Below are 144,179 nucleotides of genomic sequence, written 5' to 3'. Positions count from 1 at the left end.
GCAAACTACTGCCTCAATACACTTCTGGGACAGCAGGCCAGAGGAAATCCAGAGAGAAGCCCCTCCCGCAACAACTCGCAGTTCTGAACCTACACATCTGTAGACACTAAGGGGCAATTTAGCACACCTAATCCGCACGTCTTTGGACTGTGGGAGGAAACCGGAGCACCCGGAGGAAACCCACGCAGACACAGGGAGAACGTGCAGACTCCACACAGTCACCCGAGGCTGGAATCGAACTCGGATTCCTGGCGCCGTGAGGTAGCCGTGCTAACCACTGTGCCACCCATTTTTAACATGTCTTAGAACCCATATTTCAAAGGCCTTTATGTTCTTCCACAGATCTTTTCTTACTGTCCGTGTTCTGAGTCAGACAGGGACGTGGATGGAAAGCAGCATCATATGAGTTTCTTTCCCCCCTTGTTTCAAACTGGAGTGGTTCTTGCTCACTCACCCTTCACCCTCACACGATCACTCCTGGCTGGCTCTATCCTAATTCTGAATTCAACAACGTCTCTCCTCACTTCTCTTAAAGTTTATTTATTCTTGTCACATGTATTAAAGTGTATTTATTCGTGTCACAAGTCGGCTTACATTAACACTGCAGTGAAGTTACTGAGAAAATCCCCGAGTCGCCACATTCCTGTTCGGGTACACTGAGGGAGAATTTAGCATGGCCAATGCACCTAACCAGTACGTCTTTCAGACTATGGGAGAAAACCGGAGCACCCGGAGGAAACCCAGGCAGACATGGGGAGAACGTGCAGACTCCGCACAGACAGTGACCCAAGCCGGGAATCGAACCCGGGTCCCTGGCACTGAGAGGTAGCGGTGCTAACCACTGTGCCGCCCACACAATTTAGTGTCATTCTGGCACAATTTTGCCCTAAACAGACAAAGGAATCTAAAATGAGCACAGAATGGTTAAAGCTGAAACAAGCACGGAGGATGCTGGAAAAACTCAGCAGGTCTGGCAGCGTCTGGAAGGAGAGAAACACAGTTAACGTTTCGAGTTATAACCCCTTCATCAGAACTTGATTGAATTTAGACAAACTATCTGTTCCAATGTGACACCATCCACTTCACTCGGGTGTTGTGCAATCTATTCCTCTATTCCCACTGCTTTGATCTTTCTGCTGTTCATACGCCATTCACATTCGAAACGTCTGGATCATACTTGATCCGTGATATCTTGTAGGGCGGATTCCGATTCTGCAGTAATGCTATGTCATCAGTTGACCACAAGTTACATCCATTCCCCCAAGTTTTACTCCATTAAGTTAACTACAGATTTTTTGAAATGTATTCTTTCCTGGGAGGTGGGCGTCGCCGGTAAGGCCAGCATTTGCTGCCCATTCCGAATTGCCCTTGAACCGAATGGCTTGCTCGGCTATACGGGCAGCACAGTGGCATTTTTGGACTGTGGGAGGAAACCAGAGCACCCAAAGAAAACCCACGCAGACACGGGGAGAACACGCAAACTCCACACAGACAGCGACCCAAGCTGGGAATCGAACACATACACGCAGAGAAAGAGACAAAAACAGAGATAGAGATAGAAACACAATAGCAGAGAGACATGCATACATGAAGAGATGCGTGCGCAAAGGCCCGCGTGGGTACGCAGGCCAGGGCGCGCGCTAGCGCGCAGGCAAGGGTGCGTGCAGGCGCGCAGGCCAGGGCGCGCAGGCAAAGGCGCGCGCGGGCGCGCAGGCCAGGGCGCGCGCGGGCGCGCAGGCCAGGGCGCGCGCGGGCGCGCAGGCCAGGGCGCGCGCGGGCGCGCAGGCAAGGGCGCGTGCGCGGGCGCACAGGCCAGGGCGCGCGCGGGCGCGCAGGCCAGGGCGCGCAGGCAAAGGCACGCGTGGACACGCAGGCAAAGAGGCATGCGCGGGCACGCAGGCAAAGGGGCACGTAGGCAAAGGCACGTGCGCGGGCACGCAGGCAAAGGTACGCATGCAAAGTGGCATGCGCGGGCACGCAGGCAATGGGGCACGCAGGCAGAGGCACGCGCGGGCACGCAGGCAGAGGCACGCGCGGGCACGCAGGCAGAGGCACGCGCGGGCACGCAGGCAGAGGCACGCGCGGGCACGCAGGCAGAGGCACGCGCGGGCACGCAGGCAGAGGCACGCAGGCAGAGGCACGCAGGCAGAGGCACGCAGGCAGAGGCACGCGCGGGCACACGCAGGCAGAGGCACGCGCGGGCACACGCAGGCAGAGGCACGCGCGGGCACACGCAGGCAGAGGCACGCGCGGGCACGCAGGCAGAGGCACGCGCGGGCACGCAGGCAGAGGCACGCGCGGGCACGCAGGCAGAGGCACGCGCGGGCACGCAGGCAGAGGCACGCGCGGGCACGCAGGCAGAGGCACGCGCGGGCACGCAGGCAGAGGCACGCGCGGGCACGCAGGCAGAGGCACGCGCGGGCACGCAGGCAGAGGCACGCGCGGGCACGCAGGCAGAGGCACGCGCGGGCACGCAGGCAGAGGCACGCGCGGGCACGCAGGCAGAGGCACGCGCGGGCACGCAGGCAGAGTCACGCGCGGGCACGCAGGCAGAGGCACGCGCGGGCACGCAGGCAGAGGCACGCGCGGGCACACGCAGGCAGAGGCACGCGCGGGCACGCAGACAGAGGCACGCGCGCACACGCAGACAGAGGCACGCGCGCACACAGACAGAGGCACGCGCGCACACAGACAGAGGCACGCGCGCACACAGACAGAGGCACACGCGCACACAGACAGAGGTACACGCGCACACAGACAGAGGTACACGCGCACACAGACAGAGGTACACGCGCACACAGACAGAGGTACACGCGCACACAGACAGAGGTACACGCGCACACAGACAGAGGTACACGCACACACAGACAGAGGTTCACGCACACACAGACAGAGGTTCACGCACACACAGACAGAGGTACACGCACACACAGACAGAGGTACACGCACACACAGACAGAGGTACACGCACACACAGACAGAGGTACACGCACACACAGACAGAGGTACAGGCACACACAGACAGAGGTACAGGCACACACAGACAGAGGTTCACGCACACACAGACAGAGGTACACGCACACACAGACAGAGGTACACGCACACACAGACAGAGGTACACGCACACACAGACAGAGGTTCACGCACACACAGACAGAGGTACACGCACACACAGACAGAGGTTCACGCACACACAGACAGAGGTACACGCACACACAGACAGAGGTACACGCACACACAGACAGAGGTACACGCTCACACAGACAGAGGTTCACGCACACACAGACAGAGGTACACGCACACACAGACAGAGGTTCACGCACACACAGACAGAGGTACAGGCACACACAGACAGAGGTACACGCACACACAGACAGAGGTACAGGCACACACAGACAGAGGTACAGGCACTCACAGACAGAGGTACAGGCACACACAGACAGAGGTACAGGCACACACAGACAGAGGTACAGGCACACACAGACAGAGGTACAGGCACACACAGACAGAGGTACAGGCACACACAGACAGAGGTACAGGCACACACAGACAGAGGTACAGGCACACACAGACAGAGGTACAGGCACACACAGACAGAGGTACACGCACACACAGACAGAGGTACACGCACACACAGACAGAGGTACAGGCACACACAGACAGAGGTACAGGCACACACAGACAGAGGTACAGGCACACACAGACAGAGGTACAGGCACACACAGACAGAGGTACAGGCACACACAGACAGAGGTACAGGCACACACAGACAGAGGTACAGGCACACACAGACAGAGGTACAGGCACACACAGACAGAGGTACAGGCACACACAGACAGAGGTACACGCACACACAGACAGAGGTACAGGCACACACAGACAGAGGTACAGGCACACACAGACAGAGGTACAGGCACACACAGACAGAGGTACACGCGCACACAGACAGAGGTACAGGCGCACACAGACAGAGGTACAGGCGCACACAGACAGAGGTACAGGCGCACACAGACAGAGGTACACGCGCACACAGACAGAGGTACACGCGCACACAGACAGAGGTACACGCGCACACAGACAGAGGTACAGGCACACACAGACAGAGGTACACGCACACACAGACAGAGGTACACGCGCACACAGACAGAGGTACAGGCGCACACAGACAGAGGTACACGCGCACACAGACAGAGGTACACGCGCACACAGACAGAGGTACACGCGCACACAGACAGAGGTACACGCGCACACAGACAGAGGTACACGCGCACACAGACAGAGGTACACGCGCACACAGACAGAGGTACACGCGCACACAGACAGAGGTACACGCACACACAGACAGAGGTACACGCACACACAGACAGAGGTACAGGCACACACAGACAGAGGTACACGCACACACAGACAGAGGTACACGCACACACAGACAGAGGTACACGCACACACAGACAGAGGTACACGCACACACAGACAGAGGTACACGCACACACAGACAGAGGTACACGCACACACAGACAGAGGTACACGCACACACAGACAGAGGTACACGCACACACAGACAGAGGTACAGGCACACACAGACAGAGGTACACGCACACACAGACAGAGGTACACGCACACACAGACAGAGGTACACGCACACACAGACAGAGGTACACGCACACACAGACAGAGGTACACGCACACACAGACAGAGGTACACGCACACACAGACAGAGGTACAGGCACACACAGACAGAGGTACAGGCACACACAGACAGAGGTACACGCGCACACAGACAGAGGTACACGCGCACACAGACAGAGGTACACGCGCACACAGACAGAGGTACACGCGCACACAGACAGAGGTACACGCACACACAGACAGAGGTACACGCACACACAGACAGAGGTACACGCACACACAGACAGAGGTACACGCACACACAGACAGGTACACACACACACAGACAGAGGTACACGCACACACAGACAGAGGTACACGCACACACAGACAGAGGTACACGCACACACAGACAGAGGTACACGCACACACAGACAGAGGTACAGGCACACACAGACAGAGGTACACGCACACAGACAGACAAGAGGTACACACGCACACACAGACAGAGGTTCACGCACACACAGACAGAGGTACAGGCACACACAGACAGAGGTACACGCACACACAGACAAGAGGTACACGCACACTCAGACAGAGGTACAGGCACACACAGACAGAGGTACACGCACACACAGACAAGAGGTACACGCACACACAGACAGAGGTACACGCACACACACAGACAAGAGGTACACACGCACACAGACAGAGGTACACGCACACACAGACAGAGGTACACGCACACACAGACAGAGGTACACGCACACAGACAGACAAGAGGTACACGCACACACAGACAGAGGTACACGCACATGCACAGAGGTACACGCACACACAGACAGAGGTACACGCACACACAGACAGAGGTACACGCACACGCAGACAGAGGTACACGCACACACAGACAGAGGTACACGCACACACAGACAGAGGTACACGCACACACAGACAGAGGTACACGCACACACAGACAGAGGTACACGCACACACAGACAGGTACACACACACACAGACAGAGGTACACGCACACACAGACAGAGGTACACGCACACACAGACAGAGGTACACGCACACAGACAGACAAGAGGTACACACGCACACGCACAGAGGTACACGCACACACAGACAGAGGTACACGCACACACAGACAGAGGTACACTCACACACAGACAGAGGTACACGCACACACAGACAGAGGTACACGCACACACAGACAGAGGTACACGCACACACAGACAGAGGTACACGCACACACAGACAGAGGTACATGCACACAGACAAGAGGTACACGCACACAGACAGACAAGAGGTACACGCACACACAGACAGAGGTGCACGCACACACAGACAGAGGTACACGCACACAGACAGACAAGAGGTACACACGCACACACAGACAGAGGTGCACGCACACACAGACAGAGGTACACGCACACACACAGACAGAGGTGCACGCACACACAGACAGAGGTACACGCACACACACAGACAGAGGTGCACGCACACACACAGACAGAGGTGCACGCACACACAGACAGAGGTGCACGCACACACAGACAGAGGTACACGCACACACAGACAGAGGTACACACACACACAGACAAGAGGTACACGCGCACACACAGACAAGAGGTACACGCGCACACACAGACAAGAGGTACACGCGCACACACAGACAGGAGGTACACGCGCACACACAGACAGGAGGTACACGCGCACACACAGACAGAGGGACACGCACACACACAGACAGAGGTACACGCACAGACACAGACAGAAGTACACGCACAGACACAGACAGAAGTACACGCACACACACAGACAGAGAAGTACACGCACACACACAGACAAGAGGTACACGCACACACACAGGTGTATCGACAGAAGCGGGCGCACAGTCACAGAGCGACACACACCCACATGAAGTGGCACACAGAGAGGGAGAGGGACACACACACACACAGAGGCACTCTCATAAATGATACTTCAGGAAGCATGCTGTAATATTTAGTTGCTGCTTTTCTGGATCCACAAAATACATTCAACAGCCTGGATACAAAAAAGCTCAACAATTCTCAGCACTCGTGTTCCATACAAGAAGAACAAAAGAACTTGCATCCCAAAGGCACTCTCTAAGCATTTGCTTACAGATCAAAAGACTCAAATAGTACAGGGACCATATAATTAATAACCCTCCCCCCCCCAACAACACACCAGATTAAATACTTCTAAAAAAGAAATCTGCTGCAAATAGCTTATCCTCGGGTACTATCGACCTACACACGACTTTATTTTAAGACCTTGCCAGTTTACAGTTGCTGCAGAAATGATTGTGTAAAACAGTCACGACTCTATCCATCCGGTGAATGAATCAAGCCCAGCCTTTTGTTTCCATATCCCTCCCTAGGCCAATCCGCACATCAAAATTATCAGCCAACACTGGCTGTCCAAATTGTCACAAAGGCAAAGCACAAACTGGCCTTGGTTACAAAGCTACCAGGTATTGGCCCTCGCATTTCTGTAGCGCCATTCGTGCCGCTAAAAACGTCCCAAGGTGCTTCACTGGTACACGAAGAAAATTTGACATCGAACCACAGGTGACAGTCGAAGAGGTAGATTTCAGGGAGCGAGTTAAGAGGGGGACAGAGAGGGGGAAGAGACAGAGGGAGGGAGGCAATTCCAAAGCTTAAACAACTGAAAGCATGACCGCCAAACAAATCCAAAAATCAGGGACGCCCAGGACGCCAGAACTGGAGGAGGTTACAGAGGTCGAGAGGGGACGGGTTTGAACACAGAGACGGGAAGTTTGAACCAGAGTACACGCAGACACAGGTACACACGCAGACACAGGTACACACGCAGACACAGGTACACACGCAGACACAGGTACACACGCAGACACAGGTACACACGCAGACACAGGTACACACGCAGACACAGGGACTCCAGGACCAGTCAGCCAATGGGGGTCAGCAAGGACAGGAGTGAACAGGTGGACGGGGCTTGGGCACAGTTTAGAAGACGGGCACAGTTTTGGGATGGGGAGGGCGGAAGGGGGGAGGGCGGAAGGGGGGAGGGCGGAAGGGGGGAGGGCGGAAGGGGGGAGGGCGGAAGGGGGAGAGGCGGAAGTCTGGACTGCATTCGAATAGTCAATAAATGAATAATAAACACAGTGGAAGTTGATGTGATGATTCAAGGAACAGGGCTGTCCCTCAGGAAAAGAAACTTACCACTTTAAAAGAATAGCCACTCATTCAATTGAGATACACAGGTTGCTTTTGACAGAGGAATGTGAAGAAACATTAAGAGTTTACAAATGAACTTGTGCCCTGCACGGCACCAAATGGCAGTTACCCAGTAAATATTGCAATAATTATTGTTGAGAAAAGTACTAACGCATAGTTAATTTATTGGGGTGGCACAGTGGTTAACACTGCCGTCTCAGAGCGCCGGGGACCCAGGTTCAATTCCCGGCTCGGGTCACCGTCTGTGCGGAGTCTGCACGTTCTCCCCGTGTCTGCGTGGGTTTCCTCCGGTTTCCTCCCACAGTCCGAAAGACGTGCTGGTTAGGTAACATTGGCCATGCTAAATTCTCCCTCAGTGTTACCCGAACAGGCGCCGGAGTGTGGGGGGGAATTTCACAGTAACTTCATCGCAGTGTTAATGTAAGCCTACTTGTGACACTAATAAATAAATATCGAACGCAGGGACGCATAGAATCATGGAACTGTCACAGCGCGGATATTAATGGCATACAAATGCAACATTGCTTGGAGTCCCCAAGTAATTCCCGTCTCCAAAACAAAACTGGGGTGTTCACAAATGAATGATCAGAATCCAGAATTGTACACCAGTCTTAAATGGGAGATGCACCCTTTTACTTTGTGAAGGCAAGCTTCAACAAGTTTAGGCCCTCCCTGTTTGCATCCTCTTCCTCCAGATAACTTCAGATTAAGACAGGTCATTGAAGTGTTCTTTGGTGCTAAAGCTTGTGGAGACTTCATTGTGTCTGGGAGATCTGGAGCTGCGCTGGCACCAAGAATGCTGGATGTGCTTCAGATTTGATTTTTGAAAAGGAACCAATTTACACGATCAGCAAAAACATTTATAAAAATAACAAATCTGCCTCAGGGCACTTGGCATTTCAAAGAGAAAGTAAGTTGGCTCACCTTTGATCTTAACAGTAGGTGAATTGGGACCAGCCGGCTGTTTTCGCCACCCTCGCCAGTTCTGACACAAACTCTCTGCCTCAGAGATGAAGGAGCAGAGGGAATCTTCCTCAAAGCGGTCACTGTCTTCGAAGGAAAACCTCTCACCATCCTCCCACTCGGCAAACATCAGTTCCATCACATTTAGAGCGGCAGGGAAGATCCAGACAAAGAAAGCAGATAAGGTGTGTGTGTGTGGAGGAATCCCAGTAACTGCAGGCACTTAGCAACAATGGGTCTGGACACAATTCTTGGAGGTTTCTGTTGACTCTAAGTTCCTCACGTTGATTTCAGAATCAGCCGAATGTCCTTTTTGAAGTGGAAACTGCGTTCAGCCCCCCTACCACCACCACCCCCCCACCTTTTGTCATTCATCGAGGTCTCCAACTCCTTCAATAAATTAGGTCGAACAAGTCTTGCGTTCCCAACAAGTCCTCTATGAGCGTGTGGGATTCTTATTGTTTTGTTGTTGTTGTCGACAGCGATCACTTGTGTCTCTTTTGTTCCCGTTTCATAGATATAAAACACACACACTTTGGGCTAAAGAGTCCGGATGAAGTTACCTCCAGTTAATCTTCAGAAAAGAGGGGTGAATTTTTTTTAAAATCCTCTTGATCCCTAGGGAGACAAAATAAAAGGAAGATGCTTAAATTGTTGGATATTCTCATTCTGGGCGAGAGAATTAAAGAGAGAGAGAGAGAATTAGAGAGAGTGTGTGTCTTTCTTGTGTTGGGTAGGACATGGAGAGAGAGAGAGTCGGGGATTCCCTCCCGTCGCGAAATGGCAACAGTAGCGCTTGTAACAAATGTGTCAATTTCAGCTGGATACAGCGCGCGCCGGGGGAATCCCCTCTCCCAGGTTACATACTTCAACCCCAAATACAATCCCCTCTCTGTCTCTCTACAAGAGGTACAGAGGGGGGAGGGATAGACACACACACAAAAAGTTGACACACACACAGAAATTATCAAGAAGGAAATGAAAGACACACACAAAAGAATTAGGGGTGGCTTTCTTTTTTTGGTCACAGGTCTTGCTGGGGTTTTTTTGGGGGGAGGTGGGGGAGAAAGAATGTGTGTGTGTGTCCTCTCCAAACATGGATACTTCACCTGGGCCAGTCATCAGCTGTTGGCCACTTCCGTTTCTATCACATGATTTCTCTCTCTCTCTCTCCACACAGGCTGTGAATTGGACAGAAATGTATCCAACCCTCTCTCTCTGTCTCCCTCTCTCTCTCTACTTGTCACTCCCTCTCGTTGCAAACATAAAGGGGTAGAGGGAGAGGGTTTCTGTCTACCCCCCACCCCCGAGCAGCAGCGTCCAGCTAACAAACACACACACAAACACAAGGACAGTAACAACAACACAAACCCCTTGCAGTTCCAGCTCTTCCTCCTGTCTTTGCTAAGATGTGTATGTGTATAAACGACCTCTAACCCGGGTACTTCCTATACGTAAAAGGAAATGAGAGGCTGACGTGTGAGCCACTTTGACAGCAGAAGTGGGAGGGAGCAGCAAAGAGAAATATAAAGGGGCTGTTTCTCAGTCATGCTTCCTTGTATTTCTCCCCACCTTTGCAGCCTGTTTTTTTTAGGATTAATTGTATGTTTTGCTGGGAGCCAGAATTCCCACCCCACCCCCCTCCCTCTCACCTCCCCCATTTAGAGACCTGTCATTCTGTATATGATTCATGCTAGATTCTGTGACCTGACCCCTTGCAGTTGGCACAGGTGATCTTCATCCATTTGTCGAGAAGTTGTCTTTGACACGCACTCTCCCTCACACCCCCCCCCCCCACACACACACACTCCCTCACACCCCCTTCCATACCCACACCCCCTCACACACACACCCACTCCCCCTCACACCCCCCCTCCCCCTCACACACACTCTCACACGAACACACAGCCCTCACACACACATCCTCACACACACACTCCCCCTCACACAAACACACCCTCTCACGCAAACATACACTCCCCCTCACACACACACACACACACACCCTCACACACACACACACCCTCACACAAACACACCCCTCCACACCCACTCATTCACACTCCCTCTCGCACAAACATACACACACTCCCTCACACACACACCTTCACACACACCCCCTCTCACACACACACACTCCCTCTCACACAAACATACGCACACCCCCTCATACACACACACTTCCTCTCACGCACACACACACCCTCTCTCATACACACAGACACTCTCTCACACACACAATCCCTCTCACACACACATACACACTCTCCCTCTCACACACACCCTCTCTCACACACACACATTCCCCCTCACACACACACTCCCTCTCACACATACACACACACATCCTCGCACCCTCTCACACGCACACACTCCCTCACACACACACATCCTCACAAACACACACACACCCCTCACACACTCATTTACACACACCCTCATACATACCCTTCCGCACAGTCCCAACTGTTTTACAATGCACAATTTAATTTAGGAGACTGATCAAAACAAAATACTGCGGATGCTGAAAATCTGAAATAAAAAACAGAAAATGCTGGAAAATATTCAGCAGGTCTGGCAGCGTCTGAAACAGAGCTTCATGTTTCACATTTGGGGAGTAGGAGGCCAGCATTGCCTTGTCCTCTGTCCCTCGGCACTGGCCAATCCTTTAGCCAGAATTTCAGAGCTGAGGTTTTTCTCATTTTGTTGGCGTTTCGGTTTGAGGTTCTGGGGTTGCCAACCCCCCAGGATTGGCCTGGACTCAGACCCAGGCCTCTGCTGTGTATAACCCTGGAGAAAAACCATCAGGATGTGGAGATGCCGGCGTTGGACTGGGGTAAACACAGTAAGAAGTTTAACAACACCAGGTTAAAGTCCAACAGGTTTATTTGGTAGCAAAAGCCACACAAGCTTTCGGAGCTCTTAGCCCCTTCTTCAGGTGAAACTTCTTACTGGAAAAACCATCAGGCCAGTAATAAAAAAAGATTTCCTTTGTCATTGTTTTGATTGAACATTTCTGTTTAACAGATAGATAAATATTTGAAAACTGGGCAGACTGTTTGTCTGACAGTTAAAAGCATCATCCGATTGGGTAATGAGTCTTCTTGATATCCTATTGGTGTAGTAAGGCAGTGTATCACAAGGATGGACGTGTTGGCCGACTAAGGGCTGGAGCATGAAGGGGCAAGATGTGATGGAACCTCCAGGAATATACTTATTCCCAATTGGTAACCCCATATGAAGTACGAGAGGTGGGGAGCGGGTGAGAGTCAGCAAGCAGGAAGGTCAGCGAGCATGAGGGAGGGCCGCTTTTAAGTGGGGGGTTTTCCTGGTGCGAGCAGGGGGTGTGGGGAGCCCAGGCCCTAGCACAGTGTGGGGCCTGAGCACTGGGCTGGATGGAGGCCACAGGAAGAGGGGGAGTTGGGTTGCTACCGGGATTGTGGAATCGAGGAGTATGAGGGCTTTGGGCCTTCCCTCCAGCACGTATACAAACTGGGGAGTTGTTCTCCAGTTGCGGCATGGCCAAGTGATCCCCCCACCCCCACCAACCCCCATCCTCCACACTCCCCCAAGGCCTTGAGTGCCTGGAACGGATCTCACTGAATAAGCAGAGGCCTCATGTTGTCCAGTCTGGTATTTAGCACTGAGTGAGGAACTGAATGGAAGCGTCAAATCTCACAACGAGGGGGTTGGGGGGGTGGGGGGGGGGGGGGGTCATTCATTTATCTTGGGGGGATTTTGCTGTGGTGAACTTTGGGAGAATTAGTGTGACGGTGAGGGTTTATGGTGTGGAAAAATTGGCTGCTGCGGAGAGGGATTTATTTGGTGTGAGGTGGGGGTCTCTGGAGGGGATTCGGTGCTGTGATGAGAGGTTTATTGAGAGATTCTTGGAGGATTTAGCGGGAGGATTTGCTGTTCTGTTGAGGGGTTACTGTCGGGGGGGAGGGGGGAGTTAATGCTGTGGTGGAGGTCTTTGGTTAAGAGCTCTGACAGGACCTACTGAGGTGGTTTAGTGTGGAGGTGTAGGTTGGGCTGAAGGGGTTAAATTGCTGAGGTGATGGTGTGACGAGGGAGTTTAATTTAATTTGCCAAAGAGGGGGAGGGGGGGGGGGTTAGTGACCAGGCTGGGTTTCACTGGTGGGTACTGGAGGTGGGGGGGATTGGCCGCTGTGAGAGGGGCCAGATACTGGCACAGCTGGAGGGCAAGATCACATCTATGTCTGCGTTGATCTGGATCCTGGTTGACTGCGGGCTTGGTGCCAACATCGCCACTGTGAAGAAAAGAGATAAGCCAGCATAAACTCTACTCGATAAGCTAATTACACCTCCAACTGGTGCTGAGGGACATCGTGAGCATGGTGTACGCTTTGCAGTGAGCAACCAGCTAACACAGCCAATTGAGTCAAGTGGCGTTGCTCAGGGATCAGTGCTGGGACCTTTGCTGTTTGTAATATATATAAGTGATTTGGAGGAAAATGTAACTGGATTGATTAGTAAGTTTGCGGACGACACAAAGGTTGGTGGATATGCGGATAGTGATGAGGACCGTCAGAGGATACAGCAGGATATAGATCGGTTGGAGACTTGGGCGGAGAGATGGCAGATGGAGTTTAATCCGGACAAATGTGAGGTAATGCATTTTGGAAGGTCTAATACAGATAGGAAATATACAGTAAATGGCAGAACCCTTAAGAGTATTGATAGACAAAGGGATCTGGGTGTACAGGTACAGGTCACTGAAAGTGGCAACGCAGGTGGAGAAGGTAGTCAAGAAGGCATACGGCATGTTTGCCTTCATCAGCCGGGGCATTGAGTTTAAAAATTGGCAAGTCATGTTGCAGCTTTATAGAACCTTAGTTAGGCCGCACTTGGAATGTAGTGTTCAATTCTCGTCGCCACACTATCAGAAGGATGTGGAGGCTTTGGAGAGGGTACAGAAAAGATTTACCAGGATGTTGCCTGGTATGGAGGGCATTAGCTATGAGGAGAGATTGGAGAAACTTGGTTTGTTCTCACTGGAACGACGGAGGTTGAGGGGAGACCTGAAAGAAGTCTACAAGATTATGAGAGGCATGGACAGAGTGGATAGTCAGAAGCTTTTTCCCCCAAAGTGGAAGAGTCAATTACTCGGGGGCACAGGTTTAAGGTGCGAGGGGCAAGGTTTAAAGGAGATGTATGAGGCAGATTTTTGACACAAAGGGTGGTAGGTGCCTGGAACTTGCTGCCCAGGGAGGTGGTGAGAGCAGGTACGATAGCAACATTCAAGGGCATCTAGACGAATACATGAATAGGATGGGAATGGAAGGATACGGACTCCGTAAGTGCATACAGTTTTAGTTTAGGCAGGCATCATGATTGGTGCAGGGTTGGAGGGCCGAAGGGCCTGTTCCTGTGCTGTACTGTTCTTTGTTCTTTGTAAATCACCACGCACCAACTCTATCCCAGTATCTCAGACAAAGAGCATTTCCATGATTCCTCATTGACATTCTCAGGCACGTTCCAAAAATGCCAAAAGGCCATTCATCGGGGATGGCTTCAACGCACGCTATGGGGCAGATAGTGATTCATGGCTGACTACCTCGGTCATCATGGGGTGGGCAAGATCATCAGTAACGGACAACAACATCTGGGGCTTTGTGCTCTAAGTGATTCAGCAACACCTCTTCCCAGGCAGACATTGCCACCTGGTATCATGAGGGCACCCGAGGACGGGGCAACCAGTTATCGTGAGAAAGCACAACCTGTCTAAAAGATGTACAAGGCAACTTGCCAAGGCTCCTTCAACAGCACCTTCCAAACCCGTGATCTCTAGCACCTAGAGAAGCAAGGGCCTGGAAATGCCGCCACCTGCAACTTGGCCTCCAAGTCATACACCAAGGACGGCACGGTGACACAGTGGTTAGCGTTGCTGCCTCACAGTGCCAGGGACCCAGGTTCGAGTCCGGCCTCAGGTGACTGTCTGTGTGGAGTTTGCACCCCCCCCTTCACTCCAGTGGGGTTGGGCCGCAAGGCCCCCAGAATTTGGGGAGCTATAGTAAACCTTGCTCTAGTGAAATACTCCTGGTGGGGGGGGTGGGGAGATTCTAGCAAGCCCGGAGACTTCAGTCCCGGGCCCGCTAATTATATGTAAATATTTATTTAAATGAACCACACCAATTTCGGCACGGTGTTGACGGAGCTGGGAGAGGCACTGGGGTCGGACACACACCCAGCGCGGATCACGCTAATCCAGCCCCACTGAAATCTCCCTACAGCGCTCGAAAATCAGCGCAGCGAGCTGGGAGAATCGCTCCCAGGGCCTGGGTGGGATTGTTGTCGTGACAGGCACAATGGGCTGAATGGCCTCCTTCTGCACTGCAGGGATTCTACGATTGTAAAAGAAACACAGCCCAGTCATTCCCCCTCCACCTCAGCTGCAGCGTCATTCAGAGAGCAGGGAGGGATTTGGATGAAACATTTAGATATAATTAAACTGGTATTAATCACGGTGAGTGAGAGTGACAAGGAGCAAGTGTGAAACTGAGAGGATGTGTGTGTTATAAACAGGATTTTTAATATAGAAATATACGCAGGAGATGTTATTTTTATTGCTGTATTAGTAAGGTATATAATGAAACAACTCACTCTATGTACACAGCACACTTTATCACAGTGCTTTGAATTGTAGTTATCAGTATCAGCTTGGGATTGAAGAGGTGCAAAAGACATGAGTAAAAGTGCCCTAGAAAGTCAGTAGCAATGATAGTACGGTAATACATGGTATATCTTCCATTTATTCTCTGCTGCCTTGTCCTAACTCACCCCAAGTCCTCTTCATCCACCACCTCTGTGCTCACTGAACGACATCCACTCCAACCTGGCAGCCATCGCTGTCTTCAAATTCTATTTTCCAATCCCTCCATGGGTTCTCCATTCTCTCTCTCTCTCTCTCTAGTACCTCCAGTCCCACAACCACCCCCCCGGCATCTCCCCGCACCTCCGTGGGGTGGCACGGTGGCACAGTGGTTGGCACTGCTGCCTCGCAGCGCCCAGGGACCTGGGTTTGATTCCCGGCTTGGGTCACTGTCCGTATGGAGTTTGCACGTTCTCCCCGTGTCTGCGTGGGTTTCCTCCGGGTGCTCCGGTTTCCTCCCACACTCCAAAGATGTGCGGGTTAGATGGATTGGCCATGCTAAATTGCCCCTTAGTGTCAGGGGGATTAGCTAGGATAAATGTATGGGTTTATGGGGATAGGGTCTGGGTGGAATTGTGGTCGGTGCAGGTTGGCCTCCTCCTGCACTGTAGGATTCTATGACAATGGCCTCTTGTGTGCAGCTAACCTTCATCGCTTTGCTTATCGAAGGTTATGACGATGGCGTGAGAGGAAGAGGAAGCTAGTGTGGCAGATGGTGGTACTATCACTGGTCTAGTAATCCAGAGACCTGGGTTAAAAGTTTAAAGTTTACTGTACACTGTAAAGTTTAAAGTACACTGAGGGAGAATTTAGCATGGCCAATCCACCTAACCAGCACGCCTTTTGGACTGTGGGAGGAAACTGGAGCACCTGGAGGAAACCCACGCAACACGGGGAGAATATGCAGACTCCACACAGACAGTGACCCAAGCCGGGGATCGAACCCGGGTGAACACTAGATGCAGGAACAGAATCCATCAAATTAATTTCACACCCATTGTCACCGTATGAGTGCGAGTTATGAAAATGACTTGTTACCACATTCAAATGATCATGGTTAACATTGAAGGGAAGAGTTTTACATTTATTTATTAGTGTCACAAGTTGGCTTACTTCAATACTGCAATTAAGTTACTGTGAAAATCCCCTCGTCGCCACACTCTGGCACCTGTTCGGGTACACTGAGGGAGAATTTAGCACGGCCAATGCAACTAGCCAGTATGTCTTTCAGACTATGGGAAGAAACCGGAGCACCTGGAGGAAACCCACGCTGACACGGGGAGAACGTGCAAACTCCACACAGATAGACACCCAAGCCGGGAATCAAACCCGGGTCCCTGGCACTGTGAGGCAGCAGTGCTAACCCACTGTGCCACCGTGCCGCCCAACACTCTGCGAACACTCAAATTCCACCATGGCAGTTGGCGCGCATTAAATTCAGTTCAGTGTAAGCCAGTCTCGGTAACGTGTCCATGGAACTATCGTCGATTGTCGTACAAACCCATCTTGGTTCATTAATATCCTTTAAGGAAAGGAAATCCTTACCTGGTCTGGTCTGACATATATGTGACTCCAGGCCTGATTGCCCTCTGAAATGGCCTAGCAAACCACTCAATTCAATGGCAGTTAGGGATGGGCAACAAATGCTGGCCTTGATCGGGGAGGCGATGGCCGAGTGGTATTATCACTAGACTACTAATCTAGAAACCCAGCTAATGTCCTGACCCAGGTTCGAATCCCGCCACAGCAGATGGTGGAATTTGAATTCAATGAAAAAATATCTGGAATTAAGAATCTGCTGATAATCATGAAACCATTGTCGATTGTTGGAAAAACCCATCTGGTTCACTAATGTCCTTTAGGGAAGGAAATCTGCTGTCCGTACCTGGTCTGGCCTAGATGTGACTCCAGAGCCACAGCAATGTGGTTGACTCTCAAATGCCCTCAGGCAACTAGGGATGGGCAATAAATGCTGGCCACCCAGCGATGCCCATGTCCCACGAATGAATAAAAAAAAACCCACATCCCACGAAAGAATATAAAAAATGGACCATATAAGTTGAATGGCCTGTTTCTGTGCTGTTACATTTGCAATTCCTACTTTTAGGTCTAAATTAGGAAAGTAAAATTTTTTTTAATGTGAATTCTTGGGTGTTAGTGAATATACAAGATGTCAGCTTTCCATCGTTACAATTTTTAGAATGAAATAGTCTTGTGAAACAGAAGGCAAATCAACTCCCTCATCCTTAGCTTGAGGAAATCTCTGCACTTTCTCTCACTCCAAGGACGGAACACAACCTGGGGCTAAAACACTCAAACTATCAGCTGCTTGATTACTGCCAATATTGTCCCGAGGTTAGAGAAGTGGAATAAATGGCAGTTTGAGTCCATTTTAGCCTCTGCAGCACCTCGAGGCACTTGACTGGTGTCAGCTGGCTTGCTTGGTGGATGTGTTATTGGGCGAGCGATCCTTGGGCTTGTACTAAGGAGCCAGGGAGATGCATTCAAATCCCACCCTGGCGGGCAGTCAATTTAAATTCAGTTACGTCACGGATGGAATACCAAAGTTTAGCCTCAATAATGGTAACCATGGGCTGGATTTTACATTTCTTGGTGGGATAAGAGAAGAAAATGAGCGGCTGTCCTTGCTACCTCAGCTCATTCTGTCAAGTGTCGGGCAGCCAATGAATGGCCAGAAAGGAGTTCAATTAGAAGGGGAGGGCTCCGTAACCAATCAGGACTGTAGGCCTGTAATGACTTCAATCAGGCCATTGAGGTTGGCCTATTGGAATGTGAACTCCCTGATTAAGGCATCAATTGATGGGCCAATCAGGGAGTCTCTTCCTTGTATTTAACTGGGAGTGTCAGTTCCTCTGGCGCTCCCGAAGGTAGACTGCTGACTGATAACACTCCGTGTACTGCGGTGGGAATTGTAAATAAAGGGATTTTGGTGAAGGGACTTCTACCTCCAAAGACTTATTACAAGGCAGCAATGTCATGTGCAGATGGGTAATGCTGGAAGTGGTTCATGGTTTCGAGTCTAAAGGCTTCCAGCCCTCTGAATCTCTTTCTATATTCTCCTTGATGGTTCAAAAAAAACTAAGCAGTAAGGTTAAAAATAAATGATGCCGACACTGCCATCTTCACCAACAGAATCTGCCTGTATCTTCAGCTACGGTCCCGATGGTTCGCCATTTCTTCCACATTGTGCCACCTTGCTGTAAAATACGCCCAAATGTCTGATGTCTGACTAGTACAGCTTGTAACAAATAACCGCGGATGAATGGGTCACTACCAAGCGCAACAGCTTGTTAACTAGTCATTTCAAAATGGTGAGTGGGCTGCCATGAAGACTGGAGACTGGCGTGATGACATTGTATTGCCGACCAGACATCATCGCATCCTATTTATTTTCCCCAGGTTGTGGGTGAGTGAGCATAAAATCCAGCCCAGTGAAACTGCGGGATTGTTGCAGAACCTCACCGTTAGGGAAGGAAATCTGCCATCCTTACCCAGTCACGCGGGGGTCGGTTAGCTCAGTTGGCTGAGCAGCTGGTTAGTGACGTGGAGCGATGCCAACAACGCGGGTTCAATTCCCGTACCGGCTGAGATTATTCACAAAGGCCCTGCCTTCTCAACCTTGCCCCTCGCCTGAGGTGTGGTGACCCTCAGGTTAAATCACCACCAGTCAGCTGTGGTCATCTGCGACTGTGGCACCTTTACCTTTACCCAGTCTGCCCTATATTTTTTTTATTCATTTGTGGGACATGGGCGTCGCTGACTGGCCAGTATTTATTGCCCATCCCTGGTTGCTCGAGGGCAGTTGAGAGACAACCATGTTGCTGTGGCTCTGGAATCACATGTAGGCCAGACCGGGTAAGGACAGCAGATTTCCTTCCCTAAAGCACATTAGTGAACCAGATGTTTTTTTTTCGACAATCGACAATGGTTTCATGGTCATCAGTAGATTCTTAATTCCAGATTTTTAAAAATTGAATTCAAATTCCACCATCTGCCGTGGCGGGATTCGAACCCGGGTCCCCAAAACATTAGGTGAGTTTCTGGATTATTAGTCCAGTGATAATACTACTAGGCCACTACCTTCCCACAAGGTATAGGGGAGGAGATGGTGACATAGTGGTAATGTCACTGGGCTAGTGGTGTGGAGGCCCAGGTTAAAGCTCTGGGGACACAGGTTCAAATCCCACCACAGCAGCTGGTGGAATTTAAATTCAATTAAAATAATATCTGGAATCCAAAGTTAGTCTCAATAATGGTGACCTGAAACTATCATTGGTTGTTGTAAAAAAAAAGAACCATCTACTTCACTAATACAAGAACAACATACATATAGGAATGAAAAGCAAGCCTGGGAAGTGATGGCCTAGTGGTACTATTGCTAGACCGTTAATCTAGAAACTCAGCATAGCGTTCTGGGGACCCGGGTTTGAATCCTGCCACAGTCGATGGTGGAATTTGAATTCAATAAAAAATATCTGGAATTAAGAATCTACTGATGACCATGAAACCATTGCTGATTGTTGGAAAAACCCATCTGGTTCACTAATGTCCCTTAGGGAAGAAAATCTTGCATCCTTACCGGGTCTGGCTGACATGTGACTCCAGAGCCACAGTAATGTGGTTGACTCTCAACTACCCTCTGAAATAGCCGTTCAAGGGCAACTAGAGATGGGCAATAAATGTTGGCCCAACCAGCAACGCCCATGTCCCAAGAATGAATTTTTAAAAAAGGCCATTCAGCCCCTTCAACCTGTTCCGCCAGCCAGTAAGATTCGTGGGCGGCACGGTAGCACAGTGGTTAGCAATGCTGCCTCACAGCGCCAGGGACCTGGGTTTGATTCCTGGTTTGGGTCACTGTCTGTGTGGAGTTTGCACGTTCTCCCCCGTGTCTGCATGGGTTTCCTCCGGGTGCTCCGGTTTCCTCCCATAGTCCAAAAGACATGCTGGTTAGGGTGCATTGGTCATGCTAAATTCTCCCTCAGTGTATCCGAACAGGCAGCGGAGTGTGGCGACTAGGGGATTTTCACAGTAGCTTCATTGCAGTGTTCATGTAAGCCATGTAAGACACTAAATAAATAAACTTTTTTAAAAAATGATGGCTAATCGGCCACCTTTATCTGGTGTGGCCGACACATGACCATGGCAATGTGGTTTTAATTGTCCTCTGGGATGGCCTAGCAAGCTGATTGGGTGTTTAAGATAGTGGCTCCATCCCCATCTTCTCAAGGGCAATGACTTTACCAACTCTATACCCTGTAAATTAATTTTTAAAAAATTATGTGAGAGGGACGATATAAATTGTGAAGAAAAGTCATATCGACTCAGAATGTTAACTCTGTTTCTCTCTCAGCAGATAGAACCATAGAATCTCTACAGTGCAGAAGGAGGCCATTATTTCTGCACTCTGAAAGGACATCTCACCCAGTCCCACCTCACCATGCCCTATCCCTGTAACTCCGCGCATTTACCATGGTTAATCCTCCTAACTTACACATCTTGGGACACTAAGGGGCAATTTAGCACGGCCAATCCAGCTAATCTGCACACCTTTGGACACTGAGGGAGAATTTAGCATGGCCAATCCAGCTAATCTGCACATCTTGGGACACTAAGGGGCAATTTAGCACGGCCAATCCAGCTAATCTGCACACCTTTGGACACTGAGGGAGAATTTAGCATGGCCAGTGCACCTAACCTGCACATCTTTGGAGTGTGGGAGGAAACCGGAGCACCCGGAGGAAACCCACGCAGACATGGGGAGAACGTGCAAAGTCCACTCAAACAGTCACCCAAGGAATCGAACCTGGGTCCCTGGCGCTGTGAGGCAGCTGTGCTAACCACTGTGTTTTCTGATTTCACTACAGCAAGTTTTAGATGGTTGCCGTTCGTCCGAGACGGACAGAGGAAGAGCTGGCAGAGTGGGGTTGCTGATCAAAGAGGGTCTGGTGGACTGAAGTGCATTTGTTTCAATGCGAGACCCTAGTGGGGACAGTTTTGGCGCCAGACCCGCTGAACATTTCCACCACGTTTTGCTTTTGTTTTAGCTTTGCAGCATCCACATTATTTTGCTTTTGTTGAAGTGTTTAATCCACTGCCACTTCTCTCCGGGGAATGCCTACCTTGAAGAGGTTCTCCTCGTCTCTCCGATGGGATATCTGTTTTGTCTCTTTCACTGTGGACTTCTCCTCGCTGGCTTTGTTGTATGATTTCCGATATTAGGCCGAATCTGCCGCGAAACAACATGCAACATTGAAATTTTAATCATCTGAATTTGTTCGGTGGTTTAAACATCAACTCACTGCCAAAATTACTTAATAAGAAATAAGCCCCCTTAATCTCAATGGAAATGGAAGAACAACTGCATCGTCGTAGGCTCCCTCCAACGCCAGTTGACAATTAAACTGTAATCTCTTGGGTTTTAGTGAGCAAACGTCCCCGACGGGTGAATAAGTCCATTGATCCATGTTCAAATTATTTCTGCTTTGAACACTGGATGGACGGTCTTGCTTAATTCCTCTCTTCAAAGCTTACCTTAGCAAATTCTCCTCAGGCTTCAGGAGACACAGATGTTGATCTGACCCGGGGCTGAAACAACACGTCATTGTGCCAGGTGTCTCAGCATCCTTTCCTGGAAACCATTTAACGAGCTCTCTGCTTGGACAGTCGGTGGCTTTCCAAAGCTATCAGCTCCTTCTGATGTGACCCTGTGCATTGTGTGGCATTGCGTGGCATGTGGCGCTTCGAGTCATTAAAGTTTGATCTCAAGCACTTGGCTTCATAACGTACGGCACCCAACCAATAGGCTGGGGTGAAAATCCAACAGTTCCACACTATATCATGTACTGGACAGTTTCTGTGGGTTGACTGGCCCATCGAGTCCGCACTGACTCTCCGAAAGAGCATCCTACCCAGGCTCCAAAAGAGAAAATGCTGGAACATCTCAGCAGGTCCGGCAGCCTCTGTAAGGAGAGAAAAGAGCCGACGTTTCGAGTCCAGATGACCCTTTGTCAAAGCTAAGAGGCACAGAAAGTGGGAGAAAGGCATGGAAAATGGGAGCTATCTCCGTCTCCCACCCAGGCTCACCACTCCCCCCATCCCAGACACCCTGGGTGGAATCTGACACCCCTAATCGCCCCAAGACTGGAAAATCCCTCCTGAAGTCAAAGGACATTTGTATGGTCTGCCCCCGCCTGCTACGATTCCTATGGCGGGCGGGACAGGAAAATTCCATGACCAATCCCCCTAACCTACACACCTTTGGACACTATGGGGCAATTTAGCATGGCCAATCCACCTAACCTACACATTTTTGGACACTAAGGGGCAATTTAGCATGGCCAATCCACCTAACCTGCACATCTTTGAACATTAAGGGGCAATTTAGCACGACCAATGTCTTTTAGGGAAGGAAATCTGCCATTCTTACCTGGACCCTCCTACACGTGACTCCAAAGCCACAGCAATGTTATTGACTCTCAACTATTGTCCAAGGGTAAGTAAGGATGAGCAATAAATGCTGGCCGGCCAGCGACGCCCAAGTCCCATGAATGAATACAAAACAAATCATGTGGATTAACTCTACGAAGTTAGGATTTGCAATAGGGAACTGTAAAATGCATTAAATCAACATTGTTGTAAAGTTATTGAGTTGTGCATCATTTGATAAAGGAACTCAATGTAAAAGGAATTCTTTAGAAGGTTGCAAACATAGGCAAAATCATTGCGAGGTGAGATAGGGGATCCAGTGATGCATCCTATCCTCTCCAATTCCCAAAATTGCCTCCCATATCCCCACCAAACACCAATTTTGATGTGTTAAGAAGTGCCTCAATTTTAAAATCCTCATCCTAGTTTTATCCTTCCATGACCTCCCCCCTCCTTACCTCCGTAACCTCCAGCACCCTCCAGGATGGTTCCACCTCGCTGACGCTGATCTCGCGGGCATCCACGATGTTAATTGCTCCGCCATCGGGCAGTCAGGCTTTAGGCGGTGGCAGCTGGTTGTTTTCCTGTCTCTAGGAGGGTGTTGTCCTGAAATTCCGTACAAGTGTGGGAATTACGTAAATGGGTATATGATAGACAAAGATAGGGGGAGATGGGGAAGTGGAGGGATGAATCACCTGAGTGTAGGACAGCCTACCCACATTTTGTTCCATGTATTTAATTAGAAGGAAAATTGGTTAGATCAAATGGCCTTCTCCCCTATGTACTATGAACGGTATGCTTTGTCTGTATAGCACACAAGAAACAATACTTTTCACTGTATCCCAACACATGTGACAATAATAAATCAAATCAAAAATCAAATCACTCTTGGTCTTGACATCATCCCAATTCTAGGATAATCCTGGGCCTCTATTCCCTGTCTTGTCAACATGGCAATGATTGGACGCTGGAAAACTATTTATCAATACTTCTGATGAGGTTTGATTGAAAAGATCATACGAAACAGGAACAGTAGGAGGCCATTCGGCCCCTCGCACCTGCTCCGCCATTCAATAAAATCATGGCTTATCTGATTGTGGCCTTACCTCCACTTTCCTGTCAGCTCCCTATAATCCCTTCATAGAATCCCTACAGTGCAGAAGGAGGCCATTCGGCCCATCGAGTCTCCACTGACCACAATCCCACCCAGGCTCTTTCCCCATAACCCTACATATTTACCCTGCTAATCTCCTGACACTAGGGTCAATTTAGCATGGCCAATCAGCCTAACTCGCACATCTTTGGACTGTGGGAGGAAACTGGAGCACCCGGAGGAAACCCACGCAGACACATGGAGAACGTGCAAACTCCACACAGACAGTGACCCAAGTTGGGAATCGAACCCGGGTCCCTGGCACTGTGAGGTAGCAGTGCTAACCACTGTGCCACCGTGTCGCCCATACCACCTTGTCAAACAATGACCTGTTTAACTCAGCCTTGAATCTATTCAATGATCCAGCCTCCACTGCTCTCTGGGGAAGAGAATTCCAAAAGACTAATGACCCTCTGAGAGAGGAAATTCCTTCTCCTCACAATCTTAAATAGCAGACCCTTTATTTTGAAACTGTGCCCAATAGATTCCTTCACGAGAGGAAATATCCTCTCACCATCTACCCAGTCGAGTTCCCTCAGAATTGTGCATACTTCCTTTATGTTTCCAATAGCAGCACGACACTGAGGAAGTGTGAACAAAGTGTGGTATAGTTGTTCCAGATTATGAACTCTTCGGGGTGATTTTCCCACAGAGCAGGAGGCGGGTGGACTGGTTGGCGAATTCACGCCAGAGATCAGTGTGCCAGTGTTGCTGTCTCCTCACCATTTTTCCCGACACGGTTTCAGGGAGATCGCAGTTTCCTGCCCAACATTGCCAGGAATACCATTAGCCCGCATAAGAACATAAGAACTAGGAGCAGGAGTAGGCCATCTGACCCCTCGAGCCTGCTCCGCCATTCAATAAAATCATGGCTGATCTTTTTGTGGACTCGGGTCCACTTACCCGCCCGCTCACCATAACCCTTAATTCCTTTATTGTTCAAAAATCTATCTATCTTTGCCTTAAAAACATTCAATGAGGTAGCCTCAACTGCTTCACTGGACAGGGAATTCCACAGATTCACAACCCTTTGTGTGAAGAAGTTCCTCCTCAACTCAGTCCTAAATCTGCTCCTCCTTATTTTGAGGCCAAGCCTCCTCGTTCTAGTTTCATCTGCCAATGGAAACAACTTCCCTGCTTTTATCTTATCTATTCCCTTCATAATTTTATATGTTTCTATAAGATTCCGCTTCCGCCCCCGCCCCCCCACTCTTCTAAATTCCAAGTTTAAGGAGCAACGTTATATCACTAATCTTTCTGGAGTGGTTAGACTGAGATCATGTACCAACCGACTCAAGAATAGCTTTTTCCCTGTTGCCTTCAGAATTTTGAATGGACCTACCTTATATGAACCTGAACTTTCTCTACACCCTAGCTATGATTATAACACTTCGTTCTGCACCCTCTTCTTTCCTTCTCTATGTACGGTATGCTTTGTCTGTATAGTACGCAAGAAACAATACTGTATGCTAATACATGTGACAGAGTTTGCACATTCTCCTCGTGTCTGCGTGGGTTTCCTCCGGGTGCTCCGGTTTCCTCCCACAGTCCAAAGATGTGCAGGTTAGGCTGATTGGCCATGCTAAAAATTGCCCTTCGTGTCCTGAGATGCGTGGGTTAGAGGGATTAGTGGGTAAATATGTAGGGATATGGGGGTAGGGCCTGGGTGGAATTGTGGTCAGTGCAGACTCGATGGGCCGAATGGCCTCTTTCTGTACTGTAGGGTTTCTATGATTTCTATGATGAATAATAAATCAAATCAAAGACTTTGAATAGGGTCAGGACCTGGAAATACTCCCATGTTGGGTTCCTGCGCTTGTGGCAAAATTCTGTCCTTGGACACTTCCCTCAGGCTAGTCTGACTCTGTCTCTTCATTCTTCCGATGTTCTCCCCCTGGCCCTCTCTAGATTTCTCGCCTGGGTATAATTTATAGGATATTGTACGTGAAGCGGCATGGTGGCACAGTGGTTAACACTGCTGCCACACGGTGCCAGCGACCCAAGTTTCGATTCCCTGCTTGGGTCACTGTCTGTGTGGAGTCTGCACGTCCCCCCCGTGTCTGCGTGGGTTTCCTCCAGGTGCTCCTGTTTCCTCCTGCACCCCAAAGATGTGCTGGTTAGGTGGATTGGCCATGCCAAATTGCCCTTTAGTGCCAGGGAGTCTAGCTGGGGTAAATGCATGGGGTTATGGGGATAGGGTGGGATTGTGGTCAGTGCAGACTTGATGGGCCGAATGGCCTCTTTCTGCACAGTAGGATTTTATGATTCTAAGCCAAACAATTTATTTAATTCAAGTTTGCGTGGCTTAACTAGACAGAAAGAAGGACCCACTGAAACAGGCTTGATCAAGTTGGATAATGTCCAACATGGTGGATCTGATTGGTTGGTAAACGAACACCTACTTTTCCTGTTTGGCAGACTCTAACTCAGCTGTCACCTGAGACTTCCTGAGGCTTGTCTTTAACCTCAGATACAGTTACTCATCCGACAGTTCTCATTTCTGTCTGTCACTGTATGAGTCAGGTCAACCACACGGACCCATGTGTTCCAAGAGGGTGGCTCACTACCTCATTCTTAAGGGCAACTGGGGATGGGCAATAAATGTTGGCCTAGTCAGCGACACCCACGTCTTATTAATTAATTTTATATAAATTGTTTGTGAGGTAACCCTTCTCTACACAAATGGCAGTGAAAATTATGAACTCTCCCCCTCAGCACCGGTGGGGATCAAGTGAAAGGTCTTTGTTAAGGAAGAGTTTACAGAATCAGGACAGGTCGAAGGAGCTCAGATACAGATCAGCCACGATCTTATTGAATGGCCCACTCCTGCTCCTCTTTCTTAAGTTCTTGGTGCAGAGGGTGGCACGGTGGCACAGTGGTTGGCACTGCTGCCTCACAGCACCAGGGACCCGGGTTCGATCCCAGCCTCGGGTCACTGTCTGTGTGGAGTTTGCACCTTCTCCCCCGTGTCTGCGTGGGTTTCCTCCGGGCGCTCCGGTTTCCTCCCACAGTCCGAAAGCCGTACTGGTTAGGGTGCACTGACCTGAACAGGCGCCGGAGTGTGGCGACTGGGGATTTTCACAGTAACTTCATTGCAATGTTAATGTAAGCCTACATGTGACCAATAAACTTAAATAAATTAGATGCCGGTCAGAATTCTCCAGTCTCATACACCCGCTATCAGCAAGAACGGAGAATTTGGCGCTCAGCCGCGGAGAATACCAGCCGCGGGCAATATCGTAGAATTCTGACATCGTCCATCCATGTTCCCCCCACCCCCGTGCATCTTTTGTTCTGATCGCTAAAGAAACCGACGGTTGTCTCAAAGGATTTTACAGCCAATTTGAGTTGATTTATTATTGTCACATGTATTAACATACAGTGAAAAGTATTATTTCTCACGCACTATACAGACAAAGCATACCGTTCATAGAGAAGGAAAGGAGAGGGTGCAGAATGTAGTGTTACAGTCATAGCTAGGGTGTAGAGAAAGATCAACTTAATGCAGGGTAAGTCCATTCAAAAGTCTGACAGCAGCAGGGAAGAAGCTGTTCTTGAGTCGGTGGGTACGTGACCTCAGACTTTTGTATCTTTTTCCCGACAGAAGAAGGTGGAAGAGAGAATGTCCGGGGTGCGTGGGGTCCTAGATTATGCTGGCTGCTTTGCCGAGGCAGTGGGAAGTGTAGACAGAGTCAATGGATGGGAGGCTGGTTTGCGTGATGGATTGGGCTTCGTTCACGACCTTTTGTAGTTTCTTGCGATCTTGGGCAGTGTAGGAGCCATACCAAGCTGTGATACAACCAGAAAGAATGCTTTCTATGGTGCATCTGTAAAAGTTGGTGAGAGTTGTAGCGGACATGCCAAATTTCATTAGTCTTCTGAGAAAGTTGAGGCGTTGGTGGGGCTTTCTTAACTATAGTGTCTGCATGAGGGGACCAGGATCTGGTGATCTGGGCACCTTAAAACCAATGGAGTACTTTTGAAGTGTTGCCACTGTTGTGGAAAAATTGGACAGTCAGGTTGCGCACAGCAAGATCCCACAAACAGCTATGCAACAATGACCAGATAATCTGTTTCAGTGATGTTGAGAGAGGGATAAGTATTGGCCAGGGCACTGGGTAGAACTCCCCTGCCATTGGGGACTTTTATTTGTTGCATCCACCCGAGAAGGTCTTTGAAATCTGACGGCACCCCTCATAGGGCAACACTCTCCTAGAGTGTCAGCGTTGATTTTTGCACTTGTGTCCTGGTGTAGGACTAACTCAGGAAGTTTCTGACTCAGCAGAAGCATACTGCCAACTCAACCACAGCTGACATTTAATACATCTGTAATGTCTGCATACAACACAACCCAGCATATCAATTTTAAATGAGGCACAATAGAGGAAGCTTAGCTTTTTAAAAAAAATCTTTGAACTGCCTTACTTTATTTCGAATTATAAAGAGAGACTGGAGAGGTTGGGAATGGTTAGCACTGCTGCCTCATAGCGTCAGGGACCCGGGTTCGATTCCCGGCTTGGGTCACTATCTGTGTGGAGTTTGCACGTTCACCCCATGTCTGCGTGGGTTTCCTCTGGGTGCTCCGGTTTCCTCCCACACTCCAAAGATGTGCGGGTTAGGCTGATTGGCCGTGTTAAATTGTCCCTTAGTGTCAGGGAACGAGCTAGGGTAAACGGATGGGGTTATGGGGATAGGGCCTGGGCGGGATTGTGGTCAGTGCAGACTCGATGGGCTGAATGGCCTCCTTCTGCACTGTCGGGATTCTAGGATTCTATGATGATGATGATTACTTTTTTCCTCTGGAGCGTAGGAGGATGAGGGGTGACCTTAGAGAGGTTTACAAAATCATGAGGGGCAGAGATAAGGTGAATAGCCACGGTCTTTTCCCCCAGGGTAGGGAGGTCCAAAACTAGAGGGTATGGATTGAAGGTGAGAGGGTCAAGATTTAAAAGGGACCCGAGGGGCTACTTTTTCACACAGAGGGTGGTGCGTGTTTGGAATGAGCTGCCAGAGGAGGTGGTAGAGGTGGGTACGATTACAACATTTAAAAGACATTCGGACAGGCACATGGATGGGAAAGGTTTAGAGGGATATGGGCCAAACGCAGGCCAATGGGACTAGTTCAGTTTAGGAAACCTGGGCATGTTGTCCTGAAGGGCCTGTTTGCCTCTGACTCTATTCCCTCTGATTCTAATATCAACTGGCCCCCCCAGCAGGTTAATTCTTCAGAACAAATAAGAACGATGTGTATATATAATTGCTTTGCAGAACTTGAATCTGCAAAACCCGGTGACGCGTTTGTGTACAACATCAAGTGTGGCTCAGTATTGGCAAGCAGGGGCTTGTATCCACTGGTATCGACCTAAGCTGACTCACTGCATTTGAAGACTGCTTTACTTCAATGAAAACTGCTTAACACCAGATCCATTCTCGAGTTCAATCATTCCCGTCGACCGCACAGCTTCGATATTTCTTTCAACTGCACATTGTGATTTTATGATCTGTGATGGTACATGGTTGAGATCCCTGGCAGACTGTGTCACTAATGAAATATGTACGTCAGTGCCAGTCCAGTATTAATATCCATCTGCCACCAGTAATTAATGGATTACAGACATCAACCGATCATTAAAAACCTGTGTCATATGTTTCACTCTTATGTGGCCCCGCTATCAGTCGACAGTCACTGCGTGCACTCCATCTTGGCATCACTCTTAGTCATAATGAAGATACTGGCACACCAACCTAGCTGTGATTTTAAACAGTAACCATTGTTTATACTTATCATAAAAATACATCTGACTTCATCTGTTATCGTTCTTTCAACAGAAAGACGGAGGCTGAGGGTCTACAAAATGATGAGAGGCATAGACAGGGTGGATAGTCAGAGGCTTTTTCTTAAGACGGAAGTGTCAATTACTAAGGGGGGGCCACAGGTTCCAGGTGAGAGGGGGAAAGTTTAAGGGAGATGTGCGGGGGAGGTTTTCCACGCAGAGAGCGGTGGGTGCCTGGAACCCCCATGCCATAGGAGATGGTGGAAGCAGGCACATTAGCAACATTTAAGAGACATCTGGATGGGTACATGAATGGGGAGGGAATAGGGGGATATGGTTCGCGGAGGGGAAGAAGGTTATTTTTAGTTTAGTTAGGACATCATGACTGGCATGGAGTTGGAGGGTTGAAGGGCCTGCTCAAAGAACAAAGAAAATTACAGCACAGGAACAGGCCCTTCGGCCCTCCCATCCTGCACCGACCACGCTGTCCGTCTGAACTAAAACCCCCTATCCTTCTGGGGACCATATCCCTCCATTCCCATCCTATTCATGTATTTGTCCAGATGCCCCTTAAAAGTCACTATTGTATCTGCTTCCACTACCTCCCCCGGCAGCGAGTTCCAGGCACCCACCACCCTCTATGTAAAATACTTGCCTCGTACATCTCCTTTAAACCTTGCCCCTCGCACCTTAAACTTATGCCGCCTAGTAATTGACTCTTCCACCTTGGGAAAAAGCTTCTGACTATCCACTCTGTCCATGCCCCTCATAATCTTGTAGACTTCTATCAGGTCTCCCCTCAACCTCCGTCATTCCAGTGAGAACAAACCACGTTTCTCCAACCTCTCCTCATAGCTAATGCCCTCCATACCAGGCAACATCCTGGTAAATCTTTCCTGTACCCTCTCCAAAGCCTCCACATCCTTCTGGTAGTGTGGCGACCAGAATTGAACACTATATTCCAAATGCGGCCTAACTAAAGTTCTATAAAGCTGCAACGTGAATTGCCAATTGTTAAATTCAGTGTCATGGTCGATGAAGGCAAGCATGCCGTATACCTTCTTGACTACCTTCTCCACCTGCATTGCCACTTTCAGTGACCTGTGCTAGGATTCCTGTGCTGTATTTTTCTTTGTTCTTTGTTCATTATAACTTCTATTTATGTAGCATCAAAGATGTAGATTTTAAGGAGCTTCTGAAAGGTGGAGATTTGGAGAGAGAATTCCAGAGTCTCGGCAGGTAAAGGCATGGCCACCAATAGTGGAGCAATGAAGAATGCGGGATGCACGAGAGACCAAGGCCGGGATTCTCCAAACCCTCCCGCAGCTGGGATTCTCCAGACCCGCTGCTCTGAGGTTTGGCTGAGCGACAAATTATCTCGCTGGCAGTGGGAAGGCAGGATGGACGAGGTCAGAGAATCCCAGCCCAGAATTGGAGGAGTGCAGAGATCTCAGATGCTTGTAGGGCTGAAAGAAGAAATCCATGGAAAGGGCAAGGCCATGGAGGGATCTGAAAACCAAGGGCAAGAATTTGAAAATGAAGACATTGCCAGACAAGGTCAGGAAGAACAGGTTAGATGGGTGAAGGGAACTTGGTACGATTCAGGATGTGAGCAACACATGAGCTGAAATTATGTAGAGTGGTAGATAGGAGGTTCCTGGAGGACCATACGCAGTGTCATTTTCAGTTCTCTAATCCCTTATCATAGAATCATAGAATCCTACAGTGCAGAAGGAGGCTATTCGGCCCATCAAGTCTGCACCGATCACAATCCCGCCCAGGCCCTATCCCCATAACCCCATGCATTTACCCGAACTAGTCCCCCTGACACTAAGGGTCAACTTAGCATGGCCAATCCACCTAACCCGCACATCTTTGGGCTGTGGGAGGAAACCGGAGCACCCGGAGGAAACCCATGCAAACATGGGGAGAACATGCAAGCTCCACACAGACAGTGACCCAAGGACGGAATCGAACCCAGGTCCCTGGCGCTGTGAGGCAGCAGTGCTAACCACTGTGCTACTGTGCCACCTTGTCAATGAGAAGTTTAACGCATCTGGAAAAGTAGGAGACTGAAGATTGTCACAAGCACATCAAGTGCTTTCCAGCTTTTATTGAACCTGTCAAGTTTTAAGAGCTATTCCTAGCCTCACATTATTTAAGATTTTCCAAATAATAAGGGTGAAGTATGGGTATTGTTTGTACCCAATTTTTGGGGATGGTGTGGGTGTCCTTAGAGATCCAAAATGTCTGTGGAGTGGGCGCATTTTTTTGTGGTCCAGTCAAGCTGGCTGCTATGTTGGTGAACATCCATCAGAGCAGTTGGCAGATTGGCCATGCTAAATTGCCCCTTAGTGTCCTAAAATGCGCAGGTTAGGTGGATTGGCCATGCTAAATTGCCCTTTCGTGTCCTAAGATGTGCAGGTTAGGTGGATTGGCCATGCTAAATTGTCCCTTAGTGTCCCAAGATGTGTAGGTTAGGTGGATTGGCCATGCTGAATTGCCCCTTAGTGTCCTAAGATGTGCAGGTTAGGTGGATTGGCCATGCTAAATTGTCCCTTAGTGTCCCAAGATATGCAGGTTAGGTGGACTGGCCATGCTAAATTGTACCTTAATGTCCCAAGATGTGTAGATTAGGGGGATTAGTGGGATAAATATATGGGGCTATGGGGATCGGGCCTTGGTGGCATGCTCTGTTGGAGAGTTAGTGCAGAGTCAATGGGCCGAATGGCCTCCTTCTGCACTGTAGGGATTCTATTAGCTGGGCTAGAACAGCCCTGATTTGACGCCAGCACTGCAATTCTGGAGAACAATGTTCCAACTAATTTGACTGTGTCCGGCTGGATACACATTCAGTAGCAGAAACTCTCTCTCCCCCAATAACCAGTGCTATTCGCAGAGATCATCATCTCCTTACAGATTCGTCTCCTGGGCGATTTCTGCTGGATGTCACTATGGTTCCCCAAATGTTCCAAACCAGCAACAGTTGTTCAACATGACTGAAATCCACAGGGAATGTTGCGGCAGGTGCTGTTTTTTTTTCTGGATTCAAGGCTTCTGCTCCTGAGTTGCCTCTGAGCATGGGTTCATTGTATTCCCCTTGGGATACTGCAAAATGTGGAGCATGAACAAAGGGCATGTAGAGCAGGACAGGTTGCTGGAAGAGGGAGGAGGAGGAAGGGGAACGGGGCTCTTCGGAGGAGGCCGTTTCCACCCAGGATTTTCAGAGACCAAAACACCAGTGAGGACCAATGTGTGAGATGTCGGAATGTCATCAGTGCAATATGTCCCCTGCTGCAGCTGCAACCTCAGAGTCTGGCCAGAATGGCTGTGAATCTAACCTTCGCCCTGAGCCTTTATGCATTTGGCTCTTTCCAGATCGGAAATGGAGACATTAGTAATGTCTCACAATACTAATCACTTAAGTGATCACTTAAGGACTTGGACAGATTTGGAGAGTGGGCAAAGAAGTGGCAGATGGAATACAATGTGGAAAAGTGTGAAGTTATGCACTTTGTAAGAGGGAATGGAAGCATAGACTATTTTCCAAATGGGAAAATGCTTAGGAAATCAGAAACACAAAGGGACTTGGGAGTCCTTGTTCAAGATTCTCTTAAGGTTAACGTGCAGGTTCAGTCGGCAGTTAGGAAGGCAAATGCAATTTTAGCATTCATGTCGAGAGGGCTAGAATACAAGAGTATTGTTTGGAGTATTGTGAACAGTTTTGGGCTCCATATCTAAGGAAGGATGTGCTGGCCTTGGAAAGGATCCAGAGGAGGTTCACAAGAATGATCCCTGGAATGAAGAGATTGTCGTATGAGGAACGTTTGAGGACTCTGGGTCTATACTTGTTGGAGTTTAGAAGGATGAGGGGGGATCTTATTGAAACTTACAGGATTCTGCACGGCCTGGATAGAGTGGACATGGAGAGGATGTTTCCGCCAGTAGGAAAAACTAGAACCAGAGGGCACAACCTCAGGCTAAAGGGATGATCCTTTAAAACAGAGATGAGGAGGAATTTCTTCAGCCAGAGAGTGGAGAATCTGTGGAACTCTTTGCCGCAGAAGACTGTGGAGGCCGGGTCATTGAGTGCCTTTAAGACAGAGATAGATAGATCCTTGATTGATAAGGGGGGTCAGGGGTTATGGGGAAAAGGCAGGAAAATGGGAATGAGAAAAATATCAGCCATGATTGAATGGCGGAGCAGACTCGATGGGCCGAGTGGCCTAATTCTGCTCCTATGTCTTATGATCTTAAGTATCTCAGAGAGAAAAAGACAGTGGGTGGGATTTTCCAGCCACGCTCGCCCCAAGACTGGAAAATTCCACCCCAAGATCAACGGACCTTTGCATGGTCCGCCCCCTACCCACCACCCCCCCCCCACCTGGTACGATTCCAGTGGCGGACGAGACGGGAAAATTGTGCCCAGTAATTTTAGTTGCTTGTCAACATAGCGAAGGGAGGAATGTGGGACGAGAGTGTAACATGCTGAACAATTACAAGTTTTAGAAATCATAGAAATCATAGAAACCCTACAGTGCAGAAGGAGGCCATTCGGCCCATCGAGTCTGCACCGACCACAATCCCACCCAGGCCCTACCCCCACATATTTACCCGCTAATCCCGCTTAACCTACGCATCTCAGGACACGAAGGGGCAATTTTTAACCTGGCCAATCAACCTAACCCGCACATCTTTGGACTGTGGGAGGAAACCGGAGCACCCGGAGGAAACCCACGCAGACACGAGGAGAATGTGCAAACTCCACACAGACAGTGACCCGGGCCGGGAATCGAACCCGGGACCCTGGAGCTGTGAAGCAGCAGTGCTAACCACTGTGCTACCGTGCCAAAAGTTTTCTGACTTTTGGGAGTGACTTGCGTCGTTCTTGGGCAATTCGCCGAAGCGCGGGGTAATTATTTTAAAAAGCACTCGCACCGATCGTTAAACGGTGAATCGTCAACCATCCCCAGTGTGGAGCCCTGCTTTCTGACAGGGATGTCTGAAAAGACCGCAGGGTCAACACCTGATTTGCTACCCAGGCACGGAAGAAGAGGGGTACACTTGCGTCCCTTTTCAAAGTGAGACCCCCACCCCCACAGAGCTGAGTGACAGGAATTGGAAGGCCGGGTCTGAACGACGAGTTGGCAGGCACGGATCTGCTCCACAAGCACAAAAGAGGGAAAATAAATCACCCCTGAACGTCATCAGGGTTTTACTGCTGCTCTTCGAATACAGCATTGTCCTATCTCTCACCGCGTTCATTTACTGACAGCAGTAAATTAAGCCTTTTGTTGGTAGGTTACGTGAAACACTAATACTGCAGCACTTTATTAATGACACTGGTTTATACCCCCTTCCACTGCTGCCAATGAATAAAAGATGACTTTCAAAAGGGAAAGATAATCACTTGAAAGGGTAACATCTTGCAGGACAATGCAATTAATTGGACATAATGGGCTGAATGGCCACCCCCCGTGGTACATGATTCTGAGATTAGAGGTGGGACCGGTGTTTGATTCACCCCAAAGGGTAAATACAGCAATACTTCCAGAGGGACCGGCTGCCATTTTCCCGTCTCCTGGATGGGTTGACAGCCTAACATCCCCAGCCAGGCGTTTTCCCGATTCCCCTGGCCTGTGTTTACCTCCCCTCGGCCATTGTGGAAATCCGGCAGCGGGAACGGTTAGGTGACACCGCAGAATCGTCTATGGATGGCAGGGTGGCACAGTGGTTAACACTGCTGCCTCACAGCGCCAGGAACCCGGGTTCGATTCCCGGCTTGGGTCACTGTCCGTGTGGAGTCTGCACGTTCTCCCCGTGTCTGCGTGGGTTTCCTCCGGGTGCTCCGGTTTCCTCCCACAGTCTGAAAGACGTACTGGTTAGGTGGATTGGCCGTGCTAAATTCTCCCTCAGTGTACCCGAGCAGGCGCCGGAGTGTGGCAACTCGGGGATTTTCACAGTCACTTCATTGCAGTGTTAATGTAAGCTGACTTGTGACACAAATAAATAAACTTTAAACTTTTGAATAAATGCAAGACTTATTTTTTCTTTTTCCTTCTCTAATTTCTCTGATTTTGCTTTGCTTAAGTTGTGTTAAAAGTCCCTCTTCTCTCGTTGCTATAGCTTGTTTTTAAATCCCCCCTTCTCTTAACTCTTGCTCCGTTGGTTTGAGATTTGGTGTGGGGAGGGGGAGGGGGCAGAATAGAGGACAGCTAAAAATTAACCGAGAGCAAGAGGAGAAGGACGGCACACTGCGGGTGAGGGGAAAAGTGTGAGGATGAGGAGACAGTGAACACCTGGAAAAGAACAAGGGGAAATCCATAGCGAAGACAGAGAGACACGAATATATCAGAGCGAGAGTGTGTTCAACAACCTCCAGCAAGCAACAGAGTCAGAATGGCACAGAAGGAAATCATCTGTTAAATATATTTCTCGAACTTCATATATCATTTAACAGATAAAATATTTTAACATTTGATTCAAACGCCCACAATCATCATTATTTTGCTGACATCTGTGTTACATGATAGGCCCACCAATACAGTTTCTAAATTGACAAATCTTAGCATGACCGCGATGACTCTTACCAACTTTTACAGATGCACCAGAGAAAGCGTTCTTTCTGGTTTGCATCACAGCTTGGTATGGCTCCTGCTCTGCCCAAGACCGCAAGAAACTACAAAGGGTCGTGAATGTAGCCCAATCCATCAAGCAAACCCATCCATTGACTCTGTCTACACTTCCCTTGGAAAAGCAGCCAGCATAATCAAGGACCCCACACACTCCAGACATTCTCTCTTCCACCTTCTTCCAATTGGAAAAAGATACAAAAGTCTGATGTTCTAACCGACTCAAGAACAGCTTCTTCCCTGCTGCCATCAGACTTTTTAGTGGACCTACCTCGCATTAAGTTGATCTTTCTCTACACCCTAGCTATGACTGTAACACTACATTCTGCACCCTCTCCTTTCCTTCTCTATGAACGGTATGCTTTGTCTGTATAGCGCGCAAGAAACAATACTTTTTGCTGTATGTTAATACATGTGACAATAATAAATCAAATCAAATCATATATTGAATTCCTAGCTGGAGTCTGTGAGACACAAGCACAGAGAACTCATCCCATGAGCAAACTAAGTTGTGGGAACATTGTTGCCATAAGCAGTCAGTTGGTAGAATGCAGTTTGAATATAGCTGAAGCCCATCAACTTGCCCTTATCAGGACAAAAGCAGGATTACCTGTATTAGCTCGAGGGCGATTTGATGTGGCTTGAATGAACAAATAAAGAATAATATATACAACAGGTCAAAGTCCAAAGATGTGTACATTAGGTGGATTGACCATGGTAAATTGCCCCTTAGTGTCGCAAAATGTGTAGGTTAGGTGGATGGGCCATGCTAAATTGCCCCTTAGTGTCCCAAGATGTGTACGTTAGATGGGTTGGCCATGCTAAATTGCCCCTTAGTGTCCCAAGATGTGCATGTTAGCTGCATTATTGGGGTGGATGCATGGGGTTAGGGTAGGCCTGGGTCAGATACTCTATTAGATAGCTGGTGCAGACTCAATGGGCTGAATGGCCTCCTTCTGCACTGCGGGAGAGGACGAAGAAGCTGGATCTCTTTTCTCTTGTAAAGATAAGGCTAAGGATTGGCGTAATAGAGACCTTCAAAATGAAGACTGGTTTTGATGGAGGAGACACAGAGAGTATGGCTGGGATTTTCTGCTCCCGTCGAGTGTCGATGGGATTTTTTTGCCAGTCCACCAAACTCTCTGTCCCGCCCGCGACTGGTCCCGTCAGGAAAATCCTGGCTAATGTTTCCACTTATTTAGGAAGAGCAGTACCAGACGCCCATCGGAATGAGATCGTCACTGAGATAACCAATGGGGAATTTGATGAGAATGTGGGAGCGGCAGCCGCAGGGATTTGCTGAAGTGAGTATTATAGATACATTTAAGGAAAAGCCAGAGAAGGGAATAAGACGGAAAGGAGTAGAGGGTTATGCTGAGAGGGTTAGACAAGGAAGGATGGGAAGGGGAATCAAGTGGAGCATTAACACTGGTATGGACTGGATGGGCAGAATGGCCTGTTCCTGTGGTTCACATCATAAGAACATAAGAACATAAGAAATAGGAGCAGGAGCAGGCCATCTAGCCCCTCGAGCCTGCCCCGCCATTCAATAAGATCATGGCTGATCTGAAGTGGATCAGTTCCACTTACCCGCCTGATCCCTATAACCCTAATTCCCTTACCGATCAGGAATCCATCTATCCGTGATTTAAACATATTCAACGCAGTAGCCTCCACCACTTCAGTGGGCAGAGAATTCCAGAGATTCACCACCCTCTGAGAGAAGAAGTTCCTCCTCAACTCTGTCCTAAACCGACCCCCCTTTATTTTGAGGCTGTGCCCTCTAGTTATAGTTTCCTTTCTAGGTGGAAAGAATCTCTCCACCTCTACCCTATCCAGCCCCTTCATTATCTTATAGGTCTCTATAAGATCCCCCCTCAGCCTTCTAAATTCCAACGAATACAAACCCAATCTGCTCAGTCTCTCCTCATAATCAACACCCCTCATCTCTGGTATCAACTTGGTGAACCTTCTCTGCACTCCCTCCAAGGCCAATATATCCTTCCGCAAATAAGGGGACCAATACTGCACACAGTATTCCAGCTGCGGCCTCACCAATGCCCTGTACAGATGCAGCAAGACATCTCTGCTTTTATATTCTATCCCCCTTGCGATATAGGCCAACATCCCATTTGCCTTCTTGATCACCTGTTGCACCTGCAGACTGGGTTTTTGCGTCTCATGCACAAGGACCCCCAGGTCCCTCTGCACAGCAGCATGTTGTAATTTCATTCCATTTAGATAATAATCCAATTTGCTATTATTTCTTCCAAAGTGAATAACCTCGCATTTGTCAACATCCTATGCAATGAGGTCTACTTAGATGAGAATTTGCTTTTCTTTTTGAGTGCCAAATTCCCGTTCTGCTGTTTTATTTACGTAACTTAAATTGCCGGATGATTCAAATTTTTTATTCCGAATACGACTTTGGATCCCGAGTTGGAGGCATCCCATGAAAAGGGCGTGTGCGGAAAAGGTTAAAGATTACGAAGCCAATGTAGAAGCTGCTTGTACCTGCCAGATAATATAAAATAGCTGCTTTTGATTTTGTGGGGAGGATTTACTTGGGGGCTGTGCTAGTTTGTGTTTGAAAAGCGAGAGAGATTCCTATCTTCAAGTTTAATTCAGGTCTTGCCAATGAAAGGTAGCATGTTGTGAATGGTTGTGAATCTGTGGAATTCCCTGCCCAGTTGAGGCTGCCTCATTGAATGTTTTTAAGGCAAGGATAGATAAATTTTTGAACAGTAAAGGAATTAAGGGTTATGGTGAGTGGGCGGGTAAGTGGAGCTGAGTCCACGAAAAGATCAGCCATGATCTTATTGAATGGCAGAGCAGGCTCGAGGGGCCAGATGGCCTACTCCTGCTCCCAGTTCTTATGTTCTTATGTTTCCCAGTAATGTCTCAGTCAGTGCTGGCAGTCAAGAAATGGTTTCCAAGTGCCCTGTGCCTGGCTCTAATTGCCCTGGGTTTCACCCACGCGATAATCTTGATAAAGGAAAGGGTATCTCTAAATTGTCTGTTATTGGAAAACAAAAATGGAGTGCAACCTAAGACACAAAACACAGACGTGGTCCACGGACTCCACAAGGCCACAGAAAGGACATGCTTCAGAGCCCGTGAACCAGTGAATCCTACGGTTGTGCGGAACTGCTGCATGCACCACCCTCCACCCCAGGTCTCTTTAACCTGGTGGTGTGAGACTTCTTACTGTGGTTATCTCTTTACGACAGATGGTTCTTCCACTTTACGGCAGAAGGACAGCATACCTTGTATTTTATGGCAGGAAGGCACACCCACTTTATGGCAGCAGGTCAGGGCTCACCTGGTGTTATCCCTCTTTATGACAGATGGTCCATCCACTTTACGGCAGAAGGACAAGCCTCCCTTTACGATTGTGCTTTGCGACAGAAAGACTATCCACTTTACGGCAGAAGGACAGGATGCCCATAGTTGTCTTTTAGGACAGAAGGTCCATCCACTTTACGGTAGAAGGACAGCGCTCTCTGTTGTCCTTTACGAGGCGAGCACGAGGGGACATAGCTTTAAATTGAAGGGTGATAGATATAGGACAGATGTTAGAGGTAGGTTCTTCACTCAGAGAGTAGTAAGGGCGTGGAATGCCCTGCCTGCAGCAGTAGTGGACTCGCCAACATTAAGGGCATTTAAATGGTCATTGGATAAACATATGGATGATATTGGAATAGTGTAGGTTAGATGGGCTTTAGATTGGTTTCACTGGTCGGCGCAACATCGAGGGCCGAAGGGCCTGTACTGCGCTGTAATGTTCTATGTTCTATGTACCTTTGTTCAGGCGTGGACAGCTCAGTCATGCCACAGGAAGAGAAATGCTGGGATTTTCCAGGAGATTTGGCAGTCCAGTCAAAAGTCTATTGACCTGCGTTGGGATCCAGCAGCAAGCAGGGCTGGAAATTCCTTTTATTTGATTTGATTTATTATTGTCACATGTATTAACATAGTGAAAAGTATTGTTTCTTGCGCGCTATACAGACAAAGCATACCGTTCATAGAGAAGGAGAGAGTGCGGAATGTAGTATTACAGTCTTAGCTGGAGAAAGATCAGCTTAATGCGAGGTAGGTCCATTCAAAAGTCTGATGGCAGCAGGGAAGAAGCTGTTCTTGAGTCGGTTGGTACGTGTCCTCAGACTTTTGTATCTTTTTCTCGAAGGAAGAAGGTGGAAGAGAGAATGTCCGGAGTGCGTGGGGTCCTTAATTATGCTGGCTGCTTTGCCGAGGCAGCGGGAAGTGTAGACAGAATCAATGGATGGGAGGCTGGTTTGCGTGATGGATTGGGTTAAACTCACAACCTTTTGTAATTTCTTGTGGTCCCGCCGTAGACTTGCATTTGGGGTGGCACGGTGGCACAGTGGTTAGCACCGCTGCCTCACAGTGCCAGGGATCTAGGTTTGATTCCTGGCTTGGGTCACTGTCTGTGTGGAGTTTGCATGTACTCCCCGTGTCTGCGTGGGTTTCCTCGGGGTGCTCCGGTTTGGTGCTGGAGTGTGGCGACTAGGGGATTTTCACTGTAACTTCATTGCAGCGTTAATGTAAGCCTACTTGTGACTAATAAATAAACTTTACTTTAAACTGAATACAGCACCCTTCACAACCAATGGACACATCAAAGCATTTTTAAAAAAGTTATTTCAAGGGACGTGGACGTCACAGCTCGGACCAGCATTTATTACCCACCCCTAATTGCCCTGGAGAAGGTGGTGGTGAGCCGCCTTCTTGGACTGCTGCAGAACATGTGGTGTAGGTACACCCAACAGCTCTGTTAGGGAGGGTGTTCCAGGGGCGGCACGGTGGCACAGTGGTTAGCACTGCTGCCTCATAGTGCCAGGGACCCGGGTTCAATTCCGGCCTTGGGTCACTGTCTGTGTGAAGTTTGCATGTTCTCCCCGTGTCTGCGTGGGTTTCCTCGGGGTGCTCCGGTTTCCTCCCACAGATCAAAGATGTGTGGGTTAGGTTGATCGGCCGTGCTAAATTGCCTCTTAGTGTCAGGGGGATTAGCAGGGTAAATGCATGGGGTTATGGGGATAGGGCCTGGGTGGGATTGTTGTCAGTGCAGACTCGATGGGCCATATGGCCTTTCTGTACTGTAGGGATTCTATGTTTCTGTGATTTTGACCCAGTAACAGCGAAGGAATGGTAGATAAAGCTGCTGAATACTTATGATGTGGAGTCACAATTGCAATTGTAGAAAGACAGCAACCAATTTGCGCAAGGCAAGCTCCCACAGTGTCGCAATGACTGGATCATCCGTTGACTGAGGAAGAAATACTGTCCAGATCGCCGGGGATAAGGCCTCTACTCTTCTCTGACAGTGTGCCATTGGGTCTTTTGCCTTCACCCAGAGGCCTGAGGTGATGGTCCAGTGGTATCATCGCTAGACTATTAATCCAGAAACTCAGCTAATGTTCTGGGGACCCGGGTTCGAATCCCACCACGGCAGATGGTGGAATTTGAATTCAATAAAAAAAGCTCTGGAATTAAGAATCTACTGATGACCATGAAACCATTGTCGGAAAAACCCATCTGGTTCCTTTAGGGAAGGAAATCTGCCGTCCTTACCGGGTCTGGCCTACATGTGACTCCAGAGCCACAGCAATGTGGTTGACTCTCAACTGCCCTCGGGACAAGGGCAACTAGGGATGGGCAATAAATGCTGGCCAGCCAGTGACGCCCATGTCCCACAAATGAATTGAAAAACAGAACCTCTGTTCAACATCTTGTCTGAAGGGCAGTGCAGAACCCCCTCAGTACTGCACTGGAGCATCCACCTCGTTTGTTGTGTCAGCCTCAAACTCTGAAGCAAGGGACCGCGGCTAAATGCTCTACTTTGCCAGATAAAGCCTTTAATTTATTCTGGACAGGTTAACATCTCTTTTTAAACATTGATAAATGCTGAACAAGCATGTTCAACTGCTTCAACATGGGAAATCCCACAGAGTAATTGCAAACCCAAACTATTTTTGGAGAAATGTCCTCCCACGCAGAAAATAAAAGCATCTGGATAGTTTTTTGTTTGAAAATGTGGGTTGGATCTGACCGGACTGGAGTTATTTAAGGTTTGGATCGCTGCTGTGGCTTGGTAACTAACGTTCGCACCTTTGAGTCAGGAAGGTTTAGGACCCACTACGGAAATAATCACATAATCCAGGCTAACACTTCCGTGCAGTACTGAAGGAGTGCTGCAGTGTTGGAGGCGCTATTTATGTTAAACTGAGAGCCTGCCTGCCTGCTCTCTCAAATGAACGTGAACAATCACGGGGGACACTATTTGGAAAGGGGCAGTGGGAATCCTCCGACAGCTCACTTACTCATTGCTCAAGCCAAAACCAGATTAATGGCTCTCTCATATAATTGCTGCCTGTGGGATTGTGCTGTGCTCAAACTAGCTGCTGCGTGTCCATTACGCCGATGACAACACTTCACAAGTACCGGATTGGTTTAGGGGCTTCCTCAGGTTGTGAATGTTGTCCGTGCGCAAGCTCTTGTGGCACAGTGGTCAGCACTGCTGCCTTTCAGCGCCAGGGACCCGGGTTCAATTCCCGGCTTGGGTCACTGTCTGTGCAGCATTTATTGCCCACCCCTAATTGCCCTGGAGAAGGTGGTGGTGAGCCACGTTCTTGGACTGCTGCAGAACATGTGGTGTAGGTACATCCACAGTGCTGTTAGGGAGGGTGTTCCAGGGGCATCACAGTGGCACAGTGGTTAGCACTGCTGCCTCACAGCGCCAGGGACCCGGGTTCGATTCCCGGTTTGGGTCACTGTCTGTGTGGAGTCTGCACGTTCTCCCCGTGTCTGCGTGGGTTTCCTCCGGGTGCTCCGGTTTCCTCCCACAGTCCGAAAGATGTGCTGGTTAGGTGCATTGACCGTGCTAAATTCTCCCTCAGTGTACCCAAACAGGCGCCGGAGTGTGGCGACTAGGGGATTTTCACAGTAACTTCATTGCAGTGTCAATGTAAGCCTACTTGCGACACTAATAAATAAACTTAGAACTCTCCCCTTCAATGTTAACCATGATAATCTGAATGTGGTAACAAGTCATTTTCATTACTTGCACGGTGACAATGTGTGTGAAATTAATATGATGGATTTTTTGTTTGTTAACCAACAATGCGAATGCGAATTATTAGCTTGAGACCTGTAGCAGTTTGGTGTTAACCTGAGTGTGATATCCGGTCACTCTATCACCAGCGGTGCCCTTGGGCTGTGTGAGGAGAAGAAAATGTAACAGATCGCCACTTGCTGGTGTTTCTGTGGAACTGCAGAGCAGCCAGAGATTCTAATCAGCATACAGCATGCAGATGGGTACAATGGAATCTATCAATATTAAATGAACACTTTATATTCATTCAGCTGCTGTTCAGAAGAAGCGGTGTTTCAAAACCTCATTACAACACCCTCCTAGATTAATCTGCAACACATGCTCATCACTGGTGTAGGTTTAAAGGTAAAAACTATGACTGATGACTGCAAACAACAGCAGTTGGCCAATTCAGTGATCCTTAAAACACAAAAGCGTGGAATGGGCGAAGGCTGACACACGTTTACACATCCTGCTTCGCTTTAAATATTGATACTTTGGCGACCTGATACACCAAGTGCTGCGTGAAGCAGGACAGGCCTGTGCAGCGAGGCTCGGAGCTGCGAATGTGTGCCGAGATTTGCAGGTTCAGCCTGCACAGGGACAAGAGTGGAAAGTGACGGGAGGTCCGTCAGCCCTCTCGTTCCTTCAGCTGCCTCCGATCGCGGCTGGTGGCCAACCCCTTGTGCGTTGGGTCAGTCTTTCTCTGCAGCCGCCGAAAGGAATCATTTCACTGCCGTCGGCCCATTGCTTGCTGAGACAATCGGCCACAAGCCATGGTTTTTTTAAATTCATTCGTGGGACATGGGCGTCGCTGGCTGGGCCCAGCATTTATTGCCCATCCCTAGTTGCCCTTGGAGGGCAGTTGAGAATCAACCACATTGCTGTGGCTCTGGAGTCACATGTAGGCCAGACCGGGTAAGGACGGCAGATTTCCTTCCCTAAAGGACATTAGTGAACCAGATGGGTTTTTCTGACAATCGACAATGGTTTCATGGTCATCAGTAGATTCTTAATTCCAGATTTTTAAAAAAAATTGAATTCAAATTCCACCATGGCAGGATTTGAACTCAGGCCCTCAGCTGAGTTTCTGGATTAATTGTCTAGCAATAATACCACTAGGCCATCGTCTCCCCTGTTGATATTAGTGATGCTATGTTGAGAAGAATGTTGAGCCACATTTGGCGCCTTCCTGCTTTACCCTGTCCAGGGGAGGGGATTCAGGCCAATATTGTATAAGTGGACAGGAACATATAGAGGGAGGAACAAAGAGTGGCCATTTAGCCCCTCAAAACTCTTCTAACAGTCGCTGAGTTCATGACTGACTGCTTTCTAACTCCATGACCCTCTCCACATTTTGTTTGATTCATTGCTGATATATGGGTGTCGCTGGCTAGGCCAACATTTATTGCCCATCCCTAATTGCCCCTTGAGAAGGTGATGGTGAGCTGCCTTCTCGAACCGCAGCAGTCGCTGAGATGCAGGTACACCCACAGTGCTGTTAGGGAGGGAGTTCCAGGGTTTCAGCCCAGCGACAGCGAAGGAATGGTGACGTATTTCCAATCAGGATGGTGAGTGGCTTGGAGCGGAACCTCCAGGTGATGGTGCTCCCATGTATCTGCTGCCCTTGTCCTTCTAGATGGTGGAGGTCACCAGTTGGGAAGGTGCTATCGAAGGAGGCCTGGTGAGTTGCATCAACTTGCTTAAGAGAGTCCCAAATCCTCTGTGTCTGGAACTTCCTTCCGAATTTCACTCCTGAGGGACCTCATTCTAATTGTTAGACTCTGGCCTCTGGCCCAAGACTTCCAACATAGCTTCTATCTACTCGATCTGTTCTCCTTAACATTGATTAACTTGCTCCTTAATGTAATGAATTCCAAGAAATACAACCCTAATTAATGTAACCTCGCTTTGCAACTTTACCCTGGAACTTCAGGTATCATTCTACAAATCTACACTGCACTTCACCCGAGGACTGGGGCCCAGAACAGCTCACAGTAACTCCAGGCGTAGTCTGCCAGGGGTTTTGTATAACTGAACTATGACTTTTATCACATTATATTCTACTTCTCTAAATATAAAGGCCAGCATTTAAGAGGAGATAGTGGTGATGTCACTGGGCTAGTAATCCAGAGGCCCCAGGCTAATGTCCTGGGAAAGGTTCAAATCCCGCCACGGCAGCTGGTGGAATTTAAATTCAGTTAATTCAGCTGGAATATAAAGCTAGTCTCAGTAATAGTGACCATGAAACTATTATCACTTGTCATAAAAACTCATCTTGGGGAGGCGATGATCCAGTGGAATTATCGCTAGATTATTAATCCAGAAACTAAACTAATGTTCCGTAGACCCAGGTTCGAATCCCGCCTCGGCAGATGGTGGAATTTGAATTCAATTAAAAATATCTGGAATTAAGAATCCACTGATGACCATGAAACCATTGTCAAAAAAACCCATCTCGTTCACTAATGTCCTTTAGGGAAGGAAATCTGCCATCCTTACCCGGTCTGGCCTACATGTGACTCCAGAGCCACAGCAATGTGGCTGACTTTCAACTGCCTTCAGGTAACTAGGGATGGGCAATAAATGCTGCCCAGCCAGCGACGCTCATGTCCCTTGAATGAATTTTTAAAAAAAATCTTGGTCACTAATGTCCTTTAGGGAAGGAAATCTGCCGTCCTTACCTGGTCTGGCCTACATGTGACTCCAGAGCCACAGCAATGTGGTTGACTCTTAACTGCCCGGTGAAATGGCCGAGGAAGCCACTCAGTCGAAGGGCAACTAGGGACGGGCAACAAATGCTGGCTTTTGCCAGCGATGCCCGCATCGTTTGAAATAATAAAAGAAAGATTCCATTGATCTTTTTGATTATTTTCTCGACTTGTTTGTGACCTTATAATGATGTGTATCTGATCTGTTCAGAGGTCATGCATTGCAGTGCAGATTGGTCTATGCTGCGGCATGCACCTCTGCCCCCCACACACCATCCCCCTCACCCCATGCCTCACCCCTACCACACCACATGCCTCAATGGGGTTCACCACTGAGCGGAAGAATGGCAACGTTCTCTCATTCAGGGGGAAGCTCAACTTGAATGGATTCAAAGCCAAGAATGAAACTGGCCCTCGTTCCGTTCACACAGTAAGTAAAAAGTGGAGATCCTGTTCTTAGCTACTGATGGGCAGCACAGTGGCACTGCTGCCTCACAGAGCCAGGGACCCGGTTTCGATTCCCGGCTTGGGTCACTGTCTGTGTGGAGTTTGCACATTCTCCCCCGTGTCTGCGTTTCCTCCGCGTGCTCCGGTTTCCTCCCACAGTCCAAAAGACGCGCTGGTTAGGTGCATCGGCCGTGCTAAATTCTCCCTCAGTGTACCCGAACAGGAGTGTGGCGACTAGGGGATTTTCACAGTAACTTCACTGCAATGTTAATGTAAGCCTACTTGTGACACTAATGAATAATGATACTGAAATTGGAAACACAAAGTACAAACCCGCTTTTGCCAGAGTAGTGAATGGAAAAAAAATCTCTTCAAACTTTTAAATCATCTAAAATGAAGCAGAGAAAAACAATGCAATGCATTAAATAACTGTCGAAGAATTGTCAAACATCGGATTAATTAATCCTCACTCAGGTAATCCCTGGCATCAACTGTGTTTTATTGGTGTGATTTATTCTACACCGTGTTGGTTGACTTTTTAAAAGTCTAACGGAGAGAGATTGTACTGTATCCCAATTATTACCCCAAGAGATTATAGAATCCCTACAGTGCAGAAGGAGGCCATTCGGCCCACCGACTCTGCACCAACCACAATCCCAACCAGGCCCTATCCCCGTAACCCCACATATTTACGTTGCTAATCCCCCGATACTAGAATCAATTTAGCATGGCCAATCAACCTAACCCGCACATCTGTGGGAGGAAACTGGAGCACCCAGAGGAGACCCACACCAACATGGGGAGAACGTGCAAACTTCACACAGTCACCCAAGGCAGGGAATCGAACCCGGGTCCCCGGCGCTGTGAGGCAGCAATGCTAACCACTGTGCCCCCACCGTGCCGCCCCTAAAACTCCTCATAGTGAACCAGATGGGTTTTTGCAACAATTGACAATGGTTTCATTGGACTCTTAATTCCAGATTTTTATTGAATTAAAATTTCACCATCTGGCATGGGGAGGTCTGAACCCGGGTCCCCAGCGCATTACCCTGGATTACTAGACCAGCGACAATCCCACTACGCCACTGCCTTTGGTGCATTTGAGTAAGACATAATTCAGCAGCTTATTGTTTGGATCAGCTCTTCCCTCCCCCAACATCCCGTGCCATCTAATGCCTTTCAAGCTCGCTTGCATGCCAGGTTTTCCTAGTTTATATTTCGGGTTTCAGTCACTTTCTTGATCCAGAAGAGAAACCTGGACACCTTTGTGTAAACGCCGGGAGAGTCCTTCCTTCCACATCCGTAGCCCCATGAGGTGATCCCGATAATGACCCAGCGTCCTCCTGTGCGCTGGCACATGAGGGGCCCGCCGCTGTCGCCCTGGCAACTGTCGACCCGCTTGTGCTCGGACAGATTGCCCGCGCAGATCATGCGGGCGGTAAACTTGTTCCTGTAGCGGCTTTCACAGATCTTCTTTGGCAGTAAAGGCACATGGCCTTGCAGGAGAGTTCTCGAGTAGGATCTTCCTAAAAAGCGGGATGAGAACAACAACAGGTCATTGCATTAGAGTGGCCAGTGTCGGCCATTTTGTTTCAATGGGTTAAAGTGAAGCTTGCAAACTGACAAAGTTGACCATATTGATGTGCTTTCAATGCCTTCACGGAGGGAGTTGCTTTGATCTGGAATGCATTTCATGGAAGGAAGCAAGCACATTCCAAAGGAAATTGGATAAATAACACAGAAATGATGGGCTGAATGGCTCCTTCTATACAACATAATCCAATTTACGCCATCTTTCCATGGCAGCATTACATTAAGTAGCGCGATGCCTGTATGAAGATAGAATCATACAATCATAGAAGCATCGAATACCTACAATACAGAAGGAGGCCATTCAGTCCATCGAGTCTGCAGAAACAACAATCCCACCCAGGTCCTATCCCTGTAACCCCACACATTTACCCTGCTAATCCCCCTGACACTAAGGGGTGATTTATCACGGCCAATCCACCTAATCCACACATCTTTCAGACTGTGGGAGGAAACCGGAGCACCCGAAGGAAACCCATGCAGACACGAGGAGAATGTGCAGACTCCACACAGACAGTCACCCAAGCCGGGAATCGAACCTGGGTCCCTGGCGCTGTGAGGGCAGCGGTACTAACCACCGTGCTACTCCCAAAATAGTGTACACAATAATGCAATTAAATCGAGTATATGTCTGTGCACAAACATTGTCGATTGAAAGGTTCTATTTCAGTATGCTTTAAGGAGTACCTTTCTTCAAACTATTGCTACATTACCTTGCAGACCCAGTTAGATTATTGTGTCAAGTCCACACTTTGGAATGGATATGAAGGCTTTGGAGAGCACGCAGAAGAGATTTACTCAAATGGTTCCAGGGTTGAGGAATTATAGTTGTGCGAATACGTTACATTCACCAGGGAGCAGAGAAGGCCAAGATGAGATTTGATGGAGGAGTTTCAAATCACGAAGGGTTTAAGTTGAGTAAATGGCAACACGGTGGCACAGTGGTTAGCACTGCTGCCTCACAGCGCCAGGGACCCGGGTTCGATTCCCGGCTTGGGTCACTGTCTGTGTGGAGTCTGCACGTTCTCCCCGTGTCTGCGTGGGTTTCCTCCAGGTGCTCCAGTTTCCTCCCACAGTCCAAAAGACGTGCTGGTTAGGGTGCATTGGCCATGCTAAATTCTCCCTTGGTGTACCCGAACAGGCAAGGACGCTTCTGGGCACCTTTTAAAGCTTTATAATACTGAATTTAAAGTTTATTTATTAGTCGCAAGTAAGGCTGACATTAACACTGCAATGAAGTTACTGTGAAATTCCCCTAGTCGCCACAATCTGGCACCTGTTCAGGTAAATGTATCTAACCAGCACGTCTTTAAGACTTTGTTAAGAAATTTGTTAAGAATTTGTTAAGAAAGGGACTATTTTACACCACTGAAACTAATAACTGATTATTTAAATCCAGGTTATTTACAAGCAGTGGATAAGGGGCGGCACGGTAGCACAGTGGTGAGCACTGCTGCTTCACAGCTCCAGGGTCCTGGGTTCGATTCCTGGCTCGGGTCACTGTCTGTGTGGAGTTTGCACATTCTCCTCGTGTCTGCGTGGGTTTCCTCCGGGTGCTCCGGTTTCCTCCCACAATCCAAAGATGTGTGGGTAAGGTTGATTGGCCAGGTTAAAAAAATTGCCCCTTAGAGTCCTGGGATGTGTAGGTTAAAGGGATTAGTGGGTAAAATATGTGGGGGTGGGGCCTGGGTGGGATTGTGGTCGGTGCAGACTCGATGGGCCGAATGGCCTCCTTCTGCACTGTAGGGTTTCTATGATTTCTATGAAGAAACTCAGATTGAAAAAGCTCATTCCTTTTAGTGCTGAAGTTATTTCTGTCTGTATTGATGAAGTTGTGGCAGGTTACCAGTCTTACATACATCAGGGAATATTTATTAATACAAAGGGAAGCAAATAAATTATTGCCTTCCAATTTGCTGCTCGATTGATCATGGGGGAGTTTCTATTTGTGGTTTTGCAAAAGAGTTTGAGGGAAGCTTCAACTGGAACGATGAAAAAACATTCCAAATGGGGCAGCACAGTGGTTAACACTGCTGCTCACAGCGCCAGGGACCCGGGTTCAATTCTGGCCTCGGGTGACTGTCTGTGTGGAGTTTGCACGTTCTCCCCGTGTCTGCATGGGTTTCCTCCGGGTGCTCCGGTTTCCTCCCACAGTCCAAAGATGTGCAGGTTAGGTGGATTGGCCGTGCTAAATTGCCCCCTTTGTGTCCAAAGATGTGCAGGCTAGGTGGATTGGCCATGCTAAATTGCCCTTTAGTGTCCAAAGATGAGCAGGTTAGGTGGATTGGCCATGCTAAATTGCCCCCTTTGTGTCCAAAGATGTGCAGGCTAGGTGGATTGGCCATGCTAAATTGCCCTTTAGTGTCCAAAGATGAGCAGGTTAGGTGGATTGGCCATGCTAAATTGCCCCTTAGTGCCCAAAGATGAGCAGGTTAGGTGGATTGGCCATGCTAAATTGCCCCTTAGTGCCCAAAGATGGGAAGCTTAGAGGGTTAGCCATAGGTAAATACGGGGACAGAGGGGAGAGTTTGGGTGGGGTGCTCTTTTGGAGAGTTGGTGCAGACTGGATGGACCGAATGGCCTCTTGCTGCACTGTAGGGATTCTACAAGAGAGGAGCAGGAGTAGGCCATTCAGCCCATCAATCCTGCTCCATCATGCAATACGATCTGATTATGGCCTGAGCTCCACCTCCCTCACCCCGTAACCTGCCCAAACTCCCTTGCAGATCAGAGTTCTGTCACACCACTTACCCGTATCTCCCCAGCCAGTGATGTAGCAGGCTTGTCTATTTATCCTCATCTTTTCCTTTCTGCCTGGTAAACAGACTGGAGTAGCATACTGACTAAACGTCACGCAATGTCCTTCCTTGCCCTTGATTCTGACCAGCGCTATGTCATTATCACTGCTGTCCAGCTTGTAGTTCTTGTGTGTGACAATCTTTTCGACGGGGTATTCCCGCTCGTACTCGTCCTCCACCGCTGTGTGATAGTCTCCAACCCGGATGAAGTAACGCCGTGTATCGTTACCAAACCTGAAAGGTGCAATCACTCAGTAAACACACAAAAAAATAAGGTTTTTAAATGTAAACTCCGTTTCCATTTTATGCGTTCCATTCTTGGAGTGTAGCATTTCCACGGCAGCTCCGAGTGGCTCAGTATCATAGAACCCCCTTCAGTGCAGAAGGAGGCCATTCGGCCCATTGAGTCTGCACCGACCACAATCCCACCCAGGCCCTATCCCCGTCACTCCATGCATTTACCCTAGCTAGTCCACGAAGGGCCAATCCACCTAACCCTGCACATCTTTGGACTGTGGGAGGAAACCGGAGCACCCGGAGGAAACCCACACAGACACGGGGAGAACGTGCAAACTCCGCACAGACAGTGACCCAAGCCGGGAATCGAACCCGGGTCCCCGGCGCTGTGAGGCAGCAGTGCTAACCACTGTGCCACCACACCACCCATCAGGTGCGCCAGACAATTGTAGGTTCACATTCTATCCAGAGGAAGTCAGCATAAAAATCTGAACTATTGCTACAGTGTGGAACTGAGGCAATGCTGCACTCTTGCGGCCCGGTGGCACAGTGGTTAGCACCGCTGCCTCACAGCGCCAGGGACCTGGGTTCGATTCCCGGCTCGGGTCACTGTTTGTGTGGAGTTTGCATGTTCTCGCTGTGTCTGCGTGGGTTTCCTCCGGGTGCTCCGGTTTCCTCCCACAGTCTGAAAGACGTGCAGGTTAGGTGCATTGGCTGTGCTAAATTCTCCCTCAGTGTACCCGAACAGGTGTGTGGCGACTAGGGGATTTTCATTGCGGTGTTAATATAAGCCAACTTGTCACACTAATAAGTAAACACAATTGCAACCATTGCCTTTAAACATTAACCTGAGGCCGTCTCGGGTGGATGCGGAAGATCCCATGGCACTAATTTCTAATGAGAGAATGAGAGTACTCGGCCATTCGGCCCATTGAGTGTGCACTGGCATTCGATCGTGGCTGACGAGTTTCTCAACCCCCATTCTCCCGCCTTTTCTCAGGCAAGCGTTTGATGCCTTTACCAACCTATTGATCTGGCCATGATCACACTGCTGTCTGTGGTAGGTTATAAACTCTCGTCGAGACATTGCTGGACATTCTAACACAGGGCCTCTCTCCTCCAATTGCAGCCGCCCCCTCCTCCCAACCCCAGAAACTTGCCATTTGCCATCTACCTTTACGTCATCCCACATTCCCGCCCCAATTACAAAGCGATCAGATCCCTCAATAATCAATTGGATTATTACTGAATGGCGAATCTGTCCTGTTATTATGAGAAATGAAAGCTTTCAAAGAAGAAGGAAGAATACCCATTCCTTTCGATGATCCTATCTGTTTTTTTTCACCTGAGTGTTGCTTGTAGCAGTTGCTGAAGATTAATCTTTAATTCCTGGAGACTCCAGGGCAATCCTGGAGAGTTGGCAACCTTAGTCGGTGGGATCTTGCTGTGCACAAATAGGTAACCGTGTTTTATTATTGTAACAGTGTCTACACTTCAAAGGTGCTTTGAGCCATCCTGGTGGGGTGGACCATGAAAGGCGCTATATAAGAACATAAGAGCAGGAGTAGGCCATCTAGCCCCTCGAGCCTGCTCCGCCATTCAATAAGATCATGACTGATCTGATAGTGGTTCAGTTCCACTTACCCGCCCGCTCCCCATAACCCTTAATTCCCTTATTGATCAGAAATCTATCTACCTGTGACTTAAACATATTTAACGAGGTAGCCTCCACTGCTTCAATGGGCAGAGAATTCCAGAGATTCACGACCCTCTGAGAGAAGAAGTTCCTCCTCAACTCTGTCCTAAACTGACTCCCCCTTATTTTGAGGCTGTGTCCTCTAGTTCTTGTTTCCTTTCTAAGTGGAAAGAATCTCTCTGCCTCTATCCTGTCTAGCCCCTTCATTATCTTATATGTCTCTATAAGATCTCCCCTCAGCCTTCTAAACTCCAACGAGTACAGGCCCAATCTACTCAATCTCTCCTCATAAGCTAACCCCCTCATCTCCGGTATCAACCTAGTGAACCTTCTCTGTACTCCCTCCAAGGCCAACACATCTTTTCGCAAATATAAACGCAAATCTTTCTTTCCACGAGTGTCTTTATCTTTACCATTTGCTTCCCCCTGCTGTTCGCTGTGATAAGGAGAACTTTCAACAGCAATGACCCCATCCGCCTGGTGCGGGGTGCTGAGAGTTTGATAAAGGTTGCTTTCCATCAGCACCGGGACATGGACAAAAGGGAGACATCAGCCTGCAATCAGGCACAGGAAGCCACATCAGGAAATGAGAGCTGATTTTGTTGTAAACTCCAAGCTACCATGGAAGAGTGCTCGCTACTCACAGGACTTTGCACCACGTATGTCCAACCCAAGGCTGTCACGGAGGGTAACATTGGGGGAGACGGTGGCATGGTAACATTTTCACTCGACTAGTAACTGGACTAGAAATCCAGAGACCCAGGTGACTGACTCAAGAACAGCTCCTTCCCTGCTGCTATCAGGCTTTAGAATGGACCTTTCTTATTTAAGTTAATCTTTCTCCACATCCTAGCTATGACTGTAACACTATATTCTACACTCTCTCCTTTCCTTCTCCCCTATGTGCTCTATGAACGGCATGCTTTGTCTGTATGGCATGCAAGAAACAATACTTAAAGGTTTATTTATTCGTCACAAGTAGGCTTACATTAACACTACAATGAAGTGACTGTGAAAATCCCCTAGTCGCCACACTCCTGTTCGGGTACACTGAGGGAGAATTTAGCACGGCCAATGCACCTAGCCAGCCGATTGCTTTGGACTGTGGAAGGAAACCAGGGCACCCAGAGGAAACCCACGCAGACACGGGGAGAATGTACAAACTCCGCACAGACAGTGACCCAAGACGGGAATCGAACCCGGGTCAAATCTGGGCTTGAATCTCACCACGGCAGATGGTGAAATTTGAATTGAATAAAAATCTGGAATTAAAAATCTAATGATGACCATTGTTATAAAAACCCAACTCATATTGCAACACTCGAGTTTAGATCAAATTTGGTGTCTTCCTCTCTTTAACCTTCTCAATCTGGTAAACACCTTCTGTTTTAAAGGGTTTCATATGAGCATGGCAGCTCAGTAACAGATCATTTGGCCCAGATTTATGTTCCATATGAGCCCCATTACATATTATATTATATTCATGTAGCTTCCCCTTAAAGGGAGGCGATGGCTTAGTGATATTATCGCTAGATTATTAATCCAGAAACTCAGCTAAGGTTCTGGGGACCCGGGTTCGAATCCCGCCACGGCAGATGGTGGAATTTGAATTTGGTTAAAAAAAATCTGAAATTAAGAATCTACTGATGACCGTGAAAGCATTGTCGATTATCGGAAAAACCCATCTGGTTCACTGGGTGGCACAGTGGTTAGCACTGCTGCCTCACACCGCCAGGGACCCAGGTTCGATTCCCAGCTTGGGTCGCTGTCTGTGCGAAGTCTGCACGTTCTCCCTGTGCCTGCGTGGGTTTCCTCCGGGTGCTCTGGTTTCCTCCCACAGTCCGAGAGATGTGCTAATTAGGTGCATTGGCCGTGCTAAATTCTCTCTCAGTGTACCCGAACAGGCACCAGAGTGTGGCGACTAGGGGATTTTCACAGTAACTTCATTGCAGTGTTAATGTAAGCCTTACTTAGAACATAGAACATAGAAAAAACTACAGCACAAACAGGCCCTTCGGCCAACAAGTTGTGCCGAACACATCCCTACCTTCTAGACCTACCTATAACCCTCCATCCTATTACGCTCCATGTACTCATCCAGGAGTCTCTTAAAAGACCCTATTGAGTTCGCCTCCACCACCACTGACGGCAGCCGATTCCACTTGCCCACCACCCTCTGTGTGAAAAACTTACCCCTAACATCTCCCCTGTACCTACCCCCCAGCACCCGAAACCTGTGTCCTCTCGTAGCAGACATTTCCACCCTGGGAAAAAGCCTCTGAGAGTCCACCCGATCTATGCCTCTCAACATCTTATACACCTCTATTAGGTCTCCTCTCATCCTTCGTCTCTCCAAGGAGAAAAGACCGAGCTCCCTCAGCCTATCCTCATAAGGCATGCCGCTCAATCCAGGCAACATCCTTGTAAATCTCCTCTGCACCCTTTCATTCTTTTCCACGTCCTTCCTTTAGTGAGGGGACCAGAACTGAGCACAGTACTCCAAGTGGGGTCTGACGAGAGTCTTATATAGCTAAATATAAGCATGTGACTAATAAATAAAATAATAATAAATAATAATGTCCTTGAGGGAAGGAAAACTGCTGTCCTTACCTGGATCTGGCCTACATGTGACTCCAGACCCACAATGTCCTCTGCAACATCCTGGCAGACGGATCAGGATTGGGCAATAAATGCTGGCCCAGCCAGTGACGCCCTCATCCCATGAAGTTTTAAAAAAAGGGACATTGTAGGAACTTCTATTGTCATCCAAAATGTCAGCTGACAAAACCATTCCAAGGATTTTCTCCTATTCTTGCAACGCTTTCATTGAAAAACTCTCATTCTTGCTCTGAAAACTCTCCCTGGCCTCAACCCCTCCCTATCTCTGTAAACCCCACCGTCCCTACAACCCTCCATTATTTCTGCGCTCCCCCCATTTCCATCACTCTACCATTCATGGCCAAGTTGTTCAGCTCTGAAATTTGCTTCCTGGACTCCACTGCCTCTCTGCCCCTTTCGATGTTTGACAATGTTCCTGTGAAGACACATGGGATATTTTATTTATTTATTTATTCATTCCTGAGACATGGGGCGTCGCTGGCTGGGCCAGCATTTATTGCCCATCCCTAGCTGCCCGAGGGCAGTTGAGAGTCAACCACATTGCTGTGGCTCTGGAGTCACATGGAGGCCAGACCGGGTAAGGACGGCAGATTTCCTTCCCTAAAGGACATTGGTGAACCAGATGGGTTTTTCCCACAATCGACAATGTGTTTCACGGTCATCAGTAGATTCTTAATTCCAGATATTTTTCTAATTGAATTCAAATTCCACCATCTGCCATGGCGAGATTCGAACCCGGGTCCCCAGAACATTAGCTGAGTTTGTGGATTAATAGTCTAGCGATAGTACCACTATTACCCCATCAATCCCCCAAACCTACACATCATGGGACACTAAGAGGGAAATTTAGCATGGTCTAGTGGTATTAGCGCTATATAAAAGCTAATTGGTTGGTGGGCAGTTCAGTGCATGGAAATTCTTTAAGGAGATGGTGGTTTTCGACTTCAAGAAGAGTGGTGGACAACATGCCCCTATCTACATCAATGGGACAAAGTAGAAATGGTTGAGAGCTTCACGTTTTTAGGTGTCCAGATTACCAACAACTTGTCTTGGGTCCCTTCATGCGGACATTATAGTTAAGAAAGCCCACCAACGCCTCTACTTTCTCAGGAGACTAAGGAAAGTTGGCATGTTAGCTGCAACCCCCACCAACATTTACAGATGCACCATAGAAAGCATTCTTTCCAGTTGTATCACAGTTTGGTATTGCTCCTGCTCTGACCAAGGGGGTCAGAGAAACTACAAAGAAACTACAAAGGGTTGTGAATAAAGCCCAGTCCATCACGCAAACCAGCCTCCCACCCGCTGACACTGCCTACACTTCCCGCTGACCCGGAAAAGCAGCCAGCATAATTAAGTATCCCACGCACCCCAGACATTCTCTCTTCCGTCAGGAAAAAGATAAAAAGTCTGAGGTCACGAACCAACCGACACAAGAACAGCTTCTTCCCTGCTGATTTTTGAATGGACTTACCTTGCACTAAGTTGATCTTTCTCCACACCCTAACTATGACTGTAACACTACATTCTGCACTCCCTCATTTCCTTCTCTATGAACTGTATGCTTTGTCTGCATTGCGTGAAAGAAGCAATACTTTTCACTGTATACCAATACATGTGACAATAATAAATCAAATCAAGGAAGGCAAAAAGGAAGGAAGACTAAGAATTGGCACTAATCGAGAAAGAAGGTGACTATAGACTCCAAAATCAGTGCAACACAATACACCTGGTAATCATGGTATTATTACAACAGGGACTACGCTTTCCAAGCACTTCAACTGGTTGAGGGGCCTCCTGAGATTGGGAAGATGTTGGTGAAAAGCAAGTCCTTCTTTCTTTCCTTCATTCTCTTTTAGTAATAATAATTAGATTCACATTATTATCAGTGGAAGAGTACTTGAACTTTGTCAAGGACATATTGCAATCTTCGAGCCTGAAGTTTGACGTAAAGTTCAGTCCTGCCAACATTGAGATATAATCATTCTGAATAATCTAATTTATGGCGTACAATAAAAATCAGGAAAAACTCAGCAGCTCTGGCAGCAACCAGGGTAAGAGAAACAGTTAATGATTCACGTTGATGACCTTTCATCAGAACATTGGCCTGGATTTCTATCAGATTTCCAGCACTCAGAGTATTTTGCTCTTCAATCACATTTATTATTTTGATTCTGACGATTTAGATTCTATTTCACAGAATCATAGAATCCCTACAGTGCAGAAGGAGGCCATTCGGCCCATCGAGTCTGCACCGACCACAATCCCACCCAGGCCCTATTCCCGTAACCCCACATATTTACCCCGCTAGTCCCCCTGACACCAAAGTCAATTTAGCGTGGCCAATCAACCTAATTCGCACATCTTTGGAGTATGGGAGGAAACCGGAGCATCTGGAGGAAACCCACACAGACACTGGGAGAACGTGCAAACTCCACACAGACAGTGACCTGAGGCAGGAATCGAACCCGGGTCCCTGGCGCTGTGAGGCAGCAATGCTAACCACTGTGCCGCCCAACCACTGCGCCACCGTGCCGCACACTGCCTCTACGAAGAGTCATCCAGCCTTACTTTTTATGTATCAAGGAATGTGGTTCATAGAAGCATAGAATCCTTACAGTACAGACGGAGGTCATTCGGCCCATCGATTCTGCACCAACTCTCCAATAGAGCATCCTACCCTGGGGCGGCACAATCAGTGGCACAGTGGTTACAGCGCCAGGGACCCGGGTTCGATTCCCGGCTTAGGTCACTGTCTGTGTGGAGTTTGCACGTTCTCCCCGTGTCTGCGTGGGTTTCCTCCGAGTGCTCCGGTTTCCTCCCACAGTCCGAAAGACGTGCGGGTTAGGGTGCACTGGCCATGCTAAATTCTCCCTCAGTGTACCCGAACAGGCGCCGGAGTGTGGCGACTAGGGGATTTTCACAGTAACTTCATTGCAATGTTGAAGTAAGCCCACTTGTTACACTAATAAACAAACTTTTAAAACCAACCAAACCCTATTCCTGTCACCCCACATATTTACCCCACCAATCCCTCAAACTTACATATCTGGGGACACTAAGGAGTAATTTAGCATGGCCAATCCACTCAATCCACACATTTTTGGACTGTGGGAGGAAACCGGAGCACCCGGTGGAAACTCATGCGGACACAGGGAGAACATGCAAACTCCACACAGACAGTGACCCAAGGCTGGAATTGAACCTAGATCCCTGGCGCTGTGATGCAGCAGTGCTAACCACTGTTCCACCATGTTGCATTAGGCAGTCCAGCATTTATTGTCCAACATTAATTGCCCCTGAGAAGGGGCCAGTGGAGAACTGCCTTCCTGAATCGCTGCTGTCCGGGGTGCCTCCACAGCGCTGTTAGGGAGGGAGCTCCAGGATTGAACTCAGTGAAGGATCGGCGATATCATTCCAAGTCAGGACGGTATGTCATTTGCAGCTACTGCTGTCCCCTGTGAAATCAGTCCTTGTCCCGTTAGGCAGTAGAGGCCATGGCTTTGGAAGATCCTGTCAAGCGAAACCTTCGCGATCACATTTTAAAAATGTGTTCTTTGATGGGATGTGGGCATCGCTGGCAAGGCCAACATTTAGGACCATAAGACATAGTCTTATGGTCTTAAGACTATGTCTTATGACCACTCGGCCCATCGAGTCTGCTCCGCCATTCAATCATGGCTGATATTTTTCTCATCCCCATTCTCCTGCCTTTTCCCCATAACCCTCACCCCCTTATTAATTAAGAACCTATCTATCTCCATCTTAAAGACACTCAATGACCTGGCCTCCACAGCCTTCTGCGGCAAAGAGTTCCACAGATTCACACTCATCCCTAATTACCCTTGAACTGAATGGTTTGCTGGGCCATTTCAGAGGGCAGTCAAGAGTCAACAGTTAACGGGAGGGCCTGCGTGGGATTTTCTTTTCGGAGAGTCGGTGCAGACTCGGTGGGCCGAATGGCCTCTTCCAGCACTGACAGAACTCTATGGTTCCATGGATGAGCGACTTATACGGAACTGGGCACAGCTTTGGTGAGAATGTGAGGATATTAGCACCCCTGTGCTCAATTCCTTTGTCTGCTGTGTTATCAGGGAGGTTAACCCAGTTGTCATAAGCAGAATGGGCAGCACGTTGGCACAGTGGTTAACCTCACAGCGCCAGGGACCCTGGTTCGATTCCCGGTTTGGGTCACTGTCTGTGTGGGGTTTGCACATTCTCCCCGTGTCTGCGTGGGTTTCCTCCGAGTGCTCCGGTTTCCTCCCACAGTCCAAAGATGTGCAGGTTAGGTGGATTGGCCAGGTTAAATTGCCCCTCAGTACCAGGGAGACTAGCTAGGGTAAATGCATGGGGGAATGGGAATAGGGCTTGGGTGGGATTGTGGTTGGTGCAGACTCGATGGGACGAATGGCCTCCTTCTGCATGTAGGATTCTATGATAACACCCCCATCAAAATAACGGACAAAGGAATTGCATACAGGTGAGGTGCTAGATATTTATGCACAATGACAATTCCAAGGTCACGGTGCAGGTAACCAATAAGGATAAAACGTTAGCGCAGTCAATAAATGGCCTGTGAGTTCCATATCCTTATAATTAGAAATAAAGAATTGATTCATATAAACTCCAGTTGTTCCAAACTGCTTTTTAGCTGATGAGGTATTTCCTGGTGTAGTGCAGCACTGTTGTAATGTGGAGAACGCCACAGCCAATTTGTGCATAGCAAGCTCCCACAATGTGATAATGAACCCATCATCTCTTTGTCTGATGCTGACTAAGGAAAAAAAAGCAGCCGCAACATGAGCGAAAAATTCATTCATCATAGAGTTATAGAGCACGGAAAAAGGCCCTTCGACCCAACCACTCCATGCCGACCATGGTGCCCTCCCAGTTAGACCCAATTGCCCGCGTTTGGCCCACATCCCTCGAACCCTTCCCCAACCATGTACTTATCCAAATGCTTTATAAATGTTGCTATTGTACCCGCCTCAACCACTTTCTCTGGCAGCTCATTCCATACACGCCCCACCCTCTGCGTGAAGAAGTTGCCCCTCGGGTCCCTTTTAAACCTTTCCCCTCTCGCCTTAAACCTACGCCCTCTAGTTTTCAATCCCCCTTCCCTGGGAAAAAGGGCCGGGATTTTACCACCCCGCCCGCCACGGGAATGGACCATGGGAAAGGTCGATTAACCTTGGGTGGGATTTTCCGGTTTCGGGTCAAGCGAGGATGGAAAATCCCGCCCTATGTGCGTCCATCCTATCGATGCCCCTTATGATTTTATAAACCTCAATAAGGTCGCCCCTCATTCTCCTACGTCCAAAGGAATAAAGCCTTAGCTTGGCCAACTTCTCCCTAAAACTCAGGCCCAATAATCCTGGCAACATCCTCGTAAATCTTCTTTGCACTCTTTCCAGTTTATCAATTTCTTTCCTATCAAAACTGGAAGAAGATTTGCAAGGATGTTGCCAGGATTCGTGGGCCTGAGTTATAGGGAGAAGTTGGCCAAGTTAGGACTTTATTCCTTGGAATGTTCCAAGTGTGGCCTCACCTCCAACGGGATGATGTAAGATCGTCCACATTCACCCAGGAGGGCAGGCGTATTAACAATCCCACTTGAGAGACAGCACATCCAGCACTGGGGTATCGTATTCAAGTCACTGAGGGTGGGACATAGAAACATAGAAAAACTACAGCACAATACAGGCCCTTCAGCCCACAAAGTTGTGCCGAACATGAGAGATAGCGATTACCTATAACCCTCTATCTTACTAAGTTCCATGTACTGATCTAAAAGTCTCTTAAAAGACCCTATCGAATCCGCCTCCACCACCGTTGCTGGCAGCCGATTCCACGCACCCACCACCCTCTGGGTGAAAAACTTACCCCTGACATCTCCTCTGTACCTACTCCCCAGCACCTTAAACCCGTGTCCTCTTGTGGCAACCGTTTCAGCCCTGGGAAAAAGCCTCTGACTATCCACTCGATCAATACCTCTCAACATCTTATACACCTCTATCGGGTCACCCCTCATCCTTCGCCTCTCCAAGGAGAAAAGGCCCAGCTCACTCAACCTATCCTCATAAGGCATGCTCCCCAACCCATGAACCCACAACCTTCTGACTCTGATCCACTGAGCCACATTTCGCGGGCTGTAGCCTCAGCACAAACAGCAATGCATCAGGTTCTGCACCGTTACTTCTCCACTTTGAAGTCTGCTGCCAACATAATGCTGAGGTTGGGGGGGAGATTGCCCACTCATATGCAGAAGCCAATATTACATGTCAGCCAGGCTAATAAATCCAAAACGGGGATGGGGAAACCGTGACCAAAGGTACTTTCTAATCGAAAACAAAGGGTTATTCTCTCCTGCACAAACCTCTTGAAGCAGTGAGCTGCAGTCAGCACCCAGCAGTTGTTGATTAACGTGGCCCCACAGAGTAGCCGGCTCTCTCTGTAAAAGGTCTTCAGCCTCAGCGAGGCCTGCCACGGCCACCCACCTCTGCAAACACAGGTCAGAAACCTCCTTACTGAAAAACACCCACAAATACCACTGCCTACTGCAGGCATGTAAAAAGAGTTAACGAAAGAAAGGGTAGCCTACACATTCTGGGTGGGATTCTCCAACCGTTCACGCCAGCGGGATTCTCCCGTCCCGCTGCAGTGAACAGGGATTTGGCTGAGCGCCAAATTCTCTGCCCTCTCTGGCAGCGGCTCAGGGCGTGAACAGTCGGCGAATTAAGGCCCTCGTTGCTTATGTTGAGCCCATACACTAGGGAGGCAGTGGCACAGCCGTATCATCAACAAGGTGGCATAGTGGTTAGCACTACTGCCTCACAAGGCCAGGGACCCGGGTTTGGTTACTGTCTGTGTGGAGTTTGCACATTCTCCCCGTCTCTGCGTATTCCTCCGGGTGCTCCGGTTTCCTCCCACACTCCAAAGATTGTCCATGCTAAATTGACCCGAGTTTCGGGGGGAATTAGCTAGGATAAATGCATGGGATTACAGGGATAGGGTGGGATGGTGCAGACTCAATGGGCCAAATGGCCTTCTTCTGTACTGTAGGGACTCTATGATCACTGTACTAGTAATCCGGAGACCCAGTGTAATGCTCTGGGGGTCTGGATTCGAATCCCACCCACGACAGATGGTGAAATTTGGAATCAAAATCTGGAGTCAAAAGTCTAAAGAAGACAGTGAAACCAATTGTCAATTGTTGTAACAATCCATTTGGTTCATTAATGTCCTTTAGGGAAGGATATCCACCATCTTTGCCTGCTCTGGCCTACATGTGACTCCAGACTCACAGAAATGTCGTTGACCCTTAACTGCCCTCTGGGTTCAAGGGGCAATTAGGGATGGGCAACAGGTGTTGGCCCAGCCAATGACACCTACATCCCTTGAATGAATAACAAAAAAAAATGCACATGTCTTATTCCCATTACAAAAAGCATTCCTGGTTTGAGAAATAGAAGCCGAGGACAGGATTTTCCTAGGAAAAAAAAGGATCAATCGCTTTATTATCTCGATAGAAATAATAGGAGAAAACCTGGAATGGCAAAAGGCCATTAGATCCAGCAAGGCAGCACTTTACAGTCCATCAGAGATTGCAATATTAAAATGACCGGATAATCCTGGGCGGCACGGTGGCACAGTGGTTAGCACTGCGGCCTCACAGTGTCAGGGACCCAGGTTCAATTTCGGCCTCGGGGGGGGTCACTGTCTGTATGGAGTTTGCACATTCTCCCCGTGTCTGCGTGGGTTTCCTCCGGGTGCTCCGGTTTCCTCCCACAGTCCAAAGATGTGCAGATTAGGTGGATTGGCCATATTCAACTGTCTCTTCACGTCAGGGGTTTTGGCAGGGTGGGGTTACGGGGATAGGGCCTGGGTGGGATTGTTGTCGATGCAAGTTTGATGGCCTTCTTCTGCACTGTAGGAATTCTATGATTCTATCAACAGCTACTTGAATCAAGTGTTCTCCTTAGCCCTGTAATCTCTTCCTTAAGTCTCGCGTGAATTTTCATCTATTAATTATTCTATAACCCCCAAACCCCTTTCTCCACTAAAGCTGATCTCTATTCATTTCTAAATAGTGGGCAGCACGGTGGCACAACGGTTAGCACTGCTGCTTCACAGCACCAGGGTACCGGGTTCAATTCCAGCTTTGGGTCACTGTCTGTGTGAAGTTTGCACGTTCTCCCTGTGTCTGTGTGGATTTCCACCGGGTGCTCCGGTTTCCTCCCGCAGTCCAAAGATGAGTGGGTTAGGTGGATTGGCCATGCTAAATTGACCCTAGTGTCAGGGGGATCAGCAGGGTAAATGCATGGGGTTACAGGAATAGGGCCTGGGTGGGATTGTGGTTGGTGCAGACTCGATGGGCTGAATGGCCTTTTCCTGCACTGTAGGGATTCTATGATTCTAAATATATCAACTGACCCAGCACGAACTACTTCTTTTCTAGCGAGTTAGCAGATAGATGAAATAATCTTTGCAATTATTGATTTGCTCTTATCCAAACTAAAGTCAAACTGAGGAAAGTTTAAACTCAGCTGACTATCAGATGACCGTCACCAGTCACCCGATGGATAGAAAAATACCATTGATTACAATATCATTTTTGATTCCTACCTGATCGATTTATTCCCACCAATAATCCGTTTCTTACGACGATTCATCAAACGCAGGCCACACACTGAAGGCAAAGAACCTAAACATCCCAAACAAGATCAATTAATGTTTAAACTAACATTCTTCAGGGTCAAATTTCCACCCAAGTCAATCACAAAATATCATGACCAGAAATGCCAAACGATACATCTTAAATAAAAAGTTTGTTTATTTATTTGTACCACAAGTCGGCTTACATTAACACTGCAATGCAGTTACTGGTGAAAATCCCCTAGTCGCCACACTCTGGGTACACTGAGGGAGAATTTAGCATGTCCTATGCATCTAACCAGCACGTCTTGGGACTGTGGGAGGAAACCAGAGCACCCGGAGGAAACCCACGCAGACACGGGGTGAATGTGCAAACTTTACACAGACAGTGACCCAAACTGGGAATTGAACCTGGGTCTCTGGCGCTGTGAGGCAGCAGTGCTAACCACTGTGCCACCGTGCCACCCTCGATGAGGCCTTAAGGGTTCACAATGGGATTTGAATCTTGCCTGCTTCGTACAATGCCATTGAAGGGATAGATCTAATTCAGAGTCATGTAGCTTATCATGCTTTATTTCCAAATATGGGATAACATACTGCCTATCAATAATGTACAACAGGTTTATTTGGAATCACGAGCTTTCGGAGCGCTGTTCCTTCATCAGGTGAGTGGAGAGGTAGGTTTCACAAACAGGGCATATATAGGCAAAGACACAATTGCAATTGCTCCGAAAGCTCGTGATTCCAAATAAAACATTATCTTGTAATTGTGTCTTTGCCTATATATGTCGTGTTTGTGAAACCTACCTCTCCACTCACCTGAGGAAGAAGCAGAGCTCCGAAAGCTCGTGATTCCAAATATACCTGTTGGACTTTAACCTGGTGTTGTGAGACTTCTTACTGTGCCCACCCCAGTCCAATGCCGGCATCTCCATATCATATCAATAATGTGTCATTTTAAACAAAATATCATAGAACATTACAGTGCAGTACAGGCCCTTCGGCCCTCAATGTTGCGCCGACCTGTGAAAGCAATCTAAAACAAGTGACAAAAATTGTCCATTCTGGCCACCAAGTCTTCTCCTTTGATATTGGGCAGAGCTTTCCTGTCTGGCCCTCCACGGGAATGGTAGCGGGTGGGACTGAATATTTGACGGACCAGTTAAAGGTCCATTGACCTCAGGTGGGAATTTCCGGTCTTGGGGCGCACGCAGCAGGAAAATCCCGCCCAAAATGAGTCAAGTCTTCCCTATCACCTCCAGCTCCTTCCACAAGCAGATACTGGCCCAGTTCTTCCTTGAAATGAGTTAAGTAAAATGGCATTAACTCCTTGGTTAGCACTGCTGCCTCACAGTGCCAGGGACCCGGGTTCAAGTCCGGCCTCGGGTCACTGTCTGTGCGGAGTTTGCACGTTCCCTCCATGTCTGCGTGGGTTTCCTCCGGGTGCTCCGGTCCCCTCCCACAGTCCAAAGATGTGCGGGTTAGGTTAATTGCCCCTTAGTGTCAGGGGGATTAGCAGGGTAAACACGTGGGGTTAGGGTGAAAGGTACTGGGTGGGGTTATTGTCAGTGCAGGCGCAATGGGCCGAATGGCCTCCTTCTGCACTGTAGGGATTCTATGAAACAGTGTTACGGACTCGAATCGTTAACTCTGCTTCGCTCTCACAAATGCTGCCAGGCCTGCTGAGTTTTTCCGGCATTTTCTGTTCTTTATTTCAGATGTCCAGTCCGCGGGATTTTGCTTTCATTCCTGGAACAGGTTGCTTGCTGGGGTCACCAGAGCCTATAGCATGAGGGTGCCGCTTGACATCAGTGTAGCCGAGCAGCCACAGGAACATTGCAGATTGATAATCTACCTGTTTGGCCGCGTTACTAACACACCAAGCTTGACCATCAAGTCCTGGGGTGGGATTCGAACCCAGGGCGTCCAGCTCAGAGGCAGGGACACTTCCCACTGATCCTCAAGACCTTCCTGGTTGACAAAAAAAATTAATTTCTTCCGAGTTTCAATCCTTTTCATGGAATCCCTACAGTACAGAAGGAGGCCATTCGGCCCATCCTGTCTGCACCGACCACAATCCCACCCCGGCCTTATTCCCACAAATCTACCTTGCCAATCCCTCTGACACTAAGGGTCAATTTAGCGTGGCCAATCCACCTAACCCGCACATCTTTGGACTGTGGGAGGAAACCAGAGCACCCGGAGGAAACCCACGCAGACACGGGGAGAACGTGCAAACTCCGCACAGACAGTGATCCAAGCCAGGAATCGGACCCGGGTCCCTGGCACTGTGAGGCAGCAGCGCTAACCACTGTGCCACCGGGCCGCCCCTGCTTGAGGTTTGTCAGTTACTAAATGATTTATGTAAGGGCTGACCAGGGTGGGGCATATTTGAATGAAAGATTATAACAACATTTCTTTCTACACAGATGAAGGAAGTAAAATTGGATTTTCCTGGCTAAGGGTTATATTTGTGAAATTGAGAAGTTTGAAAATCATCTGTTTATTAATTAAAAAATACACCCAGAAGATGCTGTGAGTTATATGATAAGCCTGACGGCATCTGTAAAGAAACAATAAGGGTACCTTTTACCATATCTAATACCTGTAATCATATAAGTAAACCCTTTTTGACAATTTCTTTTGATGGTAATGATAGGGCAGGATGGTGGCACAGTGGTTAGCACTGCTGCCTCACAGCGCCAGGGACCCGGGTTCAATTCCAGCCTTGGGTCACTGTCTATGCGGAGTCTGCACCTTCTCCCCGTGTCTGCGTGGGTTTCCTCTGGGTGCTCCGGTTTCCTCCCACAGTCCGAAAGACTGCAAACGAAAGTCTTTGGTTGGCAGTCAGACTCCCACTTTGACCTTGCCTCGGGTTTGGGAGCACGAGATTGATTTGGCCAAGTGCTGGTTGGGTGCATTGGCCGTGCTAAAATTCTCCCTCAGTATACCCGAACAGGCGCCGGAGTGTGGCGACTAGGGGATTTTTACAGTAACTTCATTGCAGTGTGAATGTAAGCCTACTTGTGACACTAATGAATAAACTTAAAAACTTGTATAATAGGGCTTGGATATTGTGATAAAAACAGAGGCTAAGATTTTCTGGCCCCTCCCGCTTGACAGGGTTTACCAGTCCAGCCAATGGTGACTTCCCCCCCCCCAGCCCCGCGCCCCCAACTAGAATCCACTATCAAGGATTTCATAGCTCAACATTTGGAAGGCAGTGGTATACTCAGGTAAAGTCAACATGGATTTACAAAGGGGAAAAAAATGCTTGACGAATCTATTGGAATTCTTTGAGGATGTAACCAGAGGGTTGACCGAGGAGAACCAGTGGATGGGGTTTATTTAGACTGTCAGAAGGCTTGGATATTGTGATCAGAACATAGGCTGAGATTTTTCGCTGGCAGGGATTTTCCAGTCCTGCCGATGGTGCCCCCCCCCCCATAACCGCGGTGCATTCCCCAGTGAAGGAGGGTATGGGGCACGCAAAATCCCATAGACACTGGTGGGACTGGAAGATCCTGCTATTTGTGATATATATAAATGATTTGGAAGAAGGTGTAACTGGTGTAATCAGCAAGTTTGCAGATGACACGAAGATGGCTGGACTTGCGGATAGCGAAGAGCATTGTCGGGCAATACAACAGGATATAGATAGGCTGGAAAATTGGGCGGAGAGGTGGCAGATGGAGTTTAATCCGGATAAATGCGAAGTGATGCATTTTGGAAGAAATAATGTAGGGAGGAGTTATACAATAAATGGCAGAGTCATCAGGAGTATAGAAACACAGAGGGACCTGGGTGTGCAAGTCCACAAATCCTTGAAGGTGGCAACACAGGTGGAGAAGGTGGTGAAGAAGGCATATGGTATGCTTGCCTTTATAGGACGGGGTATAGAGTATAAAAGCTGGAGTCTGATGATGCAGCTGTATAGAACGCTGGTTAGGCCACATTTGGAGTACTGCGTCCAGTTCTGGTCGCCGCACAACCAGAAGGACGTGGAGGCGTTAGAGAGAGTGCAGAGAAGGTTTACCAGGATGTTGCCTGGTATGGAGGGTCTTAGCTATGAGGAGAGATTGGGTAAACTGGGGTTGTTCTCCCTGGAAAGACGGAGAATGAGGGGAGATCTAATAGAGGTGTACAAGACTATGAAGGGGATAGATAGGGTGAACGGTGGGAAGCTTTTCCCCAGATCAGAAGTGACGTTCACGAGGGGTCACGGGCTCAAGGTGAGAGGGGCGAAGTATAACTCAGATATTAGAGGGATGTTTTTTACACAGAGGGTGGTGGGGGCCTGGAATGCGCTGCCAAGCAGGGTGGTGGAGGCAGACACGCTGACATCGTTTAAGACTTACCTGGATAGTCACATGAGCAGCCTGGGAATGGAGGGATACAAACGATTGGTCTAGTTGGACCAAGGAGCGGCACAGGCTTGGAGGTCCAAAGGGCCTGTTTCCTGTGCTGTACTGTTCTTTGTTCTTTGGCCAATGGTGGGCCTTCTCCATCGCCGGGAAATATGCTGCGGGTGGGCGGGCGGTGGTTTGGACAGTAACTTCCAGCAATAATTCTGAACAAGAATGTCCAATTTTGGGAGATTATCCCACGCGCCCAGTCATGTCCATCAGTACTCACCGCCGCTGCTCAGCACCTCCAGTGGATCTTCCTTGTAATCACAGATGACGCCCGCATCCTCACTGTGCCAGCAGTTGTGGATTCCGAAGCCGGACGTGCCACACTCATCCAGGGAATTCTCGTGGCCGGCGCATCTCACATTGTCCAGGTGGATAGCTCCATGTCCCTCCCCAAAATAGGCCATCGTTCTGGCTTTGGATTGGCCACTGCAAGGGAAAGAGTCTTTTGTTGACAGTCAGATTCAGGTCTGGGGGCAGGAAATTTGGTCATTGAGTTCCCCAACTACTCAAACATACAACAAAGTTATTGACACAAGAAATCTGCCCCCCCCCCCTCCCCGCCCCCCTCACCTCTGTGTTTCTGACCTTTTAAAGTTTTTTAAAATTTATTAGTCACAAGTAAGGCTTACATTAACACTGCAATGAAGTTACTGTGAAATCCCCCCAGTCGTCACAGTCCGGCACCTGTTCGGGTCAATGCACCTAACCAGCACGCCTTTCAGAATGTGGGAGGAAACTCACGCAGACACGGGGAGAACGTGCAAACTCCACACAGACAGTGACCCAAGCCGGGAATTGAACCCAGGTCCCTGGCGCTGTGAGGCAGCAGTGCTAACCACTGTGCCACCTTGCCACCCCCGCTAACACAATTCCATCCGTTGGTGATTGGAGGAATTTTTACTCACGATGGCAAATCCTTCTGCCGCGGAGAGTCCAGAACAACATTAAACCATGAGCTAGGAGGCCCCTTTTGGGGTGATATACAGAAGCACTTCTTCACACAAAGGGCGGTGGGAATCTGGAACTCTATCCCTGATAAAGGCTGGGGGGGTGGCTGGCGGGGGTGGGGGAATGGTGGCTGGAGATGAGGATCTATTGAATATGTCAAAACTGAGAATTCATCAGGTCAAGGGTTTCAAGACAAGAAGATGGAGTTAAGATTCAGGTGGGCCACGATCGAATTGAGTGGGGGTTTGAGGAACTGGTTGGACTCCGCAGAGCTTTTTATATCCACATGGAATTATTTTGCTTTGGTTATCAATGAAGGGAAAAATGGCGCTATTTTATTAGAATAGCGGAGAATAAAGGGTGCCTAACACGATGAATAATGGGATGAAATAGAAAGAAGATGTCACTGGGGGTGTGGGGGGGTCTCACATGCGGCTGTTAGGTCAGCAGAAATCCTGGATAAACAGTGAAAATAATGTTTCCCCATTGGCTGATGTTATGGTGGCCAATCAGGGGGAACCGCTGAGGAAATTCCCTGAATGGTAGAAATCATAGAATCCCTACAGTGCTGGAGGAGGCCATTTGGCCCATCGATTCTGGACCAACTCTCCACAAGAACATCCCACCCAGGCCCACCCCCACACACCCTATCCCCGTAACCCTACACATTTACCATGGATAATCCCCGTAACCTACTCATCTTGGGATACTGAGGGGCAATTTAGCAATCCTATAAAATCCTATAGATAGTAAGTTGTTACTGGAGGTTATCAAAACTGTAATTCAAATAGGAACCCTACAGTGCAGAAGGAGCCCATGCACCGACCACAATTCCACCCAGGGCCTATCCCCTTAATCCCACATATTTACCCCGCTAATTCCTCTAACCTACACATCCCAGGACACTAGGACCATGCAATTTGGCGTGGTCAATCCGCCTAACCCGCACATCTTTGGAGTGCGGGAGGAAACCAGAGCACCCGGAGGAAACCCACGCAGACACGGGGAAAATGTGCAAACTCCACACAGAGAGCGACCCAAGCCGGGAATCGAACCCGGGTCCCTGATGCTGTGAGGCACAGTAAGAAGTCTCACAACACCAGGTTAAAGTCCAACAGGTTTATTTGGGAGCACAAGCTTTCGGAGCACTGCTCCTTCTTCAGGTGAGTGAGGCAGCAGTGCTGACCACTGTGCCACCGTGCCGCCCTCAGATGATTTGATCTTACATTTTGTTTCTATTTTGTCTCTCTCTTATTTCAATATTCCTCTTCCTTCCTGTTTCCATTTTTATTCCAATTGGACTCCTCTCCTTCTTTGATGTATCTCCATCCTTGAAGTGAATTGGTGAAGAAGATGGAGCGTCCACGGAATTCCCAATTATATTATTATCGACTTGCATTCCCCATCATTTGCAACGATGGAAAAATACTCAACACCGGAGATGCCCATTTGGGTAATTTCATCGGAAGAGGAATGTAATGCCAATGTATTGTCAATACGTGTCTCAATGTTCTGAATGTGGCCACTGGGTGTGTTTTAGTTGGGTGTTTTGGACTGAAGCGTTCAGAGGGATGATCGGGTGTTTTAAGACGGCCATGCTCCATGACTCACCTGTAACCCAACTGCCTGCAGACGACCCGCGCGTCCCTGTCCGTCCATCCGTCGTCGCAGACACTTCCCCATTCTCCGTTTAGGAACACCTCCACTCGCCCCTCTTTCCTGTTCTCTCCATCCACAAGCCGGACAAGTGGCCCTGTAAACGCAGCATAGGCATATCACAGAAGGAGGGCTGCTGTGAAAGGCAGGAGAAAAGCCACCCACCAGCCCAGGGAAGCTCCACATTTAATAGTTCTTAACCCTGCATGCGCCGTCTGACCATAATTCAGGGACGTCTCTGATTTTGCGCCATCGCTCTGGCCTGTTTGTAATCCCATCCCTCTCTATAATGTGTCCTAATCTTGTCCGTCACACCATTCACAGGATTTTACAACCACACTCGGGCGAGGCTTGTAAAATCCTGCCCAAGGTGTATTCCGGTCTGCGAGCCTCATCCGCCCCAATTCCGGGGCGAGCGTGCCGGTAAAATTCCGGCAGATATGTCCAAAATCAAGAGGGATTTTGACAGAGTGAATAAGGGGAAATTGTTTCCAGTGACATGAGGGCCAGTAACCAGAGGGACATAGGCTGCAGGTGAGACCAGCGGAGGAACTAGAGGTGACATAAGGAGAATTTGCTTTTTAACAGGGCAAATTGTTGTGATCTGAAATTTCGAAAATGAAATGGAGGTAGATTCGAGAGTAACTTTCAAAAAGAATGAGATAAATAGAATCCCTACAGTGCAGAAGGAGGCCATTTGGCCCATCAAGTCCGCACTGACTCTCCGACAGAGCATCCCACCCATGCTCTATCCTCATAATCTCATGCATTTACCCTGCTTATTTCCCTAACCTACACATCTTGGGACAGTAAGGGGCAATTTAGCATGGCCAATCCACCTAACCTGCACATTTTGGGACAGTAAGGGGCAATTTAGCATGGCCAATCCACCCAACCTGCACATTTTGGGACAGTAAGGGGCAAGTTAGCATGGCCAATCCACCTAACCTGCACATCTTTGGACTGTGGGAGGAAACCCACGCAGACACGGGGTGAACATGCAAACTCCACACAGACAGTGACCCAAGCCAGGAATCGAACCCGGGTCCCTGGCGCTGTGAGGCAGCAGTGCTAACCACTGTGCCACCGGCCACCCTAATACTAGAAAGGAAAACCATTCTAGGATGGTGAAGATAATGAGGGAAGTGGAACCAATTGGATCACTCTACAACAAGCAGGATGGGCCGAATGGCTTCCTTCTATGCTGTATCATTCTATGAAGTACTTTGGGGACACATCTGAGAATGGTGATCAGACTGTATCTTGTTTTGTCTAAAACATTGTACCTGGCCATATGATTAAAATGTTTGTCAAGGGCAGAAACCTTGGGGTGGTGCCTTCTAACACAATAAGGTAGACGTAACGACACTTATGGCAACACTCATTTGCCTGCCCTTCGATCAAAACTCCTACAGCAGTAGAATTACTTAGAGCTTATAGTGCAGAAACAGGCCAGTCGGCCCATCTGGCCAATTAATGCTGGGTGTTTATGCTCCACCTGAGCATTCTCCTGCCTTACTTCACCTGACCCTATCCGTGTATTCTTCACCATGCACTCACACGCAGGGAGACATTCTCGGCTAACAAAAGGAATATGGTCAAGCCTTGTACCTTGTTACCCAGGGAGCCTGTTCCCCATTGCTTCCTCCATGGCAATGCCCTGGCCAATCAGAGTCAACTAATTAGCAAGGGGTGACACGGTAGCACAGTGGTTAGCACTGCTGCCTCACAGCTCCATGGACCCGGGTTCGATTCCCGACTTGGGTCACCGTCTGTATGGAGTCTGCACATTCTCCCTGTGTTTGCGTGGGTTTCCCTCCGGGTGCTCCGGTTTCCTCCCACACTCCAAAGATGTGCGAGTTAGGTGCATTGGCCATGCTAAATTGCCCTTTAGTGTCCCGGGATGCGTAGGTTAGAGGGATTAGTGGGGTAAATATATGGGGTTGTGGAGATAGGGCCTGGTTGGGATTGTTGTCAGTGCAGACTTGATGGGCCGAATGACCTCCTTCTGCACTGTAGAGTTTCTATGATTTTCCCCTATATCATGAACTGTTGTGACCATTTGAAATTTGGCATTCTAGCATGGGTGGAAGATGTCTATCTTTTCTTTTTTTAAATTCATTGAGGGACATGGGCGTCACTGGCTGGGCCAGCATTTATTGCCCATCCCTAGTTGCCCGAGGGCAGTTGAGAGTCAACCACATTGCTGTGGCTCTGGAGTCACATGTAGGCCAGGCCAGGTAAGGATGGCAGATTTCCTTCACTAAAAGACATTAGTGGGTTTTTCCAACAATCGATAATGGTTTCAGGGTCATCAGTAGATTCTTAATTCCAGATTTTTAAAAATTGGATTCAAATTCCACCATCTGCTGTGGCGACTTTTGAACCCGGGTCCCCAGAACATTAGCTGAGTTTCGGGATTAATAGTCGAGCGATAATACCACCAGCCCATCGCCTCCCCCCTAATCCAGTCAGATAAACACATGAGGAAGAAATGAGAGGCTGATGGAGTGAGATGAAGAGGAGGATTGGTGTATAAACACAAGTATGGATGAACTGTTTCTCGACGCTACACTCATAGAATCTCTACAGTGCAGAAAGAGGCCATTAGGTCCATCAAGCCTGCTCTGACAACACTTCCACCCAGGCCCTATATCTGTAACCCCATGTACTAGATTCTTAATTCCAGATTTTTTTATTGAATTCAAATTCCACCATCTGCCGTGGCGGGATTCGAACCCGGGTCCCCAGAACATGAGCTGCGTTTCTGCATTAATAGTCTAGCGATAATACCACTAGGCCATCGCCTCCCGATGTCCTTCAGCGATACTCTTCTATCCCTTCCTCAGGCACTCCTGCAGCCTCCCCGTAAAAGCGTTCGCTGGGAAACTGCGTGTTTCTTACCGAAATTAGACTGGCTTATTTTATTGTCCTCCTCCTGGGCACAGATCACGCCCACGTCCTCGTGATGCGAGCAGTCGTGTTGGCCCCAGTTGCTCCGAGCGCACGCCAGAAGGTTGGGTTCAGCCCCCGTGCAGGCCACCTCATCCAGGAGTATGAAGCCGAGTCCCTGTCCGAATCTGGCCTCGGGGGTGACGACGCCAGGGCCACTAATCAATGAGAAACACAAAGACCTGATGCAGCAAGAACAATCTCCGAAAGGCTGCAAAGTTCGACTATATTCAGATCCTACTAAGAACAAAGAACAGTACAGCACAGGAAACAGGCCCTTCGGCCCTCCAAGCCTGTGCCGCTCCTTGGTCCAACTAGACCAATCGTTTGTATCCCTCCATTCCCAGGCTGCTCATGTGACTATCCAGGTAAGTCTTAAACGATGTCAGCGTGCCTGCCTCCACCACCCTACTTGGCAGCGCATTCCAGGCCCCCACCACCCTCTGTGTAAAAAACATCCCTCTAATATCTGACTACTAAAAAACCATTCTGTGTCGGAGAAAATAATTCAAGTTATTCCAGCACAAGTTCAGCAAATTTAATCGACCTTATTTCACATGACTCCAATTTTCATTAATTTGAATCGAGCAACTTCAAATTAACAGAACTGGACTGTTATTTCCTCAAAGACACTGCCAGCATGTATTATAAAACAGGCAATTTCTTTAAAGCTCCATTTAGTTCTGTATTCTTTATGTGATCTTAATATAGAATCTCTACAGAAGGAAGCCATTCGGTGCATCGAATCTGCACCGACCACAATCCCACCCAGGCCCGATTCCTGTAACCCCAGATGTTTACCCTGCTAATCCCCTGACACTAGGGTCATGGCCAATCCACCTAACCCGCACATCTTTGGACTGTGGGAAGAAACCGGAGCACCCGGAGGAAACCCACGCAGACACGGGGAGAACGTGCAAACTCCACACAGACAGTGACCCAAGCCGGGAATTGAACCCGGGTCCCCGGTGTTGTGAGGCAGCAGTGCTAACCATTGTGCCACCGTGCCGTCCCTAAAAATGCTTCAGAATTGTTGTGTGTGGTTGAAGCTGTTGTCAGGAGTGGGGTCTTCTGAAAATATCTACATGTCACATCCCGAGATAGAGTATTTCTTTTCTCCCCTTCACGTCCTTTGCTTGAGGCATTTCATTCCTTCCAAGGGACACTTGTCTTCATGCACGGTACTCGAGTGAGGCAGAGAATGTATATATTGTGATTCACACAGGGGCGGCATGGCGGCACGGTGGTTAGCGCTGCTGCCTCACAGTGCCGGGGACCCAGGTTCGATTCCAGAATTGTGTGACTGTCTGTTGTGGAGTCTGCACGTTCTCCCCGTGTCTGAGTGGGTTTCCTCTGGGTGCCCCAGTTTTCTCCCACAGCCCAAAGATGTGAATGTTAGGTGGATTGGCCGTGCTAAATTGCCGCTTAATGTCCAAAGAAATGCGGGTTAGGTGGATTGGCCATGGTAAATGTGTGGGATTACAGGGATAGGATGGGTGGGCTTGGGTCAGATGCTCTTTTGGAGAGTCGGTGCAGACTCAATGGGCCAAATGGCCTTCTGCATTGTGGGGATTCTATGGGTATCGCAAGTGTGTGGAGACAGAAACCAAAAGGTCTTTTCCTGTCCATCATTGTGCACCTGTACTATCCTTTATAAAAGACTTTCATTTATATATCACCCTTCACAACCTCAGCATATCGCAAAGTACCGTTTACTCATTGAAGCACTTTTGAAGTGTAGCCAGTGTTGTAATGTAGGAAACACAGCAAGCTCCCACGAACAACAATGTGATAATGATCGGATAATCTGTTTTGAGTGATACTAACTTCCCGGATAAATATTGGTCAGGACACCAGGGAAAACTCGCCTCCAAAACAGACCACGGAATCTTTTATATCCACCCCGAGAAAGCAGCCAGAGACTTGGGTTTAATAGCTCACTCTAAAAGTGGCTTTTCTGACAGTGCAGCTCTCGCTCAGTCCAGCACGGGAGTGTCAACCTATGTCCCGGAGTGGGACCTGAACCCACAATCGTCTGACTCAAGGGCACGGTGGCACGGTGGTTAGCACTGCTGCCTCACAGCGCCAGGGACCCGGGTTCGATTCCCGGTTTGGGTCACTGTCTGTGTAAAGTCTGCACGTTCTCCCCGTGTCTGCGTGGGTTTCCTCCGGGTGCTCCGGTTTCCTCCCACAGTCTGAAAGACGTGCTGGTTAGAGTGCGTTGGCCGTGCTAAATTCTCCCTCAGTGTACCCGAACAGGCGCTGGAGTGTGGCGACTAGGGGATTTTCACAGTAACTTCACTGCAGTGTTAATGTAACCCTACTTGTGACACTAATAAATAAACTTTAAACTGAGTGCGACCAATTGACAGGGAAAAAGCAGGGCAATGAGATGAATTGGATGGCTCTTTCAAAGTGCTAGCATGAGCACAGTGGGCCGAAGGGCCTCCTTCTGCATTGTATCGTTCTATAAAATACAGGATGTCGAAAGAATTCGAGGTTACCTGAATCCAAGCTGGCGGCAAACAACCTGAGCATTCAGGTCTGTCCAATTGTCATCACACACCGTACCCCACGCTCCGTTGCGATAGATTTCCAATCTCCCCTCGCTGGAATCCCTGCCTCCAACCAGTCGGACCATTCCGTCTGCAGCAATCATCCGTTGCGTACACATTTATTTTGGACGGAGGGGAGAAAAATTCAGAGCGTCGGTTGAAAGGAGGCAAATCGTCATGTCGAAATAACTTAAAAGACTTCACACATGAATTATTTCTGGTCCCTTGCTGTGTACAGACATGCCACGGCTATCCCTGGGCAGGAATGTTCTCAAGAATTAATTAGGAGAATGGTCAACTAATGCGATTCATTTTTGATGGCAGTGACTGAGGGAGGACTGTTGATGAGACGGGTAGAATCACAAGGCCCTTGGATAGGGGAAGGATGAAAGTGGAGGCTCTGATGGAAGGTCATCAACCTGGGATGTTACCGCTGCTTCTCTCCCAACAGTTGCTGCCTGGCCCTGCTGAATATTTCATAGAAAGAAACCAGAGAAACCCTACAGGGCAGAAGGAGGCCATTCAGCCCTTTAAGTCTGCACCGACAACAATCCCACCCAGGCCCTGTCTATCCCCACGACCCCATATATTTGCCCCACTAATCCCTCTAACCTACGCATCCCGGGACACTAAGGGGCAATTTTAGCACGGCCAATCAACCTAACCTGCACATTTTTGGAGTGTGGGAGGAAACCGGAGCACCCGGAGGAAACCCACGCAGACATGGGGAGAACGTGCAAACTCCACACAGACAGTGACCCAAGCCGGGAATTGAACCCAGGACCCTGGAGCTGTGAGGCAGCAGCGCCGCCCGGGTGGGGGTGCTTTTTCTGTTCTTACTTTTCATCTCCAATGTCTGCAATATTTTGCCTTTGATCTTAAAGTTCTCATCCACGTCTTCATGGCACCACCCCCCCCCCTCCCCCACTATCTCTGTAACCTCCTCCAGCCCCAAAACTCTCCACAATATCTTGCACCCCTCTAATTCTGGTTTCTGGAGCATCCCCAATTTTAATTTCTCCGCTTGCCTTCCTAATTTGGTCCAAATTCTTTCATGGGATGTGGATGTCGCTGGCTGGGCTAGCATTTATTCTCCGTCCCTGATGACCCTTGGACTGAGTGGCTTGCTCAGTTACTCAACAATGAATCACATTGCTATCATAAAAGCAATATACTGCCGATGCTGGAATCTGAAACCAAAACAGAAAGTGCTGGAAAACCTCAGCAGGTCTGGCAGCCTCTGTGGGGAGAGATTGGAGCCCAACGTTTCGAGTCTGGATGACCCTTCGTCAGAGCCACATTGCTGTGGGCTCTGGAGTCACATGTAGGCCAGACCAGGTAAGGGCGGCAGATTTCCTTCCCTAAAGGACATTCGCGAACCAGAGGGAATTTTACAATAATCGACAACGGTTAGATTTTTACTGAATTCAAATTTCACCATCTGCGGTGGTGGGATTCGAACCCAGGTCCCCAGAGCATTACCCAGGGACTCTGAATTACTAGTAGCAGATTACAATACACCGTCACTCCGCCCCCTGGCTGTACCTGCCACTGGGTACACCAAAACAGCCTGCCTCATTTCATTGAATGATTCCTAACTCTCCATAAGTGTAACATTTTCTTTCTAACCTCGTTTGCAAAAGTTCTCAAGGAATTTTTTGTTAAATTATTGTTTATTGCCTCTGTGATTTTTCTTGCCGCAGCGTTCTGGGAACCAGTCTTTAAATCCTGGAGAGTCGACTACACCAGTCAACGCACTCAATTCTATTTAAAGATTAAAACTATCCAGGGTGGATCAGAGGGAATGTCCACACCACATGGACTGCAGTGTTTCAAGAAGACAGCTCACCGCCACCTTCTCAAGGGCAACAAGGGATGGGCAATAAAGCACCCACAACCCGGGAATGAATAAAGTCAAATACAGGGGTACAAAGAACGAAAAGAACAAAGAAAATTACAGCACAGGAACAGACCCTTCGGCCCTCCAAGCCTGCACCGACCATGCTGCCTGACTTAACTAAAACCCCCTACCCTTCCAGGGACCACATCCCTCTATTCCCATCCTATTCATGTATTTGTCAAGATGCCCCTTAAAAGTCTCTACCGTATCCGCTTCCACTACCTCCCCCGGCAACAAGTTTCAGGCACCCACCACCATCTGTGTAAAAAATCTGCCTCGTACATCTCCTTTAAACCTTGCCCCTCGCACCTTAAACCTATGCCCCCTAGTAATTGGCTCTTCCACCTGGGAAAAAGCTTCTGACTATCCACTCTGTCCATGCCTCTCATAATCTTGTAGACTTCTATCAGGTCAACCCTCAACCCTCGTCGTTCCAGTGAGAACAAACCAAGTTTCTCCAACCTCTCCTCATAGCTAATGCCCTTCATACCAGGCAACATCCTGGTAAATCTTTTCTGTACCCTCTCCAAAGCCTTCACATCCTTCTGGTAGTGTGGTGACCAGAATTGAACACTATACTCCCAAGTGCGGCCGAACTAAGGTTCTATAAAGCTGCAACATGACTTGCCAATTTTTAAACTCAATGCCCCGGCCGATGAAGGCAAGCATGCCGTATACCTTCTTGACTACCTTCTCCACCTGCATTGCCACTTTCAGTGACCTGTGTACCTGTACACCCAGATCCCTTTGCCTATCAATACACTTAAGGGTTCTGCCATTTACTGGATATTTCCTATCTGAATTAAACCTTCCAAAATGCATTACCTCACATTTGTCCGGATTAAACTCGATCTGCCATCTCTCCGCCCAAGTCTCTAACTGATCTATATCCTGCTGTATCCTCTGATGGTCCTCATCGCTATCCGCAAATCCACCAACCTTTGTGTCATCCGCAAACTTACTAATCAAACCAGTTACATTTTCCTCCAAATCATTTCTATATATTACAAACATTGTGACATTGAAAGGTGTGATAACTCCCATGGGTTCCATGGGGAAATCACTATTAGATCTCCCTATGGGGCTTGCTGAATATGGGTTCCTTTGGTAACTGGCAACAGCTGGCATCATCACCTGAGCCCTTTATAAAGCAGACACCAGGAAGGGTTTGCAGAACGGTTGTCCTGGTTGGGACTTGTGTATGGACGCCACAGAGTAGTGGCTCAATTTTGAGTTTAACAATAGATACCATTCCTTTCCAGTTGGACTTCATCGGCCGGGGCATTGAGTTTAACAATTGGCAAGTCATGTTGCAGCTTTATAGAACCTTAGTTGGGAGTATAGTGTTCAATTCTAGTCGCCACACTACCAGAAGGATGTGGAGGCTTTGGAGAGGGTACAGAAAAGATTTACCAGGATGTTGCCTGGTATGGAGGGCATCATGAAAGGGTTGGAGCTAAATTCTACTGTCAGTCTTGGTGGTGGGAGGTCAGCTATTTTGAATGTGAAACTTCTCTCTGCAGCACCCCCTCCCCCGCGCCCCCAATAAATCAACTTAAAACACAGGAACTACATACCTGTAAATGGGTTACAGGAGACTCCAGCATCTTCCGCATGCTCACAGTTGTGCTGTCCCCAATGGCTTTTCTTACACTCGTCCAGATACAGTTCATTGCCTGTGCATTCAACTTCATCCAATAGTATTGGGCCAGACCCGTGTCCAAAGTGGGACCACATCCAGGACCTGGCAGTCCCACTATGGAAGGAAGAGACAAGTACAGGCGTTCACCTCCGAAACCAACCACACCAGCTTCAGTAAGTGTCACTTTATATGTGCTTAATTAAACCCCCAAGCGATGCTCTCCGCCTCCATATATAATTAACAACATTTGATATACAATTAACAGAACAGAAACATATACCTTATAGGTGTTTACATTAGAACATTAGAACATTACAGCGCAGTACAGGCTCTTCAGCCCTCGATGTTGCGCCGACCTGTGAAACCAATCTAAAGCCCATTTAACCTACACTATTCCAATATCATCCATATGTTTATCCAATGACCATTTAAATGCCCTTAATGTTGGCGAGTTCACTACTGTTGCAGGCAGGGCATTCCACGCCCTTACTACTCTCTGAGTAAAGAACCTACCTCTGACATCTGTCCTATATCTATTACCCCTCAATTTAAAGCTATGTCCCCTCGTGCTAGCCATCACCATCCGAGGAAAAAGGCTCTCACTGTCCACCCTATCTAATCCTCTGATCATCTTGTATGCCTCTATTAAGTCACCTCTTAACCTTCTTCTCTCTAACGAAAACAGCCTCAAGCCCCTCAGCCTTTCCTCATAAGACCTTCCCACAATACCAGGCACCATCCTGGTAAATCTCCTCTGCACCCTTTCCAATGCTTCCACATCCTTCCTATAATGCGGCGACCAGAACTGTACGCAATACTCCAAGTGCGGCCGCACCAGAGTTTTGTACAGCTGCAACATGACCTCATGGCTCCGAAACTCAATCCCCCTACCAATAAAAGCTAACACACCGTACGCCTTCTTAACAACCCTATCAACCTGGGTGCCAACTTTCAGGGATTTATGCACATGGACACCGAGATCTCTCTGCTCATCCACACTACCAAGTATCTTACCATTAGCCCAGTACTCTGTATTCCTGTTACTCCTTCCAAAGTGAATCACCTCACACTTTTCCGCATTAAACTCCATTTGCCACCTCTCAGCCCAGCTCTGCAGCTTATCTATGTCCCTCTCTAACCTGCAACATCCTTCCGCACTGTCCACAACTCCACCGACTTTAGTGTCATCCGCAAATTTACTAACCCATCCTTCTACGCCCTCATCCAGGTCATTTATAAAAATGACAAACAACAGTGGCCCCAAAACAGATCCTTGCGGTACACCACTAGTAACTGAACTCCAGGATGAACATTTCCCATCAACCACCACCCTCTGTCTTCTTACAGCTAGCCAATTTCTGATCCAAACCACTAAATCACCCTCAATCCCATGCCTCTGTATCTTCTGCAATAGCTTACCATGGGGAACCTTATCAAATGCTTTACTGAAATCCATATACACCACATCAACTGTTTTACCCTCATCCACCTTTTTGGTCACCTTCTCAAAGAACTCAATAAGGTTTGTGAGGCACAACCTACCCTTCACAAAACCGTGTTGACTATCCCTAATCAAATTATTCCTTTCTAGATAATTATAAATCCTATCTCTTATAATCCTTTCCAAAACTTTTCCCACAACAGAAGTAAGGCTCACTGGTCTATAATTACCAGGGTTGTCTCTACTCCCCTTCTTGAACAAGGGGACAACATTTGCTATCCTCCAGTCTTCTGGTACTATTCCTGTAGACAATGACGACATAAAGATCAAAGCCAAAGGCTCTGCAATCTCCTCCCTAGCTTCCCAGAGAATCCTAGGATAAATCCCATCCGGCCCAGGGGACTTATCTATTTTCACACTTTCCAGAATTGCTAACACCTCCTCCTTATGAACCTCAATCCCGTCTAGTCTAATAGCCTGTATCTCAGTATTCTCCTCAACAACATTGTCTTTTTCCTGTGTGAATACTGACGAAAAATATTCATTTAGCGCCTCTCCTATCTCTTCGGACTCCACGCACAACTTCCCACTACTGTCCCTGACTGGCCCTAATCTTACCCTAGTCATTCTTTTATTCCTGGCATACCTATAGAAAGCTTTAGGGTTTTCCTTGATCCTACCTGCCAAAAACTTCTCATGTCCCCTCCTGGCTCTTCTTAGCTCTCTCTTTAGGTCCTTCCTGGCTAATTTGTAACTCTCAAGCGCCCTAACTGAGCCTTCAGGTCTCATCTTTACATAAGTCTCCTTCTTCGTCTTCACAAGAGATTCAACTTCTTTAGTAAACCACGGTTCCCTCGCTCGACCACTTCTTCCCTGCCTGACAGGTACATACTTATCAAGGACACACAGTAGGTGTCCTTGAACAAGCTCCACATTTCAATTGTGCCCATCCCCTGCGGTTTCCTTCCCCAACCTATGCATCCTAAATCTCGCCTAATCGCATCATAATTTCCTTTCCCCCAGCTATAAGTCTTGCCCTGCGGTATATACCTATCCATTTCCATTGTTAAAGTAAACGTAACCGAATTGTGGTCACTATCACCAAAGTGCTCACCTACCTCCAAATCTAACACCTGGTCTGGTTCATTACCCAGTACCAAATCCAATGTGGCCTCACCTCTTGTTGGCCTATCTACATACTGTGTCAGGAAACCCTCCTGCACACATTGGACAAAAACTGACCCATCTAAAGTACTCGAACTATAGCGTTTCCAGTCAATATTTGCAAAGTTAAAGTCCCCCATAACAACTACCCTGTTACTTTCGCTCCTATCCTGAATCATCTTTGCAATCCTTTCCTCGACATAGCCAGGGCTTTATGACACAGAGTCAGTGGGGATTCCCGCCTATTGAGTTTACTCACAAGTTAAATCAAAGCTTTTACCTTCATGAATTATTTCTTCACATGAGATGTTCATTGTTTGTAACTCTATGTTGAACATTATAGAAATGTTATCTCGATTATGTGTCATTAATTTCACTGCAAGTCTTGAGAAGCTATTAAGGCTTTTTTTTTATACAGATGAATGGGTCGAGGAAATAAATAGTTGTTTGTTTCATGCCCTGTAGAAATTCCATTAAGATCACAACAACCACTGTCCGTAGTCCTTCTGCATTATATCACACACTTCACAATATGGTATGGTTGCACAGTGGTTAGCACTGCTGCCTCACAGCGCCAGGGACCCGGGTTTGATTCAGACCTCGGGTGACTGTGTGGAGGTTGCATGTACTCCCCGTGTCTGCGTGGGTTTCTTCCGGGTGCTCCAATTTCCTCCCACAGAAAGACATGTTGGTTAGGTGCATTGGCCGTGCTAAATTCTCCCTCAGTGTACCCGAACAGGCGCCGGAGTGTGGCGACTAGGGGATTTTCACAGCAACTTCATTGAGGTGTTAAGGTCAGCGGACTTGTGACGCTAATAAATAAACTTTAAAAAGGATAAAAACATGGGTTATGGGGAATAGTGCCTGGGTGGGATCGTTGTCAGTGCAGGCTCAATGGGCCAAATGGCCTCCTTCTGCACTGTAGGGATTCTATGATTAACTAGTTGATGTCTAAAAAGTAAATATGTAACAAATGTGTGATAAAACTCTGCTGATACTTGGTCAACTGAACACGCCAAAAGTGAAACTGGTAAGATATTTGTAAATTGAAAGTATTACGGGGCACAGAACCAAGATGGGTAAGCGGAGTTTAAGATACGGATCGACCATGATCTGATTGCATGGAAGGTTCCAGGGGCTGACTGGTTGACACTTGTTCTTCTAGGCAGTTGCTGAAATACTTGGATACTGACTCAGAGCAACATTGAGAGGGACGGCACAGTGGAACAGTGGTTAGCACTGCTGCCTCACAGTGCCAGGGACCTGGGGTTTGATTCCTGGCTTGGGTCACTGTCCGTGCGGAGTTTGCACATTCTCCCCGTGTCTGCGTGGGTTTCCTCCGGGTGCTCCGGTTTCCTCCCACAGTCCAAAGATGTGCGGGTTAGGTTGATTGGCCATTCTAAATTGCCCTTTAGTGTCCCAGGATGCGTAGGTTAGAGGGATTAGTGGGGTAAATTTGTGGGGTTATGGGGATAGGGCCTGGGTGGGATTGTTGTTGGTGCAGACTCGATGGGCCGAATGGCCTCTTTCTGCACTGTAGGGATTCTATGAAATGGCTATGCTGTACGGCCAAATGATAATTCATTTCGTTTCTTGCGATTTAAAGAAAAATTGTTGATGGGATGTGGGTGTCGCTGGCTAGGTCCACCTTCTCAAGGGTAGTTAGGGATGGGCAATAAATGCTCACCTAGCCAGTGATGCCCACATCCCTTGAATGAATAAAAAAATACACAGTAGATCTGAACCTTTAAACAAGCAAACAAAAAGCTTTCCATTCTGTGCTTATCATACCTTAAACCCAACTGCCTGCAGACCACCTCAGCATCCAGATCATCCCACTGGTCATCACACACAGTCCCCCACTCTCCACCATGGAACACCTCAACTCGACCTTCGTAGTCCTCCTTCCCTCCAACCAGGCGAATGGGCATGACTGAACCTGCACTTGAGAAAGGCAAGGCAAGGACATGCGAAGTGATACTTCAATATCAATCTATTCCTCAATCAATGCCAATCCTGATTTTCACATTCAATCTCAATGATGGTAACTTTAGGGCACTATAGTACCATGTCATGTAGGACAGTCTGTGGCACAGACAAGTGAGGCTAGATTTAGTAAGGGAAGGTGATGGCCTAGTAGTATTATCGCGAGACTATTAACCCAGAAACTCAGCTAATGTTCTGGGGACCTGGGTTTGAATCCTGCCACGGCAGATGGTGGAATTTGAATTCAATAAAAATATTTGGAATTAAGAATCTACTAATGACCGTGAAACCATTTTTCATTATCGGAAAAAGCCATCTGGTTCCTTTGGGAAGGAAATCTGCTGTCCTTACCTAGTCTGGCCTACCATGTGGTTGACTCTCAACTGCCCTCGGGCAACTAGGGATGGGCAATAAATGCTGGCCAGCCAGCGACGCCCATGTCCCACCAATGAATTAAAAAAAAATTGGCAAATTCACTACCCGCAGCTGGGTGGAGGTGCCAGCCCCGGGAAGTGGCAGAGCCTAATCATGCAGGATAGTCTGCCCAATCTTTGTCTGCTCTCACTTTGTTTCCAGGTCGTAGAATGTCATTGCTAGATTCTGGGACAGTGTGTTTGTCACAGAGAGAAAATATGAAGGCCAGCATTCTCCTGAGCTACTGCTCAGCCTAATCTCTGTTCACTGCAGCGGGTCCAGAGAATCCCAGCCACGGATGAGGTTGGAGAATTCCAGTCCTAAACAACATATACACTCCATGTGCTCCAAGAGGCATTTCTACTCACTCGCTGAATGAAAACTCGTGCTTATGTGGGGAAATGGGATTTGGCAGTCGTTGGGATATTCAGAGAAACCAGTGACATTAAATAGTTTTCCAGTTCTTTGTCTATTGTATTACTATACAATATTCTATTATATTACAGAATATTATGTTATATAATATTATAGACACTATTATGGGGCCGGTTAGCTCAATTGGCTGGACGGCTGGTTTGTGATGTGGAGCGATGCTAACAGCGCAGGTTCAATTCCCGTACTGGCTGAGGTTATTCATGAAGGACTCGCCTTCTAAACCTTGCCCCTCGCCTGAGGTGCGGTGATCCTCAGGTTAAATCACCACCAGCCAGCTCTTCCCCTCAAAGGGGAGAGCAGCCTATGGTCGACATGGCGGCACAGTGGTTAGCACTGCTGCCTCACAACCCCAAGGACCCGGGTTCGATTCCGGCCTTGGGTGACTGTCTGTGTGGAGTTTACACACTCTCCCTGTGTCTGGGTGGGTTTCCTCCGGGTGATAGAGTCATAGAGGTTTACAGCATGGAAACAGGCCCTTCGGCCCAACTTGTCCATGCCACCCTTTTTTTTAAAAACCCCTAAGATAGTCCCAATTGCCCGCATTTGGCCCATATCCCTCTATACCCATCTTACCCATGTAAATGTCTAAATGCTTTTTAAAGGACAAAATTGTACCCACCTCTACTACTACCTCTGGCAGCTTGTTCCAGACACTCACCACCCTGTGTGTGAAACAATTGCCTGTCTGGACACTTTTGTATCTCTCCCCTCTCACCTTAAACCAATGCCCTTTAGTTTTAGACTCCCCTACCTTTGGGAAAAGATATTGACTTTCTAGCTGATTATTTTATAGACCTCAATAAGATCATCCCTCAGTCTTCTACGCTCCAGAGAAAAAAGGCCCAGCCTATCAAACCTCTCCTTATAACCATCAAGTCCGGGTAGCATCCTAGTAAATCTCTTCTGCACTCTTTCTAGTTTAATAATATCCTTTCTATAATTGGGTGCTCCGGTTTCCTCCCACAGCCTGAAAGATGGTGAGGTGCATTGACCTGAAGAGGTGCCGGAGTGTGGCAACTAGGGGAATTTCACAGTAACTTCATTGCAGTGTTAATGTAAGCCTTACTTGTGACTAATGAATAAACTTTAACTTTAATTGTCATCTGGGACGATGGCGACATTACATTTACGCTATATTATTATACGGTATTTTAGTATAAGATATTATTCAGGTCAACCATTTTACTTTGCAAATCTATTCATTCCAATTACGCTTGCTGAGGAGTTTATTCCTGGCCTTTACCTTCTGGCAGTCCGCACACAACCCCTGCATCATTGTGGTGGCTACAAGTTCCACTCGCTGACGTGCTGTTCCTACACTGCAGCAAGGCAATCTCGTCACCACGGCAGTGAACCGCATCCATGTGTATGGGACCCGCTCCCACACCGGAAAATGAATCCTTCTTTCCAACCCCCGTTTCACTGCGGACGCAAGCGACAGAAGAGAAAGTAGGGACGGGGATGCAAAGGAAGGGTTAAGAGGTCGTAGTGGGAAAAGGGGTTCATGGAGAGAATGGAAAGAGTGGGAAGGAGAGAGAGGATAAGAGGGAAATGAACAGGAAGTAACAACTGGTTATTTCATGAGTACAATTGCTCACACTACATGTTTTGGAGATTAATTTCCTCTGAATTATTTTTAGTATGCTAGCTGACAAATTTGTGCTATTTTGATGTGGTTAACTTCCTAAAAATAACTAGGCTAATGACTGTGATAAAATAATGCAGAAACTTAACAAGGATGTTAATCAATGACCTAAAAATAGCATGCAACAGATTTGATAAATAAATATGCTGTTTCTCAATTCATTGGTTTAGACTCTCCTAGGATTGTTTTAAGCCTACAGGGGCTGCTAAAATAACAGGAGGCAGACCATACTGCCCTAATGGGTCACGCCAGAATCTTGTCTTCCCTTTCCCCATGGCAACACAGGAACATAGGAATTAGGAGAAGTCGGCAAACTCAGCCCTTCGAGTCTGCTCCGCCATTCAATCAGATCATGGCTGATCTCTCCCTGGTCTCAAATCCGCCTCCCAACCTGTTCCCCTTTTTTGTAGTTAGAAATATATCTGTCTCCATCTTGAAACCATTCACTTAGTCTAAGGAAATTTGGCATGTCCACTACAACTCTCACCATAGAAAGCATTCTTTCCGGTTGTATCACAGCTTGGTATGGCTCCTGCTCTGCCCAAGACCGCAAGAAGCTACAAAGGGTCGTGAATGTAGCCCAATCCATCACGCAAACCAGCCTCCCATCCATTGACATTGTCTACGCTTCCCACTGCCCCGGAAAAGCAGCCAGCATAATTAAGGACCCCACGCACCCCGGACATTCTCTCTTCCACCTTCTTCCGTTGGGAAAAAGATACAAAAGTCTGAGGTCACGTACCAACCAACTCAAGAACAGCTTCTTCCCTGCTGCCGTCAGACTTTTGAATGGACTTACCTTGCATTGAATTGATCTTTCTCTACACCCGAGCTATGACTGTAACACTACATTCTGCACCCTCTCGTTTCCTTCTCTATGTACGGTATGCTTTGTCTGTATAGCGTGCAAGAAACAATACTTTTCACTGTATGCTAATACATGAGACAATAACAAATCAAATCAACGATTCAGACCCCACATTATGTTAATATTATTATGCCAACACAAAGTGCAACAGAAAGCTCCTGTACCCAACCTCTTCTATCCCCAGTACTCACAGGAAATGCTCCCCCCTCCTCCACCCCCCACTCCCCGAGCCTGTCCTGTTGGTTCATGGGATCATGGCTGATCTGCAACTGACTTTCATTTTACCCACCCGTCGCTTTTATTGTTCTTTCATGGGACGTGAGAACTACTGACAAAGCCAGGATTTGTCGCCCATCCCTAGTTGCCCTTGAACCGAGCGTATTGCTTGGCCATTTCAGAAGGGAGTCAATCACGTTGCTGTGGCTCTGGAGTCACATGTAGGCCAGACCAGGTAAGGACGGCAGATTTCCTTCCCTAAAGGACATTAGTGAACCAGATGGCTTTTTCCGACAATCGACGACAGCTTCACGGACACCATCACTGACACTAGCTTTCAATCCCAGGTTTTATTATTAATTAATCGAATTTAAATTCCACCCACTGCCACAGTGGCATTTCATAGAGTCCCTACAATACAGAAGGAGGCCATGAGGCCCAGTGAGTCTGTGCTCACCCAGGCCCTGTTCCTGTAACCCCACACATTTACCCTGCTAATCCCCCTGACACTGGGATCAATTTAGCATGGCCAATCCACCTAACCCGCATATCTTTGGAGTGTGGGAGGAATCGGGAGCACCCGGAGGAAATCGACGCAGACACGGGGAGAAAGTGCAAACTCCACACAGACAATGACCTGAGGCCGGAATTGAACCTGAGTCCCTGGCGCTGTGCCGCCGTGCCGCCCTTTGAGTTCCCGGGTCTCTGGATTACTGGACCAGCAATGTTTCCACTAAGGCATCACCTCCCCAGCTGCTCTGCTTTCGTAACATACGTGCAGGTCCCGTCCTCAGCTTTCAGTTTATGATGACTTTCGTGAGGCCCACAATGTGGACCTCTTAGAATACGAGCTCCCAGATTAAGGCAGTAGTGGCTAGGCCAATCAGGGAGCCCTGCATATGTACATAATGTGGAGATGCCGGCATTGGACTGGGGTGGGCACAGTAAGAAGTCTCACAACACCAGGTTAAAGGCCACTCACCTGATGAAGGAGCAGCGCTCTGAAAGCTCGTGATCCCAAATAAACCTGTTGGAATTTAACCTGGTGTGGTGAGACATCTTACTAGTTACATAATGTGGAGTGTCAGGGTTACTGGCACTCGGGGTTTATACTCTGTACGAGGAAGTACGTGTCCGAGTGTTGCTTACTGTGTAAATAAATCCAAATTTGGTGAAGGGACGCTGGCTTCGGAGGTAGTTATTACACAGTTGGTACACAATCTAAGCTTGGCAAGATTGGACTTGCTCTCTGCCTAACACAGTACAGGTCCAATCAACAGAGCCACTTTGTACACCAAACTTTGTCATTTAAAAGCAACGATCAAAGATGCAAATCTAGCAACATCTTGACCAGCCAGCAATGACATGGCTCAAAACTGATGCAAGCAGTTCCTGCCATGGTAGAGCAAAAACTGCCTTTAAAATGATTAAGTGTTGAACAGTATGATGCCAAGAGCTATACGTCGCCACAGAGGTTTAATGTAACCTTGGCAACAGCTATAATTGCTATGTTCTGGGTAATTGCTGGATGTATTGTTCCAACGTTCATACCTCAAGCTCAGCTGCCGACAGACCACACTGGCATCTCTATCATCCCAACTCTTGTCACAGACAGTGCCCCATTGTCCATTGTAGAGCAACTCCACCCTCCCCTCGTGTGGGCTGGCTCCTCCACTCAATCGGACGGCACCTTAAAAATCCAAGAAAACTATGAACAGCCTTTTGTCCTTTGAGAAGTAACAAGTCCTTAATCAAAATAAATTGGTGCGTATTAGGCAGACCAAGAAAAAAAACACCTCTAACCAGTTATTGAAAGTGTTGGAAACACTTATGCAACCGCTAAAATTCTCCAAATGCGTCTTAACCCACAACTAATTGCAGCATAATAAACTGGTGCAACCACATTGCAATTTTCCATCTCCCAGCTAAAGGAGTGCTCTCTAATTTTAGCAAGGCGTTCGATAAGGTCCCCCATGCAAAACTTCTAGAAAAAGTGAGAGGGCATGGGATCCAAGGGGCTGCTGCCCAGTGGATCCAGAACTGGCTCGCCCAAAGGAGTAAGAAGTTTAACAACACCAGGTTAAAGTCCAACAGGTTTATTTGGTAGCAAAAGCCGCACAACATGTTTCCCCCAGTCCAACGCCGGCATCTCCACATCATGATTGCCCAAAGGAGGCAGAGAGTGGGTATAGATGGGTCTTTTTCTAAATGGAGGTCGGTCACCAGTGGTGTGCCCCAGGGATCTGTTCTGGGACCCTTGCTGTTTGTCATTTTCATAAATGACCTGGATGAGGAAGCGGAGGGATGGGTTGGTAAGTTTGCCGACGACACGAAGGTTGGTGGGGTTGTGGATAGTCTGGAGGGATGTCAGAAGTTACAGAGGGACATAGATAGGATGCAAGACTGGGCGGAGAAGTGGCAGATGGACTTCAACCCAGATAAGTGCGTCGTGGTCCATTGTGGTAGGTCAAATGGGATGAAGGAGCACAATATAAAGGGAAAGACTCTTAGTACTGTAGAGGATCAGAAGGACCTTGGGGTCCGGGTCCATAGGACTCTGAAATCGGCCCCGCAGGTGGAGGAGGTGGTTAAGAAGGCGTATGGTGTGCTGGCCTTTATCAATCGAGGGATTGAGTTTAGGAGTCCGGGGATAATGATGCAGATATATAAGACCCTCATCAGACCCCACTTGGAGTACTGTGCTCAGTTCTGGTCGCCTCACTATAGGAAGGATGTGGAAAAGATTGAGAGGGTGCAGAGGAGATTTACAAGGATGTTGCCTGGATTGAGTGGCATGCCGTATGAGGATAGGCTGAGGGAGCTCGGTCTTTTCTCCTTGGAGAGACGAAGGATGAGAGGAGACCTAATAGAGGTGCATAAGATGTTGAGAGGCATAGATCGGGTGGACTCTCAGAGGCTTTTTCCCAGGGTGGGAATGTCTGCTACAAGAGGACACAGGTTTAGAGTGCTAGGTACAGGGGAGATGTTAGGGGTAAGTCTTTCACACAGAGGGTGGTGGGCGAGTGGAATCGGCTGCCGTCAGGGGTGGTGGAGGCGAACTCAATAGGGTCTTTTAAGAGACTCCTGGATGAGTACATGGAGCTTAATAGGATGGAGGGTTATAGGTAGGTCTAGAAGGTAGGGATGTGTTCGGCACAACTTGTGGGCCAAAGGGCCTGTTTGTGCAGTAGTTTTTCTATGTTTCTATTTGTTTAACTCCAGAAGCACCAATGCAGCTCCACCTGGTCTCAAATCTCTAATGCATTGCTGCTGCCACAACATAATTGCAGCCCATGCACCGCTTGCCTGTCCGGGGTTTAGGCTGAAGGGCATTTGCAGAAGCAATTCGACCATAAGCTTGAGGTAAACCTTTGAGATTGCGCATGTGTTGGCAACACAGGCTGGTGTGGACTGCATTAGTGTTCAGCCAGGCTGATCCAGAGGGTCAAATTCAAATTGAAATTTCGATTGTTTCCATAAATCTCACTTTCAGTCCCCAAGCGCTTTCCTGAACCACCTGTGCATATTGTTACGACGCGGGTGGGGGTTGTTCCCCTTTAAGACATAGCACCAAATCCCCCAAAGAGGGATACATAGAATCATAGAAACCCTACAGTGCAGAAAGAGGCCATTTGGCCCATCGAGTCTGCACCGACCACAATCCCACCCAGGCCCTACCCCCATATCCCTACATATTTACCTACTAATCCCTCTAACCTATGCATCTCAGGACACTAAGGAACAATTTTAGCATGGCCAATCAACCTAACCCGCTCATCTTTGGACTGTGGGAGGAAACCGGAGCACCCGGAGGAAACCCACGCAGACACGAGGAGAATTTGCAAACTCCACACAGTGGAGATACCTCGCCTCGGAATCTGTTAGAAGTGTGTGGGAAGGTGTGAACTGTTCTTTAATGGGGTTTAGTGGTTGACTAACAGAAATACCTGACACTCACTTTAACATGAACACTTAGCAATTTATTTACTTAACTAACTGGGAACTTTAACTAAACAAGTAACATACCGAATAAAATAAGATTCTACTGGAATGCTGTTCAGATAAATACAACACCCATTCATTAACCAAAAAAAATTACAACCAGGTTTTGTGACTTTCAGAAACTTTTTGGATGTTCTTTTGTGGATTCCCTCTGGCTGTGAGTTCTTTTAAATTTGGTACCTTTTGCTGGTTAGAAGGCAGGGTGGAGAGCTGGTCTCTCCCTCTCGGCTTGGGAGGTGGCGGTTACTAACTAACTGTTTTTCTCTCTTTTATACCTGTGATGACCTATCAAATTTCCTACAGCAGGATTGGTCTGATGTTTTCAACACCATCAAATTCAAATCTCACAGGTTCTTGGTAGCTGAGTGCTTGTTTTAAATTGATTGGGCAAAATTCGAACATTCAAATGCCTGAAGCCTGTTACCAAGGTGACCCTGCTACCTGGCTTTGGGTACAAATGTTTCAGTCTGGATGTACTTTGCATTTTAAACCTCCACGCATTGAAACAAAACCAGCTTTTAACTCCAAGCATTTTCTTTACATTCTGTACATCTTTATATACACAACTTTGCAACAATATTCATTAAGTCCGCTCGGGTCAAGAGAGGATTCACTGAGTCGAGTGGTCTGGAAACCTCCACTAGCTTGGCTAATGAAGGAATTGGGTAGGTGAGCCAGACAGTTTCAGATGTTTGGGTTGATTCCTCTCCCGTACTGGGACAGCTGGTCTCAGATAGGCTGGCAGCAAGTGGTGCTCCCATTGCCATCCCTCCATTAGGGAGGGAGTGAAGGGGGTAAGAATCTTCATTCGATTGGCTTCCAGAAATGCCCGGCGAGAAATACACCATCAAGACATACTCCTGAAAGAAAGGATATGAAAGCAAGGGAGCAGAGAACGTTCAGCTTAAAGACCCTCAAGAGGCGAAAGAGTGAAAATTAACAGGGTGGCGGGGAATGGCGGCACCGTGGCACGGTGGTTAGCACTGCTACCTCACAGCGATAGGGACACGGGTTCAATTCCCAGCGGGGTCACTGTCCGTGTGGAGTCTGCACGTTCTCCCCCGTGTCTGCATGGGTTTCCTCCGGGTGCTCCTGTTTTCTCCCACAGACTGAAAGACGTGCTGGTTAGGTGTATCGGCCATGCTAAATTCTCCCTCGGTGTACCCGAACAGGCGCCGGAGTGTGGCGACTAGGGGGATTTTCACAGTAACTGCATTGCAGTGTTAATGTAAGCCTTACTTGTGACACTAATAAATAAACTTAAACATCTTGAGGTGAGAAATTGCTGTGGTTGCAGAGTTCTGTGCAGCAACTCCTTCCACCGCTAAACTCAAAACTGCTCTCACACCAGTTGCTAAACATCCTGACAGATCCTATTCCGGGGTACTCGACGTTCAATTATCCATTGAATTTGACATTTCTGCTAACCCTTCCCAAACCGTATGCACATAATTCTCGTATTTATTTATTAGTGTCACAAGTAAGGCTTACATTAACACTGCAATGAAGTTACCGTGAAAATCCCCCAGTCGCCACACTCTGGGGCCTGTTCGGGTACACTGAGGGAGAATTTAGCACGGCCAGTGCACCCTAACCAGCACGTCTTTCAGGCTGTGGAAGGAAACCGGAGCATCCGGAAGAAACCCACGCAGACACGAGGAGAACGTGCAGACTCCACACAGACAGTGACCCAAGCCGGGAATCGAACCGGGGTCCCCAGCACTGTGAGGCAGCAGTGCTAACCACTGTGCCACCGTGCCGCCCCGTGGCAGTGGAGGCGAGTAGGCCTGACTCACAGAACTTGGCCATAGACTTTAATTCCTTCAGTGAGGGGGAAAGCATGGCTTAGACCTCCTTTCAATTTTAATTTCCTTCATGCCCAGATCAGCATGAGGTGACAGTCACGGGATCCTTCCACCCGTATTAATGGCCGCGTTGAATGCAAAGAGAAGCAAAATGTTTACCGTGATTGCAGTCACATTCTGACCAGCTTATTGACCCCGTCTCCTTGCGGTAGAAGCACCACGGGATGGTTTCGCCATCGGGATTGCGGCAGAAGTTGTGGTCGCCAAGGCGCTTGTTGGGATACTGCTGGACATAGTCTGGGAATTCTGTCCACTTCAGGCACTCTTTCCCTGTCACAGTGGAGGTTACTGACCCGGTATAATGACCCAGTTCAGTGAAACCGCCTAAGCACCGGTTAACAGCTGTGGAAACAAGGGACAGATCGAGAAATTAGGTTTCTTCTACACCCGTTTTACACTGTTAAAGAGGGTGGGTTAGCCATCTGCCTCCAGGAACTTGCCATTTCAACCACAAAAGGGTGTTCGTGAATGTATTACTTTAGACTAATCCCTTGCAATTCCTTATGCAAAGTGTCTAAACTTTAACCATCGCTGCTCTCTCTTTACACATAATATCTATTGGCAATACTGTGTCAACTAATTCATGAAAGACTTGCTGTTATATACACCTTTCAAAACCTTAGGACATCGCAAAGCCCTTTACAGTTAACAAGGTACTTTTAAAGTACTGTTGTAATGTAAGAAACACAGCAAACTCCCAAAAACAGTGATGTGGTAATGACCAGATTATCTGTTTTAGTGATTTTATGATTAGAGGATGAATATTGGCCGGGGGGGGGGGGGCAGAGAGAACTTGCCTGTTCTTCAAAACAGTGCCATGTGGTCCTTTACATCCAGGCAGGCAAGGCCTCCATCAGACATATTGGCCGGGACTCTACCACCTTGCCCGCCACGGAATCGGAGTGGGCGAGGCTTCGACAATGGAAATCTCCATTGACCTCAGGCGGGGATTTCCGGTCTCGCCCGAGCAAGGCCATACAATCCCGCCCGTCATCTGAGACACATCACTCCAGACAGTGCCACTCTCCCTCAGCGCTGCACTAGTCTAGATTTTTATGCTTAAGTCTCTGAAGTGGAATTTGAACCCACAACCAGCAGACACAGAGGCAAGGGTGCTACCCAATGAGCCACCAATGACACAATGAGCTGGAGGCAGGGGCAGTCCATCTTCCAGCCAATAGAGACTTTTGCAGCACTCATTGTATAGAGAGAACAGAGACTCAACATGTGGGGAGTTACGAACACTAGCCTGTCTCTCACGGCTCCTTGATTCAGCGTATTGGACCCTCTGCATCCTCAGCAAACATAACAAAATACCAACAGAATTTCCATAGACACGTAGAGAAACAAGTCACACAACACATGCAGGGTTTTAAAAGTAATGAGAACTAGGAATCATCTTTCAAAGCTGAAATGTGTTGAATCCAAAAGGATAACAGCTTCTACAGCAGATCATAGAAGGGTCACAGCTATCGTCGCCGTGCTGCTCATAAGATCATAAGATATAGGAGCAGAATTAGGCCATTCGGCCCATCGAGTCTGCTCCGTCATTCAGTCATGGCTGATAAGTTTTTCAACCCCGTTATCCATAACCTTTGATCCCCTTACCAATCAAGAACCTACCTAACTCTGTCTTAAATACATTCAATGACCTGCCCTCCACAGCCTTCTGTGGCAATGAATTCCACAGGTTCACCACCCTCTGGCTGAAGAAAGTCCTCCTCATCTCAGTACTCTGAGGCTGCGCCCTTGGATCCTAGTCTCTCCCCACGTCCACTCTATCCAGGCCTTTCAGTATTCTGTAAGTTTCAATGAGATCCACCCCCTCATCCTTCTAAACTCCATTGAGTACAGACCCAGAGTCCTCAAACTCTCCTTATACGTCAAGTCTTTCATTCCCAGGATCATTCTCATGAACCTCCTCTGGACCCTCTCCAAGGACAGCACATCCTTCCTTAGATACGGGACTTGCTCACAATACCCATCTGAAAGAGCAACTCACCTAATGTCACTCCCTTGAATTTTCCCTCTAGGCTCCAGATATATCCTTTCCAGATAATGATCCTATTCTCCTTGTTACTGCCTTGATTTTACCTGTCTCCACCACACTCTAAGGTAGCGCATTCCAAATCCTAACCACTCGCGGTGTGAATAAGTTTCTCCTCACGTTGCCATTGCTCCTTTTTCCAATTACCTTAAACCTGTGCCCACTCATTCTCGCTCCTTTCCATCAATGGGAACCATTTCTCCCTATCTGCTCTGCCCAGACCCCTCACAATCTTGACTAACCCAATCAAGTCTCCTCTCGACCTTCTCTTCTTCAAGAAGAATGGTCCTTACTTCTCCAGTGTTTCCAAGTAACTGCAGTTCCTCATCCCGAAAACCATTCTCATGCATCTTTTCTGCACCCTCTCTAATGCCTTCACTGCCTTGCTAAAACGTGGTGTCCGGAACTGTGACAATATTCCAGCTGAGGACAGAGAACGGGGGTGCGATCTTACCGGTTCACCACACCGGTCAATAGGGGCGGTGAGCTGGTCAGATAGAGCAAGAGGCGGAAAAGTCAGCTTCATACCTGGTTTCTTCCCTCTTGCGATCTTGCCGGCCCTGTTTTGCCGCCTCACACTCTTTGATTTCAATATGAATGACGTGATTTCCATGGAACGGTGCCAGCCTGGGGAGAGGGGTGATCGGGGGATGGAGTGGCGATCGGGGGGGTTAGGGGCGGTGATTGGGGAGTTGGGGGGTGGGGGGGGGGGGGGGAGGTGATGTCTGGGGCGGGGATCAGTTGGTCGATATCTGGGGTACCAAATTGTGGGGGGAAGGGGGGTGGGGGAGGTGGCGGAGGGGTGGAGGCGATGTCCGGGCAGCGATTGGGTTGATGGTGGGGGGTAATACACACAGTATACTGGGAGATCAGTGCACTTGCGCATTGGCGCCCCAGGAGCTCAGCAGCCGGCTTCATGGGCGGGCTGAGGCTCCACCCACTCCCCTTACTGGCGAGATTTGCACGGTGGCTCCTGTTTTGCAGAGTGCCGTAAATTCATGTTAGTTACCTTGCTGAAAATACTGGTGAGGAAATCTATCATTTTCTCACCTGTCCGACACTTAGATTTGTTTTGAGAAAATTCTGCCCCAGATGTTGAGTGTATGCACGTGTCTCGCAGTGTAGATTAAATTACTCCATTAAGTGATAATGCTGAACCACATCAAACAAGGCATGAAATATTTTGAATGAAAATTTCCCATTTACATTGCTTTCTCATGTCCTCAGAATGTTCCAAAGTGCTTTACAATGGAAAGATTGCCTTTTGAAATACAATCACTATTTTTATTTACTTAGGCACGGCAGCCAATTTTTAAACAGCAATGCCATGCACTTAGCAAATGAATGAGTGAACAGCGGGCGATTTTTAGTGGAGATGGTTGTGAGAGAAGCATTGGTCCAGAACACTGGGGGATTTCCCTGCTCCCAGTGGATAAAACTGGGGGGGCATGGCCTCAAAATAAGGGGGAGAAGATTTAGGACTGAGTTGAGGAGGAACTTCTTCACACAAAGGGTTGTGAATCCGTGGAATTCCCTGCCCAGTGAAGCAGTTGAGGCTACCTCATTGAATGTTTTTAAGGCAAGGATAGATAAATTTTTGAACAGTAAAGGAACTAAGGGTTATGGTGAGCGGGCGGGTAAGTGGAGCTGAGTCCATGAAAAGATCAGCCATGATCTTATTGAATGGCAGAGCAGGCTCGAGGGGCCAGATGGCCTACTCCTGCTCCTAGTTCTTATGTTCTTATAGTGCTACCGGATCTATTATGATGGAGGATGGAGCCTCAGTTTAACATCGCATCCAAAAGCTGGCAGTGCAGCAGTGTAGCACTCCCTCGGTACTGCCCCACAGCATCAGGCCAGATCATGTGCTCAAGTGTAGAGTGGGGTTTCAATCCATAGCCTTTAGCCAAACTGCAATAATGCAAAAATTATATATTTAGACTCTTATAAACAAGATTCCATACCCTCAACCCCAGAAAATTGGAGAACTCCTACCTCGAGCCACATCTGGTCGGAGGCTGATGCCCTGAACACTGTACAAGTCAGAGGGGATCTCGATTGGCCTAATTTCAGACATTCAGCATGCCTAGCTGAGTATCAGAGACAACATGAAGCAACCTCATTTTACAATGCTACAGTTCTAAAGCAATGCCGTCTGCTCCAATTTAAGGTGCATTTGAGTTTGAGGAAACACCCTCCCATCCATTGACTGCGTCTACACTTCCCGCTGCCTCGGAAAAGCAGGCAACATAATCAAGGATGCCACGCACCCCGGACATTCTCTCTTCTACCTTCTTCCATCAGGAAAAAGATACAAAAGTCTGAGGACACACACCAACCAACCCAAGAACAGCTTCTTCCCTGCTGCCATCAGACTTTTGGATGGACCTACCTCATATTAAGTTGATTTTTCTCTACACCCTAGCTATGACTGCAACACTACATTCTGCACCCTCTCCTTTCCTTCTCCCCTATGTACTCTATTCACGGTATGCGCTGTATGGCGCGCAAGAAACAATACTTTTCACTGTATCCCAATACATGTGACTGTACTTCAAAAAGTAATTCATTAGCTGTGAAAGCCTTTGGGATATCCCAAGATGATGCAAGGTAATATATAAATGTAAGCCTTTCTTTTATTTTTAAAACTTTTGACAGACTCAAAATATCTAAGATGTGTGAGAATTTCTTGAAGTGAAATGATCTCCCCCAGCTCCACCCCCACTACAGCAAATATTGGGAATGTTATGTATGCATGCAGCCGAGGGGTGTGGGGGGGGGGAGGGAATGTGTGTGTGTATATATGTGTGTGTGTGTGTGTGTGTGTGTGTGTGTGTGTGTGTGTGTGTGTGTGTGTGTGTGTGCGTGCATATGTGTAAAGGGATACAGAAACCCAAATGAACCATCAATCGATTCATGTTCAAAAATTGAAAACTTTGATGCTGAAGTAGCTTCTCCAGATGCAAATTAATCTAAGTTTCTGTACGTTTAGGTGCATGTGCATGCGTAAGTGTGTTTTTGTATGTGTGTGCACGTGCGTGGGTCTGTATGTGAATATATATGAATATGTGTGTCAGTGTGTATGTGTGTGTATATATGCGTGTGTGTATGTGTGTGTGCATATCTGTGGGCGTGAAAATGTGCATATGTGTATGTGTATATATATTATATATGTGTGTGAGAGTGTGTGCATATGTGTGTGTGTATATGTGTATGTGAATGTGTGCATGTGTATATATGTGTGTGTATATGTGTATGTGAATATGTGTGTATATGTATACGTGTGTGTGTGTGAGAGGGAGTATATGTGTATGTGTGAGAGTGTGCATGTGTGTGAATATGTGTGTATGTATATATATGTATATATATATGTGTGTATACATATATGTGTGTGTGAGTGTGTATATGTGTGAGAATGTGTGTGTATATATGTGTGCGTGTGTGTGTGTGAGTGTGTGCATATATGTGTGTGTGTGTGTGAGAGAGTGTGTGTATATATGTGTGTGTGTGTTTGTGACAGAGTGTGTGTATATGTGTGCGTGAGAGAGTGTGTGTATATATGTGTGTGTGTGAGAGAGTGTGTGTACATATGTGTGTGTGTGTGTGTGTGTGTGTATATGTGTGTGTGTATATATGTGTGTGTGTATGTGTGTGTGAGAGAGTGTGTGTACATATGTGTGTGTGTGTGTGTGTGTGAGTGTGTGTATATGTGTGTGTGTGAGAGAGTGTGTGTATATATGTGTGTGTGTATGTGTGTGACAGAGTGTGTGTATATGTGTGTGTGAGAGTGTGTATATATGAGTGTGTGTGAGAGAGTGTGTGTACATATGCGTGTGTATATGTGTGTGTGTGAGAGAGTGTGTATATATGTGTGTGTGTGTGAGTGTGTGTATATGTATGTGTGTATATATGTGTGTGTGTGAGAGAGTGTGTGTACATGTGTGTGTGTGTGTGTGTGTGTGTGAGAGTGTGTGTATATATGTGTGTATATGTATGTGTGTGAGAGAGTGTGTGTATATGTGTGTGTGTGAGAGAGTGTGTGTACATATGTGTGTGTGTATATGTGTGTGTGTGAGAGTGTGTGTATATATGTGTGTATATGTATGTGTGTGAGAGAGTGTGTGTATATGTGTGTGTGTGAGAGAGTGTGTGTATATATGTGTGTGTGTGTGTGTATATGTATGTGTGAGAGAGTGTGTGTATATGTGTGTGTGAGAGAGAGTGTGTGTATATGTGTGTGTGTGAGAGAGTGTGTGTATATGTGTGTGTGTGAGAGAGTGTGTATGTACATATGTGTGTGTGTGTGTGTGCGTGCATATGTGTAAAGGGATACAGAAACCCAAATGAACCATTTAATCGCTTGAGTTCATGCTGTGTATCTGTAAAATCTCGCCCAGAATTATATTATTCCAACCGATTAGAAGCATTTCATCATTGAAGTTGTTTGATCTTTCATTTGGAGAAATAAAAATATTGCTCGCAGCGAGTAACCGCCCTTGCAGCAACCCAGCTTTACTCCTTGCTGGTGGGAAGATCCAAGTAATGTAGGAACATGTCGAATTGCAAAAAAAAAACCCCTATTTATCATTCCAGCCAGCTCTGTGATAATGACAGGAAAGGTTAACCAGGCTGCCAATTCGCATGTCCAAACTAAACACTCAACCAGGCATTCAACCTTTCTTGAATTTGAACAGTGTTATTTTGAATAATAAATGTTTGGCAGATTAATTAAATAAATCTCCATTTACAATGTGGCTTTTCTCTTACTGGGAAAGTCTGGTGAATTGTGGTATCGAAATGTCTGTTTATATTTTCTAGCATGTTTTATATTAACATTGCAACAGTGACTCCAACAGGACTTAATTGGCTGCAAAAGCACTTTTGGACATCCCGGCGCTATATAAATACAATACATAAATAAAAGATGTCTTAGCAAGAGTCTGGCGGGAATAGGCTTAAAGCATGTTACCTGATAGATGGGTGTCTTTTGCTTGATGGGTCTCTGCAAGCTGGGAATAAAGAAAAATCAACGAAAAATATGAATGAACTCAAGTTGCAAGTTGCTGCACTGTCTGCCTCTCTCTCTCGGGGGCGTTTAAAAACGGCAGCATCTCTCCTCCACACTCGCTAAACGATCAGGTCCAAGATTAAAACCAGACTAAACTGGGAAGGCAATAGGGCGAGCAAAGGGTACACAGGGTTTGTCAGGGGATGCAGATTACAGAATGCAATTAAGTCCTAACTTCCCTCTCCTTTTAAATGTGTACAAGCGAAATCTAATCCCATTCCCAAGAATGATTAATCCAGCCGCGATCTTACCTCGGCGCCCAGGGAACAGTAATACAGGATTGTGAAGAATACAGGAGCCAATACCATTCTGAAGTTACATCCTAGTCCGGGATTCCTCACGCTGAGGTGGCTGGAATCGGGATGAAACAGCCTTCTCCAGATCTCGACAGGGATTGCCACCCTTTATAGACAGGAAAGGGACCCGTCCCGGGGTTCTGCAAGAGCCTAGAGCTGGAAAATGACTACACACACACACACAGCCAGAGCTGCGGTAGAATGAAGTGGCGTGTGTGTGTGTGTGTGAGAGAGAGAGTACTCACAGTGAATGGGTGGGACCCAGCACACAAAACAAAACTCCATCATACTGCAGCTAATCTCAGCCCCATTTTCCAGCTCCCTTTCCGGCACCACCGAATTATTGGCAAAAAAAAATTAAAGGTTCCTCCCCACCCACTCTCACCTTAATCTCACTCCAGAAATTCTGACCAAGTCTCCTCTCCTCCCATTCATTAGTATACAGTGAAAAGTATTGTTTCTTGCAGGCTATAGAGGCAAAGCATACCATTCATAGAGAAGGAAAGGAGAGGGTGCAGAATGTAGTGTTACAGTCATAGCTAAGGTGTAGAGAAAGATCAGTTTAATATTTGATTTATTATTGTCACATGTATTGGGATACAGTGAAAAGTATTGTTTCTTGCGCGCTATACAGTCTAAGCATACCGTTCATAGAGAAGGAAAGGATAGAGTGCAGGATGTAGTGTTACGGTGTTACGGGCGGCACGGTAGCACAGTGGTTAGCACTGCTGCTTCACAGCTTCAGGGACTTGGGTTCGATTCCTGGCTTGGGTCACTGTCTGTGTGGAGTTTGCACATTCTCTTCGTGTCTGCGTGGGTTTCCTCCGGGTGCTCCGGTTTCCTCCCACAGTCCAAAGATGTGTGGGTTAGGTTGATTGGCCATGCTAAAATTGCCCCTTAGTGTCCTGGGATGCGTAGGTTAGAGGGATTAATGGGTAAATATGTAGGGATATGGGGATAGGGCCTGGGTGGGATTGTGGTCGGTGCAGACTCGATCCTCTCTCTGTGCTGTAGGGTTTCTAAGACTTTTCTAAGTCATAGCTAGGGTGTAGAGAAAGATCAGTTTAATATTTGATTTGATTTACTATTGTCACATGCATTGGGATGTAGTGAAAAGTTTTGTTTCTTGCGCGCTATAGAAATCATACCGTTCATAGAGTATGTAGGGGAGAAGGAAAGGAGACGGTGCAGAATGTAGTGTTCCTGTCACAGCTAGGGAGTAGAGAAAGATCAGCTTAATATTTGATTACACAGGCTGGGGTTTAAAGGGGAAGCGAGGCAGCCTAATACTCAAGCTATGCTAGCCCAAAGATTAAATACACAGGATCAGGCCATTCAGCCCAGCCCAGTTGGTGCTGTTCATTCCCCATCCTACCACCACCCACACCTCCCCATTCTTCCTCAGATCTTTCTAGCTATGACTGTAACATTACATTCTGCATCCTCTCCTTTCTTTTTCCCCGATGTACAGTATGCTTTGTCTGTATAGTGCGCAAGGAACAATACTTTTCACTACATCCCAATACGTGACAACAATAAATCAAATCAAATATTAAATTGATCTTTTTCTACATCCTAGCTATGACTGTAACATTACATTCTGCACTCTGTCCTTTCCTTCTCTATGAACAGTATGCTTTGTCGGTGTAGCGCGCAAGAAACAATACTTTTCACTGTATCCCAATACATGTGACAATAATAAATCAAATCAAATATTAAACTGATCTTTCTCTACACGCTAGCTCTGACAGTAACACTACATTCTGCTCCTTCTCCTTTCCTTCTCCCCTATGTGTTCTATGAACGGTATGCTTTGCCTGTATAGCGCACCAAGGAACAATACTTTTCACTGCATACCAAAACATGGGACAATAATAAATCAAATCAAATCTCCAAATTATCCTAATTCCAATTCTCTTCCCACACCTAGAGGTGAATGAAGGCAGATTCTCATCTGTTTCCTTAGCTGGTAATGTCCAGAACAGGTCTAAGTCTGTCACCCACCTAACTATCAGCAGGACCAGCTAATCTCCCCTAACTAACCTCCCCTTAAATCCAGATTATACGCCTCAACATAAGACAGCGAGTTCCACATTTTTACCACTCTCTGGGTGAAGGTATTTCTCCTGAAATCCCTCCTCAATTTCTTCTGTTTTTGCTTTGGGACAGGGCTGTCCATTATTCTGACCTTTACACTCACTCTGGACAAATGCTTTGTCTCTTTCCTGCAACCGTTGCCACTCCCTTTGCCTTTTGTACCATGACGTCTTTGTCACTTAATCTTTCCCGCCCTCTACCATATTTCAGATATTCCCTTTTGTTCTTCCTCCCCATTTCAAACGGCATAAAACCCATCACATTTCTCCCTGCTTCGATTTGAGGGAGCAATTTGCCTTGGAAGGTTAGCTCTGTCTCTCTCTCTCTCTACAGATGCTGCCGGACCTGCTGAGTTTTTCCAGAAGTTTCTGTGTTTTTTTTTTCAGATTTCCAGCTTCCGCAGTATTTTGTTTTTATTGACTTCTTGCTGTTTTATATTGTTGGCCCCTGGTCTTGTTTCTCGTACCAGAATCACAGAATTGTTACAGCGCAGGAGGCCATTTGGCCCATCATGTCTGTACCGGCTCTCCAAATGAGCATCGTGACTTAGTGCCATTCCCCTGTCTTTTCCCTGCACCCCTGCACATTGTTTCTATTCAAATAATTATCTCACGCCCTCGTGAATGCTTCAATTGAACCTGCCTCCACCACACAGCGCATTCCAGACCCCATCCACTTGCTGTGTGAAAAGGTTTTTCCTCACATCCCATTTGCTTCTTTTGCAAATCATTTTAAATCTGTGCCCTCTCGTTCTCGATCCTTTTGCGAGCGGGAACAGTTTCTCTCTACCTACTCCGTCCAGCCCCTTCATGATTTTGAACATCTCTATCAAATCTCCTCTCAGCCTTCTTCTCTCCGAGGAGAACAGGTCCAACCTCTCCAATCTATCCTCATTCCTGAAGTTTCTCATCCCTGGAACCATTCTTGCAAACCTCTTCTGCGCTCTCTCCAATGAGTTCACATTCTTCCTATAGTTGCGGTACCCACAACTATGCGCAGTATTCCAGCTGAGGTCTAACTAGTGTCCTGTATAAGCTCAGCATAACCTTCTTGCTCTTGTACTCTATACCCCTATTAATAAAGCCTAGGATGCTGTATGTTTCATTAACTGCTCTCTCCCCCTGTCCTGCTACCTACAATGATCGATACACACATCCACCCAGGTCCCTCTGCTCCTGCACCTCTTTAGGAATTGCGCTCCTTATGTTATATTGTCTCTCCATGTTCTTCCCACTAAAATGCATTACCTCATGCTTCATAGAATCATAGAAACCCTACAGTACAGAAAGAGGCCATTCGGCCCATCGAGTCTGCACCGACCACAAACCCACCCAGGCCCTACCCCCATATCCCTACATATTTACCCACTAATCCCTCTAACCTACACATCTCAGGACACTAAGGGCAATTTTTAGCATGGCCAATCAACCTAACCCGCACATCTTTGGACTGTGGGAGGAAACCAGAGCACCCGGAGGAAACCCACGCAGATACGAGGAGAATGTGCAAACTCCTCACAGACAGTGACCCAAGCCGGGAATCGAACCCAGGTCCCTGGAGCTGTGAGGCAGTAGTGCTAACCACTGTGCTACTTCTCTGCATTGAATTTCACCTGCCACTATCTGCCCACTCCACCAACCTGCCGTGTGTCCTTTTGAAGTTCTACGCTGTCTCTCTCACAATACTTACAAAGTTTTCATGTTTTGTGTCATCCGCAAACTTTGAAACTGTCCCCTACATGCTAGGGGACATTAATCAGGAAAAGCAAAGGTCCCAATATTGACTGCTGGGAAACTCCACCACAGACATTCCTCCAGGCCTGAAAAGTATCCCGTGACCTGTTTCCGATAACTCAGCCAATTTTGTATCCACATTGCTGGTGTCCCTTTCATTCCATGAGCTATAACTTTTCAGATTAATGGGAACAATCTCTCTCTCTATCGAGTCTATCAAAATCTTATAAAAAATTCAAGATTGGTAGTTAATCACCCTCTTCTCACTGGGTGGCACGGTGGCATAACAGTTAGCACTGCTGCCTCACAGCACTAGGGACCTGAGTTCGAATCCCGGCTTGGGTGACTGACTGTGCGGAGTCTGCACGTTCTCCCCGTGTCGGCGTGGGTTTCCTCCGGGTGCTCCGGTTTCCTCCCACAGTCTGAAAGGTGCATTGGCCGTGCTAAGTTCTCCCTCAGTGTACCCGAACAGTCGCCGGAGTGTGGCGACCAGGGGATTTTCACAGTAACTTCATTGCAGTGTTAATGAGAGCCTACTTGTGACAATAATAAATAAACTTAAAACTTAAACATCTTGAAGTGAGAAATTTGCTGCTGCGGCAGGGTTCTTTGCCGCAACCCCTTCAACTGCTAAGCCTACTTGTGACAGTAATAAACAAACTAAAAAAACTGTTAACAACCATATGACAAAAAACAAGGGGACTGCATAGGAGGGCAAAGGTCAAGGCACGATAGAAAATGGATGACTGTTTCCCTAGCCGACACTTCAGAATTTGTCCTAAGGCTGGCTGGATTCATTGCCAGTCACAAGGAAGGTAAGACAATCCTCGAGCCTTCAATCTAAAACTATGGGACCGATTTTTAAAATAATAATTAAATAAAATTCAGGGCACTCCAAGGTTTCAGATGGTCACACAGGAGATCCATCCTGTTGAACAGACTTTGGCTGGACCCAAGTGGATGTTCCCCCCCCCCCCCCCCACTCCTCCCTACATATAGCACAGATTCTCACTAAACATCCTGATTTTTTTCCGCAGTGCTAATTATGTCCCCTAATTTCATCGCTAGAGTCACTTGCACAGGAAACTGGATGGGATAAAGTCATGTACTCCTGAATCATTCACCACCATATATGGCTTTGTGCATATAAAATATTCTGAGTTACTTAGCCCAGCTAATTCAACTATAAACTCACAGGCATCTGACAGAGAAACGAGAGTCCTACCCATTGAGTCATGTCTGGCTCAGATAAATATTAACAAGGCAGTAAAATATTGAGTAAACAGCTGAGAAATTTATGAAATGCTTTTAAGCAACATTTAAGAGTGCATGTCTCCATGTCTAAGAGCTGGACATCTCTTGCTCTTCACACTTGCCTCTGAATCTCTGGGTTCAAGTTCCACGATGTGGAGATGCCGGCGTTGGACTGGGGTAAATACAGTAAGAAGTTTAACAACACCAGGTTAAAGTCCAACAGGTTTATTTGGTAGCAAAAGCCACACAAGCTTGCGGAGCTCCAAGCCCCTTCTTCAGGTGAGTGGGAATTTTGTTCACAAACAGAGCATATAAAGACACAAACTCAATTTACATGAATAATGGTTGGAATGCGAATACTTACAACTAATCAAGTCTTTAAGAAACAAAACAACGTGAGTGGAGAGAGCAGACTGTGGGAGTTTCCCTGAGTCCAAAATAACTTCACGACCTTCACGACACACGACAGCGCAGAGTCGCTGAGCAGAAACTGATAGCCAAGTTCTGCACACATGAGGACGGCCTAAACCGGAATGTTGGGTTAATGTCACACTATCTGTAACCCCCACAGCTTGCCTCCTGGACTTGCAGAATCTCACTGGTTGTCCTGTCTGGAGACAATACACATCTCTTTAACCTGTGCTTAATGCTCCCTCCACTCACATTGTCTGTATCTTTAAGACCTGGTTGGTTGTAGGGATTCGCATTCTAATCAGTATTCTGTAACTTGATGTTGTGTCTCTGTGCCCTGTATGAGAGCAGATTTCCACTCCATCTGACGAAGGAGCAGCGCTCCGAAAGCTAATGGCATTTGCTCCCAAATAAACCTGTTGGACTTTAACCTGGTGTTGTTAAAACTCTTACTGTCCAAAATAACTGCCATAGTTTCTAAATTATGACTTCAAAAAGTTATTCATTTTTAAAATTCATTCATAGGATGAGGGCATCGCTGGCTGGGTCAGCATTTGTTGTCCATTCCTACTTGCCCTTGAACTGAATGGCTTGCGAGGCCATTTCAGAAGGCTTTCTAAATAAAAGCGAATTACTGCGGATGCTGGAATCTGAAACCAAAAGAGAAAACGCTGGAAAATCTCAGCAGGTCTGCCAGCATCTGTAAGGAGAGAAAAGAGCTGATGTTTTGAGTCCCCAGATGACCCTTTGTCAAAGCTAAAAGGCAGAGAAAGTGGGAGATATTTATACTGCAGGGGGAGGGAATGAAAGATGAGTCATAGCCACAGAAACCAGGGAAAGGCTGCTCATGGCTGTCCACAGAGAGAATAAAGGGTGTAAAGTTTCCAGTTTCCTGTGTGGGTGCACAGAGGGCTTTCTGATGTTTTATTGTTTTATTGATGTTTTGGGTAATTTTATTTAATTCATTCATGGCACATGGGCATTGCTGGCTGGCCAGCATTTATTACCCATCCCTAGTTGCCCAAGGACATGATTTGATTTGATTTGATTTATTATTGTCACATGTATTAACATACAGTGAAAAGTATTGTTTCTTGCGCGCTATACAGACAAAGCATACCGTTCATAGAGAAGGAAAGGAGAGGGTGCAGAATGTAGTGTTACAGTCATAGCCAGGGTGTAGAGAAAGATCAACTTAATGCGAGGTACGTCCATTCAAAAGTCTGATGGCAGCAGGGAAGAAGCTGTTCTTGAGTCGGTACATCCCCTCAGACTTTTGTATCTTTTTCCCGAGGGATGAAGGTGGAAAAAAGAATGTCCGGGGTGCGTGGGGTCCTTAATTATGCTGGCTGCTTTGCCGAGGCAGCGGGAAGTGTAGACAGAGTCAATGGATGGGAGGCTGGTTTGCATGATGGATTGGGCTACATTCACGACCTTTTGTAGTTTCTTGCAGTCTTGGGCAGAGCAGGAGCCATACCAAGCTGTGATACAACCAGAAAGAATGCTTTCTATGGTGCATCTGTAAAAGTTGGTGAGAGTTGTAGCTGAAATGCCAAATATCCTTAGTCTTCTGAGAAAGTAGAGGTGTTGGTGGGCTTTCTTAACCATAGTGTCAGCATGGGGGGACCAGGACAGGTTGTTGGTGATCTGGGCACCTAAAAACTTGAAACTATCGACAATTGAGAGTCAACCATGTTGTTATGGACCTGGAGTCATGTGTAGGCCAGAACAGAGAGGATGGCAGGTTTCTTTCCCTAAGGGACATTGGTGAACCAGATGGGTTTTTATGACAATGGTTTCATGGTTCTCATTAGTCATTTTTCAACTCCAGGTTTCTATTGAATTCAAATTTTACGATCTGCTGTGGTAGGATTTGAACCCAGGTCCCCAGAGCATTACTTGGGTCTCACAATTACTGACTAGTCCAGTGACAATACCACTGTGCTGTTGTTTCCCCAATAGTGTAAAACTTTCCTTTTTCCCCCATTAACGCTGGGTCCAAATCCTGGAAGTCTCTACACAACAGGAACGCAGGAACTCGTTTATAGAATCATAGAATCCTACAGTGCAAAAGGGGGCCATTTGGCCCATCGAGCCAGCACCGACCACAATCCCACCCAGGCCCTATCCCCATAACCCTGTGCATTTACCCTAGCTAGTCCCCCTGACACTAAGGGGCAATTTAGCATGGCCAATCCACCCAACCTGCACATCTTTGGACTGTGGGAGGAAAGCGGAGCATCCGGAGGAAATCCACACGGACACTGGGAGAATGTGCAAACACCACACAGATAGTGACCCAGGCCGGAAATCGAGCCCGGGTCCCTGGCGTTGTGAGGCAGCAGTGCTAACCACTGTGCCACCCAGAAGGTTCAGGAAGACCCACCATCTTCTGCAGTGATGGAAAATAGTTACTGACCTTGCCAGTGACTCACACATCTGCATAGTGCAGTGATAGGTTGATAACACCTCTGTTCTTCAATCAGTCTGATGTATGATGCTGCTTCTCCCTACAGGGTTTATACTCCACTACTGCACGTCTATAACACACCAGTACTACTTGCAAGAACCAAGGATAGGGACGCTCAAATGTCCATTGAGTAATTTTTTTCATGGCATGTGGGCATCATTGGCTAGACCAGCATTTGTTAATCTTGAACTGAATGGCTTGTTAGGCCATTTCAGAAGGTAATTACTGAGATTAGCTTTCAATTCGAATTTTATTTTATTTATTTTGAATTCCACCAGTTGCCCATGGTGAGATTTAAACCCAGGTCACATGATGGACAAACATTGCAGATTCAATAGATGAGTTACTCTGTGCCAAATTCCAGCCTCTGACCTGCTGTTGCAGCCACAGTATTTACATGGCTGGTCCAGTTCAGTGTCTGGTCAATGGTTACCCCAAGATGTTGATAGTGGGGGGCTCAGTGATGGTAATGCCATTGAATGTCAAAGGGAGCTGGTTTGATTCTCTCTTGTTGGAGATGGTCATTGCCTGGTACTTGTGTGGCGCAAGTGCTATTTGCCACTTGTCAGCCCAAGTCTGGATATTGTCCAGGTCTTGCTGCACATGGACACAGTCTGCTTCCGTACCTGAGGAGTCGTGAATGGTGCTGAACATTGTGCAATCATCAGCAGACAAACCCACTTCTGACCTTATGATGGAGGGAAAATCATTGCTGAAGATGGTTGGGCCGAGGACACTACCTTGAGGAACTCCTTCAGTGATGTCCTGAGACTGAGAGGATTGACTTCCAACCGCCTCAACTTCTTTTGTGCCAGATAGGACTCCAACCAGTGGAGAGTTTTCCCCGATTCCCATTGTCTCCAGTTTTGCTAGGGCTCCTTGATGCCACACTCAGTCCAAATACTACCTTCATGTCAAGGACCACTCACCTCACTTCTGAAGTTCAGTTCTATTGTCCATGTTGGGACAGAGGTCAGGAGCTGAGTGCCCTGGCAGAACTCAAACTAAGTGTAAGCTAACAGGTTATTGCTGAGTAAGTGTCACTTGATAGTACAGTTGATGACCGAGAGTCGACTGATGGGGCAGGAATTGGTTGGGTTGGACTTGTCCTGCTTTTTGGGAGCAGGACATACCTGGGCAATTTTCCGCATTGCTGGGTAGATGCTTGTGTTGTAGTTTAAGAAGTAATCTCTTATACTAGTTTGAAAATTATCTTTATTACTGTAGGCAGAAATTTGTCATCAATTGAGTTGAATCTGTGAGGAGATTGGTTACCAGTGGTATTACGCAGGAAGAGAGTGTTCGTATTGTTGCTATTTGCAATTTTAATCCATAACTTGGATGCAGGTGTTGGGAGAATGATCGGCAAGGTTGCAGACAATGATGATGTTCAACAAAGCCAAGTTGATCCAATGAAAGATGGGAGTGGCACAATGGTTAGCACTGTGACTCATAGCGCCAGGGACCCAGGATCAGTTCCTAGCTTGGGTCACTGTGTGTGTGGAGTTTACACGTTCTTCCCATGTCTGCGTGTTTCCTCCGGGTGCTCCTGTTTCCTCCCACAGTCCGAAAGATGCGCTAGTTAGGTGCATTGACCATGCTAAATTCTTTTTCAGTGTACCTGAACAGGCGCCAGAGTGTGGGGACAAGGGGATTTTCAGAGTGACTCCATTATAGAATCCCTACAGTGCAGGAGGCCATTTGACCCATTCAGTCTGCACCAACTGCAATCCCACCCAGACCCTATCCCCGTAACCCCACATACCTGCCTTGCTAGTCTCCCTGACACTAAGGGGCAATTTTTCATGGCCAATCAACCTAACCCACACATCTTTCGGACTGTGGGTGGAAACCGGAGCACCTGGAGGAAACCCACGCAGGCACAGTGAGAACGTGCAAACTCCACACAGACAGTGACCCGAGGCTGGAATTGAACCCGGGTCCCTAGTGTTGTGAAGCAGCGGTGCTAACCACTGTGCCACCCCATTGCAGTGTTAATGTAAGCCTACTTGTGACAATAATAAATAAACTTTACAAACTTGAATTGGATGCATAGTCTAGTGTTTGGTGAATAATGTTCAATTTTTAAAAAGTTAACCAAGGCTGTAAAATTTCAGCCAAGAGGAAATATTGGGTAGGCTTGGGTTCTTTTCCTTAGAAGAGGATACTGCCAGGCGGCTTGATTTTAGTGCAAAAATCTGAGTGGCTCAGACAGACAGGGAAGACTCGTTCCCCCGAGCAGAGAGGTCAATTCCCAGAGGGCATAGATTTAAGATGATTGGTAGAAAGATTAGAGGGGATATTAGAAAAGATTTTTTCCACCCAGAGGGTGCGAGATGTCTGGAATTCACTGCCCAGGTTGGTGGTTGAGACACTCACTCATTACTGGATCTGCATCCTAAGTGTTGTAACCTGAAAGGCTACAGACTGGGCGCTGGATGGGGGTAAGGTTAGAATGGGCGTCTAGTTTGTCCAGTCAGCGCAGACATGATGGGCTAAATGGCCTCCTTCTGTGCCGTAATGTTTCAGTGGTTCTAAGTGAGTAGATCAAATGCCAAGAAGCTACCTACAGCTTTCATATACTCCAAAAATCTCTGGTGAAAGTTCAGCAATCTCAAACATGAATTGATTCTCCCTGTGGAGTATTTCCAACATTTTCAGCTTGTATTTTGATTTGATTTATTGTCACATGTATTGTGATACAGTGAGAAGTATTGTTTCTTGTGCGCTGCTTCGATAAAACATACCGTTCATAGAGAGGAGAGGGTACAGAATGTAGAGTTAGTCATTGCTAGGGTGTAGAGAAGGATCAACTGGTCGGTGCAGACTCAATGGGCCGAATGGCCTCCTTCTGCACTGTAGGGATTCTATGATAACTTAATATATGGTAGGTCCATTCAAAAGTTTGATGGTTTAAAGTTTATTCATTAGTGTCACAAGTAGGCTTACATTAACACTGCAATGAAGTTACTGTGAAAATCCTCCAGTTGCCACACTCCGGCGCCTGTTCGGGTACACTGAGGGAGAATTTAGCACGGCCAATCCGCCTAACCAGCACGTCTTTCGGACTGTGGGAGGAAACCGGAGCACCCGGAGGAAACCCACGCAGACCCAGGGAGAACGTGCAGACTCCGAACAGAGAGTGACCCAAGTCGGGAATCGAACCCGGGTCCCTGGAGCTGTGAGGCAGCAGTGCTAACCACTGTGCCACCGTGTTGCCCATATGGCAACAGGGAAGAAGCTGTTCTCGAGTCGGTTGGTACGTGACCTCAGAATTTTGATCTTTTTCCCGATGCAAGAAGGTGGAAGAGAGAATGTCCGAGGTGCGTGGGGTCCTTAATTATGCTGGCTGCTTTTCCGAGGTAGCGGGAAGTATAGATGGAGTCAATGTGTTGGATATGAGAAGCCTTCTGATGCAAATATAGTTTTTCACACTTTTAAAGGCATCTTTCATTCATTCATTTATCCATTGTCGATCCCCAATTGCCCTTGAGAAGGTGATGGTGAGATGCCTTTGTGTTCTCGTCCCTTCAGGGAGAGCAAATGTGCTGATGTAAATCATGTGGAGATACCTGCATTGGACTGGGGTAAACACAGTAAGAAGTCTCACAACACCAGGTTAAAGTCCAACAGGTTTATTTGGTAGCAAAATCCACTAGCTTTCGGAGCGCTGCCCCTTCGTCAGGTGAGTGGGAGTTCTGTTCACAAACAGGGGCATATAAAGACACAAACTCAATTTACAAAATAATGGTTGTGTCTTTATAGGCCCCTGTTTGTGAACAGAACTCCCACCCACCTGACGAAGGAACAGCGCTCCAAAAGCTAGTGGATTTTGCTACCAAATAAACCTGTTGGACTTTAACCCGGTGTTGTGAGACTTCTTACTGATGTAAATCAACATGGCCCTGAGCAGAAGGGTGTCTATTTATTGTGCTCTACGCAACTGAGGAGCTACGACAGAACGATTTGGCCATTTTATCAATGCACTGGGGTTCAGTCACTGAAGGAAGACCAGAGAAACTTTTGCTCCGACTCGTGAGGTCTCAATGAACCACGCCCATGTTAAAAGTTAACACCAACTCCAACAGCTCACCATCTCCCACCTAATGGGACCATCGACTTGAAATTAGAGTGACACAAGAAACACAATTATAGACTGATGGGGAGTGGAGGGGAGGGAATGGCTGCTGATACAACCGGCTCCCTCGCTGATATTTTTACAGAGAGTCAAACAATTTCTCATTGTTCAACGAGACAAAGATTAATTAAGAATCTGCTATATCAGTGAGCAGAAACTGGCCCCAGAATGTAATGTTATTGCAAAAACATGCACAAAATACTTCCCCACTGTGTAACAAAATCACTGCCGCTTTATGAGCAGAGGTGTAAGTACTGTAAGTATTGGAATTCATTTATTGGAGAGTCGACTGGGGCACAGTAATATAAGATGCTTTCTCCTGTGATTACAGAGGGTTTGCTACGATTTTATACAATTCTCTGACAATATTGAATAACACTTCAGGAAGGATTATTTCAATGTCACCTTCACGGCTCTCTTTATATTTTAAGTTTTATTTATCAGTGTCGCAAGTCGGCTCACATTAACATTGCAATGAAGTTACTGTGAAAATCCCCGCGTCGCCACACTCCAGCGCCTGTTCGGGTACACTGAGGGAGAATTTAGCATGGCCAATGCACCCTAACCAGCACATCTTTCGGACTGTGGGGAGGAAACTGGAGCAGCTGGAGGACGCGGGGGAGAAGGTGGAGACTCCGCACAGTCACCCAAACCGGGAATCGAATCCGGGTCCCTGGCGCTGTGAGGCAGCAGTGCTAACCACTGTGCCTCGCCTATTTGCAAACAATTTAAAACACAATGTGTGACTCCCCAAGCTTGATCTTTCATGTACAAACTGATCGGTTTGTCTGCCTGACCAACCCAGAAGTGAGTGAAGGAGTGAACCATTTTGTCTTTGCTGGAGGACCTTGGTTGGAAGCACAGCTGGCCGGATCCACCAAAGATATTGCCGGCTGGAGGGGTGCAAGATGGGTTTGAGTTGGAAAATCCACCCCCAATGACCTCAGACAGTGCCACCACTGAGAAAGTGGTTGACTGGAGGGCGGTGCATCAGGGGCAAGGAGGCAGAATCAGCCCAGGTGGCAGTGGTGCAACTCCTCGCATCGAGTGAAAGAAAGGCACAGGTAAGAGACTTGGCATGGGATCGTCACAAATGGGAATTCTATGTGGCATGGTAGACCTGAGGAGGAAGAATAGAATGCAACACCACCCACAAAAGATAGACAACGGCAAAGATAAATTAACAATTTAACACAATTGCCAGATGAAATATTTTGACACGTATTACACAAAATATAACAAATCACCAGCATTTTTTATTCAATGGGACCCGCTGGCCGGAATTCTCCGGCCTCGCCTGTATCTGGGATTCTCCAGTCCCGCTGCAGTGAACGGAGCTTTGGCTGAGCGCCAAGTTCTCCATTCTCGCCGGCAGCGAGAACGAACGAGACCAGAGAATCCTGGCCCTTGTCTTGAATCCTCGAGGGCCGAAGCTGCGGACGTTTCCTTGGCTCTATGAGATTCCTACTGTCATTGATGGACATCACATTCACACAATTCGCAGAGCAGTTACATCCACCAGCAACAAGTCCTCCAGATAGACAGAAGAGGTAGCCAGCAGCCCTTTGAATCCGAATAGTTCTTAAGCATGCTTCAGGACAGGGGTTTATGTCACTTGCTTTTTGTTAGGGTATCTCTGCAGTAACTTTGTAGCTTGTTTGGGAGTCAAGGTATTGGTTTGTCCCACACTGTCCAACCTTGCTCTTGCTTTTCGTTCAGCCTGCAAGGTAGAAATTCCTGGTCAGACATCGGGATAACCATATTTAATTTCCAGAAAATACACTTTATTTGTAACCTTTATAGAAGAACAGAATATGACAGCTCAAAGCTGGCCTTCAATAACATGGAAACAAGGTCAGTTGCTTTCAACAGTTTGTTTCCAATCACAGCCCAGGTTTACTAGATTCAGTTTCCAGCTCCTCAGTGTGCTATGATGGAAGGGCCTTACGACAGTGGTCTTTCCCCTCTGTGCCTTTGTGGTGATTTCCTCAAGCTTTAGTGTGTCCCCCAGTATGTGGTCCTGGATCTGGGATTGTTCCACACTGCAAGACTCAAGTCATGGACATTCCTTTGCGCTGGGGTAACATGTATAAAATTTATTGATTTAAAGTTTTTTTTTAAAGTGTATTTATTAGTCACAAGTAGGCTTACATTAACAGTGCAATGAAGTTACTGTGAAAATCCCCCAGTTGCCACACTCCAGCGCCTGTTCGGGTTACACCGAGGGAGAATTTAGCACGGCCAATGCACCTAACCTGCACAGCCTTCGGTCTGTGGGAGGAAACCGGAGCACCCGGAGGAAACCCATGCAGACACGGGGAGAATGTGCAAACTCCACACAGTGACCTAAGCCGGGAATTGAACCCGGGTCCCTGGCACTGTGAGGCAGCAGTGCTAACCACTGTGCCACAGAGTCGACCATGGTCTATTAGGCAGATCAAAGAGCATATTTTACCAAGCTGATGATCCCTCAGCAGCAGCTGATGCTCGTCTCAGTGGGCGTCCCTGAGAACAGCCCGTCGAGCATAGAGACCAGCGTCACGGAGCTGCTCAGGATGAACCACGACAACACGAACCTGCTTGGTAAAGGCACTCTCGAAGGAAACAAGCAGAGATGAGACGCCGGGCACGCAAGAGGGATCTGGCAGGGAGGGTCCTAATCACCGCCAGCCACATCGAGATAATAACGCTGGCAGCTTTGCTCTGCACACTCGGAATGTCACAGAGGGTACCTGAGTGAGTGTGGCCTTCGCTGTAGCACATTGTCATCAATGGACAGGCGATGGCCCAGTGGTATTATCGCTAGACTATTAATCCAAAAACTCAGCTAATGTTCTGGGGACCCGGGTTCGAATCCCGCCACGGCAGATGGTGGAATTTGAAATCAATAAAAGATATCTGGAATTAAGAATCTACTGATGACCATGAAACCATTGTCGATTGTCGGAAAAACCCATCTGATTCACTAATGTTCTTTAGGGAAGGAAATCTGCCATCCTTGCCTGGTCTGGCCTACATGTGACTCCAGAGCCACAGCAATGTGGTTGACACTCAACTGCCCTCGGGCAACTAGGGATGGGCAATAAATGCTGACCAGCCAGCGACGCCCATGTCCCACCAATGAATAAAAAGAAAAATTCCAGTCAATAGTATAGTCATAGTATCCCATGAAATTCCAGTCAATATAGCCATGAATGCCAACGCTCTTCAAAAACTAAAATTCTAGCAAAATCCCAAACAAATATTTAAATTAAATCTATGAGAGATCTTTTATAGAGGTCTATAAAATAATGAGGGACATAGATCAGCTAGATAGTCAACAGTTTTTCCCAAAGGTAGGGAGTCTAAAACTAGAGGGCATAGGTTTAAGGTGAGAGGAGAGAGATACAAAAGGGTCCAGAGGGGCAATTGTTTCACACAGAGGGTGGTGAGTGTCTGGAACAAGCTGCCAGAGGCAGTAGTAGAGGTGGGTACAATTTTGTCTTTTAAAAAGCATTTAGACAGTTACATGGGTATAGATGGGTACAGAGGGATATGGGCCAATCGCGGGCAATTGGGACCAGTTTAGTGATAAAATAAAGGGCGGCATGGACAAGTTGGGCCGAAGGGCCTGTTTCCATGCTGTAAACCTCCGTGACTCTATGAGCAGACCACCCAATATGTCCAAAAAGATGAATTGCAGTGTCGTTAACTGAAGTTAAATCCATAACAACTGGAGAAAGGGCGAGCTAACTGTGCAGTAACTATCCTATCAATCTGTTACCTCGTACGAGATTCTCCAATTTCTTTAAAAAGTTATTTGAAAGCTAAGAACATGTTAAAATTACCATGCAAATATCAGCGAGATAGCATATTTACATAATTTGTGGACCTGACCAAGTAGAAGACACACTGTGCTTTGTTGCATGTTAAATGTATTCATTATTTGTGATGTCTCATTTGAACCTGTCTTCCTTTTCCCCACACGGGCTACCCTCACACACTCAAACTCGCTCTAAAGCCCAGGCGTCGACCGAACCGTTGAAACATGTTCCCAAACCTGAGGCAACTACGCTTCCCAAAATCCCACGCAGAGCGCAAGAAAATCTTTGGCATGCGATAGGTGTTCCTCCCTCTCCCCACTCGTTCTCAGTCTGTTTCTCTCGCATTTTAGTGCTCCGATTACATCTCTCACTCGTTTCACGTTACGTCACCCTTTCCCTGCCCAAAAAAGTCAGACATGTGGAGACTGAAGAAAATCCAGACTGTTTAAATCTTTCTCCACCTCCCCCACAACCACCTTTCCCATCAACATTCTTATAAAATTGGCAATGATAGCTACTTTGCCTTTCCACTAAATACACCAACATTATCTACACCTCCATGATATTAGAGGGTGATGGTGCATAGTGGTAATGTTACTGGACATCAGGTAGGTAAAATTCTCAGTGTATGTCCCTGTTAAATTTTCTAATATGTTATATTGCACTGTTACGCACTCATTCTTCACACCTCTATACCTATAATTACACATTTCACTCGGCAATATTATATATTTCTAATCTAGTGGCCCAGGCTAATCATAGAATCAGAATAGAATCCCTACAGTGCAGGAGGCCACCATTTGGCCCATTGAGCCTACACTGTCAACGATTCCACCCACGCTCTATCCCCATAACCCCATGGGTTTACCCTGCTAATCCCCCTGATGCTAAGAGACAATTTAGCAAAGCCAATCCACCTTACCTGCACATCTTTGTAGTGTGGGCGCAGACACGGGAGAACGTGCAAACTCCACGCAGTCACCTGAGGCCAGAATTGAACCTGGGTCCCTGGGGCTCAGCAGTGCTAACCACTGTGCCACCGTGCCGCCCCTGGGTTCACAGGTTCAAATTCCACCACAGCAGCTGGCAGAGTTTAAATGCGAAAGATTAAGACAAAATCTGGAATTGAAAGCTAGTCTCAGTAACGGTGAGCATCAAAACTATCATCGATTCTCACAAAAAGGCAGCACGATGGCACAGTGGTTTGCACTGCTGCCTCATAGCGCCAGGGATCCGGGTTTGATTTTCGGCTTGGGTCACTGTCTGTGTGGAGTTTGCACATTCTCCCCGTGTCTACATGGGTTTCCTCCGGATGCTCCGGTTTCCTCCCATAGCCCGAAAGACGTGTAGGTTAGGTGCATTGGCCATGCTAAATTCTCCTTCCGTGTACCTGAACAGGCGCCAGAGTTTGGCGACTAGGGGATTTTCACAGTCACTTCATTGCAGTGTTAATGTAAGGTTACTTATGACACTAATAAATAAACTTTAAAAAAAACTTTTTTAAAAAGCCATCTCGTTCACGAATGCTCTTTCGGGAAGGAAATCTGCCGTCAATACCTGGTCTGGCCTACATGTGACTCCAGACCCACAGCAATGTGGTTAACCCTTAACTGCCCTCTGAAATAGCCCAGCAAGCCACTCAGTTCAAGGGCAATTCAGGACGGACAACAAATGCTGGCCTTTGGGAGGGCAACAAATGAGAGGCCTGTCAGAAATGCCCACATCCCACGAATGAAGCGGTTGTTTACCTCAGCTTTGGCTGTGCACGTGTAGAATGCTTGGATCTCTTGGGCGCAGGCTGCCTCACTGAACTCGTTTTGCTTCCAGCAAGCCATCATCACTGACATCTCCGTGATACACGTGGCCTCTGTCAATCAGTAAAACATTGGTAAGATTATCGGGAGAATAAAAATGTACAACAGATGAGATTCTGTCGATTTTAAATGGAGAAATGCAGGCAGTGGCCTGACAAGCCACAGGCCAGTCTCAGCTTGAGAGCATAAAAAATAAAAGCACAATAGATCAGAAGGTCACATCAAGTTCGAAATTTCGATTGCAGAAGCAATGGAAGACTGCCAGAGATAGGAAGAAAAAAAGAGTTCGCATTTGTAGAGATCTCAGGTGGCCCCAAAGTGCTTTACAGCTGAGCAAACATGCGAGATAGAAAAACATGCACAGCAAGATCCCATAAATGGCAAAAAAATAACCCCAGGTAATTTGTCCGTTTGATTTAAAACTGAATTCAGTCGAGAGATTAGCATTAGCCCCGGGACACTGGGGGAGAAGTCCCGCGCTAATCTGCAAATAGTATTAGAGGATACGCGCCACAGAAACAGGCCATTCGGCCCATCCCAGCATTTAGGCTCCATTCGAGCCTCAGCTCATCCTTCCACATTTAAATCTATCGTCGTAAAGCTCTATTCCCCTCTCTCTTGGATTCTTGACCACCATTAGTGTCGGGGGAAGCAGCAGGGCAAATACATGGGGTTACGGGGATAGGGCCTGGGTGGGATTGTCGTCGGTGCAGGCTCGATGGGCTGAATGGCCTCTCTCTGCACTGCAGGGATTTTATGAATCGCTTCAACCATGTCCTGTGGCAGTGGGATCTTTTGTGTTGTCCAGTTGTGAGGCAGGTGGGGTTCAGGTTAACATCTGAAGGGAAAGAGGGCATCTCCAACAGTGTGGCACTCCCTCAGTACTGCTCCTGGGTATTTGGGGAGGGGGGGGGGGGGTATTGAAGTGGATTATATATATTTTTTACAAATGGGTGTTCAGAAAACACTTTCTAATTTAAGAGGAAGGAGGGAGAGAGTGTGTTAACCACCCCCTGAACAACCAGATCCTCAGGAAGGCTGGAGATAGGTTTGGGGTTGTAGATGAAGGGAAGAGGGCTAGTATGGGGTTGCTGGGCTGAATGGCCTGTCCTCGCAGCGCCTGGGGGGCGGGGAGGGGGCGGTTTCTCACACCTCCCAGCCGGCTCTTCCTGTTCGCCACCCTGTCGGCCAGCACCAGCGCCTTGTTGGGCCTCAGCACCGGCCTCCCGTGCTGCCGGCTCAGCAGCCGGGCCACCCGAGCCTGGACACTCACTCCCGACGCCGCCATGGCCGCCAGCCCGTCTGCGCCTGCGCCTGCGCCTGCGCCGCCCAGCTGCGCATGCGCCACCCCGCTGGAAGCCCCCTCTGCATGCGTTGCCCCGCTGCCGGAAAGGCACCCGCGCCGGGCGGACGCTGACCTCCTGCCGTACAGCAGGCACGCCCGTCGTAAATATCACCGTTGCAAAGTTGTATCAAGTTCAGGCTGCAGGGACATGTTTTTGCTGATGTTTTGAATGGATGTTCTTCAGCCAGGGGAATAATTAGCACTCCCTACTTTGAAAGCCCTTCTTAATCTTTTTATTCAAAACAATTCATCCAATTACAAACCAAAATACATCCATCATTTCATAATAATGAATTACAAACCGAGACGCATCACAATGTCACAATAATAAATTGTAAAACAACAAAGAGGATGAGAAGCGACTTAATAGAGATTTATAAGATAGAGTGGACGTTCAGAGACTATTTCCTCGGGTGGATGGAGCTATTACTGGGGGGCATAACTATAAGGTTCGTGGTGGGAGATATAGGAGGGATGTCCGAGGTAGGTTCTTTACTCAGAGAGTGGTTGGGGTGTGGAATGGACTGCCTGCTGTGATAGTGGAGTCAGACACTTTAGGAACTTTCAAGCGGTTATTGGATAGGCACATGGAGCACACCAGGATGATAGGGAGTGGGATAGCTTGATCTTGGTTTTGGACAAAGCTCGGCACAACATCGTGGGCCGAAGGGCCTGTTCTGTGCTGTACTGTTCTATGTTCTAAACCAATATAACACAATGTAGATTATCTGTAATCGTCTGAGGCTCAGCCTTCGGGGGTTTCAACTTAGCCCTTCTTAATCAACGCAAGGTTTGCTTTGTATTTTACACATCCTGTGGAAATCCCTTCTTAATCAATTGCTTTGTATTCTGTTCCCTTGATTCATTCATTCCGTGTTATTGAATTCAATCCCTGCATGACAAGTGACTACGCTTCGAAAGTACTTTTGTAAAGTGCTTTTGGACAGTCCACACAGGTTGTGGAAGTCATTAAATGATAAGCATTTTAAACAGCATTGTATGATGCTGGGTGGGTCTGGGTAAGATGCTCTGTCGGGGAGTCGGTGCAGGCTCGATGGGCTGAATGGCCTCTTCTGCGCTGTAGGGATTCTATGATTTTAGGAATAGCTCAAGCGTGACAATCTAGCAATTGCAGTTTAGTTTAACAAAAGTAAGATCTCCCTCCCATGTAACTGATAAAATGGAAAATGTCCTAACAACTACTTTTTCCGTGGATTAAAATGTTGTGTATGTGTAACTGGATTGCAAGGTGCCATTTTGCACCAATTGCCTTTGGAAAGTCATAAAAGTCTCCCAAAGAGACAAAAAAAAAATCAGATTGTGTAGCCAAAACAATATCTTAAAGACTCGACAACTTAAATTCTGACTGTCAGATCAGGGTTGGAGGAAGGAGATAGTCCTTATGCCAGGTCCACTGGTTGCGAATGGAAATACAAACTGTGGCTGAAGACTGGGGAATAGGAGAAGGAGAGAGAAGAATAAGAAACTGAAGAGAGTGAATGGGGTGAGGAAACTGAGTAAGAGACAAGAGAGAGAAAAAAAACATGCATTTATATGGAGTTATTATGGCATAGAAGGAGGCCATTTGCTCCATTGAGTCCATTCTGGCTCTGTGAGAGCAATCCTATTTTTATTGTTCAGTCGTGGGACATAGGCATTGCTGGCTGGCCAGCATCTATTGTGCATCCCTAGTTTCCTGAGGGCAGTTGAGTGTCAACCCCATTGCCGTGGCTCTGGAGTCAATGTAGGCCAGACCAAGTAAGAACAGCAGATTTCCTTCCCTAAAGGACATTAGTGAACTAGAAGGGTTTTTCCGACAATGGTTTCATGGTCATCAGTAGAAGATTAATTCCAGCTATCTTTTATTGAATTCAAATTCCACCATCTGTCGTGGTGGGATTCGAACCCGGGTTCCCAGAACATTAGCTGAGTTTCTGCATTAATAGTCGAGTGATAATACCACTAGGCCATCACCTCCCCTTATTCCAGTCAGATAAACATACGAGGAAAAAATGAGAGGCTGATGGGGTGAGATGAAGAGGAGGATTGGTGTATAAACACAAGTATGGACCAATTGTTTCTCTGCTGTACACTCATAGAATCTCTACAATGCAGAAAGAGGCCATTCGGCCCATCGAGCCTGCACCGACAACAGTCCCACCCAGGCCCTGTCCCCGTAACCCCTATGTATTTACCATTCAATACCCCACTGTTTTAAATGGTCTGCATGGCCTAACAGAGCAATCTATCGAGGCCCGATTCCCGCAAGATGCTCTGTTATAGATCATAGAATCCTACAGTGCAGAAGGAGGCCATTCGGCCCATTAAGTCTCATTTCCTCCCACAGCCCAAAGATGTGTGGTTAGGTAGATTGACCATGCTAAATTCATAGAATCATAGAATCCCTACACTGCAGAAGAAGGCCATTCGGTCCATCGAGTCCGCACCGACCACAATCCCACCCAGGTCCTATTCCTGTAACCCCACATATTTACCTTGGTAATCCCCTGACACTAAGGGGCAATTTATCATGGCCAATCAACCTAACCCGCACATTTTGGAGTGTGGATGGAAACCAGAGCACCCGGAGGAAACCCACGCAGACATGGGGAGAACATGCAGACTCCACACAGACAGTGACCCAAGCCGGGAATCGAACCCGGGTCCCTGGCGCTGTGAGGCAGCAGTGCTAACCACTGTGCCGCGCGCGCCGCCCTCAATGACTCAATGCCATTCTTTGGGTTGTTCATTTTCCTCGGCACCTCTCGGAAGCATTTCGGAACGCAACGTCGCTGTTATTGCCTGAAATTAAATATAAAAGTTTCTTGCTCAGAGTTGATACAGGCTGCACAGAATAGGGACGAGTTCCATTCTCCAACGGCGAAATCCTGCACCTTGACAACCAAAACAAAAATCGAAAAATACAGCAGTAAGATTCAACTCATAACTTGTCATTTCTGGCTGGAGTCTTATTGCATTTCTTTTCAAATCTGCTTCTCACAAAAAGCATCCCTAGAGCTCTGACAGCCTGTTACTGAGTATGAATTGCAGATTCTACCTGACTAGCATTAGCTAATTATACCAACCAGGATGAATGTGGAAGATACCAGACACATATGTCAGCATGAAGCTTTAATTCAATTTGTATTCTGACATGTTCAAACTCCTGTTAATTATTAATGGTTTCACTTAGAGTAAGAGCTGGAGATCCAGTAATCCTTGGCAGCGTAAATAAAGAATGAATTACTGCTTGACTTTTGCTGAACGTGTTCATACTCAATTATAACTCAGGCAGGTAAGTTGACAAGCTCATTTTCTCCATCGTAACTCAAGGACATGTCTGGAGCGATATGTGCCTTGCATGGGAAGTACCTCGCAACGCTGCAACCTCATACTGGTGGATGAAAATGAACACTTTCCCGCATTGAAGACACTACGTCAATGCAGGTTGTTGTTTCAAAATGGAGTTGGAACAATGTTGAGCGCCACAAGAACATAGGCTTATGAGAATTAGGGCCAGGAGTAGGCCATTTGGCCCCTCCAGCCCATTCAGCCACTCAATAAGATCATGGCTAATCTGGTTGTGTGGCCTCAACTCCGCCTCCCTGTTGACCCCTCCATAACCTTTGTCTCCCTTGGTGCTCGAAAATCTAACTCAGCTTTGAATGTATTCAACAACCCAGCCTTCGCTGATCTCTGGAGAGAGAATTCCGCAGACTAATGACCCTCTGAAAGAAACAAATTCACCTCATCGCAGTCTTAAATGTCAGACCTCTCATTTTTAGTTAGCCTGGTTAACAGAGGGCTTTAAAAATCTTGGATGGCACAGTGTTAGCACTGCTGCCTCACAGCACCAGGAACCCGGGTTCGATTCCCGGCTTGGGTCACTGTCTGTGTGGAGTCTGCACATCCTCCCCATGTCTGCGTGGGTTTCCTCCGGGTGCTCCAGTTTCCTCCCACACTCCAAAGATGTGCAGGTTAGCTGGATTGGCCATGCTAAATTGCCCGTTAGTGTCAGGGGGACTAGCAGGGTAAATGCAGGTGTTATGGGATGGGATGCCTGGGTGGGATTGTGGTCTGTGCGGAGATTGTATGTTCTCCCCGCGTCTGCGTGGGTTTCCTCCGGGTGCTCCGGTTTCCTCCCACAGTCTGAAAGACGTGCTGGTTAGGTACATCTCCCTCAGTGTACCTGAACAAGTGCCGGAGTGTGGCAACTAGGGGAATTTCACAGTAACTTCATGCTAAGACCGCAAGAAACTACAGAAGGTCGTGAATGTAGCCCAATCCATCACGCAAATAGCCTCCCATCCATTGGCTCTGTCTACACTTCCCGCTGCCTTGGCAAAGCAGCCAGCATAATTAAGGACCCCACGCACCCCGGACATTCTCTCTTCCACCTTCTTCCGTCGGGAAAAAGATACAAAAGTTTGAGGTCACATACCAACCGACTCAAGAACAGCTTCTTCCCTGCTGCTGTCAGACTTTTGAATGGACTTATCTTGCATTAAGTTGATCTTTCTCTATACCCTAGCTATGACTGTAACACTACATTCTGCACCCTCTCCTTTCCTTCTCTATGAACGGTATGTTTTGTCTGCATAGTGCGCAAGAAACAATACTTTTCACTGTATGTTAATACATGTGACAATAATAAATCAAATCAAATCAAAGTGTTAATGTAAGCCTGCTTGTGATGCTAATAAATAAACTTGAAACTAAACTATTATCAGACATAAACGCTGTGTGGAAGATACCTTTTACATTGACGGACACATGTTACTTATTCACTAGGTATGAGTCCCTGTAATCAGATGCAGGGAATTTATCGAATGGACAAGATACTTGATGAGGAAACTTTAAATGGGACTCGGCTTTGTAGGGTAGTGTTGACAACATGGATTGTTCATATTAATGGACCGGGATGGCTGTCTCAAATTGTCCCCCAACTGCACGTTCCCACCACATTGCCCGCAATGCCAACTTCTGGAGGCCTTGTCTTCCCTCCCGAACTGGAAAACAAGGAGATTCTTGGATGATTCTTGACACCCTGTCTCACTGTTGGGTATGGTTGCTATTGCAGTTCCTGAAAAGTCCCGTTCACCCATCGCCTCTGTGCCCACCAACGCCTCTACTTTCTCAGAAGACTAAGGAGATTTGGCATGTCAGCAAGGTCTCAATTTTAAAATTCTCCTCTTCATTTTAAAATCCCTCCACGGCCTCAACCCTCCCTATCACGGATCTCCTCCAACCCTGCAACCCTACTGGGATATTCGCACTCCTCTAATTCTGCATTCTTTGCGCATCCACTAATTCATTGTCTCTGCACAAGCGCCAGGTACGTCTGCTGTCATCTGGACCCTAAGCTCTGAAACGTTCTCTCATACCTCTCCGACTCTCCACCTCCCTATAAGATGCCTTTTAAAACCTCTTTGACCAAGTATTTAGTCACTTAGAGTCACAGAATCATAGAGTCATTGAGATATACACCACGGAAACAGGCCCTTTGGCCCTATTCGTCCATGATCTCAAACAATGACGAGACAGAGTACAGGAATGAGATAGAGAATCTGGTGAACTGGTGCGCCAACAATAATCTCTCCCTCAATGTCAACAAAACGAAGGAGATTGTCATCGACTTCAGGAAGCGTAAAGGAGAACATGCCCCTGTCTACATCAATGGGGACGAAGTAGAAAGGGTAGAGAGATCCAGGTTTTTAGGTGCCCAGATCACCAACAACCTGTCCTGGTCCCCCCATGCCGACACTATAGTTAAGAAAGCTCACCAACACCTCTACTTTCTCAAAAGACTAAGGAAATTTGGCATGTCAGCTACGACTCTCACCAACTTTTACAGATGCACCATAGAAAGCCTTCTTACTGGTTGTATCACAGCTTGGTATGGCTCCTGCTCTGCCCAAGACTGCAAAGAACTACAAAAGGCTGTGAATGTAGCCCAATCCATCACGCAAACCAGCCTCCCATCCATTGACTCTGTCTACACTTCCCGCTACCTCGGCAAAGCAGCCAATATAATTAAGGACCCCACGCATTCTCTCTTCCACCTTCTTCCTTCGGGAAAAAGATACAAAAGTCTGAGGGGATGTACCAACCGACTCAAGAACAGCTTCTTCCCTGCTGCCATCAGACTTTTGAATGGACTTACCTTGCATTAAGTTGATCTTTCGCTGCACCCTAGCTATGACTGTAACACTACATTCTGCACCCTCTCGTTTCTTTCTCTATGAACGTATGCTTTGTCTGTATAGTGCGCGAGAAACAATACTTTTCACTGTATACTGATACATGTGATAACAATAAATCAAATCAAATCAACCAGGTCTCCTAAACTGAACTAGTCCCATTTGCCTGCGTTTGGCCCATATCCCTCTAAACCTTTCCTATCCATGTACCTGTTCAAATGTCTTTTAAACATTGTAATTGTACCTGCCTTTACCACCCCCTCTGGCTTGCCCACTATCTCCTCTGTGTCAAAGTCTTTTTTTTATTCATTCATGGGACATGGGTGTCATTGGCTGGGCCAACATTTATTGCCCATCCCTAGTTGCCCGAGGGCAGTTGAGAATCAACCACATTGTTGTGGCTCTGGAGTCACATATAGGCCAGACCTGGCAAGGATTGCAGATTTCCTTCCCTAAAGGACATTAGTGAACCAGATGGGTTTTTCCGACAATTGACAATGGTTTCATGGTCATCAATAGATTCTTAATTCCAGATTTTTTTATTGAATTCAAATTCCACCATCTGCCGTGGTGGGATTCGAACATGGGTCCCTAGAACATTAGCTGAGTTTCTGGATTAATAGTCTCGCGATAATACTACTGGGCCAACGCCTCCCCTGTTTGAAATTATTCCTGTGAAGCACGTTGAGACGTTTTGCTGCATTGAAGGTGCTACATAAATGCAAGTTGTTGTTGTTGTTGTAAACTAGGTAGCGATACCTCGTTACCCACTCAGTGAGTTGTTTTCAGCCTATGGTTTTACAAACAGGATACCCCTGGCTCAGCCACACTGAGATCATGGGAGTCCACCGTCTCACTATGGCAATTTGAAACTGAATTCAAAAGATAACAATCATTACATTGCTTTCAAAAATCCTTCTATATGATCCCTCCACAATTATTGCTGCTCCCTCCTTTCTCCCTCATTCACTCATACTTGCCGATCTCACAGTCATAGAGGTTTACAGCATGGAAACAGGCCCTTCAGCCTAACTTGTCCAGTTTTTACCACTAAGCTAGTCCCAATTTCCTGCATTTGGCCCATACCCCTCTGTGGTGAACCATCGTTGGTTCCCACTAGATAGTACTGAGCCAGGGTCTGGCCAGTACTACAAGTATGTATATATGTTGCTGTTGGGGTTAGGGATGGGTTGTTCTACTTGTTGCTGTTGGGGTTAGGGTTGGGCTGTTACACCTTGTATTATAGTTATTGTGGTACATCCCAGTCGGGCTCCGCCTCCTGGGAGAGGTATAAAGGTCTCTGCTCTGTCTGGGACCCCTCAGTCTGGGATCGTGTATATAATTAGTAGCTTCGTTGTAACAGCAAATAAAAGCCTTTATTTCCTGAGCATCTCAAGCCTCGTGTGTGATAACGCGCATCACCCTCCATACCCATCTTACCCGTGTAGCTGTATAAATGCTATTTAAAAGACAAAATTGTACCCGCCTCTACGACTGCCTCTGGAGACACTCGCTACCCTCTTTGTGAAACAATTGTCCCTCTGGACCCTTTTGTATCTCTCCCCTCTCACCTTAAACCTATGCCCTCTAGTTTTAGACTCCCCTACCTTTGGGAAAAGATATTGACTATCTAGCTGATCTATGCCCCTCATTATTTTATAGACCTCTATAAGATCACCCCTCAGCCTCCTACGCTCCAGGGAAAAAAGTTCCAGTCTATCCAGCCTCTCCTTATAACTCAAACCATCAAGTCCCGGTAGCATCCTAGTAAATCTTTTCTGCACTCTTTCTGGTTTAATTCTGGTTTCTACAATAAGGTGACCAGAACTCTACACAGTATTTCAAGTGTGGCCTTACCACTGTCTTGTACAACTTCAACAAGACGTCTCAACTCAATGTTCTGACCAATGAAACCAAGCATGCCAAATGCCTTCTTCACCACCCTGTCCACCTATGACTCCATTTGCAAGGAGCTATGAACTTGTACCCCTAGATCTCTTTGTTCTGTAACTCTCCCCAACGCTCTACCATTAACTGAGTAAGTCCTGCCCTGGCTCGATCTATCAAAATGCATCACCTTGCATTTATCTAAATGTGTTTTCGAGGCTTATCTATCAGGACAAGTTTCGTAGACCAGCCCTGTAGAAGGTTAAGGGGCAATCTATTTGAGGTTAATAAGATGATTAAAGAACTGTGAGGGTGACTAGAGAATGAAGCCATTTCCTCTGAGGCCAGACTCCACAACATGGGGGTATAACCTAACGATTGGAGCTGTGCCACTGGGGGGGGGGTGTCGGCAGGAAGAACACCTCAGACAAAGTGTTGTAGAAATCTGGAACACTCTCTCCCAAAGGCTGCTGAGGATGGGACATCAACAGGGAGAGGGGGGAAAGGCAGGAAAGTGGAGTTAAACCCTTATTCAAATCAGCCATGATTTTATTGAAAGAAGGAGCAGGCTAGAGGGGCTGAATGGCCTATTCCTAATCTTATCAGAAAACGTCGAAACTGAGATTGATAGATTTTTTTTGTTGAGACCATTAGACGGAGGAGCTTAATTAGTCTATTCGGCCTGTCGAATCTATTCTGCCATTCGATCATGGCTGATAAGTATCTCAACCTCATTCTCCCATCTTTTCCCCATAACCTTTGATCCCCTTAGCAATCAAGAACCTATCTATCTCTGTCTTAAATACACTCAATGACCTGGCCTCCACAGCCTTCTGTGGCAATGAATTCCACAGATTCATCCACCCTCTGGCTGAAGAAATTCCTCCTTTTTTTTATTCATTCGCGGGACTTGGGCATCGCTGGTTGGGCCAGTATTTATTGCCCATCCCTAGTTGCCTTTGGAAGGCAGTTGAGACTCAACCACATTGCTGTGGCCCTGGAGTCACTTATAGGCCAGACCAGGTAAGGACGGCAGATTCCCTTCCCTGAAGGACATTAGATCCTCATCTCGGTTCTGTAGGTTCACCCCTTTACTCTGAGGCTGTGCCCTTGGGGCCTAGTCTCTCCGACTAATGGAAACATCTTCCCCACGTCCACTCTATCCAGGCCTTTCATTATTCTATTGTCACGGGTGTTAAAGATAACAGAACCGAGGCAGGTAGACAGAGTTGATCAGTTATGATCTAACTGAATGGTGGAACAATCTTGAGGGGCCGAATGGCCTCCTCTTGTTTCCATGTTCCTATGTTTCACCCTAGAACCATTCCTGTTAAATGTCTTTCTAACCTTTATGCAGGAAGGGTGGAGTCAGTGTGTTGTCCCTCTAACACACCATTATCCAACTTCAGAATGCTTTTATTAGCGGTAGACGGATCTTTAGAAAAACTCAAAATGAATATGTTTGGTGTGTGACTCAGGCAGCGATCAGGATAACTGATGAGAATATCAGACAGGGTCTAACATTACCTCAATGTTTGGCAATTGGCCTGTTATAAGATATTAAAGAATTAATGCCTTGAAAACTATTTATTATGAGAAGGGTTAGTCATTGGTATTGAGAGCCAAGTTTTACTTGTTGCTACGATACACAAATGAAGAGTATTGACCTCCATTGTGCGTAAGAACATAATAAATAGGCCATTCAGCCCCTTGAGCCTGTTCCTCCATTCACTAAAATCATGGCTGATCTGATTGTGGCTTTAACTGCACTTCCCTGTCTACCCCGCCCCACAGCTCTTGACCCCGTCATAGATCAAAGAACTGTCTAACTCAGCCTCGAATCTACTCAATGACCCAGCCTCCACTGCTCGCTCTGGAAGAGAATTTGAGGTGAAACATTCTCTCAGCATCATAGGGGCGGCACGGTGGCACGGTGGTTAGCACTGCTGCCTCACAGCGCCAGGGATCCGGGTTCAATTCTGGCCTCGGGTGACTGTCTGTCTGGAGTTTGCGGTTCTCCCCATGTCTGTGTGGGTTTCCTCCGGGTGCTCCAGTTTCCTCCCACAGTCCAAAGATGGTTAGGTGGATTGGCCGTGCTGAATTATCCCTTAGTGCTCCAAGATGTGTGCGTCTGGTTAATGTTAGGGGATAGGGCGGGAGGTGGGCCTGAGTAAGATGCTCTGGAAGAGAGTCAGCACAGACTTGATGGGCTGAATGGTCTCCTTCTGCACTGTAGGGATTCTATGATTGATTCTAAACCCCAAGGAGTATGGGCCCAAACTGTATGGATGAAGGAAAGAATCTAAATTTATATAGTGTCTGTTTTGACCTCATGGAGGCTCCAGTGTACGTTACAGCCAATGAAGTATACTTGAAGTGTGGTCACTGGTGAAGTGTTCAGAAATGGAACACCCAATTTGTGCACAGCAAGATCCCGATAACAGTACTGTGCTAATGACCGCAGTAATGTATTTCAGTGTTCTGGGTTGAGAGGTGGACATTGCACAGGACATGGGGGTTAACACCTTCAAACATTGCCACAGGACTTCTACATCCATCTGAGGAAGCAAGTGGAGCCTTCAACAATCTCGCGCTGGAGTGCCCCCCACCCAGCCTAGAGACAGTGTACAAATGTCAGGAGCATGACTCAAGCCCACAACTTTCAAAATGCGCAGTGTGAGGTGCTACCCATTGAACCACAACTGATGCTAAAGGATGTGTCAGATAGCAACACCATGAGATCATTTGTCTATTAGCATTAGTCTGCACAGCGGTGATACGTTCCAATTTGCTCAGGGACTCTGTGTTGCTGGGGCAACATACACTGTTACACGTATGTTGTAGGCTGGAGGCTCCAACATCAAATGGCTGGCCAGGAACCTCTCCCACTCTTAACCGGTTGCCACTGGCGTGTGTTGTAAGAATTTGCAGGTTGTTTGGCCACATGATGAACGCACCTTGGACTTGAACCCAGAACTCCTGGCACAGGGGTGGCGATGCTAGGCACTGCATCACAAGATCCTCCCTACTTCTTCCATAGACCCTGAGGCAAACCCAAGTGAAATGTTGACCTGGTTTGATCAAAAGGTGGCCGTGGACTCCAGGATTGTGATTAGCAAAAATAAAAATGATCTTTGGATTTTCTTCTCAGTTCCAAAACAGAAAAGCCCACATGAAATCTCTTTCCTTTGCGGCTTTTATCAGTACGTGACTCATGATGAGGTAGGGTTCCACTGAATCTTACTCTCTCTTTCCTTATGTGTGTATGTGATAATGCTAGCAGGCTACGTAATCCCGGATGAATCATGGCTTATCTCATATTTGTTCTCCATCCACCTCCTAAATGCATATAATCAGCTTCCAGTGAATGCATGGCTATTTGGAATGGAACCCCTGGCTGTTCCTTTCTGTTTTCCTATCCGCAGGGCCTTTTCTTCATTTATTAGTGTCACAAGTAGGCTTACATTAACACTGCAATGAAGCTACTGTGAAAATCCCCGAGTCGCCACACTCCGGCGCCTGTTCGGGTACACTGAGGGAGAATTTAGCACCGCCAATGCACCCTAACCAGCACGTCTTTCGGACTGTGGGAGGAAACTGGAGCACCCGGAGGAAACCCACGCAGACACGGGGAGAGCGTGCAGACTTCACACAGACAGTGACCCAAGCCGGGAATCGAGCCCGGGTCCTTGGCGCTGTGAGGCAGCAGTGCTAACCACTGTGCCACCGTGCTGCCCGTATGTAATTCCTGCAATCGTTTGTTTTTGTTCCTGGTTTGTTGGTGTCACTGACTGAGCCAGCATTTGTTGCCTTTGGAGGGCAGTTGAGAGTCAACCACATTGCTGTGGCTCTGGAGTCACATGTAGGCCAGACCCGGTAAGGACGGCAGATTTCCTTCCTTAAAGGACATTAGTGAGCCAGATGGGTTTTTCCAACAATTGACAGTGGTTTCATGGTCATCAGCAGATTCTTAATTCCAGATTTTTAAAATTGAATTCAATTTCCACCTAGTGCCATAGCGGGATTCGAACCCGGGTCCCCAGGACATTAGCTGAGTTTCTGGATTAATAGTCTAGCGATGATACCATTAGGCCATCGCCTATAATTGCCCTTGAACTGAATGGGCCGCTTTCAGAGGGTGGGTAAGAGTCAACCACATTGCTGTGGGCCTGGAGTCACATGTAGGCCAAACCTCTTCATAGAACTTCATAGAATCCTACTTGCAGAAGGAAGATTTCCCTCCTAAAGAACATTGGTGAACAAAGAACAAAAAACAAAGAAAATGGCAGCACAGGAACAGGCCCTTCGGCCCTCCAAGCCCGCACCGACCAGACTGCCCGACTGAACTAAACCCCCTACCCTTCCGGGGAAACCAGATGGGTTCTTTAGACATTTGACAATAGTTGTCATGGTCACCATGTGAGAATGTGTTTTTAAATCCCATCAGTGTTGTTTTAAAATTTGAATCCAATTTTCTAAGCTAGTAAGTTCAGTAGAAGTATCCAGGTGGCTGTTTGATTGGTATAAGAAGCCCAAAATGTTCTCTGCGGCCCTTTAATGAAGGAAACTTACAATATTTACCTGGGCCAAGTCAAATAGAAAAGTTATCGCCATCCATAAAGACCAAAGAGACTGGGGTTCCTCTCCCTGGGAAGACAAAGATAGCAGGTTGATAAGATAAAGGTTTTTATCTTAAGATAATGGTTCGATCTGGAGGAGATTCTTTTCATTTACAGGGAGACCAAAACTAGGTGCCAAATGTAAGAGAGTCATTAATAAGCCTAACAAGGAATTCACGTGAAATGTTCTTACTCACAGGGTGGTGACAATGTGGAACTCACTACCACAGGGAGTTGTTGATGGGACCAGCAACGGGGAAGCTGGAGTGAGAAAGATGCTGAAGGAATATATGGATGGGGTTGGATGAAGTAGGGTTGGGAAAGACTCAGGTGGAACTGACAGTGCACTGTTGGGCCCAAATGGTCCACCGGGAATCAGTCCTGCTCTTACCACTTGCCATTACATCCTGTGTTTGTTGGCAGGCTGGTAAAATTAGGGATCACCCTCTTAGGGCAGGGATGAGGAGAAATGTTTTCTCTCAGGGGGTTGTCCGACTTTAGAACTGTCTGCCTCAGAAGGAGGCGGGCCATTGAATATTTTAAAGATGGAGGTAGATAGATTCTGGTCAGGTAAGGGCGACAGATGGGAATGTGGAATTCGAAACACCAAATGGATTAGACGTGATCTTTAAATTTTCATTTCATTCATCGTTTCATTTGTCCGCTTCTAAATCTCGCTTTCCATCTTGTATCCCCCGCCCACCTCACGAGGCCACATTCCTCAGGTTGTCCTTTGACACTCTGTACCTTTGTTCAGCCATTTCCACATTCCCATCTCTTAATGGACGCTATTAACACCATTCCAAGCCATTAGCACCACAATTTACATTCCCTTCGTCCTTTTGTCCATGTATGACATCTGGGTCAATTACAAACCCCCCCTTACGGTGTAAATCTTGTCCTATTTTCCTTTGTCTTCAGCTTTGATGAAGGATCACCCAGACTCGAAATGTTGGCTCTATTCTCTCCCCACAGATGCTGTCAGACTTGCTGAGATTTTCCAGCGTTTTCAGTTTTTGTTTCAGATTCCAGCGTCCGCAGTATTTTGCTTTTATATTGCTATGGGTCTGAATGAATAGTGGAGCAGACTCGAGGGGCTGAATGGCCTACTTCTGCTCTTGTTTCGTATGTACAATCAACCTGTTGAACTATATTATGAGTGCACCTTCCTCGGCCATCAAGTCCTGGGGTGGGATTGGACCTCATGGCTTCACAGCTCAGAGGCACGGGTGCGACACACCCCACCACAAGCTTTATACAACACTATTCAATAATCTGCAGCCTCACATTAATGTAGTTGACTCTTAACCAACCTCTGAAGTTGCACAAAGAAGTTCGTGGCTGGTATCCAGGGCGACTAGGGATGGGCAATATATACCAACAGTGGCCACATCCTGGGAATGGATTAAAGACTTTAGGCTTTATATTTACTCATTACCATGTGATCCTTGCTTCAATCTGTTACAGCTTTATAACCCAGACTGTTTATTGTAGCTGAATGACATTCGGGGAGACATGGATGAAATATCTGCTTATATTCTGCATTGTCATAGAAGTCATAGAAACCCTACAGTGCAGAAGGAGGCCATTCGGCCCATCGAGTCTGCACCGACCACAATCCCACCCAGGCCCTACCCGCACATATCTACCCGCTAATCCCTCTAACCCACGCATCCTAGGACTCTAAGGGGCAATTTTCAACCTGGCCAATCAACCTAACCTGCACATCTTTGGACTGTGGGAGGAAACCGGAGCACCCGGAGTAAACCCACGCAGACACGAGGAGAATGTGCAAACTCCACACAGACAGTGACCCGAGCCGGGAATCGAACCCGGGACCCTGGAGCTGTGAAGCAGCAGTGCTAACCACTGTGCTACCGTGTATTTAGAGATCTGTGCTGTTTTCATGCTGGTTAGGGTGCATTGACCCAAATAGGTGCCGGAGTGTGGCAACTAGGGGATTTTCACAGTAACTTCATTGCAGTGTTAATGTGAGCCTTACTTGTGACTAATAAATAAACTTTTTTTATTGAATGGTGAAACCCAATGATCGTTAGCAGCCAAGTAAGGCAATGTTTCTTAAAATAATAAATGAGTTTTTGCCTAGTTGTCGATGGTTGCAGATAGATGATGACTCCACTGTTTTTGCCCCCCGATTGTTAGAAACGTAAAAACATAGAAAATAGGTGCAGGAGTAGGCCATTCAGCCCATTGAGCCTGTTCAAGGTGAACCATGCCCACTAGGATCGGTGACTAGAAGACATGGATTTAAGATGGTTGGCAAAAGAAACCAGAGGAAATGTGAGGAGAATTTATTATTTAGACTTGCTGAGTTGTTATCCTTTGGAATGCACGGCGTCAAGGATTCAAAAGAAAGAGTTTCAATATTAATACAAACCGTGGGTGGGATTTTTCAGCCCTCCCGACAGGTGGAATTTTCTGGTTCCGCCAATGGTGACCTCCCCCATCCCCCTCCCACGCGGCGGGATCCCCAGGGGCAGGATGGGCAAGTCATGCAAAATGTTGTAGACATTATCGGGATTGGGAGATCCCACCGGCGGCCAATGGCACTCTGCCTCCGCTGCCAGAAAACACATCGTGGGGGCAGGGGTGGGTGACATTGACACAACGGTTAGCGCTGCTGCCTCACAGCGCCAGGGACCCGGGTTCAATTCCCAGCTCGGGTCACTGTCTGTGTGGAGTTCGCACATTCTCCCCGTGTCTGCGTGGGTTTCTTCCGGGTGCTCCGGTTTCTCCCACACTCCAAAGATGTGCGGGTTAGGCGGATTGGCCATGCTAAATTGCCGCTTAGTGTCCAAAGATGTGTAGTTTAGATGGATTAGCCATGGGAAATGTGCAGGGTTACGGGGATAGGGCAGGGAAGAGATTCAGAGTGAGATGCTCTGTCAGAGAGTCGGTGCAGACTCAATGGGCCGAATGGCCTCTTCGGCACTGTAGGGATTTTATGATTCTATGGCTCTTCTTCGGAACTGAATCCATTTTTGTGATGTGGATTCTGGGATAAACGGTCAGTTCACTGAAGGGGAGAACACCCTCCTCTTCGAAATAATATCAAAGAATATGAATAACTGACGATCAACAAGGCAGATAAATGAACAAGACATTATTGAGGGAGAAAATAACCATACACAAGGCAGAGATAAGAATGCTTCCGAACTCCATTACTCCCAGACTCCAACTGCTGGAAATCCCTAGCTCCCGCTCTCGATTCACGCGCCTCACTGTGATTGGCCCAGTGGGTCATGTGATCCTCGATACCTCACCCCTTAAAGGGGCATGCTACCATAAATCTTTTATAAGTGTAACAAGAGGCGGCACCTCCAAAATTGCAGATCTCCTTCACAGCATTAGACTGGATTTTTGTGCTCAAACCCATGGAGGGACTTAAACCCTCTTGACTCAGAGGAAAGAGTACCACCCATTGAACCACAGCTGATCCTTTTTGAGTTCATCTTTCAAAAGGGAATTGGATATATATCTGAAAATCATGGAGTCATCGAGGTTTACAGCATGGGAACAGGCCCTTTGGCCCAACTTGTCCATGCCGCCCAGTTTTTACCACTAAGCTAGTCCTAATTGCCTGCATTTGGCCCATATCCCTCTATACCCATCTTACTCATGCAACTGTCTAAATGCTTTTTAAAAGACAAAATTGTACCCGCCTCTACTACTACCTCTGGCAGCTTGTTCCAGACACTCGCCACCCTCTGTGTGAAAATATTGCCCCTGTGGAGCCTTTTGTGTCTCTCCCCTCTGACCTTAAACCTATGCCCTCTAGTTTTAGACTCCCATAGCTTTGGGAAAAGATATTGACTATATAGCTGATCTGTGCCCCTCATTATTTTATAGACCTCTATAAGATCACCCCTTAGCCTTCTACACTCCAGTGAAAAAAGTCCCAATCTATCCAGCCTCTCCTTACAACTCAAACCATCAAATCCCGGTAGCATCCTAGTAAATCTTTTCCGCAAGGAAAGTTTTTTTCAATCCTCTGGGAAAAGAACAGGGAATGGGACTAATTGACTAATTGAGTGGGACTTTCAAAGACCCAATCAATGGGCTGAATGGCCTCCTTCTGTGTTGTATCAATGAGAAATACAAGAGCAAGAAACCCAGTCGGCATTCTGAAGATGCACTTCCTAAGTATATTGCTGGCTGGGTTATGGACATAATGTAGGGATAATGGACCAAATACAACTCTTCATTTTAAAAACCAGTACAGACATGAGGGGCTGAATGGCCTCCTTCTATGCCTATGATTCGATACATATTTAAAGGGATTTCTTTTGCTCACTTTTCTTGAGAGATAGAAGGTAGTTTCGCACCTTTTCCTTTCCCCTGCTGATGCTGTCAGGTGACATTCAATGCGGCTGAAGGCTCGGTGTGACCCCCCCAACCCCCCCCCCGCCCGCCGGCCAAGGAGACAACTCCATTTTGCGGTAAGCTTCAGTCCTGGGAGAGGTTTGACAAGCGTCAGCTTCATCCTCTGACATATGAGGCATCAGGACAGATTTACATCCTGCCGTTCATCAACCGAGCTGATGTGCTGTAGCCAATACCACTCTGTCCTTCCAGTGGGTCTGGCTCGCGATCAATAGTTTCATTATTCAAACCACTGAAAAATGCTGCTGTGCGTATTGACAGATTGTAAGTGGACAAGCGGAGCTACTTGCGTAATTCCAGAAAGTCTTTGGGCTTGTGCCCTTTCTATTGACTCCATATGTTGGCATCGCCCCTCCTGTCGTTTCCTGGGTACTGCTCCACATTACAATATGGGCGGCACGGTGGCACAGTGGTTAGCGCTGCCGCCTCACAGCGCCAGGGACCCGGGTTCAATTCCAGCCTTGGGTCACTGTCTGTGTGGAGTCTGCACCTTCTCCACGTGTCTGCGTGGGTTTCCTCCGGGTGCTCCGGTTTCCTCCCACAGTCTGAAAGACGTGCGGGTTAGGTACATTGGCCGCGCTAAATTCTCCCTCAATGTGCCTGAACAGGCGCCAGAGTGTGGCGACTAGGGGATTTTCACAGTAACTTCATTGCAGTTTTAATGAAAGCCTACTTGTGACAATTTAAACTTAAAAACTTTTAAAAAAACTTGACTGGCCATGCTAAATTGACCCGAGTGCCAGGGGGATTAGCAGGGTAACTGAGGGTTACGGGAATAGGCCCTGGGTGGGATTGTGGCCGGTACGGACTCGATGGGACAAATGGCTTCCTTCTGTACTGAAGGGATTCCATGATTCTATGATACGTCTCAATACTCGGTATGTGCCAGTCACTTTCATCAGATTTGGAAGAAGCCGCCATCACGGTCATTATTCTTTACACATCCGACTATTGAATGGAACCCAAGGTGTTTCCTCCTGGTTTCCCCTCACCTGGGGGCACAGGAGATGAAGATGATGGATCTGGGCTGCACTCTTATCCGGCCAAGCTAAATGGAAGTCACAGAATCCCTACAGTGCAGAAGGAGGCCATTCGGCCCATCGAGACTGCACCGACTACAATCCCACTCAGGCCCCACCCCCATAACCCTATTGCATTTACCCTAACTAGTCCCCCTGACACTAAAGGGCAATTTAGCATGGCCAATCAATTTAACCTGCACATCTTTGGAGTGTGGGAGGAAACCGGAGCACCCGGAGGAAACCCACGCAGACACGGGGAGAATGGGCAAACTCCACACAGTCACCCAAGGCTGGAATTGAACCCAGGTCCCTGACGCTTTGAGGCAGCAGCGCTAACCACTGTGCCATCTTGCCGCCCCATGTTGCAATATGTCGTACTGCTGTATGTTTACAGATTTTGTCAGGAACATAAAGATATTTGTGAATAAGGAAAACTTGTATAGAGACTAGCATCTCCCCCAATGGCTGCCCCAATCCCTGCCTGTCTTCCACATGGCTTCTAGATGTCTCATGCCCAAGAGAGGACTCCATCCCCTGGGTGATTACCCACTCTCTGTCCCAATTGGTCCCTCTAGCTAGGTGACCCTATTCTGCTGTGTTGTCCTTAAAGGGACAATCCTCAAAACTGTTTCACTGATCTCCCCCTGTCTTCAATTGCAACAAAGGCTGGTAGTCCCTTTATTAAATAACGGATTGGGGGCTGAAATGAAAAAACATGAAATGTTTGTCCATCGGTATTACCAACATCAATTTTGAGGATTATTTTTCATTTTCTTGGCCTAAAACTCCTTCCCTGGTTCATTGCGATTAGTGGTAAAATCCTATTGTATCATCTCATGCATAAGGCATTCGAATGAAATCTTGCCCCATGAATAGAAACATTCTAACAAGATCAGTCTTTCTTCCCTTAGATAATGATTCTGAATCTATATTATTTGGAGTCTGTTTCTCTTTGGGAGTAAATGTATTCCTTGAGTTATGAGTTCATTACTGGTGAACAGGAAGAGGCGATAATGGTTCCTGCAGAGGATACACCCAAATCAATCTCATCCAGGTTGCAACATGCAAGATCTGGTATTGCAACACTTAACATCGTGCTGCAGCAGTTATCAACATTGATATTTCATGAGTCATTTTGCAAGTATTTGGCTTCCCGGTAAAATCTAACATAACCAAAGGTGGTCATTGTTATCATTAGATGTTGCAAGTGTTTTCAATAACTTGACTGTTGTACTACCTGTCTCTTAACTTGTGCCAAATCTTCTTCCATCACCCCGGTGCTTGCTACTCTACATTGGCTCCCGATCTGGCAATGCCTCACGATCGTCCTCATTTTCAAATCCCCCCATTTGCCACTCTCTTTTGTGTCCCTACCTTCCTCCAGCCCTACAACACACTGTGTGTGTTTCCTCCCACAGTCCGAAAGACGTGCTGGTTAGGCGCGTTGGCCATGCTAAATCCTCCCTCAGTGTACCCGAACAGGCGCCAGAGTGTGGCGACTAGGGGATTTTCACAGTAACTTCATTGCAGTGTTAAGGTAAGCCTACTTGTGACCTAATAATAAAAATAAACTTAAGAGATAGAATCATAGACTTCCTACAGTGCAGACGGAGGCCATTCTGCCCAACAAGTCTGCACTGGCTCTCTGACATAGTGTCTTATCCAAGCCCCTTCCCCCACCCTATCCCCTTAACCCCGCACATGCACCATGGCTAATCCATCCGTAGCTAACCTACACATCTTGGGACACCAAGGGGCAATTTAACATGGCCAATCCATCTAACTCCCACATCTTTCGGACTGTGGGAGGAAACCGGAGCACTCGGAGGAAACCCACGCTGACACGGGGAGAATGCGCAAACTCCACACAGACAGTGACCCCAGCTGGATCTCCAATTTTGGTCTCAAGTGCACTGCCCAGTTTTCTTTACTGTGATATTGGCAATCATGCCTAAGCTCTGGAGTCTGTTTCTCTATTGGAGTAAATGTATTCCTTGAGTTATTAGTTCATTACTGGTGAACAGGAAGAGGCGATGAAGGTTCATAGAATCATAGAATCTCTACAGTGCAGAAGGACGCCATTTGGCCCATTGAGTCTGCACCGACCACAATCCGACCCAGGCCCTATTCCCGTAACCCCACATATTTACCCTACTAGTCCCCCCGACACTAAGTGGCAGTTGAGCTTGGCCAATCAGCCGAATCCGCAAATCTCTGGAGTGTGGGAGGAAACCGGAGCACCCGGAGGAAACCCACGCAGACACAGGGAGAATGTGCAAACTCCACACTAGACAGTGACCCAAGCCTGGAATCGAACTTGAACTGCGACTACCACTCTACTTCAAAAACACCCCCGAAAGCTTATCTTTTTAACCAGTATCTGTCCAAATATTGAGTATGTGGCTCATTGCAGTGTTAATGTAAGCCTACTTGTGACTAATAAATAAACTTTAACTTTACACACATTACTAGTCAAGGCTTCTGAAAAGGTACTGTAGTGACATAACCATTATACTACTGTACCCTTGGGTGACTGTGCAGAGTTTGCACATTCTCCCCGTGTCTGCGTGGGTTTCCTCCGGGTGCTCTGGGTTTCCTCCTACAGTCCAAAGATGTGCTGGTTAGGTGGATTGGCCATGTTAAATTGCCCCAGAGTGTCAGGGGGACTAGCTAGGGTAAATGCATGGGGTTATGGGGATAGGGCCTGGGTGGGATTGAGGTCGGTGCAGACTCGATGGGCCGAATGGCCTCTTTCTGCACTGTCGGATTCTTTGATCTACCTATCTCAGCCTTAAATATAGTCAATTACATATTCAACTTCTGTCATCTTATACATGAATGCACCCAGACTGTGTTAAGGTGGAAGGAGGTAACCATGCTGGTCTCCAAGATAAGACCATAAGATATAGGACCAGAATTGGTCCATTTGGCCCATTGGGTCTGCTCCACCATTCGATCATGGCTGATAAGTTTCTCAACCCCATTCTTCCACCTTTTTCCCATAATCTTTGATCCACTTACCAATCAAAAACCTATCTATCCCTGTCTTAAATGCACTCAATGACCTGGCCTCCACAGCCTTCTGTGGCAATGAATCCTACAGATTCACCACCCTCTGGCTGAATAAATTCCTCCTCATCTCCGTTCTAAAGGGTCACCCTTTACTCTGAGGCTGTTTTTTTATTATCCTCACATTTCCTTTAAATGTGCACTCTGAGCTCACCATGCTCCCCCAACTCTGGAAGGTTTTAATCTATGAATTCCTGCCAGCGATATCAATGAAGGACATTCCAGCGTGAGTTTTATCTGCAGTTTTGACGGAAGCACTAATTACTGTAATCCGAAATGGTGACGTAGATGCCATCCAGGGTCGGAAACAGATACGGAGGTCAGCTCCCATCTCAAGCGCAGTGACGTAGGGACCTGTTTTTTCCAACCACTGATTTTCCCGGACACACATTTAGTCCCTCTGCGTAATTTCTCTCAGTGTGGATTTTAACAGAGGGCTAACCAAAATGGTCATCTGAAACGTTAGGAATCCAGAGAGGGAATGTGGAAGCATTTATACGGAAGCAGGGTTGATTGGAAAATCTTCCACATAGCTTAGATTAAAACCTTCCATGAAATGTTTTCCAAAGGTGACGATAAATGGATTGGAGTCTTCCGATGGATGGAATCTCCCCGGTAGATTGGAGACCATGGGCGGGATTTTCCAGCCACACTTGCCCCAAAACTGGAAAATCCCGCCTGAGATTCGATTCGATTCCCGGCTCGAGTCACTGTCTGTGTGGAGTTTGCACATTTTTAAAGAGTTTATTTATTAGTCACAAGTAGGCTTAAATTAACACTGCAATTAAGTTACTGTGAAAATCCCCTAGTCGCCACACTCCGGCGCCTGTTTGGGTACACTGAGGGAGAATTTAGCACGGCCAATGCACCTAACCAGCACATCTTTGGAGTGTGGGAGGAAACCGGAGCACCCGGAGGAAACCCACGCAGACACAGGGAGAATGTGCAAACTCCACACAGATAGTGATCCAAGCCGGGAATTGAACCCAGTCCCTGGCGCTGTGAGGCAGTAGCGCTAACCACTGTGCCACCGTGCCGCCCCGTGTCTGCGTGGGTTTCCTCCCACAGTCTGAAAGACGTGCTGGTTAGGGTGCATTGACCCGAACAGGCGGCAGAGTGTGGCGACTGGGGGAATTTCACAGTAACTTCATTGCAGTGTTAATGTAAGCCTTACTTGTGACTAATAAATAAAACTTTAAAACTTTGAGATCAATGGACCTTTGCATGCGCCCCCCACCATCTTCCCCACCCCCAAGCTCGTTACGATTCCCATGGTGGGTCGGGATGGGAAAACACCCCTCCTCCCCCAGGTCATTTTTCATTCAGAACCAAGACTGCCACCCACTGAGCCATGGCATCCCCTCGGGTGGCAGAACGTTCAAGCTGCAATACATTTGCCATTGTGTTACTCAGACATCATTCAGGAGGCCCAGACTGTATCCAACATGGGTCCTTGGCGTTACTTACATACACACATAATATAAGTTGCACGGTGGCACAGTGGTTAGCGTTGCTGCCTCACAGTGCCAGGGACCTGGGTTCAATTCCGGCCTCGGGTCACTGTCTGTGTGGAGTTTGCACATTCTCCCCGTGTCTGCGTGGATTTCCTCCGGGTGCTTCGGTTTCCTCCCACTGTCCAAAGATGTGCGGGTTAGGTTGATTAGCCATGCTAAATTGACCCTAGTGTCAGGGGGATTAGTAGGGTAAATGTCTGGGGTAACAGGAATAGGGCCTGGATAGGATTATGGTCGGTGGGCCAAATGGCCTCCTTCTGCACTGAAGGGATTCTATGACATAAAGCAAAATGGTGCATTCAGGGCGATTGACAGCAGTTAGGGTTTGGCAGCCTGTCAATGAAAGGGTGATATTTCCACCCCAACTAAGATTAAACCCTGGCACAAGGCCAATGCCAACAATGGTACAGTGGTATTGTCACTGGATTAGTAATCCAGAGACCTGTTCTGGGGACGTGGGTTCAAATCCCACTACAGCAAATAGTGAAATTTGAGATCAACAAAAACCTAGAGTTAAACGTC

The 144,179-nt window shown here is 47.5% G+C and overlaps 3 protein-coding genes across 6 annotated transcripts in view; all 3 read right to left on the bottom strand.

Annotated features, from left to right (window-relative positions):
- Positions 1–10,222, bottom strand: part of zswim8 (zinc finger, SWIM-type containing 8) — a 201,096-nt gene extending 190,874 nt beyond the window's left edge. Inside the window, exons 1-2 of one of the 2 annotated variants that reach the window (XM_078199386.1) lie at positions 10,192–10,222; positions 8,782–9,438 (exon numbers count right to left, since the gene is read on the bottom strand). In XM_078199386.1, the coding sequence (XP_078055512.1) occupies positions 8,782–8,959 (178 nt within the window). In that variant the 5' untranslated portion in view covers positions 8,960–9,438; positions 10,192–10,222. Of the gene's footprint in view, positions 1–8,781; positions 9,439–9,929; positions 10,015–10,191 lie in introns of those variants that run through there. The other variant, XM_078199387.1, reaches the window with a different exon arrangement.
- A 36,816-nt stretch (positions 10,223–47,038) lies between these two features.
- Positions 47,039–102,067, bottom strand: LOC144480210 (neurotrypsin-like). Of its 3 annotated transcripts, XM_078199431.1 has the most exons (16): positions 101,963–102,067; positions 101,833–101,906; positions 101,483–101,522; positions 94,566–94,808; positions 90,151–90,289; positions 87,114–87,292; positions 84,827–84,974; positions 80,366–80,544; positions 76,838–76,979; positions 74,286–74,491; positions 71,337–71,478; positions 68,998–69,203; positions 64,333–64,411; positions 62,084–62,206; positions 51,109–51,389; positions 47,039–48,293 (listed from the first exon to the last, which is right to left on the bottom strand). In XM_078199431.1, exons 2-16 carry the CDS (start codon positions 101,887–101,889, stop codon positions 47,974–47,976), a joined length of 2,484 nt encoding a protein of 827 aa, XP_078055557.1. In that variant the 5' UTR covers positions 101,890–101,906; positions 101,963–102,067; the 3' UTR covers positions 47,039–47,973. The 3 variants fall into 3 exon arrangements, with proteins under 3 accessions (XP_078055557.1, XP_078055558.1, XP_078055559.1); XM_078199432.1 differs by lacking the exon at positions 62,084–62,206; XM_078199433.1 differs by lacking the exon at positions 87,114–87,292 and having other exon boundaries at positions 84,827–84,979.
- Positions 102,068–114,189: 12,122 nt separating this feature from the next.
- On the bottom strand, positions 114,190–120,962 carry chchd1 (coiled-coil-helix-coiled-coil-helix domain containing 1). Its single transcript, XM_078199382.1, has 3 exons — positions 120,750–120,962; positions 119,532–119,650; positions 114,190–115,700 (listed from the first exon to the last, which is right to left on the bottom strand). The coding sequence occupies exons 1-3, from the start codon at positions 120,883–120,885 to the stop codon at positions 115,587–115,589; spliced, it is 369 nt and encodes a 122-aa protein (XP_078055508.1). The 5' UTR covers positions 120,886–120,962; the 3' UTR covers positions 114,190–115,586.
- Between the last annotated feature and the right edge of the window lie 23,217 nt (positions 120,963–144,179).

This window comes from Mustelus asterias, chromosome 28, assembly GCF_964213995.1.
Source record: "Mustelus asterias chromosome 28, sMusAst1.hap1.1, whole genome shotgun sequence".
Lineage (NCBI taxonomy): Eukaryota > Metazoa > Chordata > Chondrichthyes > Carcharhiniformes > Triakidae > Mustelus > Mustelus asterias.
This window is presented reverse-complemented; position numbering and strand designations above follow the sequence as displayed.

What these genes read in the sequence shown, in the direction of transcription:
- chchd1 (XM_078199382.1), bottom strand. Translation starts at nt 120,885, where the DNA reads ATGGCGGCGTCGGGAGTGAGTGTCCAGGCTCGGGTGGCCCGGCTGCTG. An exon ending in CAGGAAGAGCCGGCTGGGAG is followed by an intron (nt 119,651 to 120,749) that starts GTGTGAGAAACC and finishes ACTGATTGACAG; the next exon opens with AGGCCACGTGTATCACGGAG. An exon ending in CGTGCACAGCCAAAGCTGAG is followed by an intron (nt 115,701 to 119,531) that starts GTAAACAACCGC and finishes TCTACCTTGCAG; the next exon opens with GCTGAACGAAAAGCAAGAGC.
- LOC144480210 (XM_078199431.1), bottom strand. Translation starts at nt 101,889, where the DNA reads ATGGTATTGGCTCCTGTATTCTTCACAATCCTGTATTACTGTTCCCTG. An exon ending in ACTGTTCCCTGGGCGCCGAG is followed by an intron (nt 101,523 to 101,832) that starts GTAAGATCGCGG and finishes CTTTATTCCCAG; the next exon opens with CTTGCAGAGACCCATCAAGC. An exon ending in TGCCGCCAGCTTGGATTCAG is followed by an intron (nt 74,492 to 76,837) that starts GTAACCTCGAAT and finishes CTCATTGATTAG; the next exon opens with TGGCCCTGGCGTCGTCACCC.